Raw genomic sequence first — 134,096 nt, 5'->3', positions numbered from 1 at the left:
TTTTTGGAAGGCTCATGATTGGTCTAAAATCCCCTGTTCCTGCCCCTACGTGGACATTAGGGCCTTAACTAATTTTTTTTTGTTTTATGCAAGACAAAATTCTACGAGAACATACTCATATGTACTCAGTTTTTTCATAGAATAATCCCGTTAATGAAATGTTACCACTGTACCCAGAGATTATTAAAATTTTAGAGTACCTGACTAAATTAAGTATAGTTGTACTTAATGTTTCACTGTGAAACCAACCAAATTTTAAAGCTAAAATAGGCCAGGTGCAGTGGCTCCGGCCTGTAATCCCAGCACTTTGGGAGTTCGAAGCAGGCAGATCACTTGAGGTCAGGAGTTCAAGATCAGCCTGACCAGCATGGTGAAACTCTAACTCCACTAAAAATACAAAGCTTAGTCTGGCACGGTGGCACATGCTTGTACTATCTCAGCTACTTAGGAGGCTGAGGCAAGAGGATCCCTTGAACCAGGGAAGCAGAGGTTGCAGTGAGTAAGCTGAGATGGCACCACTGCACTCCAGCCTGGGTGACAGAATGATAATCTATCTCAAAAATAAATAAATAAAGCTAAAATAAAAAAATAGATCCAAAAGTAATCTGACTGTCCTGTCTTTCATTTGGCCTGTCCTGCTAAAGTAGTTTTATTTCTTTAACAAATATAGAGGCTCTTTGGCTTCATCTTTTGTTTTGTTTTGTTTTTGGAAAATTGCTGTAGAGCAGATCTAAAGGGAATGGAATGTAGTACCATTTCTGGTGTTGGACTTGCAGAGGAAAATATGAGAAAGGAATGTGAGAAAGTATCTGGGTCCTAGATGTTGGGTGATGAGAACAAAAAGAAGTGGAGCCGTGTTTGGAATCATTAAAAGCTTTAAGGAAGAATAGAACTGGAATAAATACAGAGAAAAAGACATTTGTCTATGTCCCATAATACACAGAAAAAGAGCCTAAAGTAGGCTTTTTATGAAGGTGAAATGTGCAATGAAAGTTTCCGTGGTTTGGCCTAGCTACAACCACTGGCCTTTTAGAGATTTAGAGTATTGATTGGCCTTTCCCCAACCACAAGTAAAACAGGTTTGATTTCTGCTTATTAAATGATATTTTATACTGCTACCTACAGATGAAACCTACCAGACAGTTATAAAATTCCTGCTTCTCTAATGTACCTTTTATATACCTGAAAATTTCTAAAATATTTCTTGATAATGACCATTTCTGTCCTTTAGTGCTTAAGAGGTCCCAGGAGTATAAAAGGGAGAGTTCAACGATCTCACTTCACTTTTAGTTCTCTGGCTTAAAATATTTTCAGCAACTTACTAAATGCTCAAACAAGTGTGTATCTTAACTCCCATTGTTTGGGATAGAAGTAGTAGTGAACTGTTTTACTTTCAGCAAGAGAATGACTTAAGGGATGAGCAAACAATTTTGTACTGTCCTAAAAGCAGACCAGACTGGGTGTGGAGGGAGAGGACAAGGTAGTTTTCTCAGTATGATGTCAATTTTACATCAGGATGGTCCTCCTTTATCAAATTGTTTTAACTAATCATTTGAAGGTTGGAATGAAAATCAGGATTAATACATAAATTGTTTAATAAATGTTACTGTATTTGTAGGGATATTTCTATGTTTGTTAATTTAATTTTTTTTTAGACAGTCTCACTCTGTCACCCAGGCTATAGTGGAGTGGTGTAAATCACAGCTCGCTGCAGCTCAACCTCCCAGGCTCAGGTGATCCACCTTAGCCTCCTATGTAGCTGGGATTACAGATGCTCGCCACCATGGCCAGCTAATTTTTTAAATTATTTTTTGTAGAGATGGGGTCTCCTTATGTTGCCCAGGCTGGTCTTGAGATCCTGGACTCGAGTGATCCACCCGTCTTGGCTTCCCAAAGTGTTGGGATTACAGCCATGGGCCACTGCACCCAACCTAGGGATACTTCCTAAAGAAGAAATATTAATTTATGTGTTAGCATAATGATACTAGTATTGCCACTTAGACATAGCATTTTGCTGCCTAGGAAATATTTCTACATCTTTCTCATCATAGCAACCCTTTGAGATAGGAAACAATTATATCTCTATTAATGGTTTTAAAAAAATTAGATTGCCTAAGTGATTCACCCAGATCACAAAGCAATACCAAAATTATGCTAGATGAAAAAGACAAGGTCTTAACCTCAAAGATCCTGAAGGGGAGCCCCATAAAATGAATAGCTGTGCTAAATAGTGGATCTCTAATTCTTGTCAAAGGGACCTTTTTAGACTCAATCAAATATTTGGTTTCACAAGACCTCAAGAGGTCACACTTAGCACCAATTTAGTTAAAAGCACATGGGACACAGAAAACAGCTTGCCAGCCCAGCATCATCAAGTGTTTCTCTTCTGTGGGAGTAGTCCTCTGGTGGTTCGCACAGCCATCCAAGAATTATCCTCTGAACACATGGAAGCACCCAATAGCTCAGATACAAGAGATAAGAGTAAGTGCAAGAGCTACCCTGACCTAGAAGCTTCATGTATAACAGGAGCCACTATCTCTTGTAATAGCTTCATGAACATAGTTTCTAGGTCCCTGCAAGGAATATGCCCCATTTACAAGAGTCATTTTATTCAGAGAAACACAAGGCCATGTGTACCCATCAGGTATACTGTTTCTCCCAGTCTAGGTGTAATTTACCACATAGGGGCCATGTTTCTCATAAGCAATCTTATCTAGTAATACATTGCACCATTATGTTTCCTCAGGAACAGAGCTGTGAAGTTAACCCGAGTTGACCTTGGGTCAGTGTAGTACATAATGGTGCAATGTATTACTAGACCAGATTTGCTTATGAGAAGCATGGCCCCTAAGTGGTTACCTTGGGTTAACTTTCTAGCTCTGTTCCTGAGGAAACATAATGGTGCAATGTATTACTAAACAAGAGACTGATGGAATGATTAACCTCAGAAGAAAAAGTGACATGGAAAGTTGAAAGGGTTTGTGTTTAATGGTCTTAACCCATTAAACGGGTAAAATGAGTTATTATCCTGGAGGAAAGGAGGCTGAGCATAGAACGGGGAGTCAGAAGAACAATTCTTAGAGCTCATGCAGGCTCGGGAAACATACAAGTTCTGACCACTGGAGTCCTGTGTCACCAACTAAGGGATTCATTGGAGCATCCAAAAGTCTTATACTTTTTTAATAAGACTAATAATGGTCCCTTAAATGAGGCTACTGTAAACTTACCTTAGCAAAGTTTAAAAATGGATCTTAGGCCAGGTGTGGTGGCTCACACTTGTAATCCCAGCACTTTGGGAGGCTGAGGTGGGTGGATCATTTGAGGTCAGGAGCTCGAGACCAGCCTGGCCAACATGGTGAAACCCCTTCTCTACTAAAAACATAAAAATTAGCCAAGTGTGGTGGCAGGTGCCTGTAGTCCCAGCTACTCGGGAGGCTGAGGCAGGAGAATATCTTGAACTCAGGAGGCAGAGGTTCTAGTGAGCCGAGATTGCACCATTGCACTCCAGCCTAGGTGACAGAGCAAGACTCTGTCTCAAAAAACAAAAACAAAAATGACTTGGATCAAGTTGTATGCCAAAATAAAGTTTAACATTCAAAGGAAGGTAATAGCCAAACACTAAGTAACATCCCCAGTTCAGCATTTAAATTATTAGACATGCAAAGAAATAGGAAAATATGACTCATATACCATATGAGACTAAAATCAACAATAAAAGCTAACCCCGAAATGACAAGAGGCAATGGAACTACCAAGGACATTAAAACAGCTATTATAAATATGTAGAAGTATTTAAAGGAAAGTTTGAATGTAATAGGAGAGAACTAGATTTTTTTTTAACAAGTGGAATGTCTAGAGGTGAAAAATACAATAACTGAAATCGAAAATTAAGTGAATGGAGTTAGCAGATTGCACACTGCAGAAAAAGCAGTAAACTTAAAGCTAGAACAATAGAAAGTTTAAAACAACAGCACAGAAAGAAGACTTGGCGGGGGCAGGGGGAGGAAAGAACAGAGTTTTAGTGACCTGTAGGATAATGGGAAGTGGCCTAACATGTTATCTCAAAAATATGTATCTCGAAAATAAAAAGTATGACAACAATAGTGTAATGGACAATGGAGGAAATGGAAGTACATGGTGGAAATGTTTTTTAACATTTAACATGTTAAAATTTGGTGTCTTATGAAAAAGAAGGAGGTAGAAGACAGAATCAAAAAAAAAAAAGTTGAACTCATGGCAAAAATGTTTCCAATTTCATGAAAACTGAACTCAGATCCACAAAGTTAGACCAACCCCAAGTATGATAAATCATTACAGCAAAGAAAAAGCATACACACCAACACACATCATTAAATTTCTATAAACTAATAATAAAGAGAAAAATCTTAACAGCACACATTTCACACACATGGCCAAACAAGAATGACAGCACACTTCTCATTGGAAACCATGCAAGCCAAAAAGCAATGAAATAACCTTTTTTGAAATGCTGAGGGAGAAACTCAATCTAAAATTTTATATCCAACAAAATATTTTTTAAAAGACAAACTAAAATATTCTTCAGATAAACAAAATCTGACATAATTGATTGCTAGCATACTTGCACTGTAAGAAATGTTAAAGCAGCCAGGCATGGTGGCTCACACCTGTAATCCCAGCACTTTGGGAGGCCAAGGTGGGCAGATCACTTGAGGTCAGGACTTCAAGACCAGTGTGGCCAACATGGTGAAACCCCATCTCTACTAAAAATATAAAAAAATTAGCCAGGCATGGTGGCACATGCCTGTAGTTCCAGCTACTCGGGAGGCTAAGGCAGAAGAATTGCTTGAATCTAGGAGGTGGAGGTTGCAGTGGGCCAAGATCGAGCCATTCTACTTCAGCCTAGGCAACAGAGTGAGACTCTGTCTAAAAAAAAAAGAAAGAAATGTTAAAGGAAATTCCTTAGGCAAAAGGTAAATAAAAACAGACGGAAACAAGATTTACACAAATACATGGGAAGTACCAGAAATGGTAAGTATGCGGATTTTTTTCTCATTTTAAAATTTCTTTAGTAGATGATTTACTGTCTAAAGATGTACTATGGGATTAACATAGAATTAAAATGTAAGACAACAAGCCAGGCTCAGTGGCTCACACCTGTAATCCCAGCACTTTGGGAGGCTAAGGCAAGAGGATCACTTGAGCCCAGGAGTTTGAGACCAGCCCATGTGACATGGCAAGACTCTGTCCCTACAAAAAATAAAATTAGCTGTATCTCGAACATGGTGCATGCCTGTAGTCCAAGTTATTCAGGATGCTGAGGTGGGAGGATATTTTGAGCCCAGGAGTTGAAGGCTGCAATGAGCTATGATCACGCCACTGTATTCTAGCCTGGATGGCAGAGTAAGATGGTATCTCAAAAATAAAACAAATTAATTAAAAGTATGATGACAATAGTATAAAGGACAGTAGGGAGAAATGGAAGTACATGGTTGAAATATTTTTTGAACATCGAAGGTAGACTGTGAAAAGTTGAAGATATATATTTGAGGGCCAGACATGGTGGCTAATGCCAATAATCTTAGCATTTTGGGAGGCTAAGGCAGGAGGATCAGTTGATGCCAGGCATTCTAGACTACACTTGAGCAACATAGCAAGACCCTGTCTCTGAAATAAAAATAAAAAATTAGCCAGATGTAGTGGCATGTACCTGTAGTCCTAACTACTCAGGAGACTGAGGCAGGAGGATCACTCAGGCCCAGAAGTTCATGACTTCAGTGAGCTATGATTGCACTCCAGCATGAGCAACAGAGTAAAAACCTGTCTCAAAATAAAATAAAATAACGATCTCTATTTGTAAATCCTGGAGAACTCACTTAAAACAAAAAGAAGAAGAAGAAGATAAGATATCAAGATAAGGTGGAAACCTGGGGTTGGAGGAGTTGCCATGGTAATGCTAACTCCCACCTTCACTTACAGGCTTTTGTTATAGATTATCTGTTCTGTGCCGGGACCCAAGAACAAAGAACAGGTGGGAAAACAGATAACAAATAGCAAGATGGTAAATTTGGACCCACTCATTAATAATTTCATTAAATATAAATGGTCTAAACAATGAAAAGTCTAGAATTGTCAGACTATATCATGAAGCAAGACAGCACTACCTGTGGTCTATAAGAAATCCACTTTACATGTTAGGACACGGGATAAAAGTAAAAACGATGGGGAAAATATGCCATGCAAACATTAAGCATTAGGAGCAGGAGTGGCTATACTTAATAGCAAGCAAGTAGACTTCATAACAAGGAATACTACCAGAGATGAAGAGGGATGCTTTGTAACGATAAAACTAACTTCATCAAGAGACGTAACAATCCTAAAACTATATGGACCTGCTGTGGTTTGAATGTGTCTCCCAAAGTTTATGTGTTGGAAACTTAATCCCCAATTCAACAGTGTTAGAGGTAAGGCCTAATAAGAGGTGATTGGGTCATGAGGGTATGAGCCTTATGAATACATTAATGTCATTTCCGCAGGAGTGGGTTAGTTATCAGGAGTGGTCTTAACGTAAAAGTGAGTTCAGCCCTCCTTGCTCTCTCTTGTTCTCACCCTTTCTTGCTTTCTGCCTTCCACCATGGGATGACATGAAGGCCCTTGCCAGGTGCCAGTGCCATGCTCTTGGACTTTCAGGCTCCAGAATTGTGAGCCAAGTAAGTGTCTATTGTTTATAAATTGCCCAGTAAGAAAGTATTCTGTTATAGCAACAGAAAACAAACTAACCTAACACTCAATAATAGAATTTAAAAATACATAAATTAAAAACCTCAGGATATTTTAATGTGCATTTATACCAGTACTGTTCAAAATGTTGCACACCTGAGTATCTTGTTAAAATGCAGATTTTTATTTGGTCGGTCTGAGGTGGACTCACAGGCTACATTTTTAACAAACTTCCAGGTGACCACACTTTGACTAGCAAGCTCTCCTACACGATACTGCTTTCCATGAGGTAGCGTAGGAAAGTGCCTGGTAGGTGGTAGGTGAACAGTAAATAGTGATAGAATCTGACTAAACAATGCAAGGCACATAAATGGCTACAAAGATGAGCAAGAATGATCTTAGGCAGTAGGGATAGAGACGAGCATAAACTTTAGTACATGGAGCAATATAACATTTTTATGGGAGGGAATGCTGGCGGAGTGCTAAGAGGACAAGGAATCATAGGTAAGTAACAAGCGTAATATGGAAAGACTACTCACACTCTGGGCTAGACATTAAGGCAAGTGAATGATGGGCTAGGAGATAGGAGGGGCTGAGAGGCCAAAATCATGAGGGCACTTGGAGGATGGAGAAGTTGAAAGAAGCTAGATGATGATCTGAGGGGAATTTCACTGATAGAAACCTTACAGGGTGGCCAGGCGTGGTGGCTCACGCCTGTAATCCCAGCACTTTGGGAGGCCGAGGAGGGCAGATCACTTGAGCTCAGGAATTTGAGACCAGCCTGGGCAACATGGCAAAACCCCATCTCTACAAAAAATGCAAGCATTAGCTGAGTGTGGTGGCATATACCTGTAGTCCCAGCTATGCATGAGGCTGAGGTGGGAGGATCGCTTAAGCCCAGGAGTTCATGGCTGCAGTGAACCAAGATTGTGCCACTGCACTCCAGCCTGGGCAACCGAGTGAGACCTGGTCTCAAAAAAGAAAGAAAGAAACCTCAGAGGTAGATAATTTATTAGTGATTTGCTTTCCTGTCTACTCCATTACGTAGTTTGTCTTGTAAGCCTAAGAAAGATGTTTTGCCTTTGAAGATAATAGTAACCTCTTTGGCTACATTTAGAGATCTTGTGTCAACATATCTAGCATACTCTTTTTTGTAATTATACACTTAAGTGGATGTTCAATTTGAGACATATTGTGAAAAGGTTGGTTTAAAAGCCTCTTCTATGCCAGAGGTAATTTTCTTTATGCTTTTCAAAAGAGGACGAAGAGGCTAACGAGAACTGATGACATCACTTAACTGAGACAGGTCCTGCGTTCTTGTCAATAGATGTTTGAAGTTAAGGTGTGTGGACTGTAGTTTAAGAGAAATGGGATAGATTAATGTTTCTTTCTTGGAAACCCAGGGTTGAAGGAGTTGTCATGGTAATACTCCCACCTTTACCTACAAGCATTTGTTGTGGAGTGCCTACTCTATTACAGGACCCTCGAGCTTGGCCAACTATATTGCTTCTCTAGCTTGGAGAAAAGGAGTGTGGTTGAGTCTCTCAGTGTCTGTTCCATAGTGAGTAGTTTGAAGAGTATCCAACAGTTCTGGGTCCTTTCCCACAATGGCCATAATGACCCTGGCCATTCTAGAGATCACTTTCCTTTGACACTGTCAGAGAGCTCAGAGACCTGTTAGAAGCATGGTCCCCAGCTTCCAGCTACAGTGCACCTCCAGAAAGGATTACCATAATGTTCATCTCAATTATTTTGCAAATCCCAGTGGGAGGTTGCAGTTATAATGACAGAGGAGGAGGAAACTTCATGTTTCTTGCAGCGTGTTGGGAAAAGATTTGAAGATGCAGGTACTGAAAGGCTGTTGAGGACAAACGGTCATTAGAATGAAGTTGATTAGAGAGCAGTCTTGCTTGATACCTCAACATGTCCTCGATACCCTTGCTTCTCTAAGCCAAGCCCTCTGAATCTTTTCAGGTACTTGGATTGAGAAATTACTTCTTTCCTTCTTGTAAAAGGCTAATGATCGCTACTGAGACAATTATGTATTTGAGCCTTGTGACCTATATGTGAATGGTGAGCATCTCTGAATCCTACCCAGTATTCCTGCAAAAAACCAGTTTAGATATTGGGATTCTACAGTCTGTATAAGATTCTGTAGCAACAGAGCCCCTGTCAGTGAGTCAGCCTGCAGCCAGCATGGAGCATGCTGCCCTGAGAGGCCATGGATAGGAGGATCACTCAGGCTTCCCAACAAGGACAACCTTCTCCTCCCCCTGCCCATCACCAGCTTTGATAGCCACCCACTCCAGCCCCCAGCCACCCTCCGCCTAGACAAGCTCCTCTTCCTACTTGGGCTCAACTCCTCACTGCAGGCCACTCCTGCACAGGGATGCCCTATCATCCTGCTTATTTATAAAGGCAATTCTGCATTTATGTGACCGGCTGTCCTAGTAACAGTTATGCTGTTTCCATCTCATTTTCACTGTTTAACTTAATTCTTGGGTAAATGCAGAGCTGGGTAAATGATAACTCTTATTATGAAACAAACTCTTAAAGAGTTTTGCACACTTTCTATATGTACATTATACTTAATCAAACATATTCCCCAGCAATATTCAATATTGCTATCACACAATACTGCCAGAAAGAAGTCTAAGAAAATTCATGTTACAGTGAAGTTACTCCTGTATCTTAGTGGAGGCCTAGGACCCCAGGCCAGTCCAGTCACCAGCTGCTCAGGCAAGGACTCTTGTTCACCTTCTGACACTTCTTGATTCTCTAATAGGCTATCCTTGGCCCTTTGGTAAGGGCCAAAAGATCTGATAAAAACATAAGGACTGTTTGTTTGGTTTTAAAAATTTTATCTGTTAAGCTATTTCAAGAAATATCTGTAAATTGCTAAAGCTGCTCAGCCAGCAGTAATGACCTAGCATAGGTGGGGTCCTGCCTTGCCTTGATCCTTTGCCTTTTGCATTGATTTGCACTTGGCGCACTGTCCCTGTTGGAGATGGAGGGCAAAGGAGAAGACAGCACCAGGAGCCTCCTTTGCCCACCAGTATAAGATTCCAGTGGTATTAAGGAATTACTGTGACTTTTAGATTTGATAATGTCATTGTGGTTATTTTTTCAAGTTGTTCTCTTTTAGAGTGTATACTGAAATATTTAGATAAAATGACATATCTGAGATGTGCTTCAGATAATCCAGTGGAAGGGTGTAGGTGAAACGAGATTAGCCATAAATTGATAAGCTGGGTGGTGGATTTTCACCTCTTCTTTTTCATATGCTTGAAACTTTCCATAAGGAAAAGTTGTTAAAAAAAAAAAAACTGAAAGATTTGATTACAAAGTTATACTCTGTCTTGGCTACTGCATAGCTATAGTGCTAAAGCCAGTAGGAACATGTCTGAGACTGGCAGTGCATCCGTGTTCCTTACTCCTCCATAGAGCTTTACCATTTACGGGCCAGATTCATGCTCTATTCCACCTGGATACACTGCCCCACCTCTCCCCTCAGCCTGAGCAGAAGAGGGAGTGATGCATTCTCAGCAGGGCCTGTTTGGGCCACAAAAGAAGCCTTTATTGAGGACGACTTGTCTGGTTGCTTGGCAGGGGGAGCTTGCAGGGAGGCCGAGGTGGCTCTGCTGTGTCAGGCTGCCATTCTGCAAGCCTGGGAGCAGTGGGGGATGTTTGGAGCCACTGACGCTGCCTTTCTGACACATGCTAATGAGCTCGCCCAGGGATGTAAACAGAGTCAGCACTTCAAACCAAATTCTGGTGAAATTTAGCAACCCTTGCTTAAGCTCCCTAGACTGCTTCTGACTGGACACAGTCATGCCAGTAGAAAAGGGAGCATTTCCCACCTCTGACAGCTTTCCAATGCTGGTTTGTAAAAAGCTGCCAAATATGCCCAACCTCACTCAGTGTGGGCATCCCCAAAGGAGAAAAGCAAATGTGTTTTCCGAATTCCCAATTTCAGGCCTCTCCACTTATCTATAATCTTCCCCAGTCTGGTCAAGAAGTAAGCTGTCCTGGGTCCAGGGAGCTGCGGCGGGGGACCTTAGAGAGCTCCTTCAGGGAGTCGGAAGACTCATTAAGCTGACACTTGACAGCTGATTTTGTCATGCTAACTTTAGACCGTTCCTAATCAGGAGCCACTAGTCCCTGAGGTGGTTGTGATCATTGCCTATTTGCAAAAGTAGGTCTTTGTCTAGTTTTGAGCGCTCGTTGTTGCATCACTGCGTGGGTACCGTGGACAAAGCTGGAGAGGCCAACTACATGGATGTTCCTTATGAAGAAAGGTTAACCACTCTGTTCCCTAAGACCAGCCACTCACCTTGAAAACACATGCCAGTGGTTCACAGTGAGCTCTCCACTCCTCATGGACCCCATCCAAAGCGGCTCTTCCTGTTTTGAATGGAGTTGCTGACCAGTCAGCCTTTCAATCCTGAAACCTGGGTACAAGCTTTCACTTCTTTCTTCCTCACTTTCCACATTCATTTGGTCAGCAAGTCTTGCTTTTATCTTTGTCTCTCTGCCTTTATTAATTTGTTTTAATTATTCATTTCCACAAATATTTACTGAGCACTTACTATGTGCCAGACACAATGTTAACCTCTGGGGATATAATGGAATAAGACAGTTCCCCATGATCCTTCCTTCCGTTCCTATGTGTTCTGTTTGGGCCCTAATCACAACCCCAGTGCCTTGGTCAGGCCCTCATCAGTCATCATTTGCAATAGTTTCCTAATTGGTCTTCCTGCCTCAGGGTGACTCTGGTCAGTTAGTCAGTCATCATTGTCTTGTTCTGAATGACAGAAGCCCATCTTTACTTAGTTTAGGCAACAAGAGTGAGGGATATAGTCTACTGAGTTGTGTAAACAAATTACAGGAATGGCCAGAGCACGTGTGAGTCTTAGGATCAAATGGAACCAGAAGCTGATGGGCAGCAGGAATGCCTACTATTTCTGGTCCCTGCTTCCCTGTAAGTGTTAGTGTCACTCCCCCCGCCCCCTGACCCAGCCAGCTTTTTTCCCAGGGATGCCCAATATCTTCAAGTTTTACCACTTTAAAAAGATTCCTTTCTAGTTGAGTTGAAAAATCCCAAGAAATGTTCTTGGACTGGCCCAGCTTGGGTCACCTGCTCTGAGGACAAGGTGGGATCTGTGGGGTGGGCAGCCTCTGAGCTGGCCCCCGGTGATTCCCACCTCCTGGTATTCATGCCCTTGTGTAAACCCGACTCTTAGGGGAAGGCTGAACTTATGAATGACTCTCCCACAAATAGCATACAGCAAAAGTAATGAGATCTCACTACCAATATGAAGTTACAGAAGGACTGTGGCTTCCATCTTGGTGTGCTCTCTCAGTCTCTCTGGGAGTGTTGGCTCTGGGGGTAGCCAGCTGCTGTGTTGTGAGACAGCCCTATGGAGAGAGCCCATGGAAGTGAGCTTGGAAGCAGATTCTCTATCTCTGCTGGAGCCTTGAGATGACTGCAGCCCTGGCTTGACACACTGATTGCAACCTCATGAGAGTCATTGAGCCAGAACCCTCAGCTAAGCCACTCCTGGATTCCTGACCCATGGAAACTATGAGATAATAAATGTTCATTGTTTCCAGCCACTAAATCGTGGGGTAATTTGTTACACAGCAATAGGCAGCTAATGGAGCCTATAATAAAATGGAAGCTTCTATTCAACCCACAAGAGAAAGAGCATTTCCCAGAAAAAGGAGGCAGGTAGTTTTGGCTGATAAAGAATAGACATCCATCACTACCCTCTAACAGTCTATCCTCTTCCATGTTGTGGAAGAGGAAGTTTTTCATAATGAAAACCTGATTATGTCACTTTTTTGCAGTTCTTCCTCTTTATTTTTCTTCTTTTTTTATTTTGAGACTGGATCCCATTCTATTGCCCAGGCTGGAGTGCAGTAGCACAATTAAATGTCACTGTAGCCTCGAACTCCTGGGCTCAAGCAATCCTCGCATCTCAGCCTCCCAAGTAGCTAGGACTAAAGCTGTGCACCACCATGACTGGCTAATATTTAATTTTTGTTTGGTAGAAACGGTCTCCCTATGTTGCCCAAATTGGTCTGAAGCTCTTGGCCTCAAGCAATCCACCTTGGCCTCTGCTTCCCAAAGTGCTAGGATTATAGGTGTGAGCCACCACACCTGGCCTTCCTGCTTGGAATTCTTTTGCCCCGCACAGCCCCAGCTTGGAATTCTTGAAGCTCTCTATCACTCTTAGTTTGTTTGGGCTGTTACAACAAAGTACCATAGACTGGGTGACTGATAAACAACAGGGATATATCACTCCAGATCCGCAGGCTGTGAGATCAGGTGCCAGGATGGCTAGGCGCTGGTAAGGGGACTCTTCCAGGTGCAAGATGGCCGCCTTCTTGTTGTACCTTCACGCGGAGGAAAGAAAGTGAGAGTTCTCTAGGGTGTCTTTTCCAAGGGCATTAATCCCATTCATGAGGGCTGCCACCCTCATGCCTTAATCACCTCCCAAGGGCCCCCACTTTCTAATGCCATCAGTTTGGGGGTTAGGTTTCAACATATGAGTTTGGGAGCTGGAGCACAAACATTTAGTCCTTTACACGTCAGGTTGTGGGTGTCCTGAAAAGCGGGTTCCATCACCCAGCCACCCACTCCCCTCCCTTTGGCTCCTGCTCTCTTACGGTCTCCTGGGGTGGAAAATCTGGGTCAATGTGAGTGGCTCCTAAGTAAGAAGAGTATTGAAGAGAAAAAGCAAGGAATTATGACCTTCAGGGAAGCACTAACATTTTGCTTAAAAATTGTTTGAGCAAAGAGTTTGTAGATATTCGCAATTTGTATGCAAATAACTAAAGACTCCTATATCCTGAGCCGAGACATAGCCCTGGGCAAAAGCTTGAAGATAACTATTGTTGGACCACAGAGAAGCCTGCATCAGTTTCTCTTTGCTGCCAGTTTAAATGAAAACCTTAGATAATTTCAGAGCTGCAATTTCCACTGCCTTAGCCTTTCAACAAATCCATTAGTATGGGAGGCAGTTTTCTAACAAGGTAGGTGCATCCCCATCTGTATGTACCACATCATCTCTGCTGTATAATCTTTGTTCTCACATTCATTGTCTGTTTAATCAGGCACTGATTTGGCATCCACTTGCAAATGCTGCATCTCCTGTGCCTGATGAAAAAGACTTTTCAGTGGGTCAAATCTCACCCAATTTCATGAAAACGCATGTCAACAGCCAAATTAAAAGAGAAAGCTGACAACAAACTGACATGCATCCCAAACCCCCGAGACTCTCAGAACTGAGGGAGAACAGTAGTTTTATTGTACTCATCGCCACTTGTTCATTCATTGAATAAACACTTACTGCAAGCACCCACCATGCACGAGGTACTATACTAAGTGCAATAGACAAGTCTTCATCTTCATGTAGTCTGCAGTCCAATTGGAGTGCAGAAAAGCACAGGCCATTCCAATGCAACCCTGATTCAAGGTTAAAGCGGGGAAGTACAGGCACCCAAGGAATCTCTAGGAGGGGCCCTCACCCAGTGGCTAGGGATGGGATGGAGAATCTCAAGGAAGCTCCTGGCATTCTTGCCTTTGAATTGCATCCATTTGTCCATCCTATCCATCCCTGACAGGATTCCTCTTTGCAAAGTTAACAAGCTTGGCATGCATCTGTCTTGAATGCATGCCTCTTTTTAGAGCCCAGGAACCAGGGCTAGGACTGGGGTTGGAGTCAGCACCTTCCGGGAGAGGCTCATCTTGCCTCAACAGAGCCTCATTCATTCATTCATTCATTCATTAGCAAACACTTACTGACCACCTCTTCTGTTCCAAGCTCTGGCAGTCCAGCCATGAGCAGGACAAATACTTCTTCCTCATGGAACTGGGGCACTCTTTTGGGCACCATGCCTCTTTTTCTTTATTTACTTTAGCTCATTGACAAGTGTTATCTCATTTAAATCTCACAGCACCCCTAAGAAGTAGTTATGATCCCTGCTTTGCTAGTGAGGGGACCTAGTTTCAGACAGTTCAAGTAACTAGGCAGGTTGCCCAGCTAGGAAGATAAAGCCTTCAATTCTAGGTTAGGCTCCCAGCCTCTTCTCTTTCTCTTCTGTTGGGCAGACTGAATACTGGGCTGCAAAGGGGCCTCCCGACAGCAGCTTTCTCTGTGTTGTGGATAAATATCTGTGGGTCCTTCTCAGCAGGGTGACTGCCATCCTCCCTCAGGCCTGGTGATGGCAGCAAGGCCATGCACTTGCTGTATGGCCCCCATAAACAGAGGGCACTGGCCGAGAACTATCTCCGCAGGCTGCCTCTTCTCTGCTCCATGAGGCAGACCCAGGGAGCCCTAAGTCATGTCAGGCAGGGATGCAGACGAGGCTTTGACAGCTGTGCTCTGAAGACCTCAAACAGAACCACTCTTCCGCCTTATAACCTTCCCTCCTGGCCCCAATATTCTGAAGGCTTTCAAAGCCTTGTTGGAACATTAAGTCCCCTGCTGAACTTACTTTCTTCGCAAGGTAAAAGCAAGTGCCATGAAACAAGGTTTCAAAGCCAGACCAGCAGTCTTCCACTCAGGAGTTAAGTGGGCGCCTGGACTCCCCAACCTCTTCTTTCTCTGGTCAACTTCCCACTGTTTCAGGCTACCATGTCTGAACTGGAAAGTCTTGCCCTGATGGCTGGAGAATGTCCTGACCAGCTGGAAAATTCAAAGCTTTAGGGTTTAGCAGCTCTGGCCTGCCCAGGGTCACATAAAAATGTCCTGATGGTTCCCAGACTGCCGTGCATGGTCTCCAGTTTATAAGGCTTGATGACAGACATTTTCCCATTTCATCTGTCCCCACATCATTCCCATTTTTCAGTTGGGAACACTGAGGCTCAGGATGCCCAAGTGGCTGGCCGAAAGTCTTCCAGCTCAGAAATAGCTGGGCCAGAGCTACAGCAATTGTTCTCTTATTGCAAGGCTGAACTCTTCTCTCCATCCCTGCGCCCAACACAGAAAAGCAGTCAAGAAATAACTGAGATGGACACACTTGGTTATAATAATTTTAAATAAGCCTCACTGCTGAATGAGCATGCAGAGATCCAGGTACCTGGTAGAAGCTGTGGGGCTCCACAAAGCATCCTGAAGCCTCCACCTTGAGTGGACAAAGCCACAGGGCAGGATACACACAGGTCTGAACAAGCACAAAACAAATGTCTGAGGACAAATAAGGTAGAGCAGAGAACCTTAAGGCCAGGAAGACATTTGGAACAAATAGACCTGGCCAGGAGGCAGGGAGAAAGCAGGCCATGCTGCACATAGCTCTGGGTCCTCAGGCCAGCTCTGCCAGGGATATCACCCTCCCGAGCCCCAGGGAAGATGCCTGGCCCCAGGCAGACCATTCGCAATCGCCTCCAAAGCTGCATCATGGGGCATTGTATTCTTGGGTCTATTGTGTCCTGTGGTATCAATTTCCTGCCCTGTGACTTTATTATTATTTTTTTATTTACTTATTTTTTTGAGATGGAGTCTCATTCTGCTGCCCAGGCTGGAGAGCAGTGGTGTGATCTCGGCTCACTGCAATCTTCACCTCCCGGGGTCAAGCAATTCTCCTGCCTCATCTTCCTGAGTAGCTGGGATTACAGGCATGAGCCACCACACCTGACTAATTTTTGTATTTTTAGGGAGACAGAGTTTCATCATGTTGGCCAGGCTGGTCTGGAACTCCTGGCCTCAGGTGATCCACTCGCCTCGGCCTCCCAAAGTGCTGGGATTATAGGCATGGGCCACTGTGACTTTAGGTGCTTCAGCCTCCCATCCTGTTTCTATATCTGCAAAATGATGATGGCGGAACCAACCCTGGCCCACCCTACCTCCCAGGGTTCTAAGAGTCAGCCATGTAAGGATATGGCATGTGGGGACAAGAGCTCTGAGCCCATTATAGCTTTGCACGGGGCCTCAGTGTCCTCAAGTGCAACATGGGGATAACAGCACAAACGTGTCAGGGTTCTATGAATATACAAACTGATATGTGAAAGGCAATAAGGGGCAGCAAGGAACAGGGACCCTGGGTCAGACTTCATGCTTTAAAATCCTGCTAGCTGGGTAATCTTGGGCAAGTAGGTTAACTTCTCTGGGCTTTAATATCTTAGTTTGTAAATGGAGTGATATTGAAAATACCTACCTGATAGGGTTGTAAGGATCAAAGAAGATAAAATGTGTGTCTCAGTGGTCAGTGAGTACTAGGACCAGTTATAAATGTCATTGAAGGGAGTACTCGTAGAAAGGACTTTGTCTTGTAACTTACAGTAAAATGTATGCCCGTCCTGCAGGCTGGGGGTGCAGCACTGATTCCTTGATTAATAGATCTTCTGCAGCAGAAGCTCTTCTAGAATGAAGTCAGCCATATGTGGCTCGTGCTGGGGAAGAAACTCATAAATCATGCCAAGCGAGGCTGGCATATGGCAGCTGGTTCAGTGGCAACCCTTAGCCCAGCCCGGTGCTCACCCTCCCTCTACCCCAGAGGAATCCATCACTGCCCAGAGCTCTGTGGCAGGCAGCTTGCTTAGCAGAGGCAAGGCCCACAGCACCCAGCTCTTTGAGCCTTCTGTACCATGTAGTGACATGTACTGTCCCCCAGTCAGGGGACCAGAACTCATCTCAGTCACCAAAACTGTGGCTCTCAAACCTGAGCATGCATCAGAATCCCCTGGAAGGCTTGTTAAACTCAGAGGGCTGGCCCCACCCCCAGAGTCTCCAATTCAGTAGTTCTGAGTGGGGCCCAAGGGTTTGCCTTTCTTTATTTCCTTTCTTCTTCTTTTTTTTTTGAGACAGAGTCTCACTGTATTGCCCAGGCTGGAGTGCAGTGGCGCCGTCTCAGCTCATTGTAACCTCTGCCTCCTGGGTTCAAGGGATTCTCCTACCTCAGCCTCCCGAGTAGCTGGGACTACAGACTAATTTTTGTATTTTTAGTAGAGATGGGGTTTCCCCATGTTGGCCAGGCTGGTCTCTCACTCCTGACCTCAAGTGATCCGCCTGCCTCAGTCTCCCAACTGGCCTCTTTTCTTCTTTTTTTTCTTTTTGAGCTAGGGTCTTGCTCTGTTGACTAGACTGGAGTGCAATGCTGCAATCATAACTCACTGTGACCTCAATCTCCTGGGCTCAAGTGATCCTCCCGCCTCAGCCTTCCAAGTAGCTGAGACTACAGACATGCACCACCATGCCTGGCTAATTTTAAAATTTATAGTATAGATGAGGTCTCACTATTTTGCCCAGGCTGGTTTCAAACTCCTGAGCTCAAGTGACCCTCCCACCTTGGCCTCCCAAAGTTCTGGGATTATAACATGAATCACTGTGCCCGGACAAGAGTTTGCATTTCTAATAAGTTCCCAACTGAAGGGGCTGGTCTGCGGGACCATTGACACATGCTCCTGTGGGAGTGAGTTTAAACCTCGCTGTTTATCCTTGGGCAAATTTCTTCTCTCAACTAAGCCACATCTGTAAAGTGAGTTATCAGAACCTACCTCATTGCAGTGCATATGGTAGCCTTACTAAGATCCTGGGTGCCCAGAAAGTGCTCAGTCTGTGTCAGTCCTCAGCATCACCGACACATTGTTTTTGAGACAACTAATGAATAGGGAGGGTGGAGTTGTGACGATTCCAAACTTGGAAGAAGTGAGAGGAACAGTGAACAGATGTATATTGCGTGCTTTCTGTATGCAATGTACTAATTCCTAAATGTCAAAATGCTTTATCGTTAAAAGACAAAACAAAAACAAACCCAGGTAGAATGCTTTATCTTTAATTAATTCATTCAGCAAACAAACATTTGCTGTAAGTCTGAGAAGCAGGCTCTGTGCTGTGGCAGTGGGCGGTATGAAGCTGGAGCAGGCATGCTTCCTGTCAGCAAGGAGCTACAATCTAACAGGAAAAAAGAGGACGGGAGTAGCGAAGACAGGAACACATCACGGCAGACGGAGGAAGGTGATGACAGGCTGGGAAGGAACACTCAACACCCTCGAGAAGCAAGCTGGAGAAGTTCTTTTCAGACAGGTGGGGGATCAGGAAGGGTTTCCTTGTGGAGGCATCATTTATTTGTCTGGAAAAATGGGTAGCATTTAACCCATGGAGTTAACAAAGTATGGGGAAGAACAGAAAAAAACACCAACAAGAGAAAGCAGAAAGCAACTTCAAACTACATGATTCAGGTCAGTTTGGTTGATTGCAGGGTGAGGAAGACAGAATGGGAGCTGAGGTTGGCCTGGCTGTCTGCTGTCAGGCATTGGACAGCTGTGACCATTGGTGTTCACGGGGCTCCTCTGACAGCATTCCACGTCCTTTGTGGGGCAGGTGTCCAGCACATCACTGTGGGCTTGATGATGGATGTGATGATGAGGCACAGGGGTGAGAGTTTGCATGGTCTAGGTGGGGGAACCCCCAGGAGCTCTAAGCACTGCCAGAGTCAGCTCACCTTCCCAGCATCCTTCAGAAGGAGAAGTCAGCCCCATGCCCCCACCAGATTACCGCAGGACCAAGGCCACCCCGTGCACCCAAGAGAAAGACCCTAGTGCCACTCTGCTGCTCCACCTACTGACTTCACGACCTGATTTAACCTTAGCATCCCCCACACTCCCACCCCCATGGAGACCAAGGCTCTGGAAGGCAGAGTCATCCTGGGCGAGGGGCAGCCCCTGCCCTTGTGAGCAGAGAAACTTGGAGCTCTGTCTAACAAGGCTGTGGGACCTGCAGTCCACCCACGGGGAGAGCAGCAAGCCTCCTGCCATGCTGGGAGCCGTCTCTGACTCAACAGAACCCCTTTGGGGTGGTCCTAGAGCAGCTGTCTCCAAAGACTCTTGCTTCCTGGTTCTCCTGTCAGAAAGTCCCCGAGATTCTCCTGCCATCCCTGGTTTCCCAACCAACTGAGGGTCTCCCAGCTGGGGACTTTCTCCACCACTGCTGGGCTCAGACCTCCAGTCCCTACATTCTTCTGGCTCCTGGGGAAGTACAGTAAGGAGTGCAAGGGTTGCCGTCTTTCCCCTTGGCTTCTCCCTCTTGCGGTGAGTCCAGTGCTGAGTGTCAGGAAACGCAATCCAGAGCCCAGTTCATCCTGACTCTCTCCTGCACATCTTCCCCTCCCGGGGCCCCCAGCTCTCCTTCCTGGTGCACAGGACTTAAATGTGCAAACACATCATCACTTGGGCCACTCAATACAGACACGGGAATTCTGAGCCTGCCAGTCTGGGTCAGACTCAGGAGCATACAGATCTACAATCCCTCCAGGGATACTGAGCAGGTTATCTGGACCACATCTTAAGAGACACATATTGGAAAGACAAATTAGACAGACTTTGTTCTCAGGTGGCTTGAGGGGATCAGAAGCAACCTGAGAGCATGGCAAAGACAAGTCTTTCCTGGAACGCCTCCACCATAAGTATCTGTTCTCTCCAGACAAGGGTCACAAATTCCCATGCCAACTAGTCCCACCTTCCCAAAGGAAGAATACCGAGCCCTGGAGAAATGGTCCCTAGCTCAAGAAGCACAGGCCATGTCTGTTGGGGTTGAAATGGCTCCCATAGCTTCCTTCTAGAATTCTCCTGTTGTAACAGGCTGATCTATATCACCATGATGCTGCCTGCAGGGTAGAAAGCCCAGGCCACCAGCAAGGTGCCAGCTGAATTGCCAAGTCTGCTAGTATGGCCAGTGGACTTCACCAGACCTTATCCTGCCCAACCTTTATCCAGCCTGAGGCAGGTGTTGTCTGGAATGTCATTTAAGCTGTCCTAGAAGCATTGTCTTCTGGGGAGAGAGCGCCAACTCTCTGACACCCTGGGTGAGAGTTCCCTCTCCTTGCTCCCGGAGTTCCTGCCTTCCCCTGTAGCTTTTATCGTGTGGCATCACAGCTGCTGCTGATGGTCCATCTCCTCTGCTAGAATATTCGTTCTTGAGGGCAGGGACCATTTCTGTCTTGTTTATATTTGTGTCATCACCCCTAGCAAAGTGCTTGGCATGTAGCAGGGACTCCGAAAATATTTATTAATAATAGTAATATAAATTGATTAAGTGTTTAGAAAGGGCCAGATGCTTTGCAATCAGGCCTCACAAAAAATCCTTTATGGCTGCGAGTACCCCATTTAACAGGTAAAGAAATCGAGGTTGAGAGATGAAATAATGTATTCAAGAGCTCACAGCTGGCAAATGGCAGAGTAATGAGGGATCTAGCTGACAGGGTATTTTAAAAATTTTAATTGAATTTTTATTTATTTGTAGAGATAGTGGTCTTCCTATGTTGCCCAGGCTGGTCTTGAACTCCTGGGTTCAAAGGACCCTCCCAATTCAGCCTCCTGAATAGCTGGGATTATAAGTGTGAGCCACTGCTCCTGGCTTGAGTGGGTCGTTAGAGCCCACAACCCTAGTACACTCTTCTCCACATGTCACAGGACTGAATTCAGAAGGAGACGGTGTCCTCAGATGGCTCTGGAGCCTCAGTCCGGGTCGGCTACTCAGACAGCCCAGCTGCCAGGCCAGGAGAGAGTAGGGCCTCCCCTGCTCCATCTCCAGGTCTTTCCCAAGTGCCTGGCAGTGGGGACCTCTTCCCATGAGAGAAGCTGGCTGGGTCTCCCCCTCCTTCTGGAGGAGCACTGACTCGGACCATCACAGGGACACGCAAATACCAAACACATTGAGAACGTTGTTGGCAATGAAATTGCAGACGTTATAAACTCCAGCCTTTCCTTTCCAGGTTTCCTTTCCTGTTCCCTGGTGGGAGAGGACCACACCCCATGCAGTGCTGGGAGACCTCTCCCGCAGGCCTTGGGGTGCTGGAGCCCTGGGAGGACAGTCATATTGTCCAGGTTATTTCTCACAACTACAAATGGAGACAGCCCTCCTGAGGGGTCAGGGAAAGAGCCCTTGTAAAAACTGAAGCCAAGTCACAGAGCTCCAGGGATCCAGGAACTGCTCACTGCTGTACAAATGGGAGTCTGGTCCTGGTACAGAAGTCCCTCCTGGCACACTCCCTCCCCTGTAGGCTCTTGGGGGACTCTCCTATCAGTGACGCAACTATTAATAGCCAACCTGGGGCTTTTGCTGATTCCTCCAGGGGTTGGCTAAAGGCTGACAACCTTAGCTCCCAGGGAAAAAAGTAGGTGGTACAGAAAATGGGCCTCGGGAGAGGTAGGTTTGGAGGAGAGCAAGCAAGAGGAGAGAGCCTGACTCAGGAGGAGCCAGTGCCAGAGCCCTCCAAGGCTGAGAGTGAAAATAGATGGAGAGTGGAAATGGGGCCCAGCGCGCCAGGAGGGAGGCCTGAGCAGGCAGTGGGTGGTGGGCTGTGCTCCCTGAGCAGACGGAGGGATGGATCGGGGGATGGAGACTGCAGCCAGGGTCTTTTACAGTGACTTGCTTCCTAAGCCCAGACCAAGCTGGACACTGGAGCCAAGCTGTATGCTCTGCAACCAGCTAGGGCTTTGCTCCAGGCTCTTTAGCCCCAGGGGTTAGAAGTTCTGGGTAACTTCAGATCAGCAGCCCTATGGCAAAGTGGGGCTGAGGGCAGAAATGGCTGCATCCAGGAGAGGCTAGTGGCGCACTGGCCTGCCAACTGCAGTTCTTATGTGTATTGAAGCAGCGTTTATTTTTACCTGGGTAGGTTCAGCTTCTGATCACAGACATGGTGGGGGTTTTCCATTGGTTTCCATGGAAACATTAGGCAGAGCATCTGCTACCCAATCAAGCAAGGCTAGTCTGGTAAGACACTTTTCAGAATTATTTTGCTGTTTTTACCCAGGAAGTGTGTCCTGCCTGAATTTGTACCACTGCCTTCTTGCATGGTAGAACAGGGGAGAGCAGCTCCAAGGGGACAGGCTGGCTCCCAGGGAAGGAGAGCATGGTGGCAGGGCCATACCTATGGAGAAGCCATTTGTTTTCCATTTCTAAGCCCCAAGTAGGATCCCATGATGAGGCCACAGGAGCCTGGGCTCAGCCTGACCTGAGCTGGTTCCTGGTTTTGGTGCCAGGCCTGCCCTTGCAGTAGGACCACCTGTTGGCCCCTGCCAGAGTAGTCAGGAGTTCCTGGGGTACCACAGGGCACGGAGGCCGACAAGCAAGCTACCAGGTGCAGGAGAGGGCTAGACCTGAGCATGTTCAGTTTCACTTTTACAGAAAGGAAGCCCTGGCTTCCCCCACGAGGCGGGGGAGGGTGGTGCTGAAGGGCTAGGGCTAGAGGCAGAAAGGAAGGCGCTGGTGCACGTGGACATGTAAGAAGTGGTTTTATTCCAGGTGTGTGTTTCATAAAGACGAGGTCCTCAAGGACAGCTAGTGGCACATGCTTTGGTCAAGAAGAGGAAAAGCAAAAACAGAATAGAGCTGAGTTGCCACAAAGGACCGGCCGATAAGTGCAGAGCCTGGTCTGACCACAGCAAAGGAGGGAGAGACCCTCTCGAAGGCCCTCTGGTCAGCAGTCCTCTTACATTCAACAGAAGCAGCCACCGCTCCCCAGCCCCAAAGGTTCACACCCGAGTGTGGGCCAGGCCTTCTAGTCCATCCTCTGGGGAGAGGCCTTTGCCCTGGGTCCAGTTCAGTCCTAAGCTGTGGCAGGAGGCTTCCCAGATGAACAGGGGATCTGAGGCTGCACCTGGCTGTGGATGAAACATCACGATAGAGGATGGATGAAGCATGGCCCTGGGGCGAAGGGCCCTGCACTGGCAAGTCCAGGGGGCTGCACTTGGGCACAGGAGTGCTGCTGAGAGGACGCTGGTGAGAGTCAGGAGGCAAAACTGCTGGAGAGCCCTCCAGAGCAGGTGCTGCGGACCACTGACACTTGGCTGCTGACCTCAAGGGCCGCGTGGAGGGAGCAGGCGATGGTGGTTTGAGCACACCGGGGGGGAGATTGGGAGGTGGCAGCTTGGGCAGACAGTGGCTTCAATCCAGAGCAGAGGTTCAGGCCCTTTGGGGATCAGGGACCTCTTTAAGAAGCCATGGACTCTTTCCCAAGGAAAATGCATTTATGCACACACATACAATATTTTAGGGACAATTTCAGGAGATTCCTAGACCCTCTGGAATCCATGTATTCTCTATGGGTGTGTGGATCCTTGGCCTATGAAAGACAGGGGCCTCCTGCAGTAGATGTATCTGCCCCAGGCTGGTCTGCTTTATAGGGAGACTCCCAGGGTCCTGGTGCCAACAATCATTTGCCCAAGGTCACACTTCCTGAGCCAGTGGTGAGGGAAGAAGGGCGTGGGGATAGCGGGAGCAGTTCCAAGGCAAGGCCACGGGGTAGATGTGTGAATATGCTCTCAGTGGCTGTGGAAAGGAACTGGGAGTTCTCTACACAAGCAGGAACCACAGCCAGCCTCCCAGCCCAGTGTAATAGCTGATCCTTCAAAAAAATCCCTCCTGTAGTGGGGAGGGGAATAAGGGTGAGGTTGAGCCTGGATGGCTTAGCCTCTAATGACTTAGGGGCTGTTCATAGTCCAGAAAGGAGGTCCCTTCTTTCCGACCACCCTGACCCATGATGCTGTATTGAAAGAGGCAAAAACCTTTGAGAAAGCAGGAGTCAAAAATGATAAACGAGGCTGGGGCTACTCAAGGATGTGTGCGGCTACCCATCCTTTCAGTGGGACCTGGCGGCAGGGACAGGGCACTAGCTCTTCATTAATGCCCGAGAGAGACGTCTCGGCCTGACACATGGCCAAAAAGAAGTGGAGTCTGTCTGATAAACTACGCCGGAGTCTTCCCCTAGAGATCCCTTTGCAGCCTCTTGCTAAGGAACATGGGCACCCGCAGGCACAGGACTGAGGCACAGCGTTGGGCTCAGGCCCTGAGGCTGGTGAAGTGTGGAAGGGACTGTGTCCTGGGGAAGAGACCTTGTTCTTTTGGGGCTTTGCTGCTCTTCTATCCACATTCATTGCAAATTACCCATTCTTGCTGCCAAGATCCCATCCGTCCCCCACCCAACCCAGCAGCACCCTGGGCCTGGCATCTCTGACAGGTCACTGGGCTTCTCACTTCCTTCCTGTTCTTTTCCTGCCCCTGCAGGCTGCCCCTCTCCCCTTCTTCCCTCTTTTCCCAGCCTTCAGCCTCTCCATCCACACTGCCCACTTTCTCCTCGCCCTCCCTGCCCACACCACTGGGCCTCATGACCCAACAGGCCCCCGTGTGGCCTTCTGTCCTTGCTCTCCCCAAGCGACAAGGGAGAGACCACACACTATAGTCCCGGCCCCAAGAAGTGCCAAGGGAGAGGACAAAGGGCCAGGGGCACCTACTCAGTCTCTACCCGGCAACAGTCCGGCACCCTGACCATCTCCTCTCCCGGGGCAAGGCCAGGACAGCGCTGAGGGCATGGGGCGTGCCCACCTGCGCCCTCCTGAAACAAGCTTTGGAGAACGTGTGTCATGGTGGGTGTTTGCTGATGGTCCCGGTGGAAATGTGAGGAGATGGGAACGGCCCGCTTTGCACTCCCCCACCCTAACCCCCTTCCGGCCCCAAAGTCTCATGCAAAAGGTACAGGAGGCCCCGGGGCTACCGTCATGTGTGTGGCAACAGCTGCCACTGCTGGGCCTGGGCATCAGCCTGACACTTGCTGGTCACCAGCTGGGCAGGCTTCGTCTCCAGGCAGAGGCCACTGACTGAGTGCTGGATGAAAGATCCTTTTCTCCTCCATTTCTAGGAGGAACAGACATAGGTTAAAAGAAGAAGGAGAAAACAATGGTTTTAAAAAATAATGTTGTACTTTCATTTCACATGCATGTACGCAACCCTTGTATATAACTAGGACACACCCCCTCCTCCTTTTTTTTAGACGTGATCTTGATCTTACAGTGGTCCTACCATAGCTTACTGCAGCCTCAAACTCCTGGGCTCACACAATCTTCTTAGCCTCCAAGTAGCTAGGACTTCACGTGCACACCACCATGCCCAGCTAATTTTTCAATTTTTTGCAGAGACCGGGTCTTGCTATGTTGCCCAGCCTGGTCTAGATAAAACGTCTCACCTCAAGCGATCCACCTGTCTTGGCCTTCCAAAGCACTGGGATTACAGGCAAGAGCTACCATGCCCAGTCATGCCCCTCGTAAACCAGGCTGTGTGTTCCTACGTAAGAGGCTGCCCCCACCCTACCCCTAACACAAGCTTTAAGCCCTGCCCTTCCCAGTGGGCTCTTGCTTCTGTAGTTTGCAGAAGTTCCTGTCCAGATCAGAGGAGGCAAAGCAGAAGTACCCTGTGCTTATTTACAGTTTAGCTTGGTCGCCACGTGCAAATCTGCATTTCTAGCTTCTATTTAGTTATCGGGCCGTTTCTTAGGTGGCATCAGTTGCTGGGGCTGAGGATTTGCCCTCTGCCTTAGGTGGGGCTCTCGTTCTCCAGTTCACCATAGTTCCTGCCTGGTCCCATTTCTCCTATCGGGGTTTTCCCACCAGCTCCCTGTAGGCACTTGAGTTTGTCAGTCCCGGCCGAGGTAAATCTGTCACTTCGGCACACATGATTTCTTCTTCCTGCGGTCCTAAGCTGCTGACCTGTGAGGCCACTTATCTACACCCCTAGTGGGAGCTGCCTTCTTTGTAGGGATGACGTGTGGGGCCAGCGGGGTGGCGGGAGATGGGAGCTGTCACATCACAGAGTCATGTAGGGGCTCCTGGTCAGTGCTTTCACCTCCTGGTGCCTCCCTGTCCCTGGGTTTGACGAGGAGGAGAAGAGCTGCTTCCATAATGTACCACATTATGGAAGTGCCTGGGTGGAGGACGGAGTGTTGCTTTATGAGAAGGGATGAGAGGCAGAGACCTGGGTTTCAAGGCTCAGGGAAGAATACTAGTAAGACAGATCTATTTTGGGTTTCTCTCCTATTTGCCTCCCATGCAACCACCTCCCCTCTTCCATCTCTCATTCACCATGTCTTTGATTAGAGGCCGGAGTGCTCGTGACCATGTAGAGGGAGCCCAGAGGGCTCTGACAGCAGTGGGTGGACAGGGGGCAGCTGGAGGGAGAGAGACTAGCCTACCCAGCCGCAGGGCCAGGGCTCGGGCTGCGGGGGGACATGCACACAGGGTGGAAGGCAGGTGTGGAGCCTGGACTTCCCGGGTTGGGAAGGGTAGGGCTGAGACCTAGCCTCTCTGGGCCCACATGGCCCCGCAGAGAGCCTAAAGGTCAAGGGCCTTTGGATCCCCTGCAACTCACAGCATCCTGTCTCTTCATGCTCTTCTAGCCCTTGACATTTACCTCATGTAGGCCAAACCTCCAGCAATGCCCAGCTGGAGAGCGTATAGGCATCCTCACCCCAGGGAGTCCTGGTGCTCGGTGCTACCTCAGCATCTAGCCTTCTGTGATACAGTGAGGCTCACTCCCTTCTTTCTCTTCCACTAAACTCCCTGGGGGTTAAGGACCGTGTCCTTTCATCCTTGTGGCCAACATGATCTGTGCATTCTCTGGCACAAGGTAGGCACCCAATGTCATTTTGTTTTAGGATGAACGAATGATTGAATCACCCAATCATTAGGACGTGGTCGCTAAACTGCAGGATTCTCACTTCCTATCAGTGCTATTAGGCCCAGTCTCAGGGCCTCTTGACTCTCCAGGTCACTCAATTCTGGGCTTGTCTGAGAAACAATATCACATCATGCACTGTCCCATCTCCACTTCTTGGTTCTTTGGATTTCTTGTGAGGTAGGCAGGGGAGGGAGCCCCTTATTTTATAAGGAGGAGACTGAGATGAAGGGAGGGGAAGGGAAGACTGAGCTGAGGCCAGCTGACTCCATCACACCTGGTCTGAGGCACAGGAGCCTCTCGGATACAGGAAACCCAGCTAGCCTTGGAAACAGGACCAGCAGGGGACCAAGAAGGAAGGCCCGGATTCCAGAAAGCACTGGCAGTGGGAAAGCTGCTCATTCTGTCCTCCTGGGAGAAGAGAGGCACAGGCACCCAGAGTGCCAACAGGAGCCTAGCAGGACTTGTAGCAGCAGAATGAACATGGCCAGGGAGTTTCCTACACACCCCGTAGGCTGGGTCAGCACAAAAGGGGGAAATGGGTGATTCAGCCCCAGAGGGGCAATTGAGTGGAGGCTTTGCTAGGAGACAATTCCTTAGTGGGAGGGGGTGGGTGTGGGTTCAAGGATTTGTCCTCAGAGAGGTGGGTGCTCTAGGCACAGGGGACACTGCACTGGCCCCACTGCAGGGCAGGGCTGAGGGTGGGCTGCATCCCCCATCATCCGAAAGTGCTTAAAGTGTTCCACAGGCCCAGCAAGCAGGCTAGGCACACAGAACCCTCAGACACACACGCAGGCTGGACGGAGAGGATATGGCTGCTTTCCAGAATGGCACAACAAACTGCTGTTCATCCTTAAAAAAACATGCTGACCCAGGCAAAGAAAAAGGGAGTAGGAGGAAAACCCTTCAGGCCAAATCAGACAGCCAAGCACCCTTCTCACTGCAGGCTGGCCAGCAGGAGGCAGAGGGAGGGCTTCTGAGGAGGGTGAGCAGGGGAGGCGCTGGAGCAGCCTCTGGGCTTTGGGTTCCATTCCCTGGGCAGCGAGGGAGCCCTCCAAGCAAGGAAGGGAGCAGCACAGAAGGATGCTGGCTGGCTCTGGAAATCCAGCTTCTGGTTCCACTGTCACTTGCTGCTGTGTACCCTGAGCAAGTGACTTCACTTCCCTGTGCATCAGTGTCTTCCTTGACCCTGACCTGTCTCCCAGGATTAGTGGTGACAGTGTGGTGAGAGTGTTGGATGAATAGGAAAGGCAGTGCTCACATGAGGCTGGTCATGCCAGCTTGGACATCACTGCGTCTGGATCTGTTTCCCCAGTCTGCCAGCAGTCAAGAAATACTTATTGAGCACCTACTATGTGCTGGCTTAAGTGGGCCTAGAAGTCACAGTGACCTGGGTTTGAATCTCAGCTCCACTCCTTCTCAGCGGTGTGATCTGACATATGTTCTTCAGATTCAGCGAGCCTCAGTTTACTCACCTATAAAATGAAGCTAGTCCTAGAACCCACATCACTGGGTGTCTGGGTGGATTCGATGAGATGATCTATTTCAAACATGTAACACAGGCTGTCCGTAAAAGCTAACACTTACTTGAACCATGGTGGTTGTCAGGAGCTAGGGATACAGCGTTAACAAGACAAGTGGTCCCTGCCTTCATGGAGCTCACAGCCTGGCAGGATGGCACTAAACAAATAATCACCCAAAGAAGTATTTCCTCAAGGGTAAAATAACTGGCTTGATCTAGATGTAGACTTTGCTCCCCCTCTGTCCCAGATCCTTGCTCTGCAGGGATTATTTGAGTTGACTGGGGTCTCCCCCGCCAGGGTCTGCCACCCTGAGGCATGGTCCCCTGGGGCTGCTGGGTCTCTGTGCCAGAGGCGAGGAGACTCACCTGCTTGCCTTCTCTAGGGTTGCACATCTGCAGTGTGACAGAGGATCCGGGAGAGGACATTAAGGTGGAGGTGGCAGCCAGGCACTTCCCCTGCTGCTGGATGAGGTGGTCACTGAACAGCCAGGCCTGCAAGGCAGGGAGCAGAGAGGCCAAGTCAAAAGTACAGCGATGGATGTAGAGATGGGTAGGTAGGGGATAAAGCAAACACATGGCATATTTTTATAAGATTTCTACAAATAATTATAGGAGCTAGGGTGGGTGTATGGGTATTCACTGTATAATTCTTCATATTTTTCTGTATGTTTGAATTTTTCGATAATAAAATATTGAGGTGGGGGAGCTTAGCTGGAACTGGCCAGAGGGCAATCACGGCTGTCCCCAGTGACTGTGGGAGATGGGAGAGAATTACAAGACTTGGAACCAGGGCAGCTGGGAGCTGGTCCTCACTGGGGTCTCCATGACCTGCTTTAGTTTTGATGTGGGTGCAACACTCACATGTGCACAGGAGTCTTGGACATTGCCTTTCACATGAGCCAAGCCCAGCTGCATCTCAGGAGAGAACTGGGCCCTATCTGGGCAGCACTTCTCCCTCGGGAAGGACAAGGCAAGCGGTGCACACAGGATAGCCAAGTGACAGGCGTATTGAAATGCGTAGGATATGAATGCGTGGGAGCAGAGTGTAGGGGCCCCTAGCAAAGTGGGTTTGTGTAAGGTGTAGGCAGAGGAGCAGAATAAGCAGGGGGAAGTCCCTTTACGCACTCCAAGCAATGCCCCCAGCTCTCTCTCACTCCCATTCCTACCCGAGGTTCTAAGCAGCTTACCTGGGCAGGCTGAGGGTTCTTGGCAGACCCTCTGCAGATCCCCATTCCAAGCAGGAAGTCACCAGCTGTGTTCTGGCCCTGAGATTCTAAGCAGTTCATCCCCTGCTTAATGATGCCAGGGAGTACTTCCTTCACAGGAACCCTGAGAGAGAAGGCAACAGTTAGGCTTGTCTTCTGCCCCATCAGGCTTACCTACACCCTTTCCCAGACGGCAACGTCCCATCAGCTCTGGGGGCACCAAGGTCTCTGTGGGAAGGGGCCTGGGAGCAGCCTGGCCAACCAAAAGAAGTCAGTAGGGTTGGACAAGGAGGAGTGGCCTCTGGGAAGACTGGGCATTGGTTCCAGGGGTTCTTCCAAGTGGATCTGGGAGACGCTGGGACTGCCCTGGAGGCTGGGCCTGAGACATAGAGGATGGGGGAGCCATAGGGGGACCTCAGGCCAGAAAAACAGAGCCCCTCAGTCCAGAAAGAGGAAAGCCTCAGGAGAACATGGGGCCAAAATGTTGACAGGGAAGGGGGCACTTTGAAGAGGCAAATTAAACACAAATATGAAAATGTGTTTAATCTCAGTAATGATTAAAGAACTACATATCAGCATCACCGATGTGTATTTACCGTGTATGCATATTTGGACACACAAACACACACACTTAATTTAATGACAATGCCCAGTGTTGGCAACAGCTGTGAGACTGAATCTTCTCACATCTTCCTGGTGAAAGCATAAATTAATACAACCTCTCAGGAGGGCAGTGTGCTATTATCTATCAAAGCCCTTAGAAACACACACACCTTTGACCAACATTGCCATTTCTAGGACTCTATCCTACAGAAATCATTATAAATGTTGTAAAAGATATTTATCTCAGAGTAGTTAATTATATGCTTACACACACACACACACACTCTCTCTCTCTCTCTCTCTCTCTCTCTCTCTCTCTCTGACACCTTATGGGTAATAAACCTGAGGAAGCTGCTGGCCCCAGCTGATGCAGGCTTGCATACCTGAGTTCAGATTATGTTCATTCTTAGATTAAGGACTCACCAGGCCTGGGAGTTATGGGGAAGCAGGAGGGGTTACAGGCTAGTTATTGCTTCTCTGCCTCCTGTTACCTCTTTTGCGGAGAGAATCTGGGCTTGGGGGGTTGGGCCATTATAATATTTTTGGCATTCTTTGATGTGGACACCTGCACAAACCAGGTCTTCCTTTCTCAGGACTGGCTAGAAGCCGCGAAGTTCCAGAACTGATCTGCTCCCAAGAGGCTCAGAGAGCCCCTTTCAGTTCCTCTCCCACACCCCTAGCAGCAGCCTGTGCCTCTCCAGACTCCTTTGGGAGGCCATGCAGCTCTCTAGCAGAGGTGGCAAACCGCTGGCTGCCAGGCTGAATCTGGCCCCCAGACACCATCTGACCTGCATAGCATGGTGGCTGTGGCTTTTAATTAGTTGGCAATATTGAATGATTTGAAGGTTACACAGAAACCTTCAAATCTGAATCTAGCTTCCCTTGAAAAAATTGGAAGATCAGGCCACACTGAGCTTTTCCAGCATGGCACTAATCCATCGTGGTGAGTAGCAGCTGCCCCCTCTGGGTGGGGCTTTTACATCCCAGTTTGCCAAAGTCCCCACAATTCTCTATGGTCTCATCCATACCCATTTGACTTATTTACATCACCTGCCTGACCACTGTAAGAATCTGAGTTTGCAACCCGCCATGTGCAAGCACGTTGGAGGGAAGGAGCTCCACACTCTCAGCCTCATCCAGGAGCATGTGTTACATTTCCCTTCTCTATAGAGACAAGATGGGTACTGAGGCCTCTTTGATGGTTATGGGGAATATCCTGCTTAGGGGGGAATACGGGGGGATACAGCAGGAGGGCCAGGGGTTGTTCCAGACCCTGCTACTCCCCTGTTGCTTAAGGTGTTGTACAAGCTGATCAGCTTTCAGAGGTGAGGTGAACACTGACCAAGGTGGCAATGCCCAGTGATGCTTACGGAAGAAATCCTGGGCTTGGGGAGCAATCTCAGAACCAGATGCAGCTCCTAAGCTGTGGTAGCAGCTCCTGGAGCAGCTTGGGATGGCAGTCATCACCACCCTTCCCCAGCTCCCTGGCAGTGCCAGGCTAAGCTGTCCTGTTTGTAGGCAGCCCTCTAAAGTTTGCATCCAATTCTTTCTCTATGGGTCTCGTCTGTGTACGCAGGCTGCCATTATACCCATTCCCCAAGACACTACTTCTTTCTGTTAGAAAATTGACAGGATATACTGGTTTTGTTAGAAGAAGAATGCTTACTGCCATTTGCTTGGAATTACTGTCATGAACGTGCAATGTCTACTAAGTGACTAGCACCCTCACAAACATGGTGTGCTTGTGCAATGCACAGCCTGAACAACTGTTCCTGACAGTCCTAATGCAAGTAATAAATTTGCAGTTGTTGAGACCAGCTGCAGAGCTTTGACCTGGAGAAGGGGCAGAGCCGTGCCAGGCCTAGGAGAGCAAAAGCCTCTTCTTTCAGCCTCCTCAGTCTCCCCACTGACTGTTTTCAAGTGTGGGCAACTGTTTAGGGACCCCCTGTTTGGAGGGAAGTTGGTATCATTCAGACCTATGGGTCCCCTTTCTAATCAACAAATTGATCCACTCCTGGCCCCTTATCCTGGGAACTAGGGGTGAGTAATCCAGATAGAAATGAAATCTGGGGTTTCCATCTGAGCAACAAAATATTATTTTAACTTTCACACAGTGGAAGAAGAAACAGAAGATGGCTTCTGCTCCTCATCAGCGTGGCTGGTTCATCCACTTTCCTGCCTTGTGATGGAACCAGGTTTCTAGTAGCTATGAGACACTTCTTCCCCTGGGTCCTTGGGGTGCAATCAGACCCTGTGGCAGGGCACTGGGGTTGGAAAGGAGGGGCATTCCCAGACCTCCCCAGCTCTTCCCACAGGCTGCCCAGCTCCTGCCGTAGGCCTGGAACTCGCGGGCTTCACCCAGATGTTGTATGAACATTGACAGAGTGTAAAGAAGTGACTGGTCTTTTTTCTTCAGGGTCTCAGAAATGATGCATCTGAATGAACACTGTACCCTAGAAGTGACCACTTCAGGAAGTTGCATTTTCATAAATTAATGTTCTTCCCATCACAGCTAGTGTCCAGGTAGCCAGGGTTATCTAGGCCACTGACATTTTTCCAGTGACACTGCCGTTGCTCACATTGTTCTAGAATTTCTCGGAAATTGCTCCCGGAGTCAGTTTAATCTCCTTCCTTTAGAGTCATGCTGTATTTGGGACCTGGGATTATATTATCTGGGTTAATCATCTAGCTTATTCACCACACTTGGCTACAACTTAATGGTGGCTGTTGGCCAAAAATCAAACCTGTCCTCAAAGGACAAAGATTTGCCTTGTTCAAGGATATGCAAGCTCTGAGGGGTGGAGTGTTCTGGAAAGCCACAGCAGCATCCTTGAGAGAAAGCTGGCAGCCGTGGGAAACCTGTTCCCCAAGGTGACAGCTATAGAGGGAGCATGCGACTTTCAGACACGATAGGCGCATACTGACTGTGTGATTTATTCAGTTACAAATATTTACTGAGTGCCCATTTTATGACAGGCACTGTGCCAGGAGCTGGAGATAAAGCAGTGAACAAATAGATCAAAGCCTCTACCCTCATGCAACTTACAGGCAAATTCAGGGAGATACAACACAATTAATTGGCCAGATAATGCCAAATGATAATAACGGCTACAAGGAGCATGGAGGAGAGGAGGCTGGGGAAGGAGGTGGAGCTGCAAACTCAGAGTGTTCAGGGGACAGTCTCTCAGGAAGGGGACATTTGAGTCCAGATCTGAGGAAGGTGAGGAAATGAACCACGTGGATGTAACCGAGACACTAAAAAGGTCATCATAGGTTATTGGCCATAGTCCTGTTGAGAACGCACACATATTCCTAGGTAACTACAGCCCGAGTGCATACATCATTTGCATTTTGTTTTCTCATCTGCCAGAGCAAACATTTCCCGTGTTTTCTTCACAGTTTCTATGATTATAATATTTATGGGTGCATAATATTTGTTTAGATTGACATATGGTGATTCACTGAACCCAGTCCACCCATTGTTGATTCTTTCTTTTTCTTTTCTTTCTTCCTGTCTTTCTTTTCTTTCTTCTCCCTTTTCTTTTCATTCTTTTTTCTTTCCTTCTTTTTCTTTCTTTCTCTCTCTCTTTCTTCTTTCTCTTTTTCTTCCTTTTTCCTTTCCCCCTCCCCTCTCCTCTGCTCCCCTCTCCTTCCCTCCCCTCCCCTCCCCTCCCCTTCTCTCTCTGACACTTAGGCTAGAGTGCAGTGGCATAATCAAGGCTCACTGCAGCCCCTACCTTTTGGGCTCAAATGATCCTCCCACTCACAGGTGTTTGCCACCACACCCAGCTAATTTTTTTATTTTTATAGAGACAAGGTCTCTACTAAACAGACCAGCCTGTTGCCCAGGCTGGTCTCAAACTCCTGGACTCAAGCAATCCTGCTGCCTTGACCTCCCGAAGTGCTGGAATTACAGGCATAACCCACTGTGCCTGGCTGTTTCTCGTGTTTTCACGGCCGCTGTTGAGCTACTAGTCAACGGCTGCTGCTTTGGTTGCTTTATTTCCTCAGGATAAACTCCCAGAAGGGAAAGAACAGGGTTAAAGGGGATGAATGTCTCTGCAGCCTTTGTTATGTAACGCAGCGTTGTTTCCTAAGGGAATAATGTCCATTTCTAGGTCTGAGACCATTAAAAATTGGTTCCTACCACACCTAATATATAACTCCCAGTAATGCCCTCTTAGTTCCCCAAGAGCCTTCACGTGAAGGTGAAACCCGGCAGCCGGAAAGAGCCAGAGCATCGGTGTTGAGGGGATCTAAGGGTGGGATGGGCCCAGGCCGCTGGCCCCAACCCCGGGGAATGCACAAGACGAGGGCTGCACTCACGTGAGCTCCGGGTAGACGTTCTCCAGGTACCAGCGGAAGGACTTGCAGTTCATCTTCTTCCTCTGCTCTATCCGCGAAGCCACGCTGTAGGAGGAGGCAGGGCTCGGGCTTTAGCCCGCCATGTGGAAGGCAGCCCCAGGGAGGATGCCAGAGGCCCCTCCCCCCAGCCCCAGGAGTCAGCCCCCTCTTCCCACCTATCTCAGACAGGCAAGGACGAGGAGCCTTCCAGCCTGCCATGCCCAGCCCTGGCCACTTGTCTGATGTCATTCTCTGACCTGCAAGCTCAACCCAGGTCTCCTGGCTATTCCTCACTCCTCAAATTCCTGCCTGGAGCTCGCCTTTCAGGGTGAACACAGACCATACGGGACCATGCCTTTCTCTTGGCTTCTTGCTCCTTGAGACCTCAGTTAGCAGACAATGAACTGGTCTTTTTTTTTCTTTTCTTTTCTTTTTTTTTGAGATAGAGTCTCTCTCTGTCACCCAGGCTGGAATGCATGACCTCGGCTCACTGCAACCTCCGTCTCCCAGGTTCAAGCAATTCTCCTGCCTCAGCCTCCTGAGTAGCTGGGATTACAGGTGTGCGCCGCCACACCCAGCTAATTTTTGTATTTTTTGTAGAGACAGGGTTTCACCAAATTGGCCAGGCTGGTCTTGAACTCCTGACCTCATGATCCACCTGCCTCAGTCTCCCAAAGTGCTGGGATTACAGGTATGAGCCACGATGCCCGGCCGAACTGGTCTTTATCTTTGCAGAGTTAACAAGAAGTACTAGAGAAAGGTCTAACAGCAGGAAGAGCAAGCTTTAAACATCTTTCAGGTGTGCTGGCAAATAAAACCATTAGATGTGTCCTTGGGACACCGCCGTCCTCACCTTCCTCAGCTACACCAACCACAATGGCCACTGGTTGACCACCCTCGTCATCAGCTATCTGAGCCTCAGTTTCCTCTACGTTAAACTGGGGATACAATCACTCATCTCAGAAGGCTTTTGTGAAAATCAAGTGAATTAAGGGGTCATGAAGCACTTAGCACAGGGTAGGTGCTAAGTAAATGTTAGCTCCTCATTACAAGAAATATTTAGTGGCGTAACTTTTTTTTCAAAACGGGAATAGATATGAATAAATAGGGAAAAGATTCATTGATGATCATTCATAGTGTTTTCAAACTTTTCTGACCACAAGCTTAAGTAGGAGATAAATATCTTACATTGTAATCTAATATGCCTCATGTACAGATGGCCCTCAGTATCTGTGAATTCTGCATCCATGGATTCAACCAACCTTGGATCAAAAATGATCAGGAAAACATTCCAAGCCAGGCACAGTGGTTCATGCCTGTAATCCCAGTACTTTGGGAGGCCAAGGTGGGCAGATCGCTTGAGGTCAGGAGTTCGAGACCAGCCTGGCCAACATGGTGAAACCCCATCTCTAATAAAAACACAACAAATCAGCTGGGCATGGTGGCCCACACCTGTAATCCCAGCTACTCATGAGGCTGAGGCAGGAGAATCACTTGAACCCAGGAGGCAGAGGTTGCAGTGAGCCTAGAGTGCCACTGTGCTCCAGCCTGGGTGACAGAGCGAGACTCCATCTGAAAAAAAAAAAAAATTCCACAAAGTTCCAAAGCCAAACTTGAATTCCCCATGCATCTAGTACTACATTGAATGCATGCAAATGAAGTGATGTGTAGGCATTGTATTAGGTATTATAAGTAATCTAGAGACGATTTAAAGTATTCAGGAGGTTGTGCATAGGGTATGCAAATACTACACTATTTTATATGAGGGACTTGAGCATCTCTAGATTTTGGTATCCATGGGGGTCCTGGAACCAAGCCCCTGCGGATGCAGAGGGGCAGCTGTCCATGTGTAGGTACATGCGTGCGCACACACACACACACACACACACACACACAACTAAGATGAGAGTTTCACAAGACAATACTAACCCTTAACTGCAATCAACTCGTATTTTCTATTCTGCTCTGTACTAATCTAATCTAGTGCTCTACTTCTCTCTCTCTCTTTTTAAATGCTGGTCACGACCCACTAAATTGATTGCACAACCCATCTGCATTTTGAAAATGCTTAACTAGACTGTAGTCATAACAGTCCGTGACAGGAAAATAGGCTAACAGATCTCAATTTTGAATAGGACGTGGAGGCAGAACCCCAAATGCTTTCTGCAGACAGCCCCTTCCTAAGCACTCCCATGGATGCCCATTTGCCTGCAGGCAGCTATGGACAGGCAACTCTTTTTCATAAACGAGCCTTCTCTCCCCGTGAGATTTCATGCTCCTCAAAGCTTAAGGTCTTGTCTCAGCATTGCATTCCCTCCCAGGGCCCAAGGAAGCCCATTAGAGTGGGAGCTCAGCGGCTGGGGAGGTTGTGAGTGGTTCACCGGCATACACACCACTTCGTATTTTGCTGGGGTTGCGCTAATGTGGGTAGAGGGAGTCAGACAGTGGAGCTGGAGGGGCCCACCTGCCAAAGGCCTTCCCAATGGCTGAGGGCCGGGCCTCATAGTAGTATTGCTTATATTCATCCATCCACACTTCTGCAGTGCGCTTGGTATTCCTAAAAGGAGAGGAAAGAGCAAAATAAGGTCACCAGGGAAGCAACAGGGTTAGCGGTCAGGGTCAAGATTAATTGATCCATGAATACAGAGCGATGAGAATCTCAGGAGCAAGACGATACTTGGACAGTATAGATTAGCACAACCCTTTTGGAAGACAGTCTGTCAATACCCGTCGACTTTGTAGGTATGCAGCTAGACTTGGACAGCTGCTGCTCTAAACCCTGTGCAAATAAGCATGAGCTCAACAAGGTGAAGAACCATCCACATGTAGAGAGGGTGCTCCTGACAAGTCTCTCATCCTCCCCTGCCAAGTTCCTCAGGACAGCAGACTGTGGAGGTCTTCCAGGACATTACCCACTCTCCCTTGAGACTAGTACACCCTGTAGCTGGGGCTAGGGATGGATAGATGGTTGATCAAGTCAGGGATGGGACACTGGCATCCATGACCAGCACTCAGGGCTCAGTGAGTGGAAAGCACGGCTTACTTGGAGATTTGGCTAATTTTCCGAGACTCTCGTGGACAAAGGAAGTCAAGGCAAGAGAGACCTGGTGACAACTCCCACAACTTCATCCCTCCACCCCTGAAGGTACCTGGAATCCCAGGATGTTACCAGAGGGGGCAAATGGGGAAACTGAGGCCCAAGAAGTGAGGTGGCTGCCCAGTCACATAGCCATAACTGGCAGGGCGGGGGGCTTGGGCCTTGGTGTCCTGCTCCTTCCTCGGTGACCTACCTGATGTAGGTGAGGGCATTACCCTCAGGGAAGTTGTAGGGGTGCCGTTTCCTGAAGACATGGCCCACCCGGCTGCAGGGAACGATCTCCAAACTGCCACCGCACATCCACACCCTGAAGGAGAGCTCTGCGGGAGATGGAAGCCATCAGGAGGAGGAAGGGGCTCCTTGGCAAGGGAGGGTGTGAAGGGGTTGGCTTCCCTTCCCTCCAGGGTCTCACTGGAGGTACATGCTGGGGTCGGGGCTCCTGGGCCTGTTCAAATGGAGTGCCCGCACTCCTTGCACACGTTCCTGCTGCCCACTCTACATGTGTACGTGCATACATGCAGGTGCACAGGCACACGCACACGGATACACATGCTCCCTGTGGCCCAGTCCGGGAAGAGCAGTGGAAAAGCTTGAAGGAACACCAAGAACCTAAGTAGGAGCATCATTTCCAGGCTCTGTCTAGAAAGCCCCAGCCAGACATGAGCTAAGGACAAACACATCTGCTCATCAGCCAGCTCTGGGCGCCCGCAAAGCTGGAAAACCAGCCGCCAACCAAACCACGGGCTGCTCCAGCTGGCACCTCTTGGACTGGCCCCAGCATCCCTCTTGGCCCAGTTGGTCTCCTTGTACAGGCTTTCACTGACCCTCTTGAACCACGCTTCATTTTGATGGTGGCGGTGGAGCTGAACCAGCTTTTGTGGATGACTGTGGTCCCCAGTGGTGTCAGGAGAGCAGTGGTCATCCTGCTGCCCAGAAGGGCACCTCAAAAGTTACCACTCTGATCTCCATTCCCCAGTTGCCATTTATGGTAAGGACCCACCTTGGCAGCTGGCTGAATCTCACATAATCTCGTTTGATTTCCTGCTTTCCTTCGTATTAGCCCCATCGTCTCTTCCCACTCCTCAGGTGGCTCTAAGAACACTCATGGTCTCCAGCCAGGCCTGGGGACCCTCACCTGGTGTAGCTGGCCAGGACCCTCCCAGCGACTAGCAAAGGGGAGAGTGGAGAAAGCAGGACTAAAGCCCAGCTCTGGCCCCCGGCTGTGTGCACCAAGCGATGTCCAGATGTAGTTCACGGCCAGGACTGGACACTTGGCATACCTGGACCTATACGTAAGGTTGTCTGTATCAGTGGGCTTCCCTAGGTCTGCCTATAAACTGCCAGGCATCCACCCCTTCTCTTGCTCAGAGATCCGTGTTGGCCTCAGCAACTAAGGTTTAGAACTGGGGCAGTCCTGGGGGACAGAAGACCCACAGTCTGGTTTTATTTCTGCCATCCTAACTTCGTTATGCTAGTTAAGTCACCCATCCCACCCAGCCCGTATTGTCCGTAGTATTATTAACTAATGTTATTATTATCAACAATGGCAATAACGATAGCAGTAACCATCCGTTTACTGAGTACTTACTACACGCCATGCTCTTTCTACTCAATATCTAATTCTCACTTCAACCATGTGAAGTCAGGATTATTACCCTTATTTTTTTTAATGAGGACTTTGAAGCTCAAAGATGTTAAATAACCTCTCCAAGGTCACCCAAATATTCAGTTGCAGAAATGCAACGTCGGGTTCACACAGCAAGCTGCAGTGTCAGATTCGTCAGTTCACTCGGCAAATTTTCATTATATGTCAGACGTTGCTCTAGATTCCCTTGTACTCTAGCAGGGAAGCGGGGTGACAGGAACTCCGTAAAATAAGGAGCAAAAAAAAAAAAAAATACAAGTAAACAAGAAAATGCATAAAAATGGAGCATATCATATGGTAATTAGGGCCATGGAAAAAGATGAACCAGGCTGGGAGCTGAAGAGGCCAGTGGATGGTGGTGGGTGAGGACTATGGCTGTGTTTTAAATTAGGCTGATGAGTGGAGTTGTCACTGTAAAAGGGACATTTGAGCCAAGACCCAAAACAGGCAAGGGAGCGAGTCCTGTCGCCGGCAGGAGAAGAGCATTTCCGGCAGAGGAACCAGCAAGGGCAGGTCCCTAGAGGTAAGAGCGTGGCTGGCAGGAGGCTGTGCTGGCCGGGCGTGGTGGCTCACACCTGTAAACCCAGTACTTTGGGAGGCTGAGGCAGGCAGATCACTTGAGAGGTCAGTAGTTCAAGACCAGCTTGGCCAACATGGTGGAACCCCATCTCTACAAAAAAATACAAAATTAGCCTGGCAAGGTGGTGGGCTCCTGTAATCCTAGCTACTCAAGAGGCTGAGGCAGGAGCATCACTTGAGTCTGGGAGGCGGAGGCTGCAATGAGCTGAAATCACACCACTGCACTCCAGCCTGAGCAACAAAAGCAAGACTGCATCTCAAAAAAAAAAAAAAAAAAAGTACAAAAAGAACATGCAGCTGTCACGGAAAGGCAGATAGCTTAGGGCCTCGTAGCCAGTAAGGATTTTGGGTGTTCCTCTGAGTGACATAAGAACCCTTGCAAGGTTTTAAGCAGAGGAGCAGCATAATCCATGTTTTCAACAGCTCCCGAATGTGAATACCAAAGTTTGCACATCTGCCAGCCCCTCTCAAGGTAGCCTCTGGGCTCCCGAATTTGGAATTCTTTGGGGACCAAAGAATACGTCTTGGTTTGGGCATCTTCCTTCCTCCCTCCCTTCAATAAAGGAATAAAAGGAAAGGCTCCAACCCGCCAGCAACAGGAGGCTCGCAGCTCAAAACTGGCCCCAGCGGCTGAATATCTGAGCACTGCAGCTAGCCTACACATTTCTTTGAATTTCTTCTAAGAAACAAAACCCTTGCCAGAACCATTCTGTGGTTCACCTTTCAAGTTCTCCAGCCACGGAGCCCTTGCCTCAGGCAGAGTTTGAAGTGAGCTATTTGATCATTCACTTGTTTCTCTGTCTCTAGCCTCACAAAAAAAAAAAAAAAAAAAAACAAAGAAAGAAAAGAAAAAGAAAAAAGGCCTGTGGATGCAGAGCAAGGAGACTGTGGGTTTCCCAGATTTCTAAGTCTTCACAGGAAACTGGCTTTGCCAGAGCCCTTCAGGCCGAGACTGAGGACACAGAGCAGTTCACTTGGACCCAAAACACATGAAAGGGGTCAGAATGGAGCGGTCACTGAACCTCAGTTCCCAGAATTTACTCCTCCAAACCTTGCCTGGAAACAGCTTCCAAAAGCAAGTTACAAAGCGGCAGGGAATCCCACGCCCGTTCCCACTCCAGCTGGTTTTGAGTCGGGATCAGGCCTGTTGCAAGTCCCTCCCCAACCACCATTTTCCTTATGAGGGAGAAAGAGTTAAAGGATCCCTGCTCCTAACATCTCAGAGACATAGACTATGCCTTTGCCAATATCCTGCGATATATAAGTGGCTCCGGTAAAGGAGCTGCATATGCCTGTTGGACGTGAAGTTTCTGGACTAAAAACTGGAAGGCAGCATCCACCTCAGTCTTTCTACCTGTGAAGTGGGTGAGATACCACCAGCCCTAGTTATTGCATAGAACACCTAGTCAGGAAGAAAAAGGAAACAGTGGGAGAGGGCTCTGTGAAGGGCTGGGTCCACCCAGAGGGCAAGAACAGGCCTTTGTATTTTGTAAGCCACCAGGTGCCTGCCCCTGTTCTGGGAAATCACCAGAATGGAGACCACCGTCCAGGTCTCCACACTGCTCTGTCTGTGAGCGCCCCAGGGGCTGCTCCACTGGGCTTCCTTCCTCAGGCAGACAGGGAGGCACCAGCAGGAGATGATGGGGTGGGGGTAGAGTGAGGCTGGGTGTTTAGCCCTGACACTTTCCGCCTGCTGCCATGGGCTGGCTGCATGTGCCCCAGGACCACAGCCCCATCATGCGGTGCTCCCTGACCCTGTCTTTCAGGCCTTGGGGTGGTTATAGCCCCCAGCAGTCACAGCCCTGCCCAGTATTGTGCTGTCCCTGCAGTTCCCTCTATCCTGCCCGCACCATGTACACAAGCCCTTAAATAAACACTCAGGTCGGGTGCGCCTTCCATATTCTGCACGACCCTAACTGATACTCACCCTTTCTCTAACCTCCATCTCACATGCAACCCTGTTTTGCAAATGAAGAAACTGAGGTTCAAAGAGTTGACTGGCTTGCTGGAGTCCAGAATTTGGGCTCTGATCCCATTTGGTGACCCTTCCCTGGTACTCTGTGGCCCCAACACTGTGAGCTGAGAAGCGAGTGTATGAGGGTCCAGCCCCCTCCAGCTCTCTACTGGAACACTTTGCCCCTACCTCTGTCTCCTTCACTGCTGCTTCAGGGCGGAGGGGGCAGCTCCCGGTGCCTTCTGAGTCTAAAGGGTCCATGCCTAATGACAGTGGCCACCAGTACGGCAGCCTGCCTTTAGCTCATCACCTCATTTAGTACTCATAACAACCTCATGAGGAAACTCAGGCTTCAAGAGGCTTTGACTTGCCCAGAGGCAAATAGCTTGAAGGTAGGAGGGCCAAGGTTTGCACCCAGGCCATCTGACCCCATTACTTAACATCCTCACCACCACCTTCTACCGCACACCTCCAGCCTTGCTGATAGGGAAGCAGCCACGTGTGTAAGCTGTGGTCTGTGATACAGTTGTGTGTTCTTCCACACACATGTCCAGCCCTGTGACCACAGGTCCCCCTGAACACCAAAACCTCTTTGTTTACTAGCTGTGTGGCTCTGGACAAATTGCCTAACTTCTCTGTGCTTTGGGTTTTTAAATCAGTAAAATGGAGATCATGGTACTTACCTCAGAGTGTCCTGGAGAGGAATAAATGACCTCACGTGTGTAAAGTCCATAGAGCAGGTCCTCACGCATAGAAAGAGCTCAGTCAGGGTTCACTACGGTTATTACTGCTGCTGTTATTTTTACTGTCACTATTTCCCAACTCACCAAAATTCTCTCCCCCCCAGATGTCCATCTGGGCATCATATTTTCCCAAGTGGTTAAACCAGGACTTGTCAATCACGAAGATTCCTCCAGCTATGACAGGCGTCCTGGGAGCAAGGAGAGGGAAGAGGCAACACATGAGCTGGAGATGCGAGGAGGCCCTTTAGATGGCCCCAGGACTCAAGACCGCCTGCCTCTAGATCCCAACCTGCAGTCACTGGGGCAGGATGCTAGACAGCTCCCTGGCCCCCCACATCTCTTCCCATGGCCTCTGTCCTCCTTGTCCCTCCAGACAGGGTTCGAGGGCCCAGAACAGAGTCAACACAGTCAGTGCACCTCAGGAGCCCCAGCGACTGATACAGCCTCCCAAGAGCCTCCCAGGCCCCTGGCCCAGGGAATGAAGGGATCCCCCAGAGCCCACAGCCGCCCTGACCTTATGGGCCTGGTGGGGTCTGTTCGGGTCATCTTCTGCTCAAGAGGGATCTGCTCCCACTTGAAATGCAGGCTCCAGTCGAACCCTAAGGGACAGAGCAAGGTGAGGACAGAGCTCAGGGCAGAGCTGCGGGCCGCTGAGCCCTTTCACTCTGCCACCCCTCGGAGTCTTCCTTGATCAGAGCCCCGGGCTCTTCATGCAGACCCTCCTTCATCAGAATGAGCAAGCCCCTCCTCTCAGGAAGTGTACCATCTACTGGGTAAGACAGACACTACAAAGATAAATAAATCAATGGAGAATATGTCAGCTGGGGGTGAAAGTACTAAAAAAAAAAAGAAAACAAAGGAGGAGTGCCCATACTGTTAATATTGTAGTTAGAATAGTCAGGAAAGGCTGTCTGGTGACTTTGGAGTGGAGACCTGAATGAAGGCCGGATCCACGCAGATATCTGGGGAAAGGGAATTCCAGGCAGGGGCAGCCGCCAGTGCCAAAGCCCTAAGGTGATTTCCCAAAGGGAAAATGCCTGGCTCCCTTCAGAATCCCACCCACCCTCAAGATCTAACTGATGGCTGGGTCCGTATAGTGGGAGTCCAGATCCCACACAGGAAATGCACTGTGCCCACCAGTTCCCAGCACCAGATTCTCTAGAGCAGCACAGTTCCATAGCCCTCTCTGTAATGACGAAACGTTCTGTATCTGCATTGTCGAATATGGTAGGCACTAGCTTCATGTGGCTTCTGAGCCCTTGAGATGTGGCTAGTATGGTTAAGGAATGGCCTTTTAAGTTTTATTTAAGTTGAGTTAATTTAAGTTTAAGTAGCCAAAGGTGGCTATTGTCTACTATACTAAACAGCCCAGCACAGTCCAAAAGAAATATAATACAAGCCACAAGTGTAAGCCAAATATGTAATTCAAAATGTTCTAGTAATCACATCAGAAAAAGAGTATATGAAATTAATTTGAATGAAATGTTTTCAATGTAATATATCAACAATATTGTCATTTCAACATGTAATCAATATAAAAAATTACTAATGAGGTATTTTACATTCTTCCACACTAAGTCCGGGAGACCTGGTGGGTTTTCTATGCCTACAGCACATCCCAATTCCAAAGAGTCACTTTTCAAGACTAGTCACATTTCAAGAGCTCAGTAGCCAAATGTAGCCGATAGTCTCCATACACAGCACAGGTCTTGACCATCTCTGCGGTGCACATGTTAGGAGGTCATGCAAGGCTGAAGGCTCCCCACTCCCCAACCTCAGGAAAGCTGTCACATCGTGGCCTCCTGCCAGGACTTGTGGCCATGATCCCTAGGCTGGCAGCGTTTGGGAAGAATGTGCTGATGTTTGGCAGGAGGGAAAGGTGAGAGACTTGTCTGGCTCTGCTACTGATTGCACCAGAAGCCTGCAACCACCAGCTCTGATCCTCTGTCCCCAATCCCAGGGCTGGACCCAATCTTCATTTGCTCTTCAGAGGTGGTGGAAGGGAGGTCATGAGACTCTCTGGCACAGCTGGAAAGAGCAGCGAACAAGGGCTTTTGCCTGCCTGGTCTCACCTACCTCCTTTCATGTCTAGAGCCCTCCCCTGGGAGCAGAACTCACCTCCACGAAGGTCAGCAGATGCTGCCAGGTAGGCAAAATTATCCAGACTGATGACATCAATGATGGGACTCACCACCCGGGTATGGTCCTAGGAGAGAGATGCGAGATGGTGTGAGGCCTGGGACTCCTCTGCAGAAAAAGGCCCAGCTGCCTGCTCTGGGAAGAAGGCCTCTCTGAGACATGGGGCACTCAGTACTTCCTGTGGGGTGTGCCCAGGACCACCCTTCAACCCTTGCAGGCTCCTGGCAGCTGTCCTGTATCACCACACCTTGGCTCCTGGATGTTCCTGCTTGGCTCCCATGTGCTCTCCCAGCCTCTTCCTCACGCATAATTTTGAGCCCTGCTAGAATGTCACCTCCTCCATGAAGCCTTCCCTGACTGCTGCAGGCTAAAGGATTTTTTTCCTCTTTTAAGCTGCTTTCACAATGACAGCCTAGACAATTCCTGGGACAGTGACTCATTGTGCTGCCTGAGGTGGCTCTTGTATTTCTGGTCTGAACTGTTGTTTTACTAATATCATTTACCTTTGTATAATAGTTGTTTGAGTCTTCCCAATGGGACCACTAGCGGCTGGAGGGCAGGCGCACTGTGGTCCCCACATAATCTGCGTGCTGTCCCTCTCATCCCACATCCTCTACAAGGTGAGTCCCGCCACTCCCAGTGTCGTCTTCCAGAACACAAATCCAAATCCCAAACCCTGGCGAATAATGGTGATTTTGCTGGCCTCTTTTTTTGGGTGGTAGATTATATCACATGCCACATGCGAAACTTTAGCACCCTCATGAGCCTTCTCTTCTTTCACCCTCCGTGGGGGACACGGAACAGAGCCTCTTCTTTCTTCTCTTTCTCCACTCTGCTTTCACCCCCCAGATCCTCTTGTCTGGAACTTGGAATCCAGCTCTGCCCCTCAGTTCCCACCCTCTATCAGGATAACAGAAGCCTGGGCTGGGGCTGATCAGCGGAGACCTTTGATGGTTTCAGTGCTCCGGGGAGGGCCTCACCTCAGCCTTTTTATGGACTTTTTTGTGCTGAGATATGAAATCACAGTTGTAAAGTACATAATTTGATGTTTTTTTAATATATTCACAAGATTGTACAACCATCACCACTATCTCGTTCTAGAGCATTCTCACCACCCCAACAAGAAACCCAATCTACTTTCTATTTCTATAGATTTGCTTATTCTGGACATTTCATATGAATGGAATATATAGCGTGTGGCTTTTCGTGATTGGCCTTCACTTCACATAGATTTTCAAAGTTCATCCACGTTGAATGTTGAAGCACGTATCAGTTCTTCATTTTTTTTAATGACTGGATAATTCTGTTGTATGAATATATCACATTTTATTTACCCATTCATCAGTTGATAGGCATTTGGATGTTCTTCTACCTTTTGATTATTCTGAATAGTGCTGCTCTGAAGTTATTGTGTGAACGTATGTTTGCATTTCTCTCGGGTATACACCTAGCAGTTCCACTGCTGGGTCATATGGTAAGTAACTTATGTCCAAACGTGAACTGCCAGACTGCCTCCGAAGTGGCTGCCCTACTTCACATTCCTGCCGGCAATCTATGAAGGCTCATTTATCCCACCCAAATCTCACATTGAAATGTAATCCCCAAAGCTGGAGATGGGCCCTGGTTGGGGATGTTTGGGTCGTGAGGGTGGATCGCTTATGGCTTCGTGTTGTCTTCGTGATAGTGAGTGACTTCTCGTGAGATCTGGTTAGTTTTGAAGTATGTGGTACCTCAGCCCAACTCTCTCTTGCTGTCACTCTTGCCATGGGAGGTTCCTTCTCCCCCTTCACCTTCTGCCATGATTAAAGCTCCCTGAGGCCTCCTCAGAAGACAAGCAGGTGCCGGTGCCATGCTTGTACAACGTGAGTCAATTAAACCTCTTGTTTTATAAGTTATCCAGTCTCAGGTATTTCTTTATAGCAAGAATGGCCTGATACAGCTCTTGTTTCTCCATGTCCCTGCCAGCACTAGTTATTGTCCATCTTTTTTATTCTAGCCATCCTGGTAGGCATGAAGTGGCATCTCATTATGGTTTTGAGTGCATTTCTCTAATGACTAATGATGTTGAGCATCTTTTCTTAGGCTTATTGGCCATTTCTATATCTTCTTTGAAAAAATGTCTACTCAAATTCTTCACCAATTATTTTTTGAGATGAAGTCTTGCTCAGTCGCCCAGGCTGGAGTGCAATGGTGTGATCTCAGCTCACTGCAACCTCCGCCTCCCAGGATCAAGTGATTCTCCCGCCTCAGCCTCCCGAGTAGCTGGGACCACAGGCACCCGCCATCATGCCTGGCTACTTTTTGTATTTATGTAGAGATGGGGTTTCACCATGTTAGCCAGGCTGGTCTCCAACTCCTGACCTCAGGTGATCCACCCGCCTCAGCCTTCCAAAGTGCTGGGATTACAGGTGTGAGCCACTGCTCCTAGCTCCTTTGCCATTTTTTTTTTTTGGAGGGGGGAACGGAGTCTCACTTTGTTGCCAGGCTGGTGTGCAGTGGCGTGATCTCGGCTCACTGCAACCCCTACCTCCTGGGTTCAAGCAATTCTCCTGCCTCAGCTTCCCTAGTAGTTGGGACTGCAGCCATGCCCAACCATGCCCAGCTAATTTTTGTATTTTTAGTAAAGACAGGGTTTCACCATATTGGCCAGACTAGGCTGATCTCGAACTCCTGACCTTGTGATCCACCTGCCTCAGCCTCCCAAAGTGCTGGGATTACAGGCGTGAGCCACCACACCCGGCCTACCCCTTTGCCAATTTTTAAATTGGGTTATTTGTCTTTTTGTGGTCGGGTTGTAATCTCCTTATCCTTTTCTGCCATCTGTCCAAATCCTCCCCATTCCGGAGAACAGTAGGCCCGTGGCAGGAGCCCTCCTACCCTCTCCTCTTTTTGAGAACAGCATCTCTCCTCCTTCCTGCAAGGGCTTCGCAGCCTGATAAAAGCTCTCCCAGGACAGGACCCTAACTCTACCAAGAGAGAAACAACACTCATTTGTAGTAGGAGCTTTGTGGCTCACCCAGGTTTTCATCCAGTTTCATTCTCACAACAACCCAGTTGTAAAACAATTATTACAATTATCCCCATTTTCAGATGAGAAAACTCAGTAAGGTGAAGTCACCCACGGGGAAGCAGACTATTTGGGCTTCTTACGATGCCTGCCCAGCTTCAAAGACTGTCTCACAGATCTCAGTGCTGGGAACATAGTGGCTGAGTCCCCAAGGACCCCTAGCTCCCCTGAAACAGCGGCTCACCTCCTTCACCCGCTGCAGCATGGGCTGAAGCCACTCCGTGTTCACTTCGCAGTGGCTGTCCAAAAAGGTGAGGACAGTAGCTGCAGCCACGTCCGCCCCACGCACTCGGGACCGGATCAGCCCTGCAAGAGGAGTAGACAGGGTGTGGCACTGGCACTGGGCCAAGTGGCTTCCCACCTGTCCCCCAAAGTCCCAGGGCTCTCCTCCGCTCCAGGGACTGAGGTTTCCAGAGTTGTTGTGATTGGATTTGACTTTGCACTTCTGCTTGCTTCCTGCCTCCCTCCCCTGCTTCTTCTTATCTGTCCATCAGCCATCATCACTCCAGGGTCACACCCCGAGTGTCCTCTATGTGTCAGTCACGGTCTGGGCTCTAGGGGCACACTGATGAACAGTAACAGTTTACAGCATGGAAAGTGCAATCAAGTATAGTTTGATCCTAAAGGAGAACCAGAAAACAAAGCTTTTTCCTGTGGGAACCTCTGAGGGGTCCCCTCCAGTCATGCCCTGGAGCTTCCACCCTACATGTACTCCATATGTGTAGCATGGAGATTATCTTCGAGACTAAGATAGGCTTCGGTTTGTATGGCAGCCCCTTCCTTTCCCTTCAGCCTGTTATTTAACCGCTCTGAGCCTCAGTTTTCTTATCTATAAGATTCAGAGAGATAATAGTCCCTGACTGTCAGGATCAAACAAGACAACAGGGGGAGGAGAGCTTGGTGCCTGGGAGACGCACACTGGTCAGATTCTGTTCTTCTGTGCCCATCCCCCGACAGCCTCACCAGCCTCATTTTGGGCAGCTCTCTGCTCTGTGCTGGGACCTGCACGGTCAAGAGGGAGGAGGCTCAGCTTCTCCTGCCCCTGCCAGAGTGGCCATGCATGCCCTGTGAGCTGTGGGAGGGAAGGCCTCACTCTTAGAGCTCTTAGCACAAGCAGCTCCTTGGAGACATTTCCCTAGCCATGCCGCTGCTCCACACTCTGCCTCTAGCTGTCTACCAGCCCACCAGCCAGCCAGAAGCCTGTCAGTCTCCACTCCAGAAGTGTCTACAAAGCATCTAGTCATAAATTTACATTTACTGTTGGCAAATCCAGCATATTCCCAGACCTGACGGTACCTACAACCCAGTGGCTTGGGAAACATTTGACTTTGGCCACTTACATTCGGTTTGAAGGTCTCCCTCACTGATATCCTGGTGGCCCCTTGGCCTGACTGGTCTTTCTTTTCCTTCTTCCTTCCCTCCCTCCCTTCCTTCCCTCCCTCCCTCCCTCCTTCCTCCCTTCCTTCCTTCTTTCCTTCCTTCCTTCTTTCCTTTCTTCCTGCCTTCCTCCCTCCCTCCCTTCTTCCCTCCCTCCCTTCCTCCCTCCCTTCTTCCCTCCCTTCTTCCCTCCCTCCCTTCCTTCCTTTCTTCCTTCCTTCCATCCTTCCTTCCTTCCCTCTCTCCCTCCTCTCTTTCAGACTGAGCGTTGCTTGTCACTCAGGCTGGAGTGCAGTGGCGAAATGGCTCACTGCAACCTCCACCTCCCAGGTTCAAGTATTCAAGTGATTCTCCTGCCTCAACCTCCCAAATAGTTGGGATCACAGGCATGCACTACCACGCCCAGCTAATTTTCATATTTTTAGTAGAGACGAGGTTTCGGCATGTTGGCCAGGCTGGTCTTGAACTCCTGACCTCAAGTGATCTGCCTGCCTCAGCCTCCCAAAGTGCTGGGGTTATCTTAAATATATCTATCACATCCCGCTCTCACTCTAAAAGCTTCAGTGGCTCCCTGTTATCTCTGCCTTATGAAGTCAATGCTTTCTTCTGGCTTCCAAGGTCTTCTGTCTTCTCAAATCACTATACCCATTCCATTCCCCCTGCTGACCAGGCTGGGGTCTCCCAGGAAGGGAGTCTGAGTAGAGGGAGGTTAGGAGGCTGGCCTTTGGAGTGGGCCCCACAGGTTGGAACCTTGGCTGCTCTATTCATCACCCTGGGCAAATCGCTGAAGCTCCTTAAACCCCAGTTTCTTTGTCTGTACAACGGGCACAGTGGGATGAGTATAAGGACTGAATGGAACAAAGTGGATGCCCGCAGGGGAGGAGCCCTCTATTGCACATGTCCGTACTCCTCACTGACGCCTTCGCTTGCAGAGTGCACAAGCCAGCATGCCCTCCCTTACTCCCCTTTACCTGTCTCACGATGCCCCCACACCCCACTGAGGCCCATTCCTCCACGAAAGCCTTCCCTGCTCACTCCGGCTCTCCTCCAATCTCCATGCTCTTCATACACAACCACAACAGCATGTGGCTGCGGTGGATTCTGACCCCCTGGCTATGTAGCAGGCCCTCGGAGGGCAGGGACCGCGCTTTGTGCTTCTTTCGTGTCCCCTAGAGTGCCATGCACAAAGCCGTGCTATAGTTGCTCCAAAACACATCTGGATTGACAGCGAGGTCACATCTGCTTTATGCTTCTGGATGTTCTCAAAGCCTTTCCACACAGCCTGTCTCACGCAATCCTTACAATCACCTTGCAAGGCAGAAAGGGACTGTCTCATCCCATTTCTCAGGAGAGGCAGCTAAGGGAGTCAGAGATGGAGCAACTTGCCTGCAGTTGTGCCTGGATGGGGCTGATCTGGGAAGGAGGAGAGTCTTCTGCAGGGCCTGGTCCCAGCCATCAGGAATGCAGCCGGGCCATGCTAGCTTGGTGAGCCACGGCACCAAGAGAGAGTGGGGAGGTGCAGAGCACGACACGAAGACGGGCCCTCGGTGGGACCCAGGGTGCAAGGACTCACCTTCCCGCCGGTCATTTCGTAGGCACTTGACCTTGGGGATCCTGGTCAGGAGCAGACAGTCTTCCGCTGAGGATGTAGAGAGGAAGGTGAGCTCATTTAGACATGGGCATCAGACCACAAGCGGTTGGCTACCATGAAAATTGCCCTACACTAAGCCCAGGAAAGGGCCGGGGATGGGCATGGGGAAGGGGTATGGTCATCATTGCTGGCTGAAGGGCTGCCCTGGCCCACTCTCAGACCAGACTGAAGAGTGCCTGTGCCTATGGCAGTACTCCGCTCCACCTCAGGGAGCATCAGAGAGCACGCTTGCGGGTGGCTACCAGCCCAGCTATCATCTGCATTTGGCAGTGGTAATAATGAAGGATGCTGTTGATTTTCTTTACTTTTTCTTAAAGATCATCTCACTAGTGTCCCATCCAAAGCAATACCCACCCTTCTTTCCCCTCCTTTGACACCAGGGAACAGGACCCGGGAGGGGTCCTAGAAAAGACAGGATCCCCGTGGAGGGCACAGAGGTCAGTCTGTGATGTACAGGACAACCTCAAGGGTGCCTGCCTTAGCTTTCTGGAGAAAGGGGACGAGGGTGGAATGGAGGGCTGCATTCATGATCTGAAGGTGACTACTCACGATCTGAACTGAAGTCATCCACTAAAATGATCTCCTGGATCAAGCTGGCAGGAGTTCGGTTCAGGACACTACAGTAGCAGTGGAAACAGAGAAGGAGCCTGGATTTAGGAACCACCTCCCATGTTTACTGCTCCCTGGGCCGTGGGACTCCCCCGCCGCCCAGCTCCAGGGGGCACTCACGCTGGGCACTCCTACCTGAATCCCATTCTTGTCTAAGTTCATTGAGGAAATGGAGAGATGGGAGTTTAACTTGACCACAAGCCCAGGCTTCACAGGAAGAATTCACCTCCAATCCACCTCTCTCTGACTCATTGACAGGCCCTGCTGGGCTTCCATCACCCTCCTGAGGCCTCCGGTCTAGCCCTGGCTCCCTCAGCTCCTGACGCCTGCATTTCTGCCCTTGTCCTGGACACCTAACCTGGTGTTTGACTGTCGCATTCCTCTGACAGTTGGACTTCTGGGGTCTTCCTGGCCCTGATTCACCAGGGTCAGCTTCTCAGAAGGACAGGGCTCAGCCTTCCGGCACCTGCTGGGCTTCATGCTGTCTGGCCACAGCACCCGATCCCAGTGTCCTCCCCTGCCAGCACCACTGAGGTGAGAGCCCTGTGGCTGGACTTACCTCTTCACCGTGCGCAGCAGGGTGGAGCGAGCCTCATTGTGGAAGGTGATGATGACGCTGGTGGCCGGCAGGTCCGAGGAGTAAGACACAGACGGGCAGCTGAGAAGAGAGCACGGAGGTTAGAGGCCAGCCGTGAGGGCATCCTCAGGGCAGGTCAAGGTTTTTCTTTTTCCAGTCTATTGTGCCCAAGAATAATTCTGTGAGGCAGAGAAGGCACACTCAAAGCCAGGCCAGAGGCCCCCACCCCCACCCCCATGCTGTATCCCACACTGGCCCAGAACCTAGATGCCACCCATCCTGGGGTCCTGGGAGGGAAGCAGCAGGCTGGGGGAACTTCCAAGGCCCGAAGACTCTTTACCAGAGATCCAGAGCCCCCAGAGCCCCCTGGCATGTTGAGTAGGGCTCCCTACTACGTGCAGGTACTGCACCAAGGCCCGGGTACAGCCCTGACCACAGGCAGAACTCTCTGTCCTATGGTGCGGGGGATACACAGGAGGGAAGACCACCTCTTTGTTTGTCCTGACACCCTGGAGCTTCTTCCTTCTCTCCTCCCAGCTTAGGACATTTGTAGCATCTGCAGAGGAATTGCCCCTACCCTGGCTGCCAGGGAATTCCTCCCCTCTCAACGCCTAGCACTGACAGCCTTGCTGCAGACAACAAGCTGGGAGCAGTCTCGCTCCTCCCAGCGTCCTGGGTTCCCTGGAAGAAACAAGCCTCTGATAAGACACAAAAGGCCCATCCTGCCACCCTCTCCCTCCTCAGCCATCCACAGACACCACATTTTTTGGCCTACTGGTTCCCCCTCCTCTAGAAAGGGAGCAAAAGCAATCCATTCCTGCCACACTTCATCCCTGTTGTTTCTGCGCATGCATTTATTTGCGCTCCTGGGGCGCTGGAAGGCGGCCTCCGTTGCTGGTTTTCATAGCAATCTTCTTTATTACAATTGCTCTCTGACTATTCCAGCAGTGACTATTTTTTCATTATGTCTTTCATTCCACTGACAGCAGCTTACAGCCCGAATTCCCAGGCCCGTTTCCTGCCCTGCAGAGCAGACTGGGTCAGACAGGCGGGAGTCCCACTAGCCTGGGACCCCCTGGGGGAAATCTTGAGAGGCTGTGTAATAATTCTCCTTGAGAGGAGGTGTGGGGTAGCAGTGGCGGAAAGAAATTTGCCTTCTGCCCCTTGAGAAATGATGTTGTTCAAGGGCATACAAATTAGGAGAGTGGGGCAGGAGTGAGCTTGGAGGCTGAGGCAGGGTGTGCTGGGAGCAGCAGATACCCGCTAAGTGTGCAGCCTCCCAGTGCTGACCTCCAGGGCCCCAGTCCTCTGTCCTTGCCTCCCAACCATCAGGTGCCCAGGAAGGAGGGAATCGGGGCAGTGAGGTCTCCCTGAAGTGGGCAAACCCACCCACAGCCCATCTGAAGAATGAACTTGAGCTCCCCACTGCCCACCCAACCCTCTCCACCATGCATGCCTCTGGGATTGATATTACTGAGGATGGGGTTTATCTGGCCCCCAGCGGCCGGGAGTCTCTACAGGGGTTTGTCCCAGGCCTGCGTTTTGAGTTTGGGATTGGTGGGGTTTTCTCTGTGATCCTCCTAGGGATGTCTTATGCTGTTTATGTCCCTTTGGTCCCCTTGAGGGGGCTCCCTAAATAGAGGGCTGGACCAGAAATGAACCTGACAATTTGGAGTCCAGTGGACGTTACAGCCTGTGGGGCTGCAGGGAAGAGTAGCTCATACGCACGCACTGGCTCCACCATGGTGGGAGGCCTGCCCACCAAAGCCAGCATGTCATTTGCTCCCCTACACATGTACATGCACACACACACACACACACACACCCCGTGGGCCACCTCAGCTTTCTTTTTTTTTCTTTTTTGAGACGGTCACACTCTGTCACTCAGGCTGAAGTGCAGTGGCGCAATCTTGGCTCACTGCAACCTCTGCCTCCTGAGTTCAAGAGATTTTCCTGCCTCAGCCTCCAGAGTAGCTGAGATTACAGGCGCTCACCACAACACCCAGCTAATTTTTGTATTTTTAGAGATGGGATTTCAGCATGTTGGCCAGGCTGGTCTTGAACTCCTGACCTCAAATGATCCACCCTCCTCGGCCTCTCAAAGTGTTGGGATTACAGGTGTGAGCCACTGCGCCTGGCCTACCTCAGCCTTCTGAGAGGGCCCTGCAGCAGCATGTGGCACCTCATCAACCCACCACTACCTTAGATTTAGAGTCTCATTTAAAAACGTACGTAGCCCCCGTGGCAATTCCCCCTTTAAGTTTCTCAGTGAGCACCCGAGAAGGTTCAGAGTCGGGTGGGCTGGGAGGGTGAACAGAGATTATCTAGGCCCAGCCCTCAGTTCACAGATCTGGGCCTGCAGATCCTCCAGGCCCTGGGACTAGGTCAGCCATCGCTAGGGCTGCCTGTGAAAGGTCTCCAAGTGGAGCTACGTGGATGTAACCTCTTCCGCAGCGCAGGCAGACAGTAGGGGGCGCTGCCCAGGACTGAGTGAGAAAGAACTTCTGAGGCCCAGAAATGCCCAGCAGACCTGGTGGGGGCCTTGCCGTGTAGCAGGAGTACTGCCTTACTTTGCTGCATGAGTGGTTTCTGGAGGCTGACAGTGCTGGCATTACCGAACAGCGAGGCCGAGGTCTGGGACTGCCCCAGCCCTGTGTTCATCTCACCTTGCACAGGCCACCAAGCACCCTGGACTTCAGCTATGCGTCTGTGAGTAACAAGGAAGGTTCTAGAACCAGGTCCCCTTGCACCCTCATCTCACCTACACCCTTTATGCTGTGGAGTAGCTGCTTCAGAAGTAAAAGCAACCTTGATCCAAGTCATTGTTGCTACTCTCTAACCAGGACCGGACCAGACGGAGGCCCAGGCTGGCTCTGAGAACATAGCTGTAGGCTCAGCGGTGGGTCAGCTCCAACAGTGCCCCGGCCATTCTGTGAGATGTCTGCACAGAGCACAGAGCACAGACGAGGGGCCCGACCTGGCCGGGGTTGGCAAGGAGCTTTCCCTGGAGGAGACGACGCTGAGCCAAGTCTTGAAGGCTGGGTGGGGGAGGTGTGTTTGGGCAGAGGAAACAGCCCCTGTGAAAGCAAGGAAGGAAGGAGGGAGGAGTCCAGGACTGAGGACCGTCAAGTGCTGGGAGAAAGGCAGGTAAGGTCATGCTGAGGGGAGCATGGTGCTTCAGCATCAGGAAGCCAGACTGTTCCTGCAGGTGATGGCAGGAAGAGGAAAGACGGGAGATGGTGACTTTTATGCTCTAGACAGAACACGAGGGCCTAGACCCCAAGCAGGGCTAATGACGTGCTTAAGGCCGGTCACTCACAGTGAGCTGGGATGAGAGTGGAGGCTTCCCTGGCCCTGGTCTAGGGCCTCTCGCACCTCACCTCACTTCGAGAACTAAGAACAAGACTGGGAAGCATTTCTGGGAGTTGCTGAGCAGGTGGGGCTGTGGAGCAGGAGGAAAGGGAGGAAAAGGATGTCAGTGGGGTGGGGCACAGCACCCCACTGTTCGCAGTGGGCAGGGCTGTGACCCTCTCCCCTTTAGGTATCACCAGTAAGGCCCCAAGAACGCCTTGCTCACCCACCCCCACGGCCCTCCTTTGGTCCCCTCCCAGGTCACTCTTGCTGGGACGCCAGATGAAGTGCCTTGGGGCCTCCTGGGCCTCAGCTGAGTGGTTTCCTTGGCCTTGGCAGGCCCTCAGTAGGTCAGGTGAAAAAGCAACGGAGGGTGAGGGATTTGAATGTTTAAATCACCGGACGCAGTCTAAGGAAATCATCCTCATTTCTTAGATACACGTAAAAGAAGACAAGCTAAACAATGTTGGCCTTTTCTCAGCCTTTCTTCCTCCGCCGACATGATGGAGGCCGTACCTGTAATGGCGGGTGTCCCGGATGGGCCGGTCCGGGCTCAGCTTGTCACTCTCCAGCTGATTGAAGGCATGCTGCCTGTAGGGGTCCTCTCCGGCCTTCAGCTGCTTGGCCGACAGGTAGGCCTTCTCATCAAAGCCTTTCGAGGGAGTTCCTGTCACCTGAGACGAAGGTCAGCATCAGAGAGGACCACAGGCAGGAGGACCCAGCCACGTGGTGAGCACTCAGCACACACCAGGTAGGAGCCAGCCACGCGCCCTCATTTGTGCCTTATGCCAACTACCAACACTATGAGGAGGACATCATTATCTTCCCATTGTACAGATGAGAAAACTGAGGCTCAAGAGGCATTTTATTTTTTTCTGGACACAGGGTGTCTCGTTCTGTCACCCAGGCTGGAGTGCAGTGGCACGATCTTGGCTCACTGCAACCTCTGCCTCCCGAGTTCAAGTGATTCTCCTGTCTCAGCCTCCTGAGTAGCTGGGATGCACCCATGCCTGGCTAATTTTCATAGTTTTGGTAGAGATGGGGTTTCGCTGTGTTGGTTAGGCTGGCCTTGAACTCCTGACCTCAAGTGATCCACCCGCCTCAGCCTCCCAAAGTGACTTACTAGCTCTGACATTAAAAAGCTTTTTAAGAAGCATCCAAGGTCAGAGCTAGTAAGTCACAAGGTCTGGATTTAAATTGATCATTCCAACTCCAAAGCCCACTCTGACCAATGCTTTCTGTGGGATATGGGGAGGGTAGTCCTGGAGTGTACCAGACCTCTAAGGCAAGGTGTCCTGAGGGGACTACAAACTAGAGTAGACTGCCAAGTGCCTGCAGATTGATAGTCTCCAAGGGAAACCCAGGCCTAGCCCTGGGCTAGGCATTATAAGAGGCACCCCATCAGTAAAACACCAGGGCTTGGACAAGCTGCTGCAGAAAGAACCACCTGTAAGGACAGCAAACCCTCGCAGTCTGATGCCAGAGCTGCCAGAACTCAAGTGCGCAGACAGTGATGCATCTTCTCTGGGACTTTTGCTTGCTCCTGAAATGGCTCCTGTAAGATCCACTGGTTCCCAGGCACTAAGTGCTGGGCAGTGATGGATGGCAGATGTCATCACCCATCCCCTTCCTTCATGGCCACACCCTCCCCTGTAGTCCCAGAGTCTCCAGCAACAGACACTGGGGAAGGACACGTCTAAAATGAACGGATGGATGCATGCATCCTGACATCTCATTACTTGAAGGCAACTGCTGGCTGGATATTCTCCAGAGTGCCATGAAATATCATCAACTGTGGGTACATCCCAACTCCAACTTTCCACCCAACCATCAGCCCTGGGCTGAAGCTGTGGTCGCAGAGGAAACAGAAAGGAGGGTGAGAATTGACCACTCACAAAACTCTTGCATGAGGATGGATGCTAGTACAGTCCTAGAGGGATGGTTCTGGCTGGACCTGTGGGGAGTGGACCGCTGTGTGAAATGACACTGGGACTGTCCACCAGCAGCTCGGGGCCTCCATGTTCCCCTGAGAGCCTAGCCCCCAACCTCACTGGACAGGCATGCCCAGGGTCCAGGGAGCTCCTATCTCTGGAACTGCTGCCACTCTGTGGCGATGCTACCTTCTCAGGCTGCCTCCTGTTCTAGGAGCCAGTTGGTGGCTCCCTGAGGGCAGAACAGTGAGGGAGATGTCCTTGTGTCCATTGTGCTCACCCTGTGCCAGACACAGATGCTCATGATGGTAACATGGCTGTGGCTGCTGTGCTGGAACACTGAGGTGGTCCCATGGCAGAGACGGAACAGATGTGGCAGAGCCCCCAGTGAACTCAAAATCCATTTCAGCCAAGACTGAAGGATGGAAGGAAGGAAGGAGGGAGAGAGGGAGAACATAAATGTTCTGGCTTGAGCCCTGGATTTCTAGAAGGATCCAAGCCGTCCAACTCTTAAAGTGAGAGTGAAAGGGAGAGTGATCCTTTGTGTCCTTCCCACCTGGGAAAGTGATGGATGTCCTCTTAGCTCCGGGTCAGGGAAATGAAACACAGCCTCCAGTTGATGGCAAAGGAGCTAATATTGAAGCAAAACTGCAGAGGAATGATTTGCTGAAGCTCCCAAAGGGAGAGTGTGCATTTCATTATCCTCCAGGTCAGCTGTGGGAAATAGCCATGTTTGTTTCTTTAGGACTTATGGCCACTTTGTGGGCTCAGCAAACCTCTGTGTCCTCATCTCACACTCATTCGTTGCCCAGTGAACATTGACTGACAGTCACTCATCTACCAGGCACTAAGGAACCCTTCTGGATCACCTGAACATGCATTCATTTGTTTACGAACACTTGCATTCACTCATCCATTCATTCATTCAACCAAGTTCCACCAAGTGCCTCCTATGTGCCAGGAAGCAGAAGTAAGGTTTCTGAGACTGTTCCCTTGCCCCACCCTGCTGCGTTCCCACCTCATTCAAGGCTTCCTCAGGGCCATGGAGAATGTTGCAGAAGAATGTCTGCTCAGGTCCAGGCTCTCTAGAGAAGTTCCTCCCAAGGCCTTGAAATTGAGTTAGACATCCTCAAAGTTGCTATTGGGAAAAGTCTGCTGTTCCCTTCCACAAAGATAGTCCCCGGGTGGTCCAACCCCCAACCGGGTGGTATCAGGGTTTGGGGTTTGACTCTTCACCTGTGAGACAACTTGTGAGACAGGTGTCATGGAAACAGCAGGCGCACTCCTCCCAGAGGTCTTAGCTCTCCTTTCAGGATGACTCTGCTGTCACTTGGGGTTGGAGCTGAAACATCAGTTGGCCCTGAGCCAGCCAAGTGGAGGGGATACAGAGGAAGGGTAGGTGTGGCTCCTGGCAACTCCATGAGTTCTTCAGGGCTTCCACCTCCTCTCTCCTTAGCTCTCTCTGGCCTCGCCCCAGTCACCACCCAGAGCTGTTCTACTTCTGATATCTAACCCCAGTTCCCATGCCCAGACCATAATCATTTCCTCCGAGCTCTTGAACTCCTCCTTTTGCCTTTAGTCCCATTCTTTGATCTTGAGACTTCAGGTCTTTGAATGTCCTATGGGTGCCTCTAACTTGGCATTTCAAAACAAATTCCCCACTTATCTCAAAGCTGCTGCTTCTCCTGCTTCTCTGTTGCAGAGATGGGCAGTTCACCCAAGTCATGAATTCACAAAATCGCCCTTGATGCCCTCCCATGCTCCACAGCCTGATTCAATGTCTGCCCTGTATATTCATAGACAGAGTACTCAATACCACTGGCATTAACTCAACAAATATTGATTGAAAACTTAGTATGTACATACACTGGGTAAGAGGCTGGGAATGTGGAAATTCACAAAAGGCAACGTGGGACCCCTAGAACAGGAATCTAAGCCTCTGGTCCCTTCCATGCCCCATCTCATGCCAGGCTTGGCCACGGAAGATCAGGAAGAAGAAACATCCAACCCAGGCTCACAGCAAGGGCAGCCAGAGAACTGACCACAGAACCTCACCCCCACCCCGACTCCCATTGGAGCAGGAGTCTGCAGATGTCGTGTGACCAGTGGATGCTGTTTCCCTCCTCCCCTCTTCTAAAGGGGAACTGTGCTGCTGCTATCCTGCATTCCATCCACGTTGCTCACTAAGTGTATCAGCAAGGGAGTAAATGCATTATTTGGCACTTGGCTGCAGGACCATGAGGAGCTATATCTGGACCAGCTCAAGAGACTAGAGATCCTGGGCTTGGAGCCACTGGATGGGACTGGCTTGGCTGCCCTCTCTGGAGGGGGTGGTGAGAGTATTTTGGGCTGTTGATGGAATTCTTAAGTCAGGTGGGGGCACATGTCACATGACACTGACATTTGTGCTTTACTGTTCTTTCTTTTTTTTTTTAAAGACAAGGTTTCACCATATTGGTCAGGCTGGTCTTGAACTCCTGACCTCAGGTGATCCACCCGCCTCAGCCTCCCAAAGTGCTAGGATTACAGGTGTGAGCCACCTTGCCCAGCTGCTCTTTCTTTTCCACTAGATGGTGAGCTCTTCCTCATGGGGGTCCCCACTCCTGGCACATAGTAGGTACTCAACAAGTGTTTGCTGAATCAAGGAACAGATGAGTAAATGAATGAATACCTATATATTGTCCCTGCTCTCAAATGGCCTATAATCAATTGGAGAGAAAACAACAGCAAACAAATGGGACCCTCTGACACATCACGTGACCTTCGGTACCCCCACTCTCTCCCACAGACTATAAGCCCCAAGCTCACAATGGCCTGAGGTGCTCTCTGGGCAGGTGTCACCTTGCTGAACTTGCTTCCCATTGCCCCTTACACACTCTGCTCCAGCCACACTGGCATCCCTTCTGTTCCTTCAGCCCGCCAGGCACCCTTCCCTACAGGCTTCTTTCTGTGGAAGGCTGTTCTGTGTGGCTCTCTCCTTCATCCCCTGCAGGGCCCTCCTCAAACCTCACCTCCTCTGTGAACCTTCCCAACCACCATCTGTAACTTTGTGACTCCAACCCGACTCTTGCATTCCCTGTCCTCCTGTACTGTTTTACTTCTCCTATGGCACTCATCGCAATCTGACAGTCCATGTGTATTTTATTAATTTTATGTTTTTTGCTACTTCTCCAAACAAGATTATAAGCTTCACCAGGGCAGGGGTTTTCTGTTTTGTCCAATGCTGAATCGCAAAGCCCAGAGCAGAACCTTGGTGATTGTAAGCACTCAAAAACGATAGCTATTGAATACATGTCTGATCTCAAGCCTCCCCTTCCCCTTCCTCCTTTCCCCACCATCCCTGCACCCTTGGCCAAATACAACATTTGAGACTGAGGTGGACCAAGCTGGTGTAGAGTAGTTTTTGCCTGTCTTAGAGATCTTCTTCCCCACTCATAGGCTCCTGGCATGATTGTCATTCACTGTCCCCTGTCCCACCAATACCCTAAGCACCACCACAAGGGTGAGCAGAAGACCCTGGCTCGGCCAATCTCATTACTGCACCTCTAGACACAGCGATTGGTTCAGGAAAGGTCATTTGATTTGATCTGGGCCAATCGGAATCTTCCCTGAGACCTCTATACAATGAACTTTTTTTACTGCCAAATGTGCAAAATGAGAATCTTCTTGTCCATTACATGAAGAAATCTTGTCTAAAAAATGAACCAACAAGAAACAATCAGAGCTAAGAGATGGAAAATATCTACCTACCTACCTACCTACATACATATTTTTTAAAAACTAATTTGAGTTGAGTGTTCTTCTCCAGTGACCAAAAGTTCAGAGATATCAGTCCTTCAGTTCTTTCAATAAATAGAAAATCATTCTCCACAAGTAAAAAACAAAATCAAACCCAAAACCCAACAAGTGAGTCATCGACAACAATGACAGTCACTGGTGGCAACGCTCCATTCCAAAATATCAGGCCCATCTTTGGCATTTGGCCAGTGGCTTAAGTCCAGAGTTGGGTGGGGCATTCCCAGCCTTACCCAGCAGGTAGGGCTGTGTTCAGGCTTTGGGACTGGGGGTTCCATCTGGACCATGGCTCCAGAAGCCCTTGCGTTGCCATGGTGAGGAATGAAGGTTGGAGAGATGGTGAGTGATAGGCTGACGAGCCTCCCACATCCTTCCAGCCTCCCGCTGAGAGTTCTTGGCTGACGTTTAGACAGTTGCCTCCCTCCCCAGTCTTTGTACTTTTAGGGAGTGCCAAATCCAGCACTTCCATGTCCAGTAGGTCAATCACATCTGAAAATGGTTTAAGTTGAAATAATGACTTTGTTCTATAAAATGGGAAGAATTACTGTCTCACATTGAACAGCTTTATTTTCAGTCTATCATTTCGATTAGACCTTGAAACTTGCCTGACTTGTTTCAGTTTTTTTTTCCAGCTAGACTTGCTTATTGCTTCCTGCTAAATTTAGGAAACAAACAGCAAAGGAGAAGGTTAAAATAAGAAAGGAAAATATTTTCCATATCATTTTCATCAAAAACAGTTCAACCCAAATCCCCAAGCCTTGTAAACTTTCTTTTAAAACATACACATACCGTTACATTTTAGATTTAAACAGCTCCAACTCCTCTTAAATAATTGTTGCCCAATTTTCTTTTACTGCCAGTAAAACAGGTACCTGCTGGGTTTGCCTTTCACTAAATTTCAATGAAACTGCAAGTAAAAAGGCTCTGGCCCTACTTTATGGATGGCCCCTGACTTTCTTCCTGAGTCTGCTCTAAACCAAAAACACCTGGTGAATAAAATGTGATTTTTCAACCACTTCTCACTCCCCTGGAAGTAAAATCTTACCTGATTCTCTGTCCCAAGTTGAAAGATTGACATTCATTATGAGAGCCGGGAAGCTAAGCACATAATTTGACATCTCTGAGCTCAAGGTCTCAGGTTCCAGCTCTTCCAAATGAAAAGGAGGGTCCCACAGGGCCTCCCCGAGCCTGCCTCAGGAAGTAGCCAACCCCACTGGGCTGCCAGTGGTCTCATCCAACCAGACAAGGTGCTGCGGGCTAAACAGGGCCAGGAACCTCAGGTTGGGTACAGGGGAGGCCTGAGTAGAGTATCAAGGGTCCCGCAGGAGCCTGCCCCAGACATGTCTCCATCTTCTGCTGCACACTGCCTCCAAAGTGGCAGTGATAGTGGTGACTGGCCAGGGCTCTGAACTCTCATGGCCTTGGAATAGTATGGCGGTTCTTACTGCTCTCTGGCCTTGAAGAGTCACTTACCCTTCCTGAGCATGTTTCTTCATCTGGAAAAATGGGAATTATCAAGAATGCAATGTATATAATGTGGTTTGCACAGTGCCTGGCACATAAATTGCGATTATTAACTATTATTAATTAACTAACAAATTAATTATTATTAACTGCTATTACAATATTACATTGCCTGCCTTTTTATTGGTAGTTCCCAACCTTGGCCACACATTAGAATCATGTGGGAAGATGGTAAAAAGGCTGATGTCCAGGCCATACCCAAGATCAATTAAACCAGAATCTCTGGAGGTGCGACAAAAGCATCAGATGTTCTTAAAGCTCTCCAGGCAGCTCCAACGTGCTACCAAGTTGAGAGCCGCTGCTTTGTACAAACTCATGATGGTGAGGGGCTACTAGTCATGGGCTGGTGAAATCATAAGATCTTAGAACTACGAGGGACCTTAGAGGCTGTCTCCTCTGACCCGCTTCCCAGAGAGCCTCACCGTGAGTCTAGTTTTTGGCCTCTATTTGTATTGGCCGGAACTTCACCATCAGCAGAGCCAACTGAAACTCAGCTAGAGCCACATGGTTACTATTGAAATCCACTACCTTGCAACACTTCTGTCCCACAGGCATGGGAGGCCCTAGTTTAATTACGTATCAAGAACAGGAGATAGAAGCTGCATGGGGAAACCCACCTAAGTCCTCCAGTCAGATTTCCCAACATATCCTAGTATGACTCCTCCAGGAGCACTGATGACTGCACAGCTTTACAATAATGGAGGTTTCACTGAGAAAGAGTTACTATGGCCTTAAGAATGCTGCTTGTTCTAGTGATCTCACCAAGAAAGTAGAGGGAGGCCCATTGCCCTTTCCCCAGGGATCTGAGCAACCAGGTTCCTCTACCTAAGGCTGGACCAAGGCATTAGGCCTGCCATTCCAGTTTCACCTCAGATCCAAGGGTCCCTTTCAGGTCCACCAGGCTCCCCAGGTCTCCATTCCCCCGCTCTGCCCAGCCCAGAGGCCATCTGGGGATGGAGGGAGTGTGAGGCTGGTCCATGCCAGAGATATGTGATGTGATAGCTCAGCTTCCTCCTGCTTATCAGTTTCACCTGTGCAAATTGAGCATTCCTGGGTTTGTGAAGGGTACAAGGGCCCTGCCTGATCCTTCCAGCCACAGCTGCTGTAGCCCAGGGTATGAGGAAAGACTGGGCATCTTCAACAGGAATGAGCTAATGCTGACGGCTCACTGAGGGTCTACTGTGCACTGGGTGCTATGCCAAGGACTTAGTTCTATCTCCAAATACTCCTGTAAAATAACTGCTCTTCTCTTCCTTATTTTACAGAGGTGGAAATTGAGGCCTAGAGAGGTACAATAGTATGCCCAAGGTCACATAGCTGGCTGAGTGGCTGAGCTGGGATGGAAATTGAGGCTGTCTGGCCACAGAGCCTAAGCACAAAGCCTTCTCTGTGTGTCTTCAGACTAGTCCTGGGTCCAGATGTCCTTGGCAACCCCCCCTTGCCAATTCTGAGTCCTCAGCTGCAAAGCAGGCTGTCCTCTGGTGCCCGGCACACAGCTGGGTCCTGACAAGCACAGGCTGGAGGTCGCTCTCCTCCCTGGCTCAAGGATCAGGGCATCAGCTCGTGGCTCAGATAGTGACTTGCCCAGTGCTGTCACTTATTGGCCTGGACGTGTGCTGGGAAATACTTCTTGACTATGGCTCAAAAGAACATGGAAAAACAGAAAAGTACAAGAGTTTGTGTACTCAGACCAAATCAGCACACCACCAGATTTCCTGCGTCCTCTCAGCCAGTGACACCGTCAAGGTCCTGGTGACCCTCAGCAGCAGTCACATCTAACGGGAGACAAAGTCGTTCTTGCTCAGGGCACCAATCCCACAATCAACCGGGTCCTGCTCTGTGGCTGAAGAAAAGGACATGAGCAGAGTGAATGCTGAGACAGGACAACCTCAGGGCAACCGAGACCTCAAGAAACACCCTCTGGGCCAACATGGGGTTCAGGTTGATGCCACTTCTGCTGCAGTCACAAGCGTCAAGTGTCAATCATTGTACTTCAGGTATTTCACAGTCAGTATCTATTGAACTTGGACTAATAACACTTTAATTACAAAAAATTTTTTTAGAGATAAGGTCTTGCTCTGTCACCCAACCTGGAGTGCAGTGGCATGATTCTAGCTCATTGCAGCCTCAAACTCCTGGGCTCAAGTGATCCTCCCACCTCAGTTTCTCGAGTAGCTGGGACTACAGGTTCATGCCACCATGCTCAGCTAATTTTTAAGACATATATATATATTGGAAACAGGATCTTTTTTTAAAAATTAATTAATTTATTTATTTATTTTAACGGGCTGTGCACCCGGGGTGGGGGTGGGGATAGGGTCAGAAACAGGATCTTACTATGTTACTCCAGGCTGGTCTCAAATTCCTGATCTCAAGCCATCCTACTGCCTTGGCCTCCCAAAGTTCTGGGATTATAGGTGTGAGCCACCACGCCCCCAACATATTAAGTGAAAAAACAAAAGCAGTAATGGGCCATATAACACACAGAACACTTACAGTGTGACTGTTGCAAAAATGGTGGCAGGCTTCTGCCCCACCAACTGAGGTCGGGACCAGTGGGGCCAGGATACCACTCAACACTTTAGAACTCAGCAAGGCTCTGATTGCCAGCTGGGCATCTTGGTTTATAACACTTTTCAGAAGGGAGAGCCAGAAATAGAGTAGTGGCCGATGTGGCACATTGGCATTATTGGCACAGTGGACCAAATTTAGAAGTACATTACCTGTGGTTTGTGACTAGTAATTAATGGGTTAGGCTATACTCTCACAATAATGTCCTCCAATAGGACAGAGCATGACAAAGGCAGAATTTTTGAAACCGATTCAATATAAGGAAAAGGGAGAGGGGAAGGAGGAGCTGGGAAAAAGCAGCCTGACACATGTGTGACTTTCTTTGGGGCTCTGCTGTGGTTTGAATGTGTCCCCTCCAAAATTCCTGTTGAAACTTAATCCCCATTGCGGTGGTATGGAGTAAGGCCTTTAGAGAAGTGATTAAGTCAGAAAGGCTCCACCCTCATGAATGGGTTAATCCCTTTATAAAAGAGGCTTCAGGGAGAGTTCACACCTTTATGTCCTTTCACCTGCCATGTGAGGACACAGCATTCGTCCCCTCTGGAATACAAAGCAACAAGGTACCATCTTGGAAACAGAGAGAGCAGCCTTCAGCAGACGCTAAACCTGCTGGTGCCTTGATCTCGGATTTTCAGCCTCCGAAACTGTGAGAAATCAATTTCTGTTGTTTATAAGCTGCCCCGTCTATGATACTCTGTTACAGCAGCACAAAGACATAGCCACTGCTGGAGCAGTGGCTGTTGACCTGCCCCCTCAACAGGACCCTGCCTCTGGACTGCCTATACCCCTATAGCCCAGCATTTTATCAAGGCACAAAGTGGCCACAAATTTTGGAAAGAGGGATGATATTATTTTTAAAATTTTTATTTATTTATTGAGCTGAGGTCTCACTCTACCAGGCTGGAGTGCAGTGGTGCCATCAGAGCTCACCACAGCCTCGACCTCCTGGGCTCAAGTGATCCTCCTGCCTCAGCCTCTCAAAGTCTTGGGGTTACAGATGTGAGCCACCCAACCAGCCCTAATTTTTTTTATGCAGATAAAACCCTTTTGATTACTTCTGGGATACAATAAAGGCAGTTTATTCCATTAGAAAACAGAGACACAAATTTTCCAATCATAGCACATTTCAGATGCATGTGCAGGCGTCAATAGAAATGTGGCATTCATTGCAATTTTGCACAGTGCACTGAACCACACATTGTTAGTAAAAACAGTTTCATGTATTGTAATGTAATCTAAATAAACCACTGATTAGGTATGTTTTTCCATGTTTCCCTTTATGGCCACCCACCCTGTAAACAGATCTTAAAGGGAAGACACAGCTCATGCTTAAAAAAGATTCAGTGATGTAAAGATATAAATTCTCCTTGACTTAATCTATGAATTTAATGCAACTCTGATCAAATAACAACTGTGTTGGGGGAAGAGAGATTCAGCTGGAAGAGTTTAAACATGAGAGAACAATCAGAGAAAATCTGAAAAAAACTACCTACCAGATTTTAAGACATACTATAAGACTACGGATACTATTCTTCTATTCATATAATAGTATCCTGTATCTGTAGGATATAGGTATGTATCCTATAGAATAGTATATAGTAGAATACTACCATACTAGTAGTACCTGTAGTCTTATAGTATGTCTTACTAGTGTAAGGACAAACAGATCAATAGAGGAGAGATCAGAAATAGATGTGGAGGACTGGCATGAGATACATATGTACTTCAAAGGGCAGTGGGGAGGGAGAGCTATGACATTCAGTGAAGGACGTTAGGAAAAGTGACTAGACAATGTGGAAATCAACAAAGCTGGACGAATTTCTTCAACCAAAATAAATTTCAGGTAGCTCAAATATTTAAACTGAAAAAGAAACTTAAAAGTATAAAGAAAAAAAATGGTCACTTTTTATTTATTTTCAATCTTGGCCATAAAGCCCATATGTCATAAATGAAAACACTATACAAACACTTAACATTTTTATATGTCAAAAATGTCATAAGGTCAAAATACAAACATCACCTTGGGAAAAAATATTAACCAAAAATATGACAAAGGACTAACTTCTTTAATACACAAAGAGCTCTTATTAATCAATACAAAATGAACCAATAATTAAAAAGAAATATAAGCATAAAGAATATGAAGAAGTTCATAGAAAAATGAAATGTGTGGCTGGGTAGTGGCTCACACCCATAATCCCAGCATTTTGGGAGGCCAAGTCCAGGAATTCGAGACTAGTCTGAGCAACATAGCAAGACATCATCTCTACAAAAGAAAAAGAGAAAGAAAGAATTCAGGTATGATGGTGCATGCTGTAGTCCCAGGTACTCAGGAGGTTAAAGCGGGAGGATCACTGGAACCCAGCAGTTCCAGGCTGCAGGGAGCTATGATCGGACCACTGCACTCCAAAGGAAAAAGAAAGAAAAAGATAATGCAAATGGCCACTAATGAATGAAAGGATGTCAACTTCATTAATTACTAAAATAAAAATGCAAATTAAAGCAAGACATATCTGGTTGATTCTGCCAGTAATAAAAAAAATACAGAAAACGTGCTAGCTTCAGCAGCACATATACTAAAAAAAAAAAAAAAAAAAAAAAAAAAAAATACAGAAAACAAAAGTCAAAAAATAAAATGAGACATAATGTCTTGCTAATTCCTCTGGCAAAGTTCAAGAATAATTATTAATGCTCAGTATTTTGACAGTTTGAAGAAATAGGAGCTTTTATACATTGGTGAATGATACATTGGTATAACCATGATTGAAGGCTATTTGTCAACATTAGCATCTAAAAATACTACTCTTTGAGGCTGGGCGCGATGGCTCACACCTGTAATCCCAGCACTTTGGGAGGCCAAGGCAGGTGGATCATGAGGTCAAGAGATCGAGACCATCTTGGCCAACATGGTGAAATCTTGTCTCTACTAAAAATACAAAAATTAGCTGGGTGTAGTGGTGCGCCCCTGTAGTCCCAGCTACTTGGGAAGCTGAGGCAGGAGATTCACTTGAACCCAGGATGAGGAGCTGAGATCACGTGCGATCGTGCTACCGCACTCCAGCCTGGCAATAGAGCAAGACTCTGTCTCTCTCTCTCTCTCTCTCTCTCTCTCTCTCTATATATATATATATATATGTGTGTGTATATATATATATGTGTATATATATATATATGTGTGTGTATATATATGTGTGTGTATATATATATATATGTGTGTGTATATATATATATATATATATATATATATATATATATATAAAAAACGCTTTGACTTAGCAGAAGTTTCGTTTTTAGGTAAAAACACACTTGATTTCCTGAGACAATTCCAATGTACATTCCTATGCTCTCTGGAGCCCCTCTGAATGAGCACTTGTCCTAGTTTAGGCAATAGATTATATGATCACCTTATATTGCTAGGCGTTAACCCTACAATTAAATTCATGTAAATATATGAAATGTACAAATACATTAATTACTGCATTATTTTTGAAAAAAATGGTAGAAATCAATGTCTACCAGTAGACAACTAATTGATTAAACTATGGTTTATCCTTATACTGGAATTCTAAAGGAGTGTTAGAAGGAATAAGTTAAGTATATACATTGTGATTCATTTTATATAAATAGTTTATAAACACATGCATGTGTAAATGCATAGGTATATCTGGAAAAATACACAGGACACTGCTCAACGGTGGTCACCTCTGGAAAATGGCATGGGGGTGAGATAGCAACTGAAGAATTTTACCTTTTCCTTCATATATATCAGGTTTTCAAAATATAAGTAAATATTTATTTTTTATAATAAAAAATTTTTAAAACAGGTGAATCTTAATTCTTCTTTACCTAAGATAAAAGGATTGAGCTAATTATTATCATCGTTATCCTCAGCGTGAAACTCAAGGGATAAATAAATTGATGAAAAGTAAGCCCCTCCTCAGCTGTAACAGCTGAGGGCTGAGGTACCAGTCTGGAGTAGCTTAGTCCTGTTGGACAGGAAGGAAAGGAAAGTGGAGGAGGGAGGGGAGCAGTACATGGAGGCTGACCTGCAGTGTGGGGGTGGGAGGTGCTTTTGCAGGTGAATTCATCATTCATGTGATGGTTGGCAACTCAACTTTGCCTGATTTCTCCCTAAAGCACAAGCCTAACAACTGAAAACAGGGTGGGACTGGGGATAGGGCCAAGGAGCCAAGCCTTTCCTCACCTGTACTGCAGACACCAACCACAGAACACTCCAAAGAGGCTGGTACTTAGGTACTTAGGCACATGGGTAATTGGTGCCATTTTCTTTTCTGTTTTGTCCATTAAAAAACATCTTATCAAAAGTGCCTGGTGCTGAGTGCTTAACTTAGTAACTTAGTTGAAGGGGCAGGCAGGGCAAGGAGAGCTCAAAAGGGCTGTCAGTCAAGTTCCTCCAAATAGGCCACAGCCGTTCCACAGCGGTCGAGTCAACCTCTGAGTGAAGCAGTTTCCATAGCTGCGGAAAGGAGGTAATAGTACTGCCTTGGGGTGTCGAGCACATCGGGTCATGGGAGGCCGTCACTAAATGACTGTATAAAAGGAGGGGGTTCAGCAAGATGATCTCTGAGTCTTCTTCCACCTCAAATATCAAATGAGCCAGAACGAAATCCACTCATCCTATCATTGTTCAATACATATTTATTGCAGATCATGGAGCAAATGCCAAAACAGTGAGGACTAGGTGTCTGGACAAGGCTGTTGAAGAGCTGCGAGCTTCTTTGTGACCTGTTGCTTTGCCTGGCACACAGTAGCTGCTCGAGGTATGTTTGTCATGTGAAAAAGTGTGTCCATTGTGCCCCAGAGACATAGGTTCCACAGGAGCTGAAGGAGTATCAGCAGCTCTGATTAGGGGTCACTAGAATGGGACTTGATCCCTTGGGGATCTCGAGATTTGGACAGGAAATAAAAATACAAAGGATTCTAGAATAGGGGAGCCCCAGGAGATGAGCTACCCTGTGAGTCCCACAGGTGATTCCTGCCAAGTGCATGAGCTAGGCCGATGCGCATGCTAGCTTCGGGTCCGGGAGGGACAGAGGTGTGTGTTTATTGTGGTTGAAGAGTCCTCTGTGAGGAATGACATTATTGCAGGTTAATGGTGGATAGTGCTTTTCTTCCTTACCTAATATCTTTGAATGCTGCATTAAATTGTTTTTAAGCCACTGGAATAGTTATTAAATTAGTACCCTTTTGGAAAACAGTCTGGCAGTACATTTCTAGGGCTTTATCCTTTGGCACATGGCCTTTTCTATTTCATTCTGTCCATTATCTTCCCCTAGACATGGCAGGGTGCCCCAAATCTTCCATCAACCCAGAAGATTTCAATTTAACCTTTGGAAAGTACAAGTGAATATGCCTTCTCACCCAGGATTCCTATTTTAATCATGATTCAACTTACAGACAAGTATTAGGCAGAAAGATGTCCATGAAGTTCTTATAAGAATGAAAATTTGAAAATAATCTAAATGTTAACAGCAAAAAAAAAAAAAAGTAAGTAAATTATGTTCTCTCAACTGAATAGAATAATTAGCAACAATTTACAATATTTGATATAGGTTGTGGGGAATTAAGTATTCTTTAATATATTATTAGTAGTAGTATAAACTGGTATAAATCTTTTAGAGGTAAATTTAACAGCATAAATCAAAAGTTAAAAAATACGTATGTGTGATTTAATTTTAGAAATTTTTCCTAAGGAAATAATCAAAATTTGATTTCACTTATAATAGCAAAAAATTGTGGGAAAAAACCTAGTTCCAACCATAGGGAATTGGCTCAGTAAGTCATTATATAACAACAAACAGCCAAATTAATTTTGAAAAGGAAAAACAAAGCTGGAGGCATCATACCTTTTTATTTCAAAATATATTACAAAGCTACAGTCATCAAACAACAATATGGACCCGGCATAGACACAAAGAGACCACTGGAACAGAATACATATCCCAGTAAACCCATCCATATGTAGTCAACCGATGCTCAACAAGGGTGCCAAGAATACACAATGAAGAAAGGACAGTCTCTTCTACAAATAGTGTTGGGAAAACATGATATCCACAGGCAAAAGAATGTAATTGGACCCCTATCTTATACCATACGCAAAAATCAACTCAAAATGGATTCAAGACAAACAAGATCTGAAACTGTGAAACTCCTAGAAGAAAACATAGGGGAAAATCTTCATGCCATTAGTCTTGCAATGATTTCATGGACATGCCACCAAAAACACAGTAAACAAAACAAAAATAAGCAAGCTGGACTAAATCAAACTAAAAAAGCTTTTGCACAGCAAAGGACGCAGTCAACAGAGTGAAAAGACTGAGACAAAATATTTCCAAATCATATTTCTGATAAGAGGTTAATTTCCAAAAAATACAGGCAACTCCTACAACTTAACATTTTTTAAAAAAAACAAAAAACTAGTAACTTGATTTTAAAAATGGTCTAAGAACTTGAATAGACATTTCTCCAAAGAATATATACAAACAGCCAACAGGTATATGAAAAAATGCTCAATATCACTAATCATCAGGAAATGCATGTGAAAACCACAATAAAATACTTGTCAGGGCTGGGTGCGGTGGCTCACACCTATAATCCCAGCACTTTGGGAGGCCGAGGCAAGTGGATCACCTAAGGTCAGGAGTTCAAGACCAGCCTGGCCAACATGGTGAAACCTCGTCTCTACTAGAAATACAAAATTAGCTGGGTGTGGTGGTGCATGCCTATAATTGCAGCTACTTAGGAGGCTGAGGAAGGAGAACTGCTTGAACCTGGGAGGCGTAGGTTGCAGTGAGCCGAGATCGCATCACTGCATTCCAGCCTGGGCAATAGAATGATACTCTGTCTCAAAAAAAAAAAAAAAAAAAAAAGCAAGTGTTGCTGAGGATGTGGAGAAATTGCAACTCCTGTATGCTGTTGGTGGGAATGTGAAATGGTGCAGCTACTATATAAAACAGTATGGAAGTTCTTTTAAAAATTAAGAATAGAACTTCCATAACATCCAGCAAGCCCACTCAGGGTATTTTTCCAAAAGAATTGAACTCAAGACTTTGAAGGGATATTGCACTCCTATGTTCAATGCAGCATTATTCACAATAGCCAAGATGTGGGAACAATGCAAATGTCCACGACAGATGAACAGATCAAGAAAATGTGGTGTATGCATACAATGAAACTACTTGAACCTTGAGGGGATTATGCCAAGTGAAATAAGCCAGTCCCAGAAAGACAATACTGCATGATTCCACTTACGTGAAGTATCTAAAACATGATGATGTCAAATTCATAGACATCAAAATGTCAGATTCATGGTTGCCAGGGGCTTTTGGGGGGAGGTGTAGAGGAAATGGGGAATTACTAATCAACAGGTATGAAGTTTCAGCCAGATAAAATGAATGAGTTCTAGAGTCTGCTGTACTCAATGATATTGGATTTGTACACTTCAAAATTTGCTAAGAAGGTAGGTCTCATGTTATGTTTTCTTACTGCAATAATATAAAAGAAAAAACTACATATGGAATTAAAAGGCCTACATTTTCTCACTCATTGACATGTGATCTACTAGCAGTTACTTAAATTCTCTGAATCTCCATCTCTTCATTTATAAAATTAAACCATAATAGAACCTGGACTGAACTCTCCAACTCCGTTGAGAGGGCAGAAATTTACTGCTGGCCTTTATCAGTCTGTTTCATATTTCAAAAGAATATTAGGTGTTGCAAATTGGAACTGAAGGGGTAAACTTATTAAACCTGTGATTGGTTGGTGTTTTCCTGTCATTCTAAGAGACTAAATTTGTAGCAGGCAAATGTAAAAATACTTGTACAATTTTTAAATGTCACCATTAAACGTGAGCTGGTCCCTCGTCCTCCCTCAAAAAGAGCCTGGGAATAAAGTGATGGAAGATTCCTTGAATAGAACATATTGCAATTATAAAAATAATGCAGAAACCAACATTTTTTAACATGGAAAGATGTTCACTATACACAGTTAAATAGAAAAAAATGAGCTACAAATTAATATGTGCATTTTGATTCCATTTTTCTTTATCTGGATGTTCTCATTTATCCTACTGAATAATTATACCTCTGAAATCAAGAAAAAATAACAATAATAATATTAGCTATAAAAGCTCTGTAGCAGTACAGAAAAATGCTTGCACAATAAAGGGAGGAAAGGACAGGATAAAATTGTATATACTCTGTGATTGCAGTGATGTAAAAATTACAGACCGTGACAAGAAGAGTATACTGAAAACTAAAAACCGCGATTTGTTAGGATGGGGAGAGTATGGGTTATTTTCCATCCTTTCAGTTGTTACTATGTTTATGTAATTGTTATTTTTTAAGTGGAAAAAAGTCTTTTCAGATTTTTTCCTCTGTAACCTCTCCCCTCTTTGGAATGACTGTCTTTATGCTGCTTACTAAAAATAACGCATTGCATGGGTCTAGTCTACAGCTTACTGCTACTTTAATGGAGAAAGGATGGTCTCTAAAACATATGGTCGGAGCTGACTTTCCCTGGGTGAAGTCTCTACCCTATTTCTTATCAGCTCTGACCCCTGACCCCTGACCCCTGACCCCAAGCAGCAGATGCCGTTGGGCTAACCAGTCCCTCCCTTTGGGTTCTTTAGCACCTTCAGGCCCCACCCATTTTGGCTATCTTGGATCCTGCTGAAGGCTCAGGACCTTGCTAGGGCAGAATGACAGCAAATGTGAACCACTAACAACGGATCAGGGCGCCCTCACACACAGCTGTGGAAGGTGCATTTCTTTGTAGAAAACAACTTGGCAAATGCATCAGAAGTCTTTAAAGTGTTCGCAACCTCTGGTCTAGCAATTTTGATCCTAGGGTGTTATAAAATAAGTAATAAAGATGTAGGTACAAAGATACACGCTTAATATTTTTTTATAATAGTAAGACATTATAAATAATCTAAATGTCCAATAATGGGAGAGTGGTTAAATTATGGCATATCATAATGTTGCCATGTAAAATACAGGATACCCAGTTACATTAAAATTTCAGTTAAGCAACACATAATTTTTTTGGTAGAAGTATGTCTCAAATATTGCTGTAAGATACACTTATTCTTAAAAAGTATTCATTGTTTATCTAAAGTTCAAATTTGAACATAGTCATACTAAAAAATTTATTCATTGTTTATCCGAAATTCTAATTTATCTGGATGTCTTATATTTTCATTTGCTAAATCTGATCATCCTATACAGCCATATGATAGAATACTATATAGCCATTAAAATTCATATTTTTAGCACAGTAGCTTTCAAATTGTGTTTCTTCTCTTCTTGTGCTTTAACTAGAACATCTCATCTTTTATCTCTTTTATATTTTAGACTTCTATGTGAGATTTGGTTTAAAAATAAGGGTCCCATTACTAAACAAAGCTTGAAAAACACTGTTTTAGAAAACTAACAACAAGAGAGAGTGCTCAAAAAATAGATATTACAGGCCCAGCACGGTGGCTCACACCTGTAATCCCAGCACTTTGGGAGGTCGAGGCAGGTGGGTAAAGAGGTCAGGAGTTCAAGAACAGCCTGGCCAAGATGGGAAACCCCGTCTCTACTAAAAATACAAAAATTAGCCAGGTGCAATGGCAGGTACATGTAATCCCAGCTACCTGGGAGGCTGAGACAGGAGAATTGTTTGAACCCAGGAGGCAGAGGTTGTAGTGAGCCTCAATCATGCCACTGTACTCTAGCCTAGGCAACAGAGCAAGACTCTGTCTAAAAAAAAAAAAATTACATAGATAAAAATCATGTTGAAATCAGTATGATTCTAGGTTTGTGAGTACATGCACATACACAGAGAGAAAGAGAGAATGAGAGAGACAGGCAGACATCAGACACACAGGAAAAATATTTTTAAAGAACAGTTATTTCTGGGTATTGGGATTATAGGTGATTTTTGGAAGATTTCCAGAAGATTTTTTTCAAATTTTCTTCAATGGATAAGTGCATTTACATTTTTAAAAAGAATCACTATTAAAAATACCTATCTTCTCAGATGACATTAATGCTTTAATATCATTAACTCTCTGTATTTGTGATTATTAAATCTGGGAGTTATGAACTCTCTGGGGATCTGATGAAATCTGTATCCTATTGATTCACACAAAACTTTGCATACAGCATCCATCCCCCACCTCAACTTCTTGTTAAGAATCCCTCTCAAGATTCTGTTTCGGTGTTTGTTGGTTGGTTGGCTGGTTTTGAAATGAGGTCTCACTGTCACCCAAGCTTCAGCGATCTTGGCTCACACAACCTCTGCCTCCTGGGTTCAAGTGATTCTTCCACTTCAGCTTCCTGAGTAGCTGGAACTCCAGGCATACACCACCACACCCAGCTAATTTTTGTACTTTTTGGAGAGACTGGGTTTCACCATGTTGCCCAGGCTGGTCTCAAATTCCTGAGCTCAAATGATCTGCCTGCCTTGGCCTCCCAAAGTGCTGGCTCACTCACAGGAGTGAGCCACCACACCCACCCCTCCCTAGATTCTTGTTTCTAGAATGCAGTTACTTAACTCGGCCTATTTATAAAGCTGTATAATCTGGGCTGGGTGTAGTAGTTCACACCTGTAATCCCAGCACTTTGGGAGGCTGAGGCAGGCGAGTCTCAGAGACCAGCCTGGCCAATATGGTGAAACCCTGTCTCTATTGATAATACAAAAATTGGCGGGGTGTGGTGGTTTACACCTGCAATCTCAGCTATTAGGGAGGCTGAGGCAGGATAATCACTTGAATCCAGGAGGTAGAGGTTGCAGTGAGCAGAGATCGCACCACTGTACTTCAGCCTGGGGAACAGAGTGAGACTCCATCTCAAATAATAATTAAAAAAAATATACAGCTACATACTCTGTCCCTGAGACAATGGTTTTTAACCTATTCCGGGGATGTGGGGAAGAGGGATCCCACACCTGCTCTGAGACCCAGTTAAAAGCTATGGACTCTTTCCTCAGGAAAAAAGCACACATAAACTCACACGCAGCTGCACGTGGTTTCAGAGGCTCACAGACCCCTGAGGTCCATTCTTGGAGTCCAGATTCAGGATCCCGGGTGCCATCCCAAGCCTTTGGCACTCCCTGGAGCCCTGAAATGCCCAAGTTCCTTTCGGGCCAAACTGGTTAAACATGGCTTTTGAAAAACGGAACAAAGCCAGGGATAGAATTAGCTCAGCACTCCCAGGGGGCTGCCTCACGGCAAGTACTTTTAAAGTGTGTGCGAGAGAGTATGATGCAGAGGAAGAATTTCTTGTACTCTGAGTACTGCTGAAAAGCATTCAATTTGGGAGGGCTTCACAAACAGGAAGAAGCAGCAGAAGGGAAATCCCAAGTTGGTACCTCTTACTTCCTAGTCCCATGCCTTTGGGATGGGATGGGGAAGGGAGTGTAGGGGTAGGGAGGGACAGGAGTATTGTTTTAATTCTGAGTTGGATGTCTTCTTGCTTTGAAAGATCTCTCAAGCAGCTGTACTGAGAACCAAACCCCAAGACCTCTACCAACTGCCACGGCAAAGAGGACTGCTGGGGCCTGGGAGGAGGGCCTGCAGGAGGGGCAGGCGATTTGGCAGTAGCTCTCCAGAGGTTAAATGGGCACACCCCCAGTGAAATGGAAGATTCTGCAGATGACTCATATCAATATTTAAAATAATTCCTACAGGCTTCAAACATCACTCCAGACCCTGATGGCAAAAGCAAGCATGGTTTTCTGAGATCAGAGAATGCTGCCTGGACTCCCTAGGGAGTAGCGGTTCTCAGAGGTGACCCTGGCAGCAGCAGAAGCATCACTAGCCACAGCCCCAGTGACAGTAAGGGCAGGAGTGGCATCACCCCAGTGCCGACGCTGCTCAGTGTTTCCATTTCCGGGTCTGCATATCTGTGTGAATATGTGAGTGTGCTTATGTGTGTACACAGGCACAAGCTTTGCTGTGGACAGGGACATATCTGTGTAGATCAGAGCATATGTGTGTGTGTGAGTGTGTCACACACATACTTTAAATACAAAAGCTCTTCAAGGAGGCACAGAGGGATTCACCAATGGTTAAAGATTCGCTTATTTCGGAATTGACTTGTTTTTCAAGTTTCAGACCTATTTGTGGGGAAAGCAGGCAGTACCCTAGGAAACATCCCTTCCTAAAATGTGCACACACATGTGCTAAAAGCAGCCGCTGAGGGCCTGGGGAAGAGAGGCCTGGCTCTCTGGGGCCTCCTCCCTCCATCCTGCCTCTGAGGCTGCTGGAACTCTTGCAACATCTCAGAGCCGCTCCATCAGACTCTGTAACACAGAAGCCTCCGTGTCTTAGGAGGAGAGAGGAACAGAATCTGTGGGAAGCCCCCACTGTAGCCTGACAGTTCCATGGTGAAGATGGGGTTCCCAGTAGCCAGCCCAGGGGAGTGATAGTCACAGGCCTCCCAGAGACCTGGCCAAGGAGTTTCCTCCACACGCTTTTTGGAGGCTCTATGAAGCAGAAGTGTGGCTAGGGTTCTGGGAGGCAGGAAGACTGGGTCTGAGTCTCAGCTCCCCATGGTGGGCAAGATGTATCATTCATTCAGCCTCCACCTCTTCACCTACAAAACGGGGACAATGACAGAACCTCTTCCTTAAGGACATTAGGAAGACTTGAGGTAACGCCTCCACAGCACACTGCTCAGCACTCCCCGCCCCACCTTCCGGATGAGGCTGCCCCAGCTCTGGAGCACCCTTGGAGGTCAGCCGCAGCCTTTGCTGCAGCCGCATTGCAGTTGAACATCTTCTGTGCCATCCTGTGTCCCTTGCAGGTATTCATTCCAAAGTGCTGCCTGGTCTGGCGCAGTGGCTCACGCCTGTAATCCCAGCACTTTGGGAGGCCGAGGCAGGAGGATCACCAGGTCAGGAGTTTGAGACCAGCCTGGCCAACATGGTGAAACCCCGTCTCTACTAAAAAATATACAAAAATTAGCCAGGCATGGGGGCACGCACCTGTAATCCCAGCTACTCGGGAGGCTGAAGCAGGAGAATTCCTTGAACCTGGGAGGTGGAGTTTGCAGTGCACTCCAGCCTGGGCAACAGAACATGACTCCGTCTCAAAACAACAACAAAACTGCTTCCCCAAAGTGCTGCCGGATAAACCTGCTGCATGCAAATCTCTGTCTCAGAGTCAGCTTCCTGAGAACCCAAGACTTGAGGTGAGATTCCTTAGGAAGCAAATGAAGTGAGAACAGCCTTGACAAGCAATTTTGGAGGAATGGTAGGGACAAAAACCTGACTAGCGTGGATTCAAGAAAGAACAAAAGGAGAGAAAGAGCACAGCAAGCAGAGCCAACTCTTTCCAAGAGTTTTGCTGTGTTACTGGGAGCACAGAGACGCAGAAGCAGCATGCCATTCCCAGGGCTAGCACACGTGCTGACATCCAGCCCTAGATATGGACACCTGTCCTGTCTGTCTCGGTCTCAGCTTCACACAGATGTTTCTTATGTTTGTCCAAATTGTCCAGTTGTTCTCAGCAGAAGAACTGCTCCGATACAAGCTAGTTCATTGCAGCTGGAAGCAGAAGAGCAAGGCCTCGGCCTTGGGTGATGTCCAGAGCTGAGTGTTGGGATCTCTGAAGACGCAGGAGGCAGCTCTCCCTTGGCTGTGCCCACCTCGGCAGGACAAAAGTCTCCAACCCTCGGGTAAAGGCTGATGCCTAGTCTCCCGCGACTCCAACTCTCCTCAGTCACAACCCCCTGCCTATAGCTCCAGCACCACAGAAGATACCCAATAAAGCCACTACAAACCTTCCCACTGGGCCCCCAGCTCCGGCTTATTAAATTGTCTTCTGTCACAAGGACCACTTACTTACAACAGCTGTTGCTGTGGCAACCAGGCAGCCAGCCTTCTGCTCCAGCTAACAGCCATGAGCCTCCTGCTGGCTACTTGGCTTGGGCAACTGCAGGGGAAGATGCCCCGCAAGTGTCTGTGAGGCTGGAACATGGTGGAGGGTGTGGGAAGTGAGGGAGCAGGAATGGGAGGCTGATTGCAAAGGGCAGAGCTCAGTGCTTTTGGAATTGTTCTCTCATTCCCCACCAACAGGTTGGAAGCGCTATGAGATGACTTCCGCCAGAGGGGTTCCCGCACCTTCTTTCGATGTAGGCCACTTCTCCAGCAACACTTCCTTACCCACTCCAGTCCTCATCTACAAGCTGAAGGAGGGAGGGCCCTCCAGGGGCAGAGAGAGGGCCACACACAGCTAGGACAGAATCCTGCCAATGCAGGTAAAGGGCCCTGGGCGCTCACCAGCCCTGAGAAAAGGGTAGCATTAGGAACTGGCATTGGCGGGTCCCAACGTTGCTGTTGAGAGGCTGTAACCCCTGTGCCCTCCTGACTCTTCCTGAGACAGGAGCTGGATTCTTTAACCAGTCCTGACTGTCTCTAGTCTGAACTTATAGCTAAGTGACTAGAGATTTCGAAGGTGCACAGATGAGAGTTCAAACCTTAGTTCTTTCGCTTGCTACCTGTTTAACATGAGGCAAATTACCTAACCTCTCTGAGCCTCTGTTTTTGTAGCTGTAAAATAGGGATGAATATAGTACCAATCGAAAAACTGTTTCGAGGATTAATTGAGATCGAGCACATAAAGTATGTAAGCCACGGTGCCTGGCACAGAGCAAGCTCAGGAAGTCGGGAGTGTTATCGTTATTCTGCTACTGTTGTCCTCATCGGTGATTATGTCACTGGCAGACCTAGACGCTGAACACGTAACTGAGAGATTTAAAAGAACTGACAATGATAAAAGCAAACCTCAGCATACAATCTACAATATGGTATTATTTTTGTTTTTTAAAAAAATGTTAACAGTGGATATCTCTAAGTGACAGTGTTATGTTTTTCTTTGTACTTTGTTTCTTTTGGCTTTTCTGAATATATAATACTTCTGTGATTAGAAAAAATACTCTTAAAGGTTGAGGATGAGCATTAAAAGTGAGCTAAGTACTAAAAACCACGAAATGGTACACTTTAATGGGTGAATTGTATAGTATGTGAATCATGCCTCATTAAAGCTGTTATTTTAAAAAGCCTTAAAACATGAGTCAAGGTGTACAAGAATAGCCCATTCAAAAATTCTTAACATAAAAATGTATAAATGAAAGCAAAAAAAGTAAAAGAAAGAAAGAAAATGAGGCAAGAGATGAAAAACAGAACTATTATGTAAAAGTTAAAGGTTCGATTGCTCACTGTATTGGTGAGGCAGTGGGAAATCAGGAACTTGCATGTGTGTATGGCTGCTGGGAGTGTCAGTGGCTACAATTGCCAAGGAGGGCAAATCAGGGACAACTACAAATGCTACAAATGTACATACCCTCTGACCCAGCAATTTCTTTTTAGGAAATTTATCCTGTAGACATATATACAGGGTAATGAACCACAGCATTGCCTGCTAAGAGCCAAAGACTGGAGATAGTCCAAATGTCCATCAGTAGGTGGCTGATTGAACAAGTTATGGTATAGTCATACAACTGAAATAGTATGTAGCTGTAAAAATGTAAATAAAAGAATAAGGAAACTATCTTCTGATAAAGGTTTTCAAGCTATACAATTAAGTGAGAAAGAAATCAAGGTACAAAACAGTATATGCAATAGGCTACTTTTGTGTAAAAGGTGAGAAAAGGCATCTATCTATCTATCTCTGTACATATTTTGTTTCATTTTGTGTTGGGACAGGGTCTGGCTCTGTCACACAGGCTGGAGTGCAGTGGTGTGATCTTGGCTCACTGCAGCTTCTGCCTCCCAGGTCCAAGCAATCCTCTCATCTCAGCCTCCTAAGTAGCTGGGACTGCAAGCATATGCCACCATGCCAGGCTAATCTTTGTACTTTTTGTAGGGATGGTGTTTCGCCATGTTCCCCAGGCTGGTCTTGAAGTCCTGAACTTAAGTGATCTGCCTATCTCGGCTTCCCAAAGTGCTGAGATCACAGGCATGAGTCAACACACCCAGCCAAGACTATACATTCATATTTTCTTGCATATGTGATATGGTTTGAATCTGTGCTCTCACCCAAATCTCAGGTTGAATTGTAACCCCCAGTGTTGGAGGTGGGGCCAGGAGAGAGGTGATTGGATCCTGGGGGAAATTTCTTACTAATAGTTTAAACACCATCCCCCTTGGTGCTGTTCTCACAGTAGTGAGTTCTCACGAGATCTGGTTGTTTAAAAGTGTGTAGCACCTCCTCCCTCTTCTCTCTTCCATGCACGTTGGCCATGCGAAGTGGCTCACTCTCCCTTTGTCTTCTGCCATGATTGGATGCTTCCTGAGGCCTCTCCGGAAGCAGAAGCCTTTACGCTTCCTGTACAGCCTGCAGAACTGAGAGCCAATTAAACCTCTTTTCTTTATAAGTTACCCAGCGTCAGGTATTTCTTTACAGCAATGCAAGGATAGACTGATAAAGATATGCATAAGGAAATTCTGGAAGTGTACATGAACAAAACAGTGGTCGGAGGGAACTGAGAACTGAGCAGAAGGGGGATAAGATTTTCCAGAGTGAAATGCATACATTCTGATACTCCTTGGTCTTAGAACCTGATTAATATATTACCTATGAGAAATTAAATACTCCAGAAAAAAACATATATTGCGAGTGGTTTTGATGAAAGAACAATGGCAAAATGTTAATGTTACCTTTTTTTTCTTTTTGAAACTTAGTCTCGCTCTGTTGCCCAGGCTGAAGTGCAGTAGTGTGATCTCAGCTCACTGCAAGTTCTGCCTCCTTGGTTCAAGCAATTCTCCTGCCTCAGTCTCCCATGAGGCTGGGACTACAGGCACATGCCATCATGCCTGGCTAATTTTTGTATTTTTAGTAGAGACAGGGTTTTGCCATGTTGGCCAGGCTGGTCTCAAACTCCTGACCTAAGTGATCTGCTTGCTTCGGCCTCCCAAAGTGCCAGGATTACAGTCATGAGCCACCACACCCAGGCTAATTTTTTTTTTTTTTGAGACAGGGTCTCACTTTGTCCCTCAGGCTGAAGTGCAGTGGTGCGATCTCAGCTCACTGCAGGCTCAACTTCCCCAGCTCAAGTGATCCTCCCAACTCAGCCTCCTAAGTAGCTGGCACTATAGGCACGTGCCACTATGCCCACTATTTTTTTGTATTTTTCATAGAGACAAGGTTTCACTATGTTGCCCAGGCTGGTCTCGAACTCCTGAGCTCAAGCAATCTGCCTGCCTCAGCCTCCCAAAGTGCTAGGATTACAGGTGTAAGCCGTGGTATCCGGCCAGTGTTAAACATTGAGGTGGTTTATGGGCCCGTGGGGGTTCATTGTATGTTTAAATTTTTTCATAATAGGTTATTAAAATTTTAAAAGGTATTCATAAAGATCAAAAGGTGGAAATAATCCAAATGTCTATCATCCGGTGAATGAAAAAATATGAGGCATATCCATACCGTGGAATAGTACTCATCAATAAAAACCCACAAACTACTACTATAAACTACAACATGGGTGAACCTCAAAAATATCATGTGAGCCAGCTTGAGGTCCTGTGCCTGAAATCCCAGCTCCTCAGGAAGCTAAGGCAGGAGGATCCCTTGAATCTAGGAGTTCGAATCCAGTCTGGGCAACATGATGAGACCCCCATCTCTAAAAACAAATAAACATAAAAAAAAATCAGGTAAAGTGAAAGAAGCTAGTCACAAAAGACTGCATGTTGTAGGTTCCATTTATATAAAATGTCTCCCCCCAAAAGCAAATCCATAGAGACAGAGAATAAATTAGTGGTTCCCTAGGGCTGGGGTGGGAAGGGGAAGTTACTGTATATGGGCATGAGGGATCCTTTTGGAATAAGGAACATTCTAAACTTGGTTATGGTGATAGTTGCACAAATGTAAATTTAGTAAAAGTCCTTGAATTGCAGCGAGAACTAGTGAATTTTTTGGTATGTAAATGATACCTCAGTAAAGTGGCTTTTTAAAAAGGTAAAAGGGGGCTGGGCTCGGTAGCTCACATCACTCACATCTGTAATCCCAGCACTTTGGGAGGCTGATGCAGGTGGATCATTTGAGGTCAGGAGTTCAAGACTTGCCTGGCCAACATGGTAAAACCACGTCTCTACTAAAAATACAAAAATTAGCCAGGCATGGTGGTGTGCACCTATAATCCCAGCTACTTGGGAGGCTGAGACACGAGAATCACTTGAACCTGGGAAGTGGAGGTTGCAGTGAGCCGAGATCGCACCATTGCACTCCAGCATGGGCAAGAGAGCGGGACTCTGTCTCAAAAAAAAGAGTGTTAGGTTCTGGCATTGACCTCATTGGGTGGAAATGCCAGCTCTCCCAGTGTAGCTGCTCCTTATATTCCTCTTCCCTTATCAGTAATGTGGTCCTGGGAATAACTAATGCTTACTATAAAGCCAGGCATTGGTTTTAGCAACTTACATATATTAATGCACTTAAGCCTCACAACTCATCTATGATCATCGTCATTTTACAAATAAGAAAACTGGGCACAGAGAGGTTAAGTGACTTCCCCACGGCCACACAGTTAGCAGGCAGCATGGCAAGCAGTAGCCAGATTTTAAGGACCGAATGCTTAACCACCATACTGTACCACCTCACAATGACATCACTATTTCAGGTTGTTAGGATAATTAAATAAAAACAGTGAATGCAAAGTACTTGACATACAGTAAGTGCTCAATAAATGCTAGTCAGGGAAGAAACTACTACTTAACTGACTCAAATGGCTTGAATTTGTCCAATTGTATCTTGAAGTGTTTGGGGAGAAAGAAGCCAAGCCTGTGTAAGAAGTAGTCTGTCTGAAGAAAAGTGCTTAACCTACGGAGCCGCCGTAAAGAAATTCCTTTTCTATCTGGTTTAGACATTAAGGGATGAAGCAAGAAGTCAATGCAGTTCCTACCGCGCCTGGGGTTTCTTTGCAGTAGTGAGGCAGTGTGCTGAAAAGTTTAGAGCCCAGGCTTTGGGGCAGGACACAACAGGGTTTGGTCCTGGACCCTCTACCAATATGGCCATCTGATCAGTAACAAGATACTTCACTTCTGTTCAGTCTCAGCTTCCTCGTCTGTAAAATGGGTTGGAAAAAAAAACCTCCATGGAGGTTGCAAGGATGACATATTGGAATATGTGCAGGTCGCTCAGCATAGATCATAGCACATATTGAGGGATTAATAAGTTCAGTCAATGTTCTTGTCAGTCACAGATGCATTTCTCATTACAGCTCATTAAGGAAGCATAGCACTTTGCAGAGAAAGGTTAACAAAAGGCCTTGTGCTCTCAGCAGTGTGATCCGACTCTCCACACTGGGAAAAGGCTGCCCAATGGGCCAACCCTGTCATCACCCCGGAGGGATGACGGGAACTTTAGCCACTGTCTCAAGCAGGCACCTGCCAGTCCCTCCACAGGGTGTCCTGCAAACCAAACTGGTAGGGGAACCACCATCACTAGACTAATGAGAAAAGGATGAGGGGCTTTAAGTAGATCTGTGAGTTTGGCATAAGAAAGGTTATTATGGGTAGAAGGGAGTAATTCTCCATCTCCCCAGAGAACAGAGAAAAAGCCACTGGGTCTAGGCCGGGGCAGGAGGCTGGCTAGGCTAGGCTTGAAGAAGGACTTTCCATGGGCCATTAAACCAGCCAAGGATACAGAAGGAGACCCGCTGTGGTGTCATTAGGACGGAGATGCGCTCCGGAGCAGTCAGGCGTGCTCCTTCCCCGGTGCTCCGGGGTGGCACTCCCATTCCCTGACCTGCCTGCGTTGGCCTCAGTCTCCTCTCCTAGGAGGAGCAGGGCTCAGCAGGGGCAGCACCATTAAGCAACTGACCCACCTTTTTCCATGTGTCTCGGGACAGAGGTCATAATGGGAAACAAAGATGTGGTCCAGCACGCCAGCTGAGAGCACTCACTCAGGAATGACAGGAGTCCCGGCGCTGCCACTCACTAGCTGTGTGGCCTTGCACAAAGTACTTCACCTCTCTGTGCCAACTTCCTCTGTGCCCCCGGTTCTACGCCGCATGGATACTGAGAGCACAAAATGCTTAGCATGCCTGGGGACAGAGTTAATGCTCCATAATTAGCAGCTACTGTTAAGCTTGTGTTGAGGCTAAGACAAAGCCATCCACAAGTCCCCTTTCCCACCTGAGGTTCTTGTCTTGAGGAGGGACCCAGGATGCCATCTGGCCTGCGCCCAGGAGGAGTATCTGAACCCCTCCCAAGTTAGCAGTGCCTGTGGGGTCACACCTATTACAGGACTTGGGGTGCCTACTATAGTAATGACCGTGGTTCCTTCTGCTTTCATGGCACAGAACAGTTTGCAAAGCAATTTCACACAGGTTATCTCAGTCGAACTCTTACCTAATAAGCCTATGAGCATTCTCATAGCAGTCTTTTTTTTTTTTTTTTTTTTGAAACAGAGTCTCGGTCTGTTGCCCAGGCTGGAGGGCAGTGGCCGCGATCTCGGCTCACTGCAACCTCTGCCTCCCAGGTTCAACCAATTCTCCTGCCTCAGCCTCTTGAGTAGCTGGGATTACAGGTGCCCACCACCATGCCTGGCTAATTTTTGTATTTTTAGTAGAGGTGGGGTTTCACCATGTTGGTCAGGTTGGTCTTGAACTTCTGACCTCGTGATCTCCCCGCCTCGGCCTCCCAAAGTGCTGGGATTACAAGCATGAGCCACCATGCTCTGCCCATAGTAGCCATTTTACAGATGAAGAAATGGGGGAAGTCAAGGGAGGTAACACAGCTAGTGAAGAAGGACTGAAGCCAGGGGGTCGAGCTCCTGTTTCCGCATGACTTCAAGCCTTCCTGCCAGAGCTGGGATTGCCTTTCCCCATCGCACTCACTCAGCCTGAGTGCCTGTGCCTGGTGGTCGGTGAGTGCAGGAGGGAGGCCTGGCAGTCTGGCTCAAGGTCAGGGTTTGGCGCATGTCTGTGGAAGAAGATGCCCTTCCCACTGTTCTGACCAGGGTGGATGAGGACAGACCGTGGCCTCCCTGGGTTGTATCCTTGTCAAGTCAGCTGTATGAATAGCTGGTATACTGGGAGCCACCGAGCCTAGAGACTCAGAAAGTCAGAGCCGAGTCCCCCTTTTATCTAATAAGCCAGGGAGAGGGGCTTATTGGATAAGAACTTTGGGAATAAACTTCAAATGTTCCTACATAAAATTTTATTTTATTTTATTTTACTTATTTTTTTGAGACAGGGTCTCATTCTGTCACCCAGGCTGGAGTATAGTGGCATGATCTCTGCTCACTGCAACCTCTGCCTCCTGGGCTCAACCAATCCTCCTGCCTCAGCCTCCCAAGTAGCTGGGACTACAGCCATATGCCACTATGCCCAGTTAACTTTTTAAAATTTGTTATAGAAACGGGGTCTTACTATGTTGCCCAGGCTGGTCTCAAACTCCTGGCCTCAAGCAATTCTCCTGCCTTGGCCTCCCAGTGTTGGGATTATAAGCATAAATCACCAAGCCCAGCCTGGAAGCGTCCTTGACACTTGAGCTTCTAACCCTGTCTCCTGGCCAGCGGGCTGCCACACCCCAGAACCAGGTCTCTCAAGGGAGATCTGTGAGTCCCGAAGCTTCAGGGAACCTTCCCTGGTGATGTTAGCTTCCTCTAACACAGTTTAACTCTTGTCAGTCATGGAATCTGGATGGAAGGTTTTGGCACTTAATTCTTTCCATTTAAGGCTGAAATAGAATTTCCATTCTCCACCCTCATTTTCGAGGGTTAGTAATTTTCTGAGACCATTACCATTTGGGCTGAGATGGTTCCAAGCCCAGAGGTAAAGCACATGAGGCATTTTCCTAAGCCAGTCTGAAAGCTGGGAGGCACTTTCAAGAATCACATTCTTAACATGAATCTTTCAATCACTCTCTGCTATAGCATCTTGGGGTCAATGAGAGCCTTACTATTTTTACAATGTTTTCATTTGCTTTTGTCAGTTTAAAACCATCAGCAATGAAACTGAAGGGCAAAGCCCCTGCCAACATCTTGTCTCAGCTCCTCTGCAGAGGCACCAAACACAGATGATTCTGGGAGTCTGTCCCTGCCGTGCTGTTCCCAGCTGCAGGCAGCCTGGGTTCAATTCTGATGTCTTGGGACAGCTTTTTCTTCCCCCGCCTTCCTGTTTGCTTACAAGGCCATCCAAGATGTTGGTTTCCTGAGGCAAAGGGTCCTTCTCCTGGGAACGCTATATTCAGTAAAACAATAGCTGCCTCCAAGGAACCTTGCAAAGATTAGGCAAGATTGTGTGGGTCAAAGTGCAAACTTGAGAGCATCTCCAAATAGCAGTTCTGGCGAGAAAGATGTACACATGGCCTGCAACAAAAACTACCACTGTGGCACTGTCTCTTACACATTAGATCGTTGATACTGACCAACAAAGCATATGCTCATATGAAATTCATTAACAAAAATAACTCAGAACAGGCCAGGCGTGGTGGCTCATGCCTGTAATCCTAGCACTTCGGGAGGCCGAGGCGAGTGGATTGCTTGAGCTCAGGAGTACGAGGCTACCCTGGGCAACACAGTGAAACCCTGTCTCTATAAAAATACAAAAAAAAAAAAAAAATTAGCTGGACCTGGTGGCAGGTGCCTGTAGTCCTAGCTATTTGGGAAACTGAGGCAAGAGAATTGCTTGAAACCGGGAGGCAGAGGTTGCAGTGAGACCATGCCACTGCACTCCAGCCTGGGCGACAGAGTGAGACTCCATCTCCAAATAACTCAGAACAATGTCTCCACTGGGTTCGTGGGACAGCATTTGTTTTGGGAAGCCTAGTATCCATTTCCTCTTCCTAAGAGCACCCGGGTTTCTTCCAGGGAATTGCTTCTGTTTCTGAGGGCAACCTCATCAGCAGGGTAAATACAAGAGTCTGCCCCCAACCACTGTCACCACCATGGAAGCCAGGGCAATCCTTGCAGGCCCTGGTGGAGACAGCCCACTTCTTCCTACCAAAGGGCAACCACAGGACTTAGGCTGAGCCAACAAGGCCCTCTCAGGCCTTAGGCCTGAGACTAGCAACTGAGAATTTGTAGAGTCTGAGTCTTCCAGCGAGCTGAAGCCTTCAGAGGTTTTGACCACAGAGACCTTCTAAAGCATCCTGGTTTCCAGTCTCCCCTGCATCCTAGCAACACATTCCCTGATGACTTAAGTTAGTTGTTCAAACTTAAAACCAGAGACTTCAAAATGGATTCACTGGGCCTCATACAAGTTCGAGTATTACGTGATGACTTCCACATGGACTCAGCCACTCTCAAGACTCTCCAGCACCTCAGCATCCCTCAGAGGGCCCAAAAGGGAAAACAATGAGACTCTATTTGGCTGGGTGTAGTGACTCATGCCTGTAATCCTGGGAGGCTGAGGTAGGAGGATTGCTTCAGGCCAGGCGTTCCAGACTAGCCTGGGCAACATGGCGATACCCTGTCTCTACAAAAAATTAAAAAATTAGCCAGGCATGGGGGCACGTGCCTATAGTCCTTGCTACTCCAGAGGCTGAGGCAGGAGGATCATTTGAGTCCGCTACAGTGAGCTGTGATCGCACGATTGCACTCCAGCCTGGGTGGCAGAGTGAGACCTCATCGCTAAAAAAAAAAAGAAGAAAAAGACCTCTATCCACTGGCTAGGATGACAGCCCATGCCAACATCAGACCCAAATATGGCCCTGGTCCACATGAGGTTTCACTCATTCTCCAGGTGTTGGTTTTTCCAGACCTCATATTGAATTTTTGAAGTTTCTGATGCTGTGGAAGCTATTTTCCAATCTACAGAGTTCTGGGTTGATTGAAACCGACTGGAAGTTCTGATGCTTGAAGAGGCATCCTAGGAAGGGCCCATTAATCTCATTTTCTCTGAGTAATTCCAGGTGGTAAACTAGTGAGGTCTGGGGCTGCAGCTCGCCAGGCCTGGCTGGGTGCTCACTCAATGCAAAATGAATGGAGGAAAGGCAGCCAGCCTGCTGAGGGTTGGGAAAGCATGCGGGCCAGGGTTACTGGTGGGAGAGCTGTTGTTTCACATGGGCCTCCTGTGTCAGCGGGGATCGGGTTTGGTAGCATCCCCACTAAAATTCATTCACCACCAACTGCATCAGAGGTTTCTTTGCAGCAGGCTGTCAACCTGTTCCAACTGCCTTCTGGTTTGCCTTAATGGAGAACAAGTGCCCTGTGGCTTTTTAAAGAGGCAGCAGGGTGCAGTGGGAAGAGTCCTGCCGGGATGCTGGAAGCCAGGACGCCTGAATTCCAGCCCTAGTCTGTCCAAACAAGCTGTGCAACTTTAAACAAATGACACTCTCTCCTGACCTTCATTTCCTCCCCTGTAAATTAGGCCACTAGGCGGCTGTCCAGGTCACTTCCTAGATTTGACTGGCCCTTCCTTTAGTCCCTGCTGGAAAGCAGTGTACAAAGAATTGAGCTAAGCAGTAGCACCGTTAGTTTGCTTTGGATTTGGAGGGTCACTGATCCCAAGAAACAATTTGTGTTCTTAGCACTTCAGTCTTTGAGGACTTAAGAAACTTCAGGGAGAATTCAGAGCTCATGGTGCTATGGAGGCTTTTCTCTGAATCCTCAGAATTAGTCACCAAATACCCAGATGAGGATCAGGTGGAGACTTTTCTACAGGATTTGGGCCTTGCAGTTAGGATTTTTGGTTAGCATGTCTCACTCAGAGGCAGCTGCATCATTTCCAAGCTGTGTTTCACCTCAAATCTGAATACAAGAGGCAGTGTGGTCTAGGAGGAAGAAGTGCAGGTAGGAAAGGCAGGCTCTGCATTGGCTGTGCTGCCCAACAGATGGCTGTTTGTCTTTAAACAAGTCACTTAACCTTTCTGGAGGTTGGACTTGATTTTTTTTTTTTTTTTAATGAGATGGAGTGTCACTCTTGTTGCCCAGGCTGGAGTGCAATGGTACAATCTCAGCTCACTGCAACCTCCACCCTCTGGGTTCAAGAGATTCTCCTGCCTCAGACTCCAGAGTAGCTGGGATTACAGGCATCCGCCACCATGCCTGGCTAATTTTTTGTATTTTTAGTAGAGACACGGTTTCACTATGTTGGCCAGGCTGGTCTTGAACTCCAGACCTCAGGTGATCCACCTGCCTTGGCCTCCCAAAGTGTTTGGATTACAGGCATGAGTCACCCACGCCAAGTGGGTTGGACTTGATTTCTCTTCACTTATTTATTGTGTATTCCCTGGAGCATTAGTCACAGGGAGACAAAAAATCCAGAGTCGTGTAAGGGAGGGACTAGGTACCCCTCCCACTTCCAGTGAGGGAGCTCAGGCTACTGGAGCAGTTGTAATTGCCGCATTGCACCAAAAGGGAAGCGCTGTGCACTGCTCAATTCTAAAAAGAAAGATCACCCATCAGCCAGGAGATAAATGCTTCTTTCTTACACTGAATTCTACAATTCACTCATCCTTGCATTTAGCCAGTAAACACTCACTGAGCATTTGGCTAGGCAGCCACTGTGCTGGACCTACAATAGCAACCAGACCTGAGGCTCCTGCCCCCAGGGAACCAACAGGGATCTTATCTCCGGGATGTATTTCACACAGCAGAGATACAATGATGTCAATGGCAATTGTACAACAGATACTCAAAGGGCCCTATGAAAGTGAAGGGTGTGATGCAGAGTTGTAATTGCACAAAGATGGAACAACAGTGGGCAGAGCCACAAACCATGGTGCGGTATGTGGGGACTTGATCTGGAAAACCAGGAATGGTGAGCGACTCATATGTCCTGGAAAGTCTCTTGATTCACCGATGGGAGAGTTACACTGGTCAAGAAGATGCCGAGTGTTCTGTGGCAGGCCTGGGGCAGAAGGGTCCTGTGTTTTTGACTGGTAAAAGAGCAAACTGCGTGAAGACGCCAGTCAAGAACTGCCTGCTTACACTCCCTATCTTTTTTTATTAAAACATTTACATTTTATTATAAAAATTTTCAAACATTCTGAGAAGTGGAAAGAGTTGTATCGTGAACACCCACCTGGATTCCACTGTTAACATTTTGCTGTATTTGCTTGATCATACACCTCTCCTCTATCCATCCTTTCATCTGTCAATCAACCCATCTTGATTTTTTGGTGCACTTCAGAGGAAGCTATAGACCTCAGTATGTTTCACTTATACACTTTGCATGCATATCATTAACTAGGAGTTATGAGTGTGTAAAATGCACAAATCTTAAGAGTGCCTTTGGATGAATTTTGATAAGTACATACATCTGTGTAGTCCAAGTCCCTACCAAGAAATACAGCAATAATATCACTCCAGAAAGTTCCCTCATCTATCCCTTCTTACAGGATTCTGACCTTGTCCCCCACGTCCTACCCTTTGCTGTCCTATCCTATGCATTCCGTACCCCGTGGTTCTGAGCACCTGGTCACAGCGAGTTGCCCAGGCTGGGCACCTGACCCAAAGGCAACTGAGCCAGCTGCTGGTTAAAGAGTGATCTTTAACCTCTGTGGCCTGGCTTGGCAGGGTGGGCCGCACCCACCAGAGGCTCTTGTGAGAAGTGGGAAACTGGTTGCACTGGGGTGGGCGGGGGAGTCAGACAAGGATGCTGAGCTGAGGGGCCATGAGGCAGATCTGGGGCTGGGGTCACTATGGTTGCAGGCCATGTGCCAGCAGAAGTGTGGAAAAGCCAGGGCTAGTGAGGGGTAGGGGGTGTGCACACAGAAGACGAAGAGACTGTGTGTGAGAGATGGCACCATCCCTGAGGGAGAGACAGACAGAGGGCTCAGCTTCCTTCTCTTTCAACTGCAGTCCAGTTCTCTCGTGTCCTCATAAAACCATCTTTCTCTGAGGTTAAACAGGCCTTTCCTCCACATGACTGCCAAATCCCCAGCTACAGTGGAAATGTAGATGATGGTACATTGTGCAGGTGCAAAACTGACAGCATGGCATGAAAATTAAAGGATCTTTCTTAAATGGGAGCCATCCTATTTCTGTGTGTGATGGGCTATCAGCACGACCTCACTGCTCCTGGAAGATGATAACAATAATGACAACAGTAATGATGAGAAAGCCACACATGATACTACACATTTTAGAGGCATAATCTCATTTGATCCTCCTGACAATCCTATTCACATAGCAGGCACTTTTATTGATAGTCCCTGTATTGGTCCATTCTCATGCTGCTATAAAGAACTGCCCAAGACTAGATAATTTATAAAGGAAAGAAGTTTAATTGACTCACAGTTCTGCATGGCTGGGGAGGCCTCAGGAAACTTACAATCATGGCAAAAGGGGAAGTAAACATGTCCTTCTTCACATGGTAGCAGGGGAGAGAAGTGCCAAGCGGAGGGGTTTAAAAGCCCCTTATAAAACCATCGGATCTCATGAGAACTCATTCACTATCAAGAAAACAGCATGGGCCAGGCGCGGTGGCTCACGCCTATAATCCCAGCACTTTGGGAGGCTGAGGCAGGTGGATCACGAGGTCAAGAGATCGAGACCATCCTGGTCAACATGGTGAAACTCCATCTCTACTAAAAATACAAAAAATTAGCTGGGTGTGGTGGCACGCACCTGTAGTCCCAGCTACTCGGGAGGTTGAGGCAGGAGAATCGCTTGAACCCAGGAGGTGGAGGTCGCAGTGAGCCGAGATTGCGCCATTGCACTCCAGCCTGGGCAACAAGAGCGAAACTCCGTCTCAAAAAAAAAAAAAAGAAAGAAAACAGCATGGAGGAACTGCCACCTTAATTCAATTACCTCCCACTGGGTTCCTCCCATGACCTATGGGGATTATGGGAACTACAATTCAAGATGAGATTTGGGTGGGGACACAGCCAAACCATATCAGTACCCATTTTGTGATTGAGGAAACAGACAGAACAGAGGTCTACTTTGCCCAGGTTCACATAGCTAGTAAGTTGTGGAACCAGAATTCACCATATTATGAAGCCACAAGTCACAGCATTTTGCTGAATGAGAGGCTTCTGTACCTGAGCAGGTGCTCAGTGGAGGCCCCAGAGTCCCGGCCAGGGGGCGCCACAAGTTTTCCACCTGGGGGGCATTATTTGTCATGAGCGAGCAGCCACATGTAAAGGGCCTCCTGGCTCTGGCTCCCCAGTGTCACCTTCGTCTGCACATGCCACCCTGGGTGAGTTAACTGGAAGTTACAGCCCTGGAGCTGACCCGCTGCTGGGAGCACTTCCTTATACCCATGTGTGTGCAGCTCCTGAGACAGCTGCATTGATCCCTCTCTCCTTGCTGCTGCTGCTGGGCTCACCGGCCTCTGGAGTCTGGAGGGTAGGAGGATGGCCTGGCTGCTCGCATTGAGGTGGTGGTGGCTCTGCTTCCCTGTGCCTGAAGAGCAGGCATCCCTTTCTCAAGGAACTGCAGCAGGTGTTTGGGGGGAAGATGAGGAGGAGGTCCAGCCCTGAGAAATTGAACCTAGTCTCAGGAAAGGGTCAAAGATTGTATAGCAGGGCAGGTGTCAGCACCAAAAGGCAAGAATCCATTTTTCCAAACCAGGAAGGGTAAGGCTGAGTCAAATAATTCTTAAGCACACCCTCCCCTGGTATTTACCCATGCCTCTGTTATCACTGATTCCCGCCTTACTGTAAGCAACTTGAAGACAGGGGCCGGAATGTCTTGTTCATCTTTGATTTGCCAGTCCCCTGTACAGTTCTCGACACATAGTAGGTGCATAATGAATACATCTTAAATGAATGAATACATGCCGCGGGGAAGCTGAGAAAGCAGAGGGACAATAATAAAAACAAAACAAATGGAGCACTTACTTAGTGTTGGGCACCATTCTAACAGCACCACTCATAGTAAATAATCAAGTCTTCTTAGCTACCCTGTGATGTAGGTATGAGGCATAGAGAGGTAGAGTAACTTGCCTGAGGTCACACAGCTAGTAAGTGGTAGAGCTAAATTTGAACCCAGACAGTTAGATTCCAGCATCGGTGGTCTTCAGCCCTGTGATGACTACCATCCTGTCTTTCCTACCTTGGAAAAGCTCCCTGGAACATTACACAACACTCCTCGCCAGCCTGAGCCCAAGAGTCAGGACCTGTAAGAGGCCAAGTGTGACCCTGGCAGACAAACCAACATCCTGGCAACCAGGATATGGGTGATGCAGACTATGATGGGCCATGTGAGCAAAGAAACTGCAGCCATATCAACACTGGCCAGCCTCCCTCTGATTCAGTCAATATTCACTGTGTGCCCGCCAAGTGCTAGGCACTGTCCAGGCCCTGATGCAACTAAACAGGTGCGCTCCCTGATGCCCTCAGGGAACCCAAGCGAATGACATTAATGATCCATCATTTGTGATGTGCTTGTTCTGTGCCAAGATGTACTAATGTGTGCACAGTGTCTCTTTTCATATAACTCTGTGACCATAATCATGCCCATTTTATTGAGGAAGAAACTGAGTCTGAGAAAGGTAAGATCACTTGCTCCATGGTAACTGCACATATTTACAGGTATCTACATGGCAGGTGCTGTTCTGGTGGTACAAAAGTGAACACCACAGATGGCCTTGCCCCTCATGGGCTGTAATGCTAGTGGAAGAGGGATGGGATGGAGAGTAGTAAAAAACACGTAAAAAACACATAAAAATCATTTCAGCCAGGCACGGTGGCTACGCCTGTGATCCTAGCACTTTAGGAGGTGAAGGTGGGCGGATCAGTTGAGGTTGGGAGTTTGAGACCAGCCTGGCCAACATGGTGAAACCCTGTCTCTACCAAAAATATAAAAATTAGCCGGCTGTGGTGGTGTGCACCTGTAATCCTAGCTTCTCAGGAGGCTGAGGCAGGAGAATCTCTTGAACTCAGGAGGCGGAGGTTGCAGTGAGCCAACATGGTGCCACTGCACTCCGGCCTGGGCAACAGAGGGAGACTGTCTCAAATAAATAAATAGATAATAAATAAAAGAGGACAAATTCTTAAGCCTGCACTTAGAGCAGATACAGGGCCCATGTTCACATTATCCTTATAAAAGAGAACCCTAAAAAAATCATTTCCAAGAGTGATTGCCATGGGGAAGGCAACAAAGCAAGGAACAAGCTGGAGAGGGTTGGGGAGAGGAGCTAACCGTGGTCAGATCTGGGGAGCTGGGGGCGCTCTAGGCAGAGTGGATGGCCTGTGCAAAGGGCCCAGGGCAGGACAACTTGAGGTGCTGGTGGAAGAAAGGAGCGCAGTGTGGAAGGAGCACAGTGGGAGGGAACAACAGAAGATGAGGAAAGTCGGGGACTCGAATCCAGGTCTGGTTGACTCCAGGCCTGTGCACTCCAGTGCCATGTAACACTGTGTCCAGACAGGCAGCGTGCAAGGGAACTATACAAGGGATCGCCTCCAGAAGACACGGGTGGTCCCAGGTTACAAGCCCCTCCAAAAGCGATGAAACCTCGCCATGCAACTTGAGTCGTCTTCACATAAAGAAAAAGTCCAGCTAATGCAGACATCATCTTTGTCAAGCCTGACGTCTCTCATAGGTTCTTTGGGACAAACCCCATGATGTAACATATGAAAATTCATAATCACAACACTAGTCTTTGAAGTGCTCTGTGCATCCAAGTGCTTACCAGCAGGAGGAAATTTCAGAATGACTGTTGTTTCTTTAATGGCCATCATGGTTACTTGAGTTTAGACAGGCCCTGGGGACAGACTCAGCTTCTACCCAGCGCCCACCCTTTGGCAGAGGACTGTGTCTGGAATAATGGGGAACTGTATTGGGTTCTTCAATATAGGCTTGTAAAATATCAGGTCTCAGAAATGGCACATGCCTGTGTGCTGGGATGGAGAGACGATGACATCAGAGTTCTTGAGCAAGCCACTTCTCCTCGGGGTCATGTGAGCACATGGAGCCCAGGAGTGGAGGGTTCAGCTGGTGCCATGACTACACAGGGATGCAGCCTCCAGCGCTGCTGGCAACAAAGGAGAGATTTCCCCCGCCAGGCTCACAGAACACTGAAGGCGGGAGGGCAGACAAGCAGAGCACTGGGTCCACCAGCTTTGCCACTGTCCCTCTTTTCCTCTCATCCTTTTCCTTCATCCCACTACGGGGGTTCTTTGGGAGGCTCTGAGTGGGATCCTGCACACCTGATGAGGTCTGAAGCTGAACTAGGTTCTCCCTGTCTTTATATGCCTATGTGGTTAGGAGGCCAGATGCCTGCTCTATATCCCAGCACTATGACTAATTAGTGGTCACACCCTCTCTGAGTCTGTTTTTTCATCTGCAAAATGAAGATACTGACAGTCCCTAGTTCAAAGCATTAAATCAGAAAATGCGTCAAGCTTTTTGCTCTGGGTGTGACACACAGTAGGCCCTGTAGGATCAATCATTGCAGAGTCCCCAAGTGCTCACCATGGACCAGACACTGTGGAGGTCAAGTACAATCACGGACTCTGTCTGCTGGGTATACAAGGAATAGCTAAGGAAAAGCAATCTATAGCACAGCTGGGTTGGTGCACAGCAGCTGCTGCCCTGGCCTTGGGGGTTGGTGTGGGCATGTGGCAAAGACTCCGTATTTTTATTAGCCGTGAGCAGTTTGGCCACCTTTGCAACCCATTGCAGTGAAGGTAGTAGGGGCTCCCCTAAGGGCTGTATGTAACTTCAGCTTCTGCCCCAAAGGGAGGAAAGGGAAGAGAAGACATCATGAAACTGATGGAGCCAGGCCCTCTCAGGCAGCTGCACAACCTGGAGGTAAAGAGCCTTTGGGCCCTGGAGTTGGTTTCTGGATTCGAATCTGGCCATCCCCCCCAATCTGCCACCAACTCTGGGAACTTGGGCAAGTGACTCAATCTCCATAAGCTCATCCAGTCAACAATGTTCTTTGCACACTTTCTAGGAGCAGGCCCTGTGCTGGATGCCTCAGCTCCCTTATCCAGTAAAAACGGTAAGAAAAAGGTACGGTGATTCCTCAAAAAATTAAAAATAGAATTACCATGCAATCCAGGAATTCCACTTCTGCATGTACACCCAAAAGAATGGAAAGCAGGGTCTGCACAGATATCTGTACGCCATGTTTGCAGCACCATTATTTACATTAGCCAAAAGGTGGAAGCAGCCCGGGAGGTTCACTGATGGATAAATGGATAAACAAAATGTGGCATAGGCATACATAGGGGTATTTATTATTCAGACACACATAGGAGTATTTCTATTCAGCTGACACATGCTACAACACGGATGAACACTGAGGACACTATGCTAAATGAAACGAGCCATCACAGAAAGACACCACTTACAGGATTCCGCTTATATGAGGTTCCTAGAGTAGTCACAGTCATAGAGACAGAAAGGAGGATAGTGGCCTCCAAAAGCTGGGGAGAGGGGAAGTGGGGAGTTAGTGTTTAATGGGCACAGAGTTTGAGTTTGGGAAGATGAAAGCTCTGCAGATGAATGCTAGTAATGGTCACACAATTAAAGTCACAGTTCAGAGACTTTAATGCCACTGAACCGTACATTTAAAAATGGTGACGATGGTAAAGTTTATCTTATATGTATTTTACTACAGTACAAAATTTTAAAAATAAAAAAATAACAATTCAACACTAGGCACCATTATTTCTGTTGCATAGGGAGGGGGGCACCCCTGGGAATAATGAGTAGGCTTTTCTAGGCTGGACTTTCCTGTAGTCTGTGTGGCTTGGGAATAGAATAAATACTAGCTTCAGGGTGAAATTGCAGTCTCTTCCTCCTACAGCCCAGTCTTATTTCTCGGCCTAGTCCCCCTCCATTCAGGCGACGACTCCACGAGATGACACTACAAGATGGAACTGGGGTTACTACGCCAAGCCTTGGCTTATGCCACACCCCCCACCTGATGTTCCTTCCTGTGTCCACCAAGTACGTGCTTGTCTTCAAAGATTCAGCCCTCAGTGAAGCTGACCAAGACTGTGCTATACACCCTGCCACAGCCCCCATAGCCCTTCCCATACTCACTCGGTCCCTTACAGGCCCCAGCAACTTGAGGGCAGGAACTGGGTTTTATTTATTCTTCTACCCCAGCTTCTAGTTTACTGCTTATTGCACACAAGAAAACCAATGCTTTTTCAGTGGAGATGTATGTAACATTTATTGATGTATGTATGTATGTAACTTACTATGTATGTAACTTACTATGTATGTATGTATGTAACTTACATACACGTATGTATGTAACTTACTATGTATGTATGTAACTTACATACATGTATGTATGTATATAACTTACATACATGTGTGTATGTAACCTACATACATGTGTGTATGTAACTTACATACATGTGTGTATGTAACTTACTGTGTATGTAACTTACATACATGTGTGTGTGTAACTTACATACATGTATGTATGTAACTTACTATGGACACTGTTCTGAGATTTATAAGAGATTGACTCATCTTAATAACTCTAAAAGGTAGTGCTATTGTTACCTTCAGGGCAAAGCAAGTGAGGGATTCCCAAAAACTCAGTAATCAAGGTACGTAATATTTAATGAAGTATTTTTAAAAATCAAAATTAATACAAAAAATTCTTAACGAACAAAATATTGAAATTTAAGATAAATGGCTGGGTGTGGTGGCGGATGCCTGTAATCCCAGCTACCCAGCAGGATAAGGCAGGAGAATCTCTTGAATCCGGGAAGTGGAGGTTGCGGTGAGCTGAGATTGCGCCTCAAACTCCAGCCTGGGTGACAAGACTAAGATTCTGTCTCAAAAGAAAAAAAACACTAAGATAAAGACAGGATCTGGCTGTGTGTGTAGATAATTTGCCTCACCATAATTCCAGCCCTGTCAGATCCTGCCTTTATTTGAAATTTGATCTTTTGTTCAACAACTCATTTCTAGGTATTTATCTAAGGCATTAATCGAGGCTATTTGCAAAGATTTGCCTATAGGAGTGCTCACTGTGCTATTTATAACAATAAAACACTGGATAATATATTTGGTTAGACCATATGAAACTGCTAATTTGACCAATTTTTACCTAAAATACAACATCATACAGTCCAACCTAATGTAAACATTCATCATTTACGAACTGTGATTATACAGTCTATGGAACAGTAGACAACAACGAAATCCTAGACAGCCATTTAAAAACATCTGGAAGAAGACCAAGATACAGAAGAGTGTTCAAGATACAGTGTTAAACAAAAAAACAAGTTACACACAGTATAGGACCTATGATTTCCTTTTTAAAAAAAAACAATAATCAAAAAAGAGCTGAATCAATTATTTGCCAAAATGTTAATAGCAGTAACCCTGAATGGCAGGATTTGGGGTGATTTTTATTTCCTTCCTTTTGATTTCCTGTCTTGTATATTAAATACATATTATGTCTAAAGGGACAGAATAGGATCACTGTGGTCGCTCACGCCTGTAATCCTAGCACTTTGGGAGGCCAAAGTAGAAGGCTTGAGCCCAGGAGTTCAAGACCAGCCTGGGCAACATAGTGAGACTTGATCTCTACAAAAAATTTAACAATCAGCTGGGCATGGTGTGTGCCTGCAGTCCTAGCTACAGGCTGAGGCTGAGGTGGGAGGATTGCTTAAGCCCAGGAGTTGGAGGTTACAGTGAGCTTTGATAGCACCACAGTACTCCAGCCTGGGTGACAGAGCGAGGCCTCGTCTCTTAAAAAAAACTAAAAAAATAAAGGGAGAGAATATAACAATAAAGTAAAGGCTTTTTGTCTTTGATCTCATACCTTTCTATCAAAAGAATTTGTCGTTTGTCCTTTATGAAGACACACCCACTTTGACTATTCAGCCCTTTTACAGATTGGCCTTTAGGTCCTGGGATGTCGTCTTTCTTGCCTTGGCTCCCAGCAGGGAAGTCCTTTCTTTATGATCAGTGCTTTCAATGCTAGCCCATCGGGGTTGATCTTCAGGTTCAGAAGCATCAAGAATCACTTTGATTGTCCCCCAGGCAGGTGACCACAGTGCCATGTGGGTGACAGGCTTGGGGTAACAGGCATCTTGCCTTCAGTCCTCCACTGCACCCTCCTTCTTAATCTTCACACAGCTGAGATCCAGCAATCTTAAGTCACAAGCTCTTTACTCCCTTTTACTTAAACATGTTTTAAAATTAGAGATTTTTTCAATTCCAAAAAGGACAAAGACAAAGAATATGGTTACTTGCACCGCCACCAGAATTAACACCTGTTTATATTTGCTTCAAGCTTCTTTCTTATAAAAAACCGAAACAAACAAAACCACAAAAATAACAGAAACAAAACATTACAAATAAAGTCACACCCTCTTTTGATCCTCTCCCATCTCTCTCCTATCTCCATCACTGTCATAAGTGTGCTGTGTATCTTCTTTGGTCCTCTTTTCTTTCTTATTTTGGAAAGAGGTGATATGGTTTGGCTGTGTTCCCACCCAAATCTCACCTTCAATTGTATCTCCCAGAATTCCACGTTTTGGGAGGGACCCAATGGGAGGTAACTGAATCATGGGGGCCGGTCTTTCCCGTGACATTCTTGTGACAGTAAGTTTCACGAGATCTGATGGGCTTATCAGTGGTCTCCACTTTTACTTCTTCCTCATTCTCTCTTGCCACTGCCATGTAAGAACTGTCAGTCCAATCAAACCTCTTTCTTTTGTAAATTGCCCAGTCTTGGGTATGTCTTTATCAGCAGTGTGAAAACAGACTAACACAACAGGTCTCACTTTATAGCCCAGTCTGGAGTGCAGTGGCATGATCATAGCTCACTGCAGCCTTGTGACTTCCCAGACTTAAGCAATCTTCCCACTTCAACCTCCGGAGTAGCCTCCAGACAGTCAAAAAAGTGCTTCTATCCCTGCCGTCCAACGGTTATTCTGGTGCACACCACCATGCCCGGCTAATTAAAAACAATTTTTTTTGTAGAGACAGAGGCTTACTATGTTACCCAAGCTGGTCTCAAACTCCTGGGCTCAAGCAATTCTCCTACCTCAGTCTCCCCAAGTGCTGGGATTACAGGCATGAGCAACCATGCCTGGCCAGTTCCACTTTTATACTTTGAGATATATATGTGCACATGCACACACACAGACACACAACCCAGGACAATATATGGAATTGTTTTGTATTATTTTAATATACCTTAATGGTACCATACTAAATCATCAATTCTGCAATGCGCTTCTTTTCCCCCTCTAACATCATACTTTTCAGCTCCATTCATACTGATATATGTATTGATAAATTTCATTTCTTTTACTCCTGCAAGGTACTCCATCCCAAGTAGGTGGGCCCACTTCCTTTGCATATAAGTAACACCAAGACTTTCCCTGACCTCAGGGGTTCTAATTTGGAGAGCCTAAGTCAATCGCAGGGGCTTTCCCCAGGCTGCATCCTTCTAGTCCCTAAGACCTTCCAAACCCTGCCCCAGTCCCTCTATCTTCCCACAGCTATGGCACCTGCTACAGTCACCGCTTCCTCACTCCAATCCTTTGTCTGACCCATGAGTACCTCACTGCCCTCTGAGGCTCCCCATCCTGACTTGAAGAGATAAGGAAACTAAGATCCTTCACAGAATCTGTTTTCCCCTTGTAAGCTGTGCCATCAGGTAGTGGGTATCCTGAGAAGTAGGTGTATCCATGGGCTTTGAAGCCAGCAGCCCTGGTGGAATCCTGGCTCTGTTGGCAAGTAACCTGCCATCTCTAAGTCAGGTTCCTGACTTTAAAATGAGGACAGTAATAATCAGCTCGAGGCCTGCTGTGCTGGTCAAGGGGGAAATTATCAGAACAAACCAGACAGTCAAAAAGTGCTTCTATCCCTGCTGTCGTCCAGTCTATTCTCAAACCAGCAGCTGCAGCAATCTCTCAAAATCACGTTACTCTTCTGTTTATGTGATTTCCAAGGCTGCATCACGTATATCCAAGGCTTTGCAATATTTGCCTTGGTCTCCCAGATTGCTTGCTCTGAGGGAAGCCAACCACCATCCTGTGAAGACACACAAGCAGGCCTGTGGAGACCCACGTGGAAACTGAGGCCTTCTGTCAACAGCCAACGCCAACTTGCCAACCGTATGAAACACCTGCAATCCTTTACATAAGGACAGCCCTGGCTGACATCTGTTTGCAACCACATGAGAAAACCCAGAAGCATGTAGCCAAGCTACTCCCAAATTCCTTGACCCAATGAGAGAGAATAAAATAATTATTGTTTTAAGTCATTAATTTTTGGGGTTATTTGTTATGCAGAATTAGATAAGTAATATACACATTAACAAATAACTCATATTATAAATTCGTATACTAATTTGTGTAACAATTTGTATACTAATGCTTGTATAGCATCTACTATGAGCTAGGCACAATTCTAAACTCTTGATGTGAATTAACGCAATCTTCACAGCAACTCTCTAAAACATAGACTACAAGTATCCCCATTTTACAGTCAAGAAACCGGAGGCACGGAATGCTTAAGTAACTTGCTAGTAAGTGGCAGAACTAGAATCTGACCCTGACACTCTGGCTCCGGTGTCTGTGCCCATAACCACGACGCTATGCTGCATCTTGAGCAAAGCCATAATCAAAAATTTAGCACCAAGAAGCAGGACATGTTCTCAAATCCATAGTATCCATTTTTAAGCAAAGAAGAGGAAAGAGAGAAAAAGAGCCAACTCCTTCCGCTTCCCCCAGACCCTGCAGGTTCCTACTCTTCTTGGGTTTACAGCTCTAACCATCTCCTATGTTGCTAGTAGGCTGGCCCCAGACCAGAGCCAAGCTCACTTCCACCAAGTATGTGAAGAGGGTATTGAGATTTTCCTGACAGGAGTGCCTACTAAAATGTCACACATCTCCTTAGCTAGGATTCTGACCCAAGGAGATGAGCAATGTCTCTTTTGCACAAGTTCTGGCTCAATGTAAGCCTCATCCCTGCTTCTTCTAAGTGACTGACATCTTAAAGTATATCAGATCTCTAAAGTGGAAAAAAATCACTCCAAGAAGACAACCTCATTTAATGCAGGATTAGTAAATACAAGCCGCATGTCCTAGGGTCCCTTTCCAAGCCCTTTACAGACATGGCTAATCGATCATAGCCTCTTTCCCACTCAGCCTGGAGGCAGCTCCAGAATCATCATCACAGTGCTCCAGGCTGCCACTTCCACAGGTTCTGAGTTGGCATTAGAGCTGAGACCTACTTGTCATTCTGCCTCTAACAGGACAAAGATGAAACACCAAAAGCAACAGACTGAAACTAATCCCTCTACCTTCCAAGGAGGTAAAAGGCTTCTCGCCTCCACTGCTCCTACCCCTCCTCCAAAACCCATTTTCATCACAGCAAGCGCTTAGAAGGGATTTCTAAATGAGAAGACACTGCAAAAAATATTGGCCTTGCTTTTAATAATGTTATGAGGACTAGGACCCATGCTGGGAGGTGTCCCATGCTCACAGATAACGGTGAATTAGGAACCAATGGCTCAGCAGCAACTGAACTGGAAAGAACTAATCCTGAAGTCAAGGTAGACTAGGATGCATAGCCAGAGTCTTCACTTTCTATGCAGGCATGCATTCCTTATGCATTCTGAGAAAGGTGTCATTAGGCAAGTTCATCACTGTGCAAACGTCAGAGTGCACTTACACAAACCTAGGTGGCATAACCTACGGCACAACGAGGCTCTATGGGAGAGCCTATGCTCCTAGGCTATAAACCTGTACAGCACGTTACTGCCCTGAATGGTAGGCAATGGTAACACAATAAGTATTCATATATCTGTATGCAGCTAAACATAGAAAAGGTAGAGTAAAAATACAGTATAGAAGATAAAAAATGGTAGATTTGTATAGGGCACACACCATGCAAGGAGCTTACAGGGCTGGGAATGGCTCCAGGTGAGTCAGTGAGTGCATGACGAGTGAATGGGAAGGCCTAGGACATTACATGACTGTAGACTTTAGGATCGCTGCTCATGTAGTCTACACTACATTTATTTTTTTAAATAAAGTAATTGTGCTGCAACATTACAATGGCTACAGGGTCAGTAGGTGATAGGAATATTTCAGTTCCTTTATAATCTCATGGGACCATTGGCGTATATGTGGTCTATCACTGACTAAAACATCGTTGCAGACGTGACTGTATAACCTTCCTTGGACAACCTCCTAGCACTTTTTATTTATTTATTTACTTATTTATTTATTTGAGACAGAGTCTCGCTCTGTTACCAGGCTGGAGTGCAGTGGCGCAATCTCAGCTCACTGCAGCCTCCACCTCCCAGGCTCAAGTGATTCTCTTGCCTCCCCTTCCTGAGTAGCTGGGATTACAAGTGTGTGCCGCCAAGCCCGGTTAACTTTTTTTTGTATTTTTAGTAGAGACAGGGTTTCACCATGTTAGCCAGGCTGGTCTTGAACTCCTGACCTCAAGTGATTTGCCCTCCTTGGCCTCCCAAAGTGTTGGAATTACAGGTGTGAGCCACCACGCCAGGCCCCTCCTAGCACTTTAGAGAGGGGATATGAATGAATGTGAGCACCAGCACTGCCCAGTGGAAATAGGCTGCAAGCTGTATATGCAAGTTAACATTTTCTAGTAGCCACATTAAATAAAAAGAAACAGATGAAATTAACTTTAATAATATATTATTTCACCTAATATATCCAAATATTATCATTTCAACACGTAAAAAATATTAGCAAGATGTTTTAATTCTTTTTTTTTTTTTTTGAGACGGAGTTTCGCTCGTTACCCAGGCTGGAATGCAATGGCGCGATCTCGGCTCACCGCAACCTCCGCCTCCTGGGTTCAGGCAATTCTCCTGCCTCAGCCTCCTGAGTAGCTGGGACTACAGGCACGCGCCATCGTGCCCAGCTAATTTTTTGTATCTTTAGTAGAGATGGGGTTTCACCATGTTGACCAGGATGGTCTCGATCTCTTGACCTCGTGATCCACCCGCCTTGGCCTCCCAAAGTGCTGGGATTACAGGCTTGAGCCACCGTGCCCAGCCAGATGTTTTAATTCTTTGGCTATGTCTTTGAAATCCAATATATGCTTTAAAGATCTCAATTCAGATACTAAATTTTCAGCACAGATACTTGATCTGTATTGAGATTTCACAAAAATTTACAGTTGAAAATATAGATTCCACATATCGAAGTTCTTCTAAATATTCCCAAACATTTTCCCACAACTAAAATGAGTGTTGTTTCACAACTTAAATCAATGAAAATCAAATCAAATGAAAAATTCCATTCCTCACTTGCACTAACCACATTCCAAGCACTTGGTGGCCACCTGTGGCCGGCGACCACTGCATTGGTGAGTGCAGGTCTGGACCCTGTGATGGGGAGAGCTCTCCCCAGCCTTGGGCAGATGCCAGCCTTCCACCAGAGCTCCTGTGACTTGGCTTGGCTTCAGGGATCCCAGGGGCTGGCTCCCCTGAGCACTCTCACTGAGACCTGCCACCTAATGCCCCGTTTCCCTCTCTGCCAGGGCCCTTTCTTGGACTCTCTGCTTGGCCTGCCCTCAGCTTTGCCCCAGCGCTGGCCTTCGGATCTCCCAAGCCCCATAGCTCTTGAGCTAGCCATCCTCATCCTGCTGTGAGTCCCAGCCCCACAGCCCTGGCCTCGGTGTGGTTCAGGGACCCTGCATCGTCTGGAAGAGGTAGTTGGGTGATGCTGTGTCCTCTGCTATACAAAAAAACTGGAGTTGGCAACCTTGGGGTGCATTCGGTGATGAGCCATTTCCTGTTGTTGTTTTGGGAGAAGGCCCTTGCCATGTTCATGCCCCCGCAAGGTACTACCAAGACAGCACTAACACATCACTGTGGGTAGCCTCTGCTTTCCACTTGGAGAAGCACTTCTGGCCTGCTTCTCCCTCGCCTTTCCCAGCCCCTGCAGTGCATTTGCCCTGAGCTTTGGCTCTCTTTCTTCATCTGGCCTCCACATTGGTGTGGTATTTGGGGGGCTAATGCTCAGTCCCGACCCCTTCACCCCTTTAAACCATCAGATCCCCAGCAAGACATCACTAGGCGATCACATGTTCTTTCTCCCTGAGCCCCAGGCTGTGCCTCCCCGGATGCCTGGGATAACGCCCCAGGCCTCCCACACTCCTTGCATCTCCCTACCCAGTGAGAACTTCCACAGGGAGGGGAAAGGATGACTCTAAGCAAATAATCAGGTCACAGATGTGTAAGGCGTCAGAAGCAAACCCCCTGGAACGGACTGCTGACCTGGCAACTTTGGAAGGCAACATGGTTTGCCTTAGTGGGCTATGGTAGCCCAAGGCCAGCTTCCTGTGACATGAAAGTCCTTGACATATCAGGAGCCCTTCCCTACAGTTTGTTTAAAGAAGCTAAAGGCAGAGCTGCTGTGAGAAGATGAAGGGATGAAAATCTGAACTTTGACAAGCAGCATCTCACAGGGCATGGCTGCCAGGGGGTTGGAACTGCATGTGTGTGACTTAAACCACAGGAAAAAAGTGCCTGCAGCTTGCTGAGGACACACGACACCATGTCACACCAGTCACCTGGGCACTGGGGGAGCCACTGAACCTCAGAGGTCACACTTCATATGCGCTGGGCAGAGCCATCTACCTCCTGAGGGCAGCCCCCTTCATCCACCGCCTGCAGGAAAAACAGCTGCACGGTGCCCTCCTGCCCCACAGTGGCTGCCCCCACATGAGTTCCTGCTCTGTGTCTCAGGGAAGGCTCTGGAAGGCTTCAGCCACCAAGCTGTGGCAGGGGAGCAGGGATTCTAAGTTCTTACATTGCCAGAAAATATCATTTCCAGAGTCCCAACTGTACCAGAAGAGAACACCACGAACCAGGCAAGGAGACAAAGGCGGGCTTGATCAGGTACCACCATTTGGAGGAATTCTCTATCCCACACAAAATTCTTCCTCTAGACAGCGTCCTTCCCAGCCTGCCCCACTCCCCTGTTTCAACAAAGGCCCCGTTATCTTTTCCCCTTTACATCGATTTGGGAACCAGCACCCTCCACCAACCTCACATCACACACTATCCCCCCACATATACATCATACACACACACACACACACACAACATACACACAAACCCCACATTGCACACATACACAAACCCCACACATCACACACATACTACCTACACATAAACCCCACATCGCACACACCACACACACATGCACAAACCCCACACATCACACACACACTACATACACACAAACCCCACATCACATACACCACACACATACACAAACCCCACACATCACACACACACTACATACACACAAACCCTACATCACACACATACACTACATACACACAAACCCCACATCATCACACACCACACAAACACACACATAAACAAACCCCACACATCACACACACACTGCAAACACACAAACCCCACATCACACACACTACACACACATGCACAAATCCCACACATCACACACACACTACATACACACAAACCCCACATCACATACACCACACACATACACAAACCCCACACATCACACACATACTACCTACACACAAACCCCACATCGCACACACCACACACACATGCACAAACCCCACACATCACACACACACACTACATACACACAAACCCCACATCACATACACCACACACATACACAAACCCCACACATCACACACACACTACATACACGCAAACCCCACATCACACACACACCCCACACACATACACAAACCCCACACATCACACACACACTACATACATGCAAACCCCACATCACACACACACTACATACACACAAACCCCACACATCATATACACACCACACATATCACACACACCCCATACACCCACACACAACATATAACACATACATATAAACCCCATGTATCACACACACACTACATACACACAACCCCACATCACACATACACTACACACATACACAAACCCCACACATCATACACACACTACATACACACAAACTCCACATCACACACACCACGCACACAAACTCCACACATCATATCCACATCACACATACCACACACACCACACACCCCAGATACAACATATAACACACATACATACAAACCCCTTGTATCACACACACATACTACATACACACAAACTCCACATCACACATACCACACAGACATATACAAACCTCACACATCTCACACACAAATACCACACATACCACATACACACACATACACAAACCCAACACATCATACACACCAGACATACCACACATACACATATCACACACAACACACACTACACCGCACACAAACCCCATATATCACACACATCACACATGCCACACATACCCATACAACACAGCGCACACACACTACATGTACACATACCACAAACACCACACACCACACATACCACACACAACACACATCAATCCTACATTAAAAGGAAATGAAGTGTTCTAAGACACAGAACATTTTCCAAAGAACCTACACTTACCTCTTTAAGAACCAACACTTTCATACACCACATATCCCGGAAGGGAAAAAATCTTAAAAAAAGAAAAAAGAACCAACACTAACAACTAAATTTGACCATCTTGCTGGAAAATGTTCCGAAATGAATGACACAGTTCCCTGACTTACCAAGCCTGTGCACCGAGTGTAATTTATCACTTCCTGATGATTCAGGGACGCATTTCTGAGCCTATCTTTACCACAGCCTGCGAGGCCTAACCGTCTGGCCTCTGCTGTGGGCACTTTTCCTCCTGCTGAGGCTGCCCCTCCAAGCACACACCCTCTGGGGATGGTGCCCCAGCCTAGGCTGTCTGGAACAGTCTCCCGAGATGTCTGCATAGCTCACTCTCTCTTTCCATGGAATGCCATCTCCAATGCTGTCTTACCAGAGGCCTTCCCTGGCCATTCCTTTCCCATCTTTCTGCTTCCTTATGCTGCTATATTTTCATAGTCGTTGCCACCCCCTAATGTATCTTTCTCTGTTTATTTTCTGCCTCTCTCCACTAGAATATGAGCCCCTTGAGAGCTTGGATTTTACCTGGTTTGTTATTTCCAGGCCTGTAACAGTCCTGGCACATAGTACGTGCTCAGTAAGTAATTATCAAGAGAATGAATAGATGCTGCCTTCAGCATTCTGATCCTGTGTGTATGTGGAGGCAGGAGGGGTCACTCCTACCTCACATGGCCCTTCCTGAGTCATTTCTCAGTGTGTCAGAGCTCCTAGCAATTCCCTCATCTTGCTTCATCTAATCTACTATATTCGTAACCTAGGAAAACTGAAGGTTGCCAGGAGATGACCAACCCCTTGACCTACTGAAACCAATTTTTATAAACAATGTCAATTCCCAGACTGTGGTCTTCCGAGTAAAGTCCATGGGTATTGTGATTCTTGCTTAGCAAAGGGTTCTCTGTAGCTTCCTTCTGGTCTTCCTAGATTGTTGAGATGTCTGAAGTCCACCTATAGACACTTCTGCATACGTGTGTGTGCATTCTCAGACACACTCACAAATATCTTAGGCTTTTAGTATAGCAGGAAGGGAGCTGCATAGCTCCATCAGACAGTGTTTCAAGAGAAGAGAAAGGGGAAGGAGGCGGGCTGGTTTGTTCCTTATGAGAATTTCAAGGTTACAGCCATTCTTAACACACATGGTCTAGGTCTCTGTGCACCTCACTCTCTGGTCTTATTCTTCTTAATTCAAGCACTATCAGGCCCTAAGCCCTGGCTGAAGGCCACCTCACTTTTGCGGGAGAAGTTCAACAAAGTCCAAGATGATTTCAGCTGATAGGGACCTCCAAGATCCTATAGTTCAACCCTCACCTAACAGATGAGGAAACTAAGGTCCAGAGAGTGGAAGTGACTCACCCAAGAAACACAGTCCCTTGAGGACAGGGCTGAGCCTAGAAGTGGGATCACTTGGACTTCATCCCCATCCTCTCTCCATTCCCTCTCTCCATCCCCTGCTGACAGCCAGCATCTGTTTCCATCCTGGGCCACTCCATTCTGCCTGGCCCACCTAGGGGCCAGGAAAACCCTGCAACAGCACAATTCACATTAAGGCATGTCACCCACCTCTGAACTCTGAGACAATGCTGTCCCTGCTCCACACAGAGCCACACCTCACTTTATGAAATAGCAAGAAAGAGGAGCTGGTGCTCTTCCACGAAATGTGAAGTTGTTCCTAATGGGTCTGGGAAAGTGGAAAGGCTCTACCTGGGCAAACTTGCCTCAATGCCTCCTCAAATGTTGCCCGAGCCTTATCTTGTCTACATAGTATGATGGACAAGCTTCTCCCAGTCACCCCCTCTTTCCCAAAGTACGTCTGGCCTGCCATTCCTATCTAGTCTGAAATGTTCACCAAAGTCCCCTGGGTGAACTACATCATGCTATCTCTAGCCAGATGTAGTTCAAGGGCACAGCTGAAGTTTGGGGGTGTGGAGAGACAGGCAGGCCAGGGCATGGCTCCTCCATAAGCACACAGCTCAGGGGCACTGCCAGCCAGCACTGCCCCAGGCAGCAACAGTCAGGGCTCTGGGAGACAGGCCAGGTAACCTGGAAATCACGCCTGGGTTGGATTGGGAAAGCAGAAGAAGGGGAATATGGGAAGGTCAGACTCCAGGCGCCTCCACCAGGCAGAAACACCTGTGCAGGCCTCAGTCCTGGGAGAGGAAAGACCCTAAAGACCAGCACCTCTGACTTTGCAGCTTTGCCTCTGACCAGCCTTGGTTTCCTCTCTCTGTCCTTGCTTGGCAGCTCCAAAGGAACAGGGCGGGGAGGAGCACAGCAGCAGTTATGGATTGCTGGTCGTTACCCCCTCCTGGGCTGGCCTCAGTGCATGGGGCCCGCCTACTTCCCAGGGTGCAGGGCTCTCGCAGTGCAATAATTGGGCCCTATTTCATGACAGAGAGTCTTTTTTTCTCCCTTTCCCGCTGCTGTTGGGAGCACTTATGAGCCAACGGGGAGTGTGGAGAGAAACCCTGGCTGGCCTTTGGACTGCTCCAGTACTGGATGGTTCTGTGAGAATGTTTTCCTTCTGCTGCAAAGAAATTTCTCCCCCTGCATCTTTCACCTACTGGCCCCAGTTCTATTCCTTGGAACCCTACAGAATAATTCAAATAAGTCTCTTGCCTTTTCTGAAAGTTGGCTCAATGCTAAGTTTTGATGGGAATTCAGAAGCATGAGATGTGGTTAAGAAGGTTATACTTTGATTTTGGAGTTACGAGTGTTCTTAACCAGTAATTAAATATGTTTTAAAAATGATTATCCTTACTGGTTTTACATTATCATGCCAATGGATGCTTATTACAGAAAACGTGGAGGGGAAACCCAAAGGGTAGAAGGAGAGATTGCCCATAATCCTACCTCCTTAACGCTAACATTTTGTTCTGTATGGTTTTTGCATTTGTTCCCCCAACAAATGTTTGTGGAGTGAATACAAAGCAAGGTGCTGATTCGGGTGCCCCAGAAAAGATGTACTGATACACCGGAGTTGGATCTTGCCCAGAAGATGCTCCAGGGGAAGGAAGACATGAACTTGGGCTTTGCAGTAAGAAACATCTAGTGTCAAGTGGACTTACTAGTTGTCAGAGCAAGAGTAAGCCTGTTTGCTCATATGAACCTAACAATGGTACCTATCTCATTAGATTGTTGAGGGGATTCAGAGAGGTAAGCTTGTAAAACACACAGCACCCAGGTCTCCAGTGAATGTCCTTACCATCAACATAACAGAGTATACAATGATTATGGAGGCTAGACAGGTACGGATCAAAGACCACAAGCTTTCAGAGCAGAGGGACAAACTACTTGCCATCATTTTCAGAGTGAGCTACACACAGTGGGTGACTGTCCCAGGCAAGCACACTGACTAAGTGGACTGAATTTGCTGCCCGCGTGCAATCAGCAGTTCACTCATGTCTGAAAGCTCAACTCCTCTGCTCCTTTCCATGTCTGTTTAGCCTCCTGTATCTTTGCCCTGCTGTTCATAGGGAAGGTGCTTAAGGTCTCCTCAAGAAGCAGACAGGGTATAAATGTTCAATCTTGTAACTGTAATGATGGCTTGGCTGTAGGCTCCCCTCTGACCTCAGGGAAGCTTCCTCCATTACAGTCGGACAGTCCCATGGGCATCTCAGCTTGGCCCTGGTCTACAGTGGACCCCTACCTCTGTCTTAGATGGCATTTCCAGACCCAAGGGTTTCCTCTGCCTGCAGAAAGGGCAAACACAGCCACCAGGGAAGAAAGCCATGCTCCCAAAGCTCTCAGAGTAGCTGGGGGGTGAGGGGAATTGCTGTTACAGCACAGAAATAAAAGATCTGCAGCAGAATGAACAGCACCCTAAAACTAATCCTGTGCCCTTGGACCTCTGGCCTTCCAGGAAGGTGACTCTCGGGCTGCCAGCTCACCTCCCCACTCCCAGTCTTGGTTGCCTCTGGGCTGACCCCATGTCCCCGAGGTAGGTCTCAAAACGGCCCAGGAACAGAACCCATTGACAGGAAATCAGGCCCTTTATATTGGAACATTTTTGGCCAGGCATGGTGGCTGACACCTGTAATCCCAGCACTTTGGGGAGGATTTGTCCCCAAATCCTCCAAGGTGGGAGGATCCCCTTAAGTTCAGAAGTTCGAGACCTGCCTAGGCAGCATGGCAAGACCCTATCTCTACAAAAAATATAAAAATTAGCCAGGTGCAGTGGTGCACACTTGTAGTCCTGGCTACTCAGGAGGCTGAGGCAGGGGAATCGCTTAAGCCCAAGAGGTGAAGGTTGCAGTGAATCATGATTGTGCCACTAAACTCCAGACTCGATGACAGAGAGCTTGTGTCTAGAAAAAAAAAAAAAAAGAAGAAGAAAGAAAGAAAAAGAGGAGAAAAGAAAAGAAAAAAAACCCAAACATTTTGGCAAAGGGAATTGTGGGTGTTTGTGCTTTTTCCTCCTCACTTGCTTTCTCGAGTGCGGTACCTAAACCAATTAAATACAAAATCACTTTCTGTTATTATATTTAGGCAAATCATATTCCCACAGTTCCAAAATGCACACATTATAAATAAAATATAAATTCCCCTAGATCTTATTAAAGCATCTGCTGTCTGAGAACACTACCAGAAAAGCCATCATTTGCATCCCCTTCTGCTAGGTAAGTGGGGCTTCCTGCAAAGCCTCAAGGGCTCCTGTGGGACCTTCCCCTGACAGGAACATGTCCCTCCATGGGCAGAAGCTTCATAACACTCTTTGGGAGAACTCCCTTGAAGCCATGTACTTACTCCTAGAAACGAAGCTGTCATCTGTTTATCTCAGGATCAATAAACCTTGCAAATCTTTGAACTCAACTTCAGCCCACAAAATAATAGAGGTCCAGAGATGTTAAGTATTTTGTCCATGGCCATTCAGCAGCATCCCAATTTCAGGCTAAGAAACTCCGGTTTAGGAAAACTCTTGCCTAAATCTTTCACAGTTCTAAATAGGAGACTGTTGACGCAAATGAGTATACCTATACTGAAAATACCCATAATGAATAGTCTTTTTAAAAAAATGTAAAGTGATATTCCATGTAACACCTTAGCCTCCCACCCATGCCTGTTAGCGAACTGGCATATGGAAAACCTGAGTCCCAAACCGAAACAACCACAAATGTTCTCCCCAGCTGTGAGGACTGAAGATTCAAGGCCGGCCGTGGCTGCCCTGCCTCCCAGTTTGGCTGCTGTCCTGTGCCAGCATGCATCTGTGTAGATTCAAGGAGATGTCCCCAAATCTACTGCCTTGCCTGTCAAGTACAGCACAGAAAAATCACAAACTTTGCTGCGTCGTAAGCAGCCATATAGGGATGGAATCAGTATCTCCCTTTAGCGTTACAGATTCCATAACCAAATTGTTCACATCAAAATTGGTGACACATGGGCCGACAGCAGGACAGAATATTAAAAATCAGGACCTCCTCGAGAAATCTGGCCACACGGTTGCCATGCCAACACCCTATAATGCCAAACAAGCATCTCCAAGGTCCAGAAGCAACTTGGCTGGCTTCAAATAGCCCAGACATTGTGAAAGCAGAGCTGCCTCCAGGTCCAGGCACTTCTGCAGACCCTCCCTTTCCCAGCTCAGCTCTCTGATTCCCCAGGGGAGTGATGATGATGCCTGTCTGAATTTGCCAGCCTCTGACAGCAGGGCTAGCCACATCATTCTCTAGGAATCTGAAAATCCACATGCAGTGTCCCGGCCCAACTAGACAGAAAAATGTTTCTGAATAAGTGGTTACCACAAATTGCAGGGAAAAAGTAAATCCTCAGCTGCACCTGCCCCTTTTAAGTTGAACAAAGGGTTTAATGTCTGCAGAAGCTTGAACATGCATCCCCCTACCTCCTTACTTAGAGCCAGGTTACAATTGGGAATAAAATATTAAGGTGATATGAATATAATATAATAATATTAAAGGGATGTGAAGCATTGACTGCTCCCAGAAATGAGTGAGAATCTTATTTCACTCCTTTAAGAAGTCTTGCTGTGCACTTTGGGAGGCCAAGGTGGGCAGATCACATGAATTCAGGAGTTGGAGACCAGCCTGGGCAACAGTGGAACCCTGTCTCTACTAAAGATAACAAAAATTAGCTGGGAGTGATGACGCATGCCTGTAGTCCCAGCTGCTCAAGAGCCTGAGGCATGAGAATCGCTTGAACCAGGCAGGTGGAGGTTGCAGTGAGCTGAGATCATGCCACCTTACTCCAGCATGGGAGATAGAGTGACACTCCATCTCAAAAAAACAGAAAGTCTTGCTGTGTGCATCAGTGTGGGGCTGCAAGGAGCTTCCGGCATAGTTCCTGTATGCATCACTTACATTCAGGGGCAAATCACATGGAAGTGAAGTTACTGGAAGAGAGAACTACAATGATACAATGCAAGGCAGTGTCAAAGGCGGTGCGTGACTGGGGGCCAGTGCTGGTGGAACAGGCACGAGGGCTAAAGCTTAAGAACAAAGAGGGAGCTGGCTGTGCCCCTAAGTGGCCACAGAAGGCTCTCCCACTCCCGGGGACTTCCATCCTCCCTTTCTTCTGCACCTTCACTTCCCAGCTCCCAGGTATCTCCCTGATACTCCTTCATACTTTAAGCTTAGCTTCCCGCTATGAGCCCTTTTCTTACCTGCAGCAAGTCAAACCCTGTGGGAATAAGCAGGGACAAGAGGATGTTTACTGGTGACTCTCATGACTCCAATTCCCATCCCTCAAAATGAGTGCTGAATCCTTCCAGCACAGTCCCCTACGCCATTCTGGGACTCTTGAGAAATGTGAGCGGCCCTCCCAGTGGATTTGCAGGACTCTGGAAGGAGCAGGAGAGAGGTGCATGGGCCAGGTTCCGGGTTCAGGGTTCAGGTTCCGGGTTCAGGGTTCAGGTTCTGGGTTCCGGGTTCCGGGTTCCAAAGCAGCAGTCCCCTCAGCTCTCTTCCCTCCTCTCCTCCCTGCCCAGCCTCTTTCTCCTCCCCTTCCAACTAAGACCCTCCTCCCATCATCTCACAGGAAAGAGGGACAGAGCATCTGGCCAGCCTGCCTTGCCTGAGACCAGGGCTGTTCCTCTCACAGAGTATGAATTGGCAGCTTGGGCTCCTGGGGAGGAAGCTCCCTGGGGTTCTGGAGGCCACTACTGGTTTGGACAGTTCCAGCTCCAACCTGTCCCTCTGCTCAGATCGTAACACTCTGGGGTCTCAGCACAGGAGGCTTTTCCTCATCAGCTTTGGAAACTGTCCTTGGAGAACTGCCCAGAAGGGAACACTGCACCTAATCATGCTTGCCCACAGAGAGTTCGCCCAGACCGGGATCTAGGACAAAATCCACAACCCCACCCCGCCAGTCTCCTCAGGCAAAGTCTGAAATAATGGTTCCTTTACAGGGGACTCGGAATCTGGGGCGGGATGGGAATACGAGGGGATGCTCTCCAATGAACTTCTCGATATTCCCGGGTTCAGCTCTGACTCTGGACGCGTTTCTCAGATTCGTCTCCACACAAGCCTCAGCCCTCCGGACCTTGTACCTCCCCGCGGAGCTCCTCACCCCTTCTCCCCCAAGCCCAGATATTTCCTTGTCGGAATCGCCACGCTCCCTCATTCCCTTCCCCCCGCCCCACTCGGCTCTCCTCTTCCTGGTCCTCATCCGGTCGGGCTGCCCCGCCCTGGTAGGTCCCGAGGGTCGCTCGAGGCTCCGGACCACCAACCACCCAGTCTGGAAGAACGCGCCTGCTGGAGCGCGCACTCGGCGGGTGCCAAAGCCTCCCGCCTCAACAGGTGCTCCTGCCTGGCCACACACAGCTCAGTCACCTGGGACTCGGACAGAGACGGCAGCAGGATCGCCCCCTTCAGGGCGGCTGCGATTCCGCACACCCCCGCCCGGGTCCCCAGAGTGCCAAGGGCCCCCGCAGCCCCGCCGCCGCCCCCGCTGTGCCACACCGCCTTTGTTTCTCCGCCCGCTTGGATGTCGCGAGGCTGACTTCACGCAAGGGTATCGCCAAGCCCGGGCGCCGACACCTCCCGCCTACCCGTGGTATCGGACCCTAATGTTGGGAGTGAGGGACCGGTACAGGACGAGACCTCTCCCCAACCCAGAGAACTCTGGGGTAGCTGGGTGTCCGCGCCGAAGAAGCAGGTTCAAGTTGACCCGGGCTCAGAAGGGGGCGTGAAGCCAGGCGCAGCGCCTAGAGAGCCTTCCCTACCCACGCCCGCCACCCGATGTCCTTTGCCCCCAGAAGGGAGAGGGGCTGCGCACTGCCACCTACACGCTCGGCTGCGAGTGGCTGCCACCGCCCGCTGGCCGCGCGCTGGGTCCGGCCGCCTTCCGGGGCACACAAGTCTCCTGCAGCCCCCCGGCCCCCGGCCCGGGCAGCGCAGAGCTAGGAGAGCCGCCACGTTCCCAGCCGCGCGCGCACGCCGGGCCCACCAAACTTGCAGCACTTTCTCCCAGCCCCCACCCGCTGTCACCCTCCCTTAGTCGGTGCGCCCCGGCCCTGCCGCCAGGCAGAGGTTGCCATAACAACGGGCAGGAATGCTCCAACATATACAAAGCCGGCCCGGCGCAGCGGGTACTCAGCCCCTGGCCTGGCCCCGCGCCCTCGGCCGCCGCGCAGGGGCTGGACGCGCGCATCTGCTCCCTAGCCGGCAGCCCGGCGCTCGGGGCGTACTCACAATGAGCGGGATGGTGCGGTCCTCGCGGAGCTGCTCCGGCCTCCCGCCGGACCTCTGCGCGCCCCGGCTGCCGGAGGATGCTGCGTGGGCTCGGTTGTCCTGCCATAAGTAGTAGAAAGTGCCCAGGATCCAGGCTACGGTCAGGATGGCGATGGCATTGGCGCGGATCTTCCTCATGGTGGACAGACGGGCGCCCCGGAGCGGGGCCGGGGCCGGCGTGCTCTCGGGGCCGGGGCGGGGGCGCTCGCAACCCCAGCTGTTTGTTTTCGCTCGCGCCTGGCTGCTCAGTCCTGCAGAGCAGAAAAAGGAGAGAGATTGGCGGTGGAGTGGGGGGGCGGCTGTTAGGGAGAGACTGAGCGCAGAGCGATCCTCACGGTCCTAATGCCCTACAGCCCCGAGCGCGCGCGTCCCCCGGGCGCCCATTCATTCGCGCGCAGGGCCAGCCCGCGTTCCAGTCACCGCCGGCCGACCCACCCGGCCACTGCGCACGGGAAGAGAAGTGCGCCGTGTGGGAAGCGGCGCGGGCCTTCCTCCCGCGCCCAGGAACTGGCGAGACAGACGCCCGCGGCAGAATGGCGACTGGCCAGAGCCAGCCTCGGCTCCCACCGCTAGGTGACCGAACGCCCGGCAGCTGCCCCCGCGCGGCCCTGGTCGGTCCCGCCTACCCACACCCACCCCCGGACCGAGCGGCCCTGAGTCACCGGCTGGAGACGCGCGACCCCCGATCTGGGCCCGCGCCGCGGAGCTGCAGTTCCGGGCTGCGCTCTGGCGCGGGATTCAAGGTGTGTTTGGCGAGTCCTTGGGTAGGGGCGGCTGGGTGGGGGAGAGTCCTGAGTTTGTACTGGAATCTGCAGCGGAGATTAGCCCAGACAAGACCCGCCCAGAGGAGGGATTGGAAGCTGGTGCACTTGACATTCGAAGAGAGCGAAGGGGAAACGATGCTGCCTCACACCCAGTGCTAGGAGAGTGGGGTACAGCCATTCCACATTTTTCACTGGCCTGGGGCTCCCAGATGTCACGATGCTTCCCTCCATCCCGCCTCATTGACCCCTGGACAACCCTGAAATAACATCGTCAGCATTATTTCATCGGAAAGAAGGGAAGCCAGAGAGCCCGGATGATTCTCCCGAGGCCACACAGCTAATTAGTGGGCAGAGCCCAGTCTACAAGCCATCTCTCCATCTGACACCTTTTGACGAAGTGCAAAACGCAGTGGTGAGAGGACACAGACATTGAGATTCCGCCCCAGCCCTGGAGGCACTGAGAATCAGGCACGAACTACTCTCACTCCAGGTGGAAGGCAAATGGCTTAGATGAGTTTTAGGAGACCAGCACAGGGTGGGCCCAGAGCGCTCAATGAATAGATGTGTAACAACAAAGTAGGGATCCAACAGAGGAAGAAATAATTTATTGTAAGGTGGTCTTTGGGAAAGCTCTCTGAGACTGTGGACGAATCACTTAAGAAGCAAGGAAGAGGGAGGTGAGGGCAGGGGAGGGACTGCAGGAATAGGCCTTGCAAAGATCCAGAGGATGGAAGTGCTTGATGTGTTCAAGGGAGAGAGATGCCTGGCGTTACAGGGGGGCTAGGATTTGATGGGAGTTGAGGTTGGCCAGCCTGGTTGAGTCTGGACTCAGGAGGTCCCTGAATGCCAGAGACAGAGCTGATGAGGAGTCTGCTTCCTGCTGGCACTGCTGGACACCGTGGCTCCTCCAAACACCCACATAGGGTCCAGCCTCCAAATGAAGCCACCTGGGAAATCAGGCAAACTGAGGTCACAGCATCATGCCCCCCACAAGCGTCCCATAAGCACCACCCTGAGAGACAGAAGTAAAATCAGTTGGTGTTTCTCCATTTCTCCAGCACTCGAGACTGAACCACACGCATAATCAATACCTTTCTGTTGAAGTGAAGAAACCCCTAGTTGGGTTTTTGCTGCAGAAAATCCAGGGTCATCACTGTAACTTCGATACCCTCACTCAGAAGCCTATCATGAGGACACTTAGACTAGACCAAAAGTGACCCAAGCAGAAATGGGACCTCAAAAGAAGAGAATGCACAAAAGAGGGCCTCACAAAGAGTCTACCCAAGTAGCAGAGAGTTTCAGGAACAAGGTGGGGCAGGGGCGGGGGCGTGGAGATGCCAGATGCTCTCCCAGGTCTCTCTTGCCTGGGGAGATTAATGCACTAGGGGCCAGGGCTTGTTTGCATAGATGGAGAAAACCACTGTGAAGCCACTGTCTGTTTCCACAGGAATCACAGGGCAGATCCAGTGGTCATGCCATCTGTGGGAGGCCAGGAAAGACCTCGCTCCTTAGGAATCAGGCTCCACAGACCTCTCAGATCAACCAAGAAAATGTAAGGGAACTCCCCTCCTGATGCCCCCATTTTCATGCATCTCTCAGGTGAGCCTGGTGAAAGACTTGGGGAATAGCTCTGTTGTCATAGGCTGCTCCCCTCATCCCAGCATGGTCTGTGCATATCTAGTTGCCTTTGATGTGGGATCTAGAGGCATCACATCACCTCCTGGTGAAAGGCTCCAAACTCACCCCTCATCACAGGGATGAAGCTGGACCATGCTGACTGAACCCAGGCTGATGGGGTTTCTGGTGACTCCAAAAGGAAGGCTCCATGGGGGGAAGGAGGGAGGGTGGGATGGACTGGAATGTGGCAGGGTTTCTAACGTCTCGCCAGTTACTGCCCAGGGCTCAGTGGTGAGGATGCTATCTATCTGCCCCAAATGGTCACTCCCTGGTAGTTCTGTTCCTGAGAGAAGGCTTCTTTGGCCTCCATCACCAGAAAGACTGCACAGAAGTGGAGTGTAGACTCTCTAGATGACTTCACTGCAGCTCTTCCTTAGATGGGCACCTCCCTGGGGGATGATGGGGATGGGGTGGGGGTAATGACCATGCTTATTTGGCTGACAGGAATTCCACATAGACAGAGGTGGAATAACATGCCTGAAGCCACAGGCACTCTGGCAGAGCCAGAGACCAGGAATCACCACCTTGGCTACAGTCTGTGGTCTTTGTTTCAGATTCTAATCCCTGAAATGGGTATAGAACTGGCCCTCCCTGGGATAGATTTCAACGCTCAGAAGTGACCATGAGTGTTGTTTCCTCTCTGGTGCTAGGAATGGATTCCAGCAGCACCACAGAATCACAGCAACATCTAAGGGAGTCACTGTTTCTTCACATATGCTGAACTTTGAAAACAAGAGTCATCATAATAGCTACAGTTTGCTCAGTACCTACCAGGTGCCAGCCACCGTGCCACCACTTTGCATATACTGTCTCTAAAGCCCCTGCAACACTGAGCTAAGGATGATCAGATCCCCAACTGCAGATGACAGTGCTGAAGCTCAGAGGCCACTCAACTTGCCTGGAATCCTACAGCAAGTAAGTGGAGAAGCTCAGTTTAAGTCCTGTGCCATTTTCAACGCTTGTGTCTGGGTACCAGTGCAGGACTTCGGAGGCCACTGGGAAATCTGCAATGTGGTCAAAATTTCTGTCTGCAGGAGTCTCACTTCCCCTGCCCTCAGTTCTCCATTTTCTCCTCTATAAAAGGAGGGATACGAGGTGTCCTGGGGGGGTCCCACCAACTGTGCCACTTCGAACTTGCATTTCCTTCCTTTCAGCATTTCTCTTAGGCACAGTTCACATTGTTTTAAAACTGTTAAAGCCAGCACTCAGGGTAAGCTGGGCAAAGTGCCACATGCCCCTGGGACTCCCAGAACCCCTAGGGAGTGCTTCTCTGCCTCCCGTGCCTTTGGTGTGGGGGTTGCGGAGGAGTGGATAACTGAGGGGGAAAGGGTACAGCTCAGTGTAAGGCCCTGGCTCTGGAGATGGACAACCTGAACTTGAATGCTGATCCTGTCACAAGTTAATAAAGTGGCTTGGGCAAACTCTTAACCTCAGTTTCCTCAACTGCAGAATGGGGCACTGACAGCCCTTACTTCACAGCCTTGTTGGGAAAGACAGGATGAAATACAGTGTTGTAAAATCCAGTGCCTAGTAAGCACCCCAGTACCCCGAGCGGTGGGGGGCTCTCTCCCATAGGCTGTTGCTGGCTCCTGGAGGTGAAAGGGGCCTCCTGAAAGGGATTGCTGACTATTGCTGCCAAGAACAGATCTGAGGAAAGCCTCTCTGGCCATGGCTAATGTCCAGCAGTCATAGACTGTCCTGTCTGTGGGTGGGTGGCTGCCTCTTCCAGAGCCTCTGCTGAGCAGCTGGAGGCAAGGCAGGGGAGAGGCACAGAGCAGGGCCCCAGCCTCCCATTCATTACCTTTGTTTAAGATGCTGGGCCAGCTCAGAAGCTCTTGCTCTGTCTGTAGCAGCAGGGCCCAGAAGGTAAGGAGGGGACCTGATAGGATACCCTCACCAGCCTATGTCTGCTCTAAGCAGGAAAGAAGGCAAGGATGGTGGAAAGAATGTATGTTACCATGCAACAGGCAATATGTTGATACACGATCTCAGAATACTCACAACGACCCTATGAGGAAGACGCAATCATTCCTCTTCCACAGGGGAGGAGACTGATGCCCGCGGAGGTGCCAGCATCAAGTGGAGCATGCGTTGCCCACTGCCAGCTGAGAACACTCAATGCTCCAATTGTCTCTAAGGAAAAGATATTTATAAGGTGAGTTTCTATAAACCATTATAGATGAAGGAAAGGACTTAGCTCTTTGAAAGGAACTTGGCAGTTTTCTTATTGTCAATCCTCCACCCACATTTGTCTGATAACCCTGGTTTATTACTTATTAGTTTCTGCCACTGGAGCATCGGTTCCAAGAGGACTGAGGTTCTTGTATATTTTGTTTACCACTGTTTCCCTGGTGCTTATAGTAGTGGCAAATAGTACATGCTTGTTAGTGTGTAGTATTTGGTTTTTTGTTTGTTTGTTTAAACCCCTTGGAATGTGATCCCATAGGTATTTGTTGATGGAAGGAAAGGAGAGAAAGAGGGAGGGAGGAAAAAAGACAGGGTAGCTCTATGAAACATGCACTTCTCTTTTCAGCCAAGCACTTGAGAAGTGGGTACAGGGCTAGAGCACAAAGGGGGTGACTTGTCTAGGGTCAGGGCGGGCCAGTGCAGTGAGTCCCCTGCCAGTGCTTCCTTCCGCAGTCATGGAGCCAGGGCTGAACCCTCCTGCCCCAGGATGACGGAGAGAGAAAGTCTTCTGTGGTCCCACCAGAAGTAGCAGAAGGAATGACTCCAATTCTGGTGGACAACTGCAAGAATCATAAATGTTAATAGGGATCATGAAATAACCCAGTTGTTGCTTTAGGGAATACTAGGATTGCAGAGGCTGCAGGCTAATTAGAAATGTGTCAAATGATTTTCATTAACAAGCAAGGAATTTGTACAAAGGAGAAATACATAAATAAAACCACTCCTCAGCAGAACTGGTCCCAGAGGCAGAGCCCTTTCCAAGGGCTCTCTGACATTCCCATCTCCACTACCTTCTCCTGAACCCCTTCTCCTTCTCTGTAGCCTCTGCAGAGCTGAGTGACCAAGGTTCTCAGACCAGACTAGATGGCCCAAGATGCCAGGCTAGTGCCTACCACATGCCTGTTTCTCCCTTGGATGGGAGCTCCTCTGAGCCGAGTCTGGCAGCCTCCTTTTGTGTATCATGAGTTTCTAGCAGTGTTGGGCATCTTGGCAGCACTCACTAAATATCTAGGCAGAGTAAATGAATGAATATTGAGGGTGGCAGCTGCTGCTACTCCCCATTCTGTCCCATGAACATGCCAAATAGCCCACTCAGACTGTAAAGCCAGTGCCTGATTGCCCATTGGGGTGGAATTTCCAGTCTCTTCCTTACCTTTCCTTCTTGAACACCTACCATGCCAGGCACTTCTAGGTACTGGGGATACAAAAATTAATAGAATCTGGTTGTAGCCTCTGAAGAGTCCAATAATTGACAATGAGGAAATATACATGGATAATAACAAGATGAGTCCAGGTGTAATGGCTCATCCCTATAATCCCAGCACTTTGGGAGGCCAAGGCAGGAGGATTGCTTGAGGCCAGGAGTTCAAGACCAGCCTGGGCAACATAGTGATCCCTCATCTCCATTAAAAATTTAAAAATTCTCTGGGCCTCATGGTGCTTGCCTGTAGTCTTAGCTCCTCACGAGGCTGAGTGGAGAGGATAGCTTGAGCCTAGGAGTTTGAGGTTGCAGTGAGCTATGACCATGACACTCCACTCCAGCCTGGGCGACAGAGCAAGACCCTACCTCAAAAGAAAAAAAAATCACAAGATGATGTAATAGAGCTCCACAGAACACAGATTAGGGCAGTAACACTGAAGCAGGAAAGAAAGAGGGTAGAATTTGGTGGTAAGTTGGAGGTGGATGTGAGAGAAAGGATTTGAGAACAGCATGTAAATTTCTTGCTTAGGAGACTAGTGCTTTGGTGTAATGTGACCATTAACTGAAATGGCGAATACAGGAGGAGGAGCCAATTTAGGGAGGTGTGTTCAGTGAACCTGAGCTCTCTGTGGTCAGTCCAGGAAGGCATGTGTAAACCCAGATCTGGAGCTCAGGGTGAATGGATGGTGCCAGTCAGGTAGAGATGAGAAAGCCAGAAACACAACGGGGGCTAATATGTTGCTGGGTGGCTGCCTATGTACCCAGCACCTAGGCACAACAGAAAAGCCATGTTGTTGGAGATGAGGGCTTCTGGATGCCTTGTGTGGTGATGGAAAGAAAACTGGCATTTTTTTTTTCCTGCCTCTGTCAAATGCCTTAATTCAAGTCCCTGGACTCAGGCTCCTGGGGAATATTCATTGCTTTATCAGAAACCTCATCATCTGGTATGTATCAGGATGGACCCCTTGACCTAGGGTTTGAATAAAATTTGGCTCAATATCAAAAAGGTCAGGTGACAAGACCAAAGAGAATTGGAGAGAGATCTGCAGTCCTGGCCCTGCATTTCCCTCAGTCTAATGGTGCTTATAATTGATATCTCTGTTTTCCTTGTGGAACTGGGAAGTGGAAATTAAAGCAACGTTCCCAGGATTGGTATATATTTTGAAGCTCTCAGCAAGGCTGAAAATATCCATCGATATATTTTGAAGTGTAATTTCGACTCCCTTACCAGTCAAAATAATTGAACGGGAAGAAAAAGCTGTTAATGCAGGAGGCATATAACATCAGATCCACATTGCCTGGAAATTTACCATTTCAAAGCAATTGAAGGCATTTACAGCCCATGTTTACAGTCCTACGTGTCCCCTTCTCACTGAAGCCACCCTCTGAAGCCATCAAAAGGCCCATCAGTCTGGCTTGGACGCTGAAATTGCTCACAGTGTCTGGAGCTGTTGCCAAAACAGGGAGGGTTTTAAAATACCATCCTGCCATTTTATCAGCATGTAAATCGTGGGGAGTTTCCTCCTGGTAGGTGGTAGGAAACAGCTGGGGCTGCCTGTCAGTGCTCATGGAGCCAGTGGTGGCAGAGCTCCATGGTGGCATGGCCAGGCACATCCTTCCCACGCACAGCTTGTCTTCTTAGTTGTCTAGCCTAAGTTGACATTTCTCCCTTTTGCCCAACAAGAAAATACATGCCCAGGGACAGTAAGCCAGGGGGCTGCAGGTTTTTTGGCAGAGGGATGGTGCTATGCTGCCTCTCACAGTCTTTGCCTGGCCCCTGAATCTCAGCCTGGAGCCCGGCAGGATAGACAGACAATAGCTTTGCCGGCAGTCATCTTCTGTCTTCTGCCAATACTTGTGTATGGGTGGGCGGGCGGGTGCATGTGTGCGCATGCTCTGTTTTCTATTGGAATTTGACTTCAGGCTTTTCCTGGAATTGCTAATTTCTTTCCTCCTATTTGTGTCCACTGGAGGAAATTTCTAAATCTATGTTCGAACATTTGTCTTTCCTTCCACCTCTGAATCACTCATCTTTACAAAGACCGTTACCTAAAGATGGAGCACTCAGTATGTTCTTGGGCAACTGGGACAATTGGGAGATGGGAAACCTGAGTTTTAGAAATTACACTTCAGAATATATCGATGGATATCTTCAGCCTAGTGGGATATACTGGGCTATAAACCAATCCCAGGAACATTACTTTAATATCCACTTAGTAGCTAATATGCTAACAACTAGCATGGCGACCCTGGAAAAGTCACTTATCTAGGGCCTCTTTCGCATGTTTACAGGGAGGGCTTTGGAAAAAAAAAAAAAGGTGGGTGGGTGCAGTGGCTCACACCTGTAATCCCAGCACTTTGGGAAGCCAAGGCGGGTAGATCACGAGGTCAAGAGATGGAGACTATCCTGGCCAACATGGTGATACCCCATCTCGACTAAAAATACAAAAAAATTAGCCGGGCATGGTGGTACACACTTGTAGTCCCAGCTACTCAGAGGCTGAGGCAGGAGAATCGCTTGAACCCGGGAGGCAGAGGTTGCAGTGAGCCGAGATCATGCCACTGCACTCCAGCCTGGGTGACAGAGTGAGACTCAAAAAAAACAGAGAGAGACAGAGAGAAAGGAAGGAAGGAAGGAAGGAAGGAAGAAAGGAAGGAAGGGCAGGAAGGAAAGCAGGAAGGAAGGCAGGAAGGAAGGAAGGCAGAAAGGAAGGCAGGCAGGCATGAACTTGGAAGCTCCTTTCAAGTGCTAGCATTTTAGAATTCTATTTACTTTTTTGGTTTTTTGTTTTATTTATTTATTTTTTTTGAGACGGAGTTTCACACTGTTGCCCAGGCTGGAGTGCAGTGGCACAATCTCGGCTCACTGCAACCTCCGCCTCCTGGGTTCATGCGATTCTCCTGCCTCAGCCTCCTGAGTAGCTGGTATTACAGACATACACCACCACACCTGGCTTATTTTTTGTATTCTTAGTAGAGATGGGGTTTCACTATGTTGGCCAGACTGGTCTCAAACTCTTGACTTCGTGATCCACCTGCCTCGGCCTCCCAAAGTGCTGGAATTACAGGCATGAGCCACCCTGCCTGGCCTATTTTCTTGTTTTAATGTTTTAAACCATCCCCTGCCTCAGCAAGAATGATGGGCAATCAATTAGGATACAATTTTCTTTATTATCATTTAATTCTCCTCTCTACATCTTACACACAAACACATTCCAACAACTTAAAATAGTCCATTTGATCAAGAATCTGGAAACTTCTGGATTACAGCAGACCTAAAAAAGTAGAAACTGGAAGAATGTACAAGAAATTGGTACATCCAGGGATGCCTCTGAGAAGGGGAATTTGAGGAGAACAGGAGTAGGAGAGAGACCTTCACTGTATATACCCTTTTGTGCCTTTCAGTTTTTTTAAATCTCTTTACCTAAAATTTTCTTCTAGCAAGAGAAAATTTTTCCTTCCTATTTCTTCTATCACAGGCCTCTCTGCAGCTCAGTGCCTAGGGCAAGAGAAGCCCAGTGACTGAGCTGGAGTCACACACTGGAAGCTGCCTTCAGACCAGGCCCTCCCTAAGGCAAACGCCCCCTCCACTGGGGCTGGCCAACAGCCCTGCTCCCCTGGCTGTCCCATGCGCCTGGAGGGGTTCTGTGGGTACACACCCGCTGCTGGCTGCCCTTGCCACTGGCACGCATCTGAGCTGTCAAGCTGCGTAGGGACCCCATTCAGGGTGCTCCAGTAAGGGGCTGGCCCTATAGCTCCAGCAACCAGATGGGCAAAGAGGCCTAAGAACTCAGCAAAGGGGGAAGTGCATCCAGCCTTAAATTCTCCAGGCTGCGCCATCCCCTTTCAAAGGAAGACTGCCTTTGTTTGTTTTCTACTCCTAATATGACATGAGGACAGGCCCATAAAAAAGAATAAAAGGGAGAAAGATGAGTGGGAGACAGGGTCCTCACAGATCCCTTTGCTCCTGGCCTCACCTGCAAAGTGCTTGCCTCCATGTGGCAGAGCTGGACTGCTGCATCCCTGGCGGGATCCTGCTGCCCTGGTCTCCCCAGTGCCGGCTCCTCGTCAGCTTTCCCTCATGACACCCAGCCTCCACCTGACCTTCCTCTTCTGATTATAACCTTGAAGGGGTGCTGGCCCATCACTTGTGTGTCCTACTTCCCTATGCCCCTCATTACCTATTTGGCCTACTTATGGCACTCCCACACTGCCTCATTGTCCAACAACTGAGATTGTTCCTCCATTCACATTCCCCACCCTCTACCTCTTTCCAGAATCAACACAGCCAATCTCCTCTTAGCAAGTAAAAAATATTCATGTCCTTCCTTTGTATAACCCCTTACTGGGAATCCAGAGATCATAGTGCTTAGGTTTTGTTAAGTGGTCTCCACAGATAGGGTGGGAAGAGGCCACATTGGTCCTCTGAAGTCCTAACTCTGCTAAAAGATACTCTTCTGAAAACGGCTCTGCACGCTGCCCATGCTCAATCTGGGGTGCCTTGGCTGTGCTGAAGCACTGACTACTGACCTTACATTGCTGACTCCAACTGCGCACAGGCCCAGGTGGGGTTGGGCTGTCCCCTAGCAGGCCACAGGAAGGTGGAGGCAAAAAGATAATCAAGAAGCCATGAAAGTCAGACAAGCAGCAGCAGATGAGGATGTGCACTGCGTGGAGTGGACAAATAGCACGAGGAAAATCAGCTTTGGAGACAGAAAAAGCCAAGTGGAAAGTGTAATAAATACTAAAACCAGAAAAGCCTGAAGAGAGTCCATCCAGGGAGCAGCGGGAGGATGGCTAACATCACTGGAGTTAGGTCAGAGGGGAGGACGGCCGGAGGGGCAGGGGTGGCATTCCAGGGGCTGGGGGCCAGAGAAATGGCACAACATAAGTACCATTTCTCTTGGCAGAAGGGAACGGAAGGGTCACTCACCTTGCAAGCTGTTGGACTCATTGGCTGCCACAAGCAGTCTATTTAAAACACACCAGGCATTTTGCCTCATTCTGTTTCTCTGCCCAGGAAAGGCTGGACCAAAGGCTGAGGGAATGATTCCAGCATCAGGACCCTGCATGGATGACTTGGCTGAGACCGCGAAGATCCCTGCTCCATCCTGAATGACCCCCACGTACATCCCCCACCCCCACCAAAGCTGCCAGGCCACTCAGCTCCTCGCATATTGAACACAGTCCCTAAGGCAGCTTGTGGTATCCACTTCCACTGGGCAAGACTCAATGGCTTCCTTCGTCCTGTCTTCAAACTTGTCAGAAAGCAGATGCTGCTCAAATCTAACAGCTGCTCTAAGGGCATGCTCAAAGGGTGCTCTGTGACCAGTGGGAATATTCTTCTTAATAACTGAGAGGCCTTGGGTGATAGGACTACGGCAAGACAAAGACGCGAGCATGAAAGGGCATCAAGGGTAAAATGGCCCTGGGGAAACCATATGGGACTTGAATTGGAAAGCACCAAGAGCCTCACTCCTTTCCCTGGATTGTATATCTTCACGAAGTTCTAATTTGGAGAAGAACTGACTCCTTATCCACTTGCCACAGAGAAAGTATTAATAAAATATAAGGCTAGGGTCTAGGAGAAGTGGCCCAGGAAAGCCATCCATGCAAATTTTGTTTCCTTCCTACTTGGAGGGTTGGGGACGAGAGGTCCTTCCTTCCCTGGCTCGTAAGCACATGAGTTGCATAAAACACTGTCCGAGAAGGCAGAATAAAAGCCCTCTGTTCTGCATGAGATTCATATTCTTGAAAGACTTAGCATATAAATCAAATTTTACCTGCCAGAGAAGCTGGCCTTTCAAAATAAATTTGAAGTCAATCCTATGTTTATACAGAAGGATAGCCTGTGAAGGTGAATAACCATCCCAGTTCACATTTGCAAATTGGGAACTCTGAATGTCTGACTTGGAGGATGGGGCAGGGGGTTCTGTCTGGAGATTCATCTACGGTTGGCTTTTAGGTTGCAAATAAGCATTACTCTAAAAACAAACAAAAGACTGAGTTTTTAAGAAACATTTTTAATGGAAAATTTCAAATATAAATATATAAAGTAGAGGGCCCAATATAATAAATACACAGCTTCAATGATTCTAAACCCGTGGCCAATATGTGAGAAATGTGGACTTTTGAACCAGCTGACAGATACAGAGGACAAACTTCATGGTACGGAACAAAAAGAATTAGTCCTACTGAGGCTGCAGTATCCAAAAGGTTTCTGCATAAACGCCCTAAACTAGAGCCTAAAGTATGACATGAAGGGGTGGAGAATATTCTTAGTTAGCAATCAAAGAAGAAACCTGGGAATTAAAACACAAAACAAAACCCCCCCCCCACACACACACACACACACAGAGTCTCTCTGAAGGATGCAAATTAATAGTAACAGTAACACTGGTTGCTTTCAAGGAGGGCAAAAGGACTGAAGCAATTTCCAGTCCCTTTTTTTTTTTTAAACAAAGTCTCACTCTGTCACCTAGGCTGGAGTGCAGTGGCGCAATCTCGGCTCACTGCAACTTCTGCCTCCTAGGTACAAGCAATTCTCGTGCCTCCACCTCCTGAGTAGCTGGAATTATAGGCGCCCGCCACCATGCCTGGCTAATTTTTGTATTTTTAGTAGAGATGAGGTTTTACCATGTTAGCTAGGCTGGTCTCAAACTCCTGACCTCAGGTGATCCACTCGCCTAGGCCTCCCAAAATGCTGGGATTACAGGCGTGAGTCACCGCACTCAGCCTCATTATATGTTTTTTAAAAACTTCATACTACATGTACATCTTATCTATTTTTAAAAATTAACTTATTAATAACAAACATGAAGCTTTGCAATAACCAAATCCACTAGATGTGACAAAAGGGAAAACTGCCTGGACTTAATATATAAGAGGGCTTATCCTCTGCCTTGTTGAACCGTGTTTTACACAACTCATGGGCTCACAAGCCAGGAAAGGAAGGACCTCTCATCCCCAACCCTCTTAAGTAGGAAGGACACAAAATTCGCATAGATGGCTTTCCTTGGCCACTTCTCAGACTCTAGCCTTATATTCTATTAATACTTTCTCTGTGGCAGGTGGATCTTCATCACATTTTGATCTGGATTTATGTTTTATAGTAATTATCTCAGCTAGATGAATGCACAACCTTCCAATCCCAAAATGCACATTATCAGAATAGGTGTTTCACATAATATTAAAAACCCCAGCCCCTGATGGTTATATGGATATACACATTTGTCAAAATTCATTGAGTTGTGTTCTTAAGATTTGTGCTCTTTAGCGTATGTTAATTATACTGCACTTCAATAAAGTATCGCTAAAAAAAAAAATCCCAGTCCTTGTGTACAAATAAGCCAAAAAATCACCACTTAGAGGTTTGTTGGGTTGGTGGTTCACAGAAAGCTGCTATTATGAGGAAACATTATGTGGACTTTTTGCAAAAATGTAACTCTTTGGAAATCACCACTACAGCATGTGCTTTTAGTTAAGCATTCCATGGCTGAAACACAACTCTATGCTGAAATGCCGAGAGGATGAGGCAAAATCTTGGCCAAGGTCAAGCTCTGCTGATGGTTTGAGAGGGGGATGACAGCCAAGAGCTCTGCACTTGTATAACATTTAAAAAAGAAAAACTAACCCCAAGTCATCTTCTGTTCCTTTTCTTAGCCAATTTTAGTCCTGCTCATTGTGTCCAAGGAGGAGCCATATGTGCAACAGCTCAGACTTACCAGTCCTCCGGGGCCAAACATACATATCTTGATTAAAAAGAAACTAAGCCAGCTGACAGGGCTTATTCTTCTTATTCCATGGGATATAAGAAGAAATTTCAGAATTTTAGATAAAGTTAGGGTCCATCAAGGCGAGGGCAGAGAAATGTCGCTGAGCTTCCTTTTTGGCTAGCTGCCCACTTTCTCTGAAATAAACAACAAAAGGACCCCAACTTGGTGGAAAGCAGGGACTCATGTCTAGATCTAAGTGATTATTGTGAAAAGAGCTCCAAGATGAACACACTTGGTACAAATCTGTGTTACACAATGGAAAGCCTATCCACGTTGGGACCGAAATTAAGCACAAAGATGGACTAGAAAGTATGTTTTTGGCCAGGTGCGGTGGCTCACGCCTGTAATCCCAGCACTTTGGGAGGCTGAGGTGGGAGGATCACCTGATGTCAGGAGTTCAAGACCAGCCTGGTCAACATGGTGAAACCCCATCTCTACTAAAAATACAAAAATTAGCTGGGCATGGTGGCGGGCACCTCTAATCCCAGATACTCAGAAGGCTGAAGCAGGAGAATCGCTTGAACCTGAGCGGCAGAAGTTGCAGTGAGCCGAGATCGCACCATTGAACTCCAGCCTGGGCAACAAGAGTGAAACTCTGCCCCCGACAAAAAAAAAAAAAAAAAAAAAAAAAGTATATTTTCTTTCGGGTCATAGGGGATGGATATAGCGAGTCAAATGTCTTCAGCAGCTTATAAAATGCAGGCTTCACATTTTGCACATGTCTGTCTAGCTGATGCCCAGGCAAAGGCAAAGACAAGCAAGACAAAGTCCAAGGCAAGTCAGGGTTATACAAGACGGGCTCCAGAGACTCTCCCTGTGAGTTCTTCATGCCTAGGACTCACGCATGGGTAAAAATGTGTTAACACTGTGGATGCCTCCAATATTCTTGGACTGTCACAACATCACACACAAAAAAGAGAAAGTATTTTTACTTATTGGTTTACGGTTTTTTTTTTTAAAGTCTCCACTGCTCTATTACATACATATACATACATACATACATACATATATACATATGTATGTATGTATATATGCATGTATATGTATTATATATGTATATATATATCCTTAATTTTGTTACCCTTAAAATGAGAAACAGTCTTTCGTTCCTCAATATCCTCCCATCTACAACACCTGGCACACTTGCCTCATTTCCCTTTTACTCTTATCTCCTATTAAATCCTACAGCACTGGCAATGTGGTTAAACCTACAGATTTTCCTTCTCTCTTTCTGATTATATAGTGAAGTGGATGATAGGGAAATGTGAGTTCCCTAGAGCCACACACAGACATCTCCGGTGGGACAGGTATTCTGACACCAGATGGAGAGAGCGGGCTTCTTGCTAGTGAGTGAGGCCATGGTGTGGCATCCTGCTTCCCTCATTACCCTTCCTTCTTTCCACGCAGTCTCCATTCCCAGCGCTGGGGGTGGGGCAAGAGTGTGCACCAAAGCAGAAAGTACACAGTACTCACGGGAAAGAGCCACATAAGAAACAGTGGGGTGGATGACAGAATGCCACAGCTAGGAGGGCCCTTATGGCACATCTAATTCAGACCTCTACAGATACAGAAAGGAGCCCAGGAAAGTGATGTAACCAAAGGCACACAGCTGGTGGCTGGAACCAGAACCTGAGTCAACAGCACACTTTTCTCTGATCCTCCAATACATGACAGAACTAGGTATAGGAAAGAGCAAAATTTAGAATTCAGTTCATGAACAAACCCCAGCCCGCCCCACTCCCGCTAAACAAATAAACATACCTCCTTTAAAATTATCCATGTTTCAGTCTCATTCCTTTTCAGTCCCCTGTAGCTTACTAAGCTCAAAATTCTGTTTCTTACCCAGGACTTACTAGATACTCTTGTGGCCTGAGTGGCCAGAATCTCAACTCTGCCCTGGCATGTTGCAGCCTCAGAAGGGAGATCTTCAGGAAGCAGAAGTAGGGGCCAGGGGCGGTGGCTCATGCCTGTAATTCCAGCACTCTGGGAGGCCAAGGTGGGTGGATCACTTGAGGTCAGGAGTTCGAGACCAGCCCGACCAACATGGCGAAACCCCGTCTCTACTAAAAATACCAAAATTAGCCAGGCTTGGGGGCATGCGCCTGTAATCCCTGCTACTCGGGAGGCTGAGGCAGGAGAATCACTTAAACCCAGGAGGAGGCAGAGGCTGCAGTGAGCCAAGATTGCACCACTGCATTCCAGCCTGGGAGACATGAGCAAAATTCCCTCTCAAAAAAAAAGCAGCAGAATTAGACTTGAAATAGTTCAACTCAGGAATATTCTGAATCCACACATCATGCTTATAATAATGCTGCCTGTAAACACAGCAGCTTTTGAAGCTTATGCTGGGAGAAAGACAACAGGCTACCTATCCAGCAAGAGAGAAAAATTCGAGAATAACAAATAAGGAGGCTAGAGGGAGGGAAAATGCTTTGAGTTCAGTCTGGAGGGTATGACATTATCTCCATTCAGTCACAGCACAGAATGACCAGTTACCCAGTTTCCAGGGGCCTCCAACGAGACCACAGACAAAGCTGGTTAGAAAAAAATCAATGGTCTAATGTACTTCTCACCTTTCCAAATAACATGTTAGCATTTAAGCAAGGCCTTGGGTCCTCAAACGAAGGGAGTGACTAACACATCTCCTAGCAGGCTGGTGGAATAGGTACTTTGGAACACATGGGCTGTGTGGCTGCACGTCATCCCTGCTCCACCGCCTGATGCAAAACTGCTCCAGGACTGGGACAGGCAGAAAGTGCTGGGCTCTTACACGAGAGGCATCTTGGTGAAGGCCTGAAATTACAGCTGAATTCCAAAACAAAAGTATTTGGGAGACTGGGCACAGTGGCTCATAACTGTAAAACCAGTACTTTGGGAGGCTAAGGTGAGAGGACTGTTTGAGGCCAGGAGTTTGAGACCAGCCTATGCAACAAAGCAAGACCTTATCTCAACAAAATAATTTTAAAAATTAGGCCAGGCGCAGTGGCTCATACCTGTAATCCCAGCACTTTGGGAGGCTAAGGAGGGTGGATTGCCTGAGGTCA

General features: G+C 47.8%; 1 protein-coding gene and 1 long non-coding RNA gene across 5 annotated transcripts; one reads left to right on the top strand and one right to left on the bottom strand.

Annotated features, from left to right (window-relative positions):
• Positions 1-18,518: 18,518 nt before the first annotated feature.
• On the bottom strand, positions 18,519-117,586 carry GALNT16 (polypeptide N-acetylgalactosaminyltransferase 16). Of its 3 annotated transcripts, none has more exons than XM_012438132.2 (16): positions 117,410-117,586; positions 56,126-56,283; positions 52,241-52,339; positions 51,622-51,689; positions 50,995-51,060; positions 48,229-48,350; positions 44,957-45,044; positions 43,353-43,437; positions 42,923-43,026; positions 38,111-38,237; positions 37,285-37,377; positions 34,803-34,886; positions 29,856-29,997; positions 29,035-29,160; positions 25,195-25,334; positions 18,519-18,774 (listed from the first exon to the last, which is right to left on the bottom strand). In XM_012438132.2, the coding sequence occupies exons 1-15, from the start codon at positions 117,584-117,586 to the stop codon at positions 25,197-25,199; spliced, it is 1,677 nt and encodes a 558-aa protein (XP_012293555.1). In that variant the 3' UTR covers positions 18,519-18,774; positions 25,195-25,196. The 3 variants fall into 3 exon arrangements, with proteins under 3 accessions (XP_012293555.1, XP_012293554.1, XP_012293556.1); XM_012438131.2 differs by lacking the exon at positions 18,519-18,774 and adding an exon at positions 22,912-23,305; XM_012438133.2 differs by lacking the exons at positions 18,519-18,774; positions 117,410-117,586 and adding an exon at positions 108,741-109,570 and having other exon boundaries at positions 24,577-25,334.
• A 1,961-nt stretch (positions 117,587-119,547) lies between these two features.
• LOC105707239 (uncharacterized) lies at positions 119,548-122,039 on the top strand. Of its 2 annotated transcripts, none has more exons than XR_001105020.2 (3): positions 119,548-119,811; positions 120,540-120,804; positions 121,932-122,039. It is a non-coding gene; the product is annotated as an uncharacterized LOC105707239 (long non-coding RNA). The 2 variants fall into 2 exon arrangements; XR_001105021.2 differs by having other exon boundaries at positions 121,810-122,039.
• Positions 122,040-134,096: the final 12,057 nt, after the last annotated feature.

The sequence above is a fragment of the Aotus nancymaae genome, unplaced genomic scaffold (assembly GCF_030222135.1).
Source record: "Aotus nancymaae isolate 86718 unplaced genomic scaffold, 86718_ANA_hifiasm-v0.15.2.pri h1tg000011l, whole genome shotgun sequence".
NCBI classification, from domain to species: domain Eukaryota; kingdom Metazoa; phylum Chordata; class Mammalia; order Primates; family Aotidae; genus Aotus; species Aotus nancymaae.
This window is presented reverse-complemented; position numbering and strand designations above follow the sequence as displayed.

What these genes read in the sequence shown, in the direction of transcription:
- GALNT16 (XM_012438132.2), bottom strand. Translation starts at nt 117,586, where the DNA reads ATGAGGAAGATCCGCGCCAATGCCATCGCCATCCTGACCGTAGCCTGG. An exon ending in ATCTGCTGACCTTCGTGGAG is followed by an intron (nt 43,438 to 44,956) that starts GTGAGTTCTGCT and finishes TCTGTCCCTTAG; the next exon opens with GGTTCGACTGGAGCCTGCAT. An exon ending in AGAACCCTCAGCCTGCCCAG is followed by an intron (nt 29,161 to 29,855) that starts GTAAGCTGCTTA and finishes CCTGCCTTGCAG; the next exon opens with GCCTGGCTGTTCAGTGACCA.